Raw genomic sequence first — 144,179 nt, forward strand, 5'->3', positions numbered from 1 at the left:
TAAAATATGAAGGCAATGCTTTCATAGCAGCATTACTTTTCTATTGATTGTTTTTAAGTTGAGGGAAATATAATTCCTTTTGAGTTGCCATTTTGTTTAAGTACAAACTAATTAGTGTTAAATTGGACACTTGCAATTAAACGAGTCATGTACCTGTTCTGAAACCATCCGCTTAAACATTTTAAAACATTGAATTCATGGATACCTCATACAATGATGACTCTGAATAAAGTTGCTTGTGTTGTTTTTATAAAACACTTCACAATGCTGTGAATATTTTTTTTTTCTTGCTCCTGAAAAAAGGTTAATTGGACAAATCAGCTTTCCAATTGATTTTTTTATGGTAATATTATGGGAGAAAGTGTATTTTTAACCTGTGGTTTTAACTATTTAATTGTTATATAGTGTGTGCTTATACAACATATGCTTAAGTCGCAGGATGACTCCTTGTACAAGTTCTTTCCATGACATAGAGTACATATCGTGATGTACCAAAGATGTTTGTTTTTGTTTCCCCACGACACCTAAAAACAAAATCACAATACTTGAGCATTAAAGGTTACACGGATCTATCATATTACCATGCGGTTTATATACAGATGCATATACATCTACGTTATGGACTTGTGAGGCCATGTAACATAATTTTTTCATTTTCATATTCCTTTGCTACTGCAGTCATGGAATGGACCCAACACTCACCATTGTGGGAGACTGAATAGAGTTTCTGTTTTGAAGTGGTAATGCCTCTCTAATAGTTGAGATGACTGCTACAGGGAGACTCTACACTCTAACATGGTGTGACGGTCTTTTGTCATAAAATAAACCCACTTCTTCCACATAAAGGACAACCTCAATTTCAAAAGACCCCACTAGCACTGTTATTTAAATAAGAAAAAAGTGAGTAATTATTAATTTTAAGGATGAATGAAACACAATAATAAAAGAGTTGATTAGTGAAAGAATATTGCCGAGTTCAAAGTTAGGTTTTGTCTGACTTGATAGTTGTTATGTAGGGTACAGGACTAGGAAAATGCACAAACATCTCCCTTAAACTATCTATCCATCCATCCATTTTCTTTACCGCTTATTCTCACTAGGGTCGCGGGCTGCTGGAGCCTATCCCAGCTATCTTCGGGCGGGAGGCGGGGTAGACCCTGAACCGAACGCCAGCCAATCGCAGGGCACATAGAAACAAACAACCATTGGCACTCACGTTCACACCTACGGGCCATTTAGAGTCTTCAATTAACCTACCACGCATGTTTTTGGGACGTGGGAGGGAACCGGAGTGCCCGGAGAAAACCCACCCAGGCACGGGGAGAACATGCAAACTCCACACAGGCTGGGCCGGATTTGAATCCCGGTCCTCAGAACTGTGAGGCAGACATGTTAACCAGTCGCCCACCGTACCGCCCTCCCTTAAACTAGTAAATATTATTTTAAAGTGTAAAGTTCATTTTCTTTGTTTTATAGACATTTTTGAAATGGTCATTAAGGTCAGAATCCCATTCTATCCAAGAGGTGCGTTCAACAAGGTTTAATCTTAGGGCTCTTGCTTTTTCTAAATCATCCAAAAGATGACAGTGAGTCTTTTCTGTAACCTGTCAGTTTTGTTTTTTTTCAGCTATTTAAAAATGTATCATGAAACTCAATATCATGCTACATGTTTATACCCAGATAAACATGCTTTTGTGGTACAGTGTTATTTTTGACTTGTTTCTTTTGTCTTTTCTCTCTGAATGTTTGGTGTTGTGTTGGTCAAATACTGCAGAATCCGAATCATCTTTATTTGCCAAAAACACACAAGGAATGTGTGTTTTGAATAATTTTGCATCGTATAAATATTGTATAATAAGAACAGAGCAGTTTCCAAATCAAACAAATGTCTGTCAACTGGAACATAGCACTCCTCCTGCAGGGTTAACTTCACTTCTGACAGATAGGCCCTGTAGCTTTGTAGGTCTAATTTGTTATCAACTTCCTGCACTGCCTCATTTAACTGAAATAGCTACAAAATCAATCTGTCAATTGCGAGTTTCTGGACGCTATCACATCTCCCGACAGAGCTTGGGGCTACACTATGTGTCAGTCACTCAATGTTATGCTAATTACAGAATTAATTAGCCCATATGAAACTTATAAGTAGTGCAAAAGCATGTGCATTTATCAAGATAAGAGAACCTGTCTACTTAATTGGAGGACTTAGACCTCCGAATACAGTACTGAGCTACGTGGACTCATTCAGAAGCTACATTTTTATTTTTATTTTTACATTTGTGTCTTCTATGGGTTCTAAGAAGAGGTATTTAAGAAGCGGTATTACCGTGATGAGAAGAACCTACAGACATCTTTATGAGAGAAGAGCCCCGAACTGCACGGTTTAAGTATTAAAGGAATACATTAGGGAGCTTTGTCTAAGCCATGTAGACACTTATGATCGTTCGGTACCTAAGAGGGAATGCGATTTCTTGACTTCATCTTTGAATATCCAACTATTTTCACTTAAAAAAAGTATGTGTCATCATGCACTAATTAACAACACATTTTTATACTACTTAAAAAAAAAATTAAGAATAAAATAACTCAACGTGATATTCCCAATTGATGTATTGTACTGTATTTAACCATTTGGACTGAATTTCTTAGCTACTTTTACCACAGTGCTGTGATGTTCAAATGAAAAAAGAAAGTACTAAGTAAATTAAAGCCATTAAATGATGTGATGGAGCTCATAACAGTAAGAAATCGTAGATGCTGACAGCCAGCTTTCTGTCTCCTTCACATTTCTCTCAGAATAAATCATGTAATCAACATGTCGTAGCATTTTCTTTACAAAACAATGCCTAGAGGGACAAACAGGCCTCTTTAGTTTTTCACAGCTGTCAGAATGCTTTTGCATCTTTTGCTAGAAAACCCTGTTTATATTGTTTCTGAGAAAAGCCTGCGACAATCTTGTCTTGGTGTTACGAGCATAAACAAATTAAAGACCTAAGCTACTGCGTACCAAATGAGCCACTCAATTATAACCTTGAAATTGATTCTGGCCACACCGGGGACTATTGATCCTCCAAATATTTGTCACCGACCCCTGTCATAAGCAGAGTTGTCTACTGTACTTAAACAGATAGTTATGGTATCTGTACTTTACTTGAGTATTTCTTTTTCTGGCAACTTTTTATTTCTTAATTTTTGTTACTTTTTACGACAAATATCTGTACTTTCTACTCCTTCCATTTTAAAATTGAGCTCCATACTTTTAAAACCTTCTAAGGTTAGCGAACATAAGGTGTAGAAGACGGGGTGGTAAAACAGCCAACTTGTTCCAGCGTTTTTTTTTTTAAATAGACCTTAATTCCTATAAAACAGGTATCCTCAAATGCCGGGCATCATCATGCGGCCGTTTTTTTTCTCTAATACACCGCTGTAACAGATTAATGAAATTAAATGAAATAGTTTGTTTACTGGAAAAGATTTGCGGACTTGAAGAAGCGGGACGCTGTAGTGCCTGTACAAAAGGAAAGTTAACTCAGAAAAGAGAGTTTTTCAAGATAAATGGATGGACCAGTACTTTTCTATTCTTCCAGAAGCCCGCTAAAAACTGTTGTGTCTCATATGTTGCGAGACCGTGGCTTTATGAACATTAAGCAGCTCTTCCAAATCAAAGACGTATCCTAAGTTCAACCAAACATAGCCAATGAACCCGTTGGCGAGAACTCTGAATGTGTTACTTGAAATTTAGGCTTGACATGCCCGTGTTGCTTAACTTCAAATGATTGCGAGCCTTTAATTTTTTTTTTTAGCTTTGCAGGCATAAAAAGAATACAATTTGTAGTACTGAAATGTAGTCCTGATGTGTTTATGCCTGTTTAGTGGATATTTACTTGTTATTGGTGTTCGTCATTTGTATTCAAATGTAAACTGTTATAGGTTTAGATGTATGTTTAAAAATCACTGTATTTCAGTATTCTCTGGGAATACATTTATTTGTGTTCCTGTATTGTTCTCCTTCAGTAGGATGAAATAGTTTTTCATTTGTGGTACAGACGTGAGTTTTTTTCATGGAAAGCAAAACGTATTTGCTGGGAACAACCTTTTAAATTCATAGGTAAGAATAATTGTGACTGTTTTTTTCCCAATGTTCTGTATTAATAGAACATGCTTTGATGTTGACAAACAGTAAACCTCATGAAAATCAGCAGAGAAATTCAGTTATGTTTTATTTTCAACATACACATATTGCCTTTGATGGCAACCCTGCCTCCACCACACCCATTCATTTATCTTATAAGATTATTGTTACCAGTATATTATTAAAGCACCTGCAATGCTTTGGGTGAACCATGACATTTTATTTATTTATTTTTATTTTTTTAAAGTTAGCTTGTTAAAAGTCTGGCGCGCTGGTATTAAATTAGGTCATTAAGTTTGAGCATTAACATAATATTTAAAACAATTACTTCTCTGGGCAGAAATGTTTTTAAGTAGTAGTTACTAAGTAGTTTAAGTTATTTAAGTTTGAAACAAATCTAGCATTTTTATTTTTAACGAATTATGTTGTACATAACTTTATTTCAGTAATATATATAACAGCTCGTCTTTTCATTTAAACCTATCTGTTTTATTTTGGTTTTGTCTATTGTCCCCCCAAGAGAAAGCAAGCCAAGCATCTAGAGAGATACAAAAATCTCCCTATATGTATTTTAAAATTGGGCTGGAAAACATCAATTTACTTTTTACTTTTTTTACTTAAGTACATTTATAAGTGTGTACTTTTGTACTTTTAAGTAAGGGACTGGCTTCAGTACTTTTACTTTGACCAGAGTAGTTTTTTGCACAGGTATCAGTAATTTTACTTAAGTACTGAATAACAGTACTTTTGACACCTCTGGTCAGAAGTGAGCAGGACTCCCATTAACATATGCATTGCTAACGCTATCTGCACAACAGGCTGTGGCATTCAAGATACACCATACTCTTTACAATTGCATCTTATTCAGAATCCTTTAAACATTTTTGGCTTCAAGCACCTCTGTTCATTGTGTTTGTAAAGATCTGTGCTGTCCTACATTTGAGTTCAAAAGTGAGTGCTGTAGGAATGACTACCTCATTTAGAGTTAAGTTCCCAGGACTCCTAATTGGTCAATTCATTCCTCTGGTGGAAATGAAATTATCTCTGCTAAACAAGGAGGAGAGGATGCCAGACGGCTGTCAGGTCCCATCACCGTTCTGGCAAAACACAAAGCAAATGCCAGTGAGGCAAGAACCTCGGCTCAGGCTAAAGCCATCCACCAGCACTCTAAGAGGCTTTTTGAAAGTACAGTGCAGGTGCCAGTCACAACTGCTTTTCTTAAAGTCCTCAAATTTGCCCAGTTGGCTCAAAGTTTGATGCAAATATGATGGACCATATCAATAATGCCCATAACACTTGATATACAATTAACTTAACTTTTTTTTTTTTTTTTTTTAAATCTCCAACAGGACCAGTATATTTGGGGCCCAAGTTATCCAAGAAGATGAGATTTTCTTGAAAACATTTCCTGATAACATTAAAACATAAAATCTGGTATTTTATATATTTGTATGAAAACTGTAAAACATTTTTTTCATGTGAAATGAAAATGAATGATGCTCAAATGCCCAAAAAAATAAATAAATTTAACAATAAATTGTAACACAAACCTGTTGAAGTAAAAATAAATAAAATGTTTTTGTTTGTACAATGGAATTGCTGATTATACAAAATTATTCATCAAATCAAATTAGTATCAGCAGTGACCCTTGATTACTGGATTCATCTAATATAAAAAATAAAAAATAAATAAAAACAGTAATTGTGATAATAACCCACTACTGAAAGGAAGACGTTTACATTAGCACTTACTTTTGGCGAGTGGGTGGATTTAAATTCACAGTGAACACGATTATTTGGTTTGTAGATTTGGTACTTGTCATGGGTGTGTGTTCCGGTTTTTGTCTTCCCCGTTTCATACACACCTGCTCCTGAGAGCATCTTCACCACCTGTGCCTCGTTCACCCTAATTACCCCTTGCATTTAACCTTGTGTCTCATTCTTTCTCGTCGCCAGTTCGTTGTACCTTGTCGTCGCGTTCCAGCATTCCTTGTTTCCACGTCACAGACTCACAGTAAGGCTAGACCCTGTTCCGATTATCGACCTCGCCTTTTTGCCTCACGTTTTTGGATACTGTTGCCTTTTTTTGGATTGCCTACCTGTGTACCGACCTCTGTCCTATCCTCTGTTCCGTTCATGACAGTACTGATGTAAGAAAAACACTCTTATCCCATATTACTGAGGATGATGGGAACTTAGCCTTGAAGTGTTTCACATTTCACAACAACATGATGATGATGATGATGATATCAACGAGCATGGTTAATTAAACTAATTAATACAAATTACTAGTGAGTGGCTATATGTGAGACTGTTACTGTAACCATGAAACAAATAAATTTGTGTGGCTTTGAAGAGGAAAAAAAAGGAAGGTAAAAAAAAACATTTGTAAGTGTTACATGTTTGCAACTATTGCAAAATGCAAAACTGTCTTCAATGCTGTCAGCAAACTACATCAAGAAACAAAAAACTCTAATTTTAAGACTCACTATACAGTGAAGGAATGTAAAGCAAAGTACTGTAGGTGCTCTCTTTCTTTTTAAGTACAATTACATATTCGGGGGCTACACTTTATGCTAAATTACTTTCAAACCACTTGATCCTTGATGCCTACCAAGGCGGTAAGTTACAAACTTCAGGCACTGCATTTAGGGACATGTACACTTCAAAGGTATGAAACTCATACCTGCGGAATTATTTAAGAGTTGGCTTGAAAGCAATGTACCCTTCATTAAAAAGCAGAGCCAAAAGTCCTTTAAAACTGCAGCACTTCAAAACTAAGGGGAGGGCTTTCCATTAACTCAATGGAAAAGGGCTGCAGGACTGAATTGTGGGTGTCTGGGTATGTTTATGTTCCTCAATGTCTTTGCGGCAGAAATGGCCACGGATCCATTAGCCTGATTTGTCACAGCACAAGCACCCCAAAGATCTCTTATCAGCACAATGTACCTCTCGAGTGGCGAGTCTGTCGCTCATCTCCTCCGCCTTTGCAGTGTCCCCTTCAGCTATGGCCTTCTCTATGCTCTTTTCTAGGCCGGACTGCACGAAGAGAAGAGGGGAGAGAAAGAAAAAAAAAATCAGTTTTTTTTTTTTTTTTTTTTTGGGGGGGGGGGGGCGGAATCAAAGAGTAACTTCAAAAGTCCCCAGGGCCATATTTTTAATATGATTGCCATTACTACAAATATGTAGATTTCCCCTCACAAATGAAAACCTTTCTGATTGGATATTAGTGGGGGAATCTTAAAAATGCTACAGGAGATTACCAAACATAAATGTCACTTTAATTACAAATTTCCATTACGGGACGAAGCAGAGCTTTGTGATCGAAAGGCAGTTCTGCTGTGATGAGCCTATCTATGGAAGCAGACCGCCAGATTTGTTCAGCCCCAAAATATCATCATATTAAAATAAAATACAAGGGAAGGATGTTGCTACAACTGTCTCCTTTGATGAAACATTTGTTGACCTCAACTCAAAATATATCGCATGAGGAAAATAGTGTTGTTCCCCAAAAAACATCCGGAACATTCCACAACTCACTATCACATTCCATAACTTGCTATAATTCTAACTATTCGCTGACATCCGTCTTTTGCACCTCATAAGAAAAACTAAGACATTATTTTAGGCAATTCAATTATATATGACTGCGATTGGCTGGCGACCAGTCCAGGGTGTACCCCACCTTTCGCCCGAAATCAGCTGGGACCGACCCTAGTGAGGATAAGCGGTATAGAAGATGGATGGAAATCATATAGGAATCATGAAAATGCATTTGAGGGATAAAGAGTGCCTCATTATACAAATGAAAAAAGTTTTGGTTTCATTCAGCTTCTTTATCTTTTCATCATTGCACCCATCAGAATGAAACTAAATCAGTACAGTTTCAATTAAATTAAATATATCCCAAATAATTACTACAATCATTTAAAACTGAAATGAGAGCATCTTTTATTCTCTGGGTCAGTTATAGCGCTCATTAATCTCGCACACATTTTGCTTCATTTGCAGTTTCCATTGCATCTGAATATTAAGCTGCACAACTTGTGAGACATACTGGAGGAAAATGTTCAATATCCCATAACTACTTACGCAAACCCTTGTTCCTCTTGCTAAGCAAAATTTGGGGGTTTTATGAGGATTTGCACAGTGAAGGAGAACCCTACATCTGACTTTAATCTCAACCACACAAGAAAGGAGCGTGCTTCTAATCTTATCACTAAATGTAGCAGAACATAATCCTTAATATTCTACTCAGTGTCAGGTTGAGTTTCCGGGAGGATTTTTCTAATCCAGATGTCATATCATATAAAACAATGAAAGGACATAGTGGCATGGAAACACAAAGGATGTGACAGTATTACCAACAGCAACGACAGACACCGCATTAAACCTCACTCGCAGATAAGATAGAAGGCAGAAGGTTTTATTACCTTGGGAGGGGGGCTGGAACATGCAGGGGGATGAAATCGATCATTTACACCAAAATATTGCTTAAGCCCATTCCAGTGCTTCTCCAACTCCTCCTGACGCACTCTGCTGACAGGAAATTATAGTTTCAGTAGTGTGGACTGACAGAATTTTCTGGCTCTTCAACATTATATTCAGTACTAGTTCTTTTGTTTTGCATTCTGCAAAGTGCAAAGATAATAGGACAATTTGGTACCTCGTCTCTGTTGGCTTTTCACCTTCTGTTGCAGTCAAGTGACATAAGAGACACTGTTAGCCATATTCAAACCAGTATCAGGCACACAATATCATCAACATATACACACATTGAGTTTTTAATTCTCTACACCAATTACTTAGTTGGACTTTTGATCGGCTGCATACACAATATTGGAAGATTAACAATCAAGCACAATGTGTTCAGAATGTTATTTCCACTATAAAGAATTTTCTGTGTTGTTTTAAAGTAGTCGAGTATTATACTGTAGGTAAGGAGCTGTAAAACATAATGTTTAGTTAGGCTGCTGCTTGTCTACAGACTATAGTACTGCATTTCCTCAAATAGTGGCCTCCACTCTACTGGATGCCGTGTCAATAAATCAGTGTGTTTGTCGTTCACTTTAAATAAGCGCTTCTCCGCAAACAGACGCAGACACTTTTTAACTGGTAATTAGTAGACTTTACACTCATCTGATCGGCCTGATCGGTATCGGCCGATGATTAGCATTTTATGGTGATCGGCTGATCAGCTTTAATGTCACAATTCTCCGATCCGATCAATGACTCCCCAAAAGACATTTACTCCGCGTCGCCATCGTGTACAGTATATTTGAATCCAAAAGCTGGTTTATTTTTAGCCTTGTCACGTATCTTTTGACGTAGTACTATAAATATTTGAGAGCCAATAAAGTGTTGTGGGACAGGCAACACGTCTGAGACAGACAACATGTAATGCAAGACAAATGTGCTCTTTCACGATTACACTATGTCAGACTACTGCAATAAAATCTTGTATTCTGATACCACCGCATCCCGTCTTTTACGATCACTGGGCTTTAGCTTGTCAACGGATACACGCGTTACCACGGCCACGACAATAACAATTGATCACGTTTTGTGTATTATAAGAACAAAATGGGGGGGGGGAATGTGCAGGTGGTCACCGGTGCTCGGGAGAGGACTTTCATTCAAGGCTTGATTGAGGTATGTTCACATACTTTTAATACGATACGGCTCGCAAGCAGGCAACAAAATGTAATGTAGCCTAGCAAGCTAGTGCTAGCACTAACGGTTGTACCGGCGTTCTGTCGAATCATGGTCTAAAGGTTCGGTGTGTGAGACGTAATCTAATTACAATAAAGTAATTTAATTACAATAAATTAGCACCCATTATTTCTGTCATGTTGTAATGTTGGTTTGACCTGACTGATTAGAATATATGCCTTGAATAGAGAATACTTTTGAAGATACTCAATATACAGTCCACAAGTATATACAGTAAATGGAAAAAAAAAGTCATTTAAATAGACACATTGCTCCATCTTGTCATCAGATCGGTGATGTTTTTGTTTTTTTTGTTTTTTGTTTTTTTAAACTCGTTGATCGGCCCCAAAAATCCAGATCGTGTAAAGCCTAGTGTCCAATTGCCTCCGTGCACGCTCTGCAGTGGAGTTGTGTGCATCCATATTTATGTTCGGCAGAGTTACGAGTCTTCAGATGAGTTCCACCCAGTCTGGGTCTGTTCTTGACATTCCTATGCATTTCATCTTTACTGTTTTGTTTGTTTTATAGCTTAACAGTAAAAAAAAAAAATAAACATTTTAAATGCACAAGTATAATATTTTTGAATATTATTATAACGTGTTGCATAAGTACTTACTCCAAATCCACTCCCAGTCTCTGCTGCACTTAGTAAGTTTAAAAAACAATAATAATAACGCCCGTGGCCACTATAAGGAAATACAGTGTGACCATGAATAACTATCAACACCTTTCTTGCATTGTCGGCTTTTTCTTCTTTTTTTCCTCGGGATTTTCGTCATCTTCGTCTCGTCTTTCTTCTTACGCAGCTCATTAAATTTCTTAAACACACAGCACAGTAAATTCATAACAGTTATGCAACCATAGATCTGTTTGTTATAAATTTCATACATAATCGTGTTATATCATTGGAATAATCGCTGCAACGTGCATCCCGTTCCATGTGGATTCAGCAAAAACGCTGGATGTGAGCAATGAAGGTCTTCCACAGCTGCATTATTACAAATAACAACAGCAACAAACCACAGATTAACTGTAAACTGACGTTAGACTGCATATTATATCGAACATACTTGCCACGTCTCCTGGGATATGCCAGGCAGGTTGCATGTCGGGGGTTCATTTGGAGCATCGATAACCGTAGGAGTCTTGAAGACGGGGTTTTCTTCGTATTCTTCCCCGAGTTCACGCTCACGCTCCTCTTCCTGGTCATCCGGACTGAGGTCGTCTTCTGTTAAACCCTTGGGCAGGAGACCGCTGTACATAACGATAAACGTTCAGTTACGAACAACGTACGTTATAAAACGGGACGAATTTGTGATCAATTCAATATTTCTCCAGCAGCCGTGGAGAGAAGCTCAGGTTTCCGGGTAAACATGGTGACGTTGGCGCTAAAGACGTCCCAATTGGCTAAGACTTGGGTCAGGTTTAACAGAATATCCAATCACATTCGGACTCGCAATACTGAGCGCAAACTACAGAAGGTAGTAGCATTAATAATAATAATAATCATCATCATCATCATCATCTTCTTCTTCTTCACCATCATAATAATCACAACCATTATCATAATAATCGCAATCATAATCATAATCACCTAGTTTTGCACCCACAAAAAAAACAATGGTTATAGTTAGATAATGCATATAGATATTTCATAACACTGTCACATAACTATTTGAATTACATACTTTTTTAAGAATAAAACTGAAATTTAAAACTGCAGGAAAACTACAATTCCCACAATGCACTGTACAAGCGCTCATGCAAATCGAGATTAGAAGAATCAGATAAGGATTAAGAATTTTGTGCCTATTTTTATGTCACAAATCGGAGCCAAATTGACTTGTCCAGATATCAATGGAAATGTCTGACCCAAAACCTTGACTCTTTGGTCGAAAAGATTTTTCTTATTATATTAGACGAAAATGTGATTTTTCAACGGGCCATTTTTAGATTTTTCAATGGTGGCATCCGTTCCAACCATCTCATTTTCCAGGCTAAATCGAGAGCAAGTGCATCGTCTTCATAGAAAACAAGACTAATAATAGTTCATCACGTCCATATTGTTTTTAATCATGTCCAAATCCTATGAATATGTGATTTTGGATGCCGAAATTGAGGAACATTCTTTGACAGCACCACAAAAGATCTCATCTGAATTTAAAATTTAAAAAACGAGGTGGTCAAGGGATTTCCCAACAACCTCATTGGCTGTCAATCAATAAGCCAAATATGAGAAGCAAAATTGGCAACACTGATTTTGCCAGCTGTTTCCCAGCACACTGTCCAGTGCGTAAGGTACCGGTTGAAGTCCATCCATCCATCCATGCATTTTCTGAGCCGCTTCTCCTCACGCGGGTCGCGGGCGTGCCGGAGCCTATCCCAGCTATCATCGGGCAGGAGGCGGGGTACACCCTGAACTGGTTGCCAGCCAATCGCAGGGCACATACAAACAAACAACCATTCGCACTCACATTCACACCTATGGACAATTTAGAGTTTTCAATTAACCTACCATGCATGTTTTTGGGATGTGGGCCCACCGTGCCACCTAAACAATGTACAGTTTATGCTTATTTAATATTGGGCATGATTTAATAGTATGTATGAAAAGAATAATAACACTACTACTAATAATAATACAAACTAAATCACAGTGTATAAATTTTTTATATATATATAGTTTAGAGTATTTCATGATGATAAACAGTCATAGTGAAGCAAAAATTTCTGGCAACAATCCAAGCTAGTTTGAGCCAGCACCATCAAGAAACTAGCAGGTTCTAGTGATGTATGCCTAAATGAGGTGAGGTCCATAAATTACAAGGAAGCCTTCAAATGTTAACCTATTTGTGTGCCACATTCCTAGTGAGATAAGCTTCCTTCTATGGCTCTCATTGCTTTGGGCATTACATTATTATTAGGATGATTAGCATGCAAATCTTGTATAACCCAGAGCACTGGCACATGCACATCTCCCCTTAAATTGCTCTTTCACACTCGTTCCCATCAAGTTTTCTTTTGGTAACGTCGCATTGCAGAACTGCAATAAGATTGCACTTTGTGTCTCATGAAGTAGACCAAGAGTGAGCAAAATTATGTTTTCAGGTAAACTACCCGTATTTTTATGGATTGCAAATTGGCTTATTATTCTTACACTTGTGAAGATCTAAGCTATTCAAATGCAAACACATTTATAGCTGGTCAACTGACCTACAATCACAGTGGCATACAGTATTTCGATTTTTTTTGTTATGCATTTGACTAAAGTTCCTGCTTTATTTGTTATACTTTGTCCATTCATAAACGCCTGTAGGAGTCTTGAAGGCTCTAGGACAGGGGTCTCAAACTCAAAACTGGGGACCGCTGGACATACCTGTAGACTCTGGGTGAGGCTGGGCTGCGTCAAGTATTCAACAAAAAGGTGCGTTTGAGAAAAACACGCAGGCTGCACCAACAAACTTTGATGTCAAGTAGGGGGCCACAAAATATCATCACTCAGACCTCGAATGGCCCACAGGCTGTAAATTCGAAACCCCTGCTCGAGGACAACTTCCCATAAGTGGCATGTTGTTTTTATTTAGACCAGAAACTAGTTCCAATAGAATCAAAATGTGACAATTGCTTCAAGACCTGATTCATTATTTTTATGCTAGTCATAGATTTCCTAACGATGAATGAATTGACCAAAACTATTTTTTTCACGAACGAGGCAGCATTGTGGGTAAAAAAAAGAAAGAAAGACACAATCACAGGGACATTGTAGCGTCCTTGACCTCCCGATACCACAAATGAGAGATGAGTTTTGCAAAGTGCAGTGCATATTAAACTGGACAGATAAGGCTTATGCTATATTGAATGTCATCTTGAACATGGAAAATCTCAAACTCATCCTCTAAAATATGCAACCATTAACTGGTATCACTCACTCAGCATTATGGGGACTTTAATTACATGTGTGACTAGTTGATGAGCACAGCAGCATCTGAAGGTAAATTAGAGTCCTAAGGTCTCGCTAATGCTATACTATTTTGCTGTTACAGGTGCAAATAATGTCCTAATTGATCACCAGACTTTGTGCTCTAATTCACACCCGCCAGCGACCTCTCTGGCTCTCTCTTTCCAATCCCTGCCACTTGCTCTAGTTCATTATTTCCATCATTTCTTGGTAATTTGGAGTTGGCTGTTTAAAACTTCAAGTTTCTTATTAAGTTTTGGCCATGGTGGATAAGAGTCAGGCCTGTAAGAGCACAGAGATAAACTAATCATCTTAAAACCCTAATTATTAGTATCTTGCTGTGACAGACTGTTTTTGCGAGCCCACCAAATTGAGCCTCAAATGAGGGGAGGCAAATCTGCGGAAGTGGTAATAATTTTAAGTCATTTCGATCTGGCGTGGTGTGGCAGAATTCATTAGTGCAGATTAGCACTGTGTGTACAAAGTAAATGAGATATCTAATAGCAAACATGGAGGTCCTCGCCAATAGGAGGTAAGATGTTAAGAGGTGATAGTAGATATTTTAACACTATGGCTTGTCCTATGTAGACCGACTGCTATTTAAGCCAGACGCTTCACTAAACTCTTGACATTTCACATTCCTGTAGCCTATTGCAGCCATTGAGAAGTGAGAGTGCTGCAAATCAAAATTTGTATTTATTTTTTCAGAATATGAAGTTAATTATGTATGTAAGCAGAAGGTTTTGGGGTGGGGGGGTTACGAATACAAGAAATAGTTTGCTGAGATAATTACACCAGAATTGGGTGCACACAATTGTAAAATACATGTATTGCTTGACCCTGGTTAGCCAGTGAAATAAATCCTCCTTTTATAGCCTTTGTTAATTTGTTTTTATCATCTCCAAGTGGTGTTTGTGCAGGCAGTTCAATTTGCATGTGTAATTCCACTGTGCAAATTGACAACAAGTAGATAATTCGAGGAAATAGGCTAGTTGCAGGCCTCTGCTATCTTCCCGAGCCTGTTCATTTTGAGGAACCGCTGAGGCATGAAACTCATACATCAACTATTTCCTGACAACGCTCTGGCTTATTGTCCCCTAAAATGTCATTACAGCCATTATTTATGAAGCTAATTCATTTATTAAACCATATTTACTCTGACAGAATTTGTCACATTTTATCCGTATCCTGAGCGTTGCTTTGGAACAATGTCTCTCAATGAGAATACGTGAACATGTCCAAACCTCACAAAGTTTTGACATGAGGTTTGTGACCCTATTTGTCACACACAATGCAGAATATTCTATAATTATGTTTTCCGCTGTTTCAGTGCTGTAACTCTTGGAAACTTTTCACGGTGTAATTGCGTACCTTTTGTTTCGGAATTTGTTACAGAATACAGGCTCCAGTCACAAATGAATCTGTTTAACACTTTGTTTGCGGCCGGATGTCATCTTTAGTTGTGTCTCCTGGTCTGCTGCTGATGACTTGTGCAGGTTAAAGACGCACAATTCATGACATTGTAGATAATATGTAATTGTGTCTATGAAGTAATATATTGGGGTGGGGTGTTGTACATTTTAGTGTTACGTGTTCTCTTGGGATAATTCAATCATAGCATTCAGCTGCATCTCCTTCTTTGAACTTAGCCGTCACCCAAAAAACACTTACCGCAGCGGTGATAAGTTGTGTTTAAACTGTTTAACATTATTGATTTGGAGGCATGACATTTTAATTAATACGGGGTGTTAGCTGTCATATAGGCAGCCAGTCTCTTTGGCTCCAATAGGAGACAGGCGAGGTGGGGGCAGTGAAGATAAGAGTAGAGTATTTAGTGTGAAAAGGCTGTAAAAAGGGATCAATGTGTTGGGTGAGAGACATGAGGTGGTGAAAGAAACTGTAATATCTGCGCTCACTGTATTTGTGTCAAGGTCTATTTTGTGCTCGATAACACAAATCGCAGAGACAGCGTGCCCTTAGTCTTCTACAAGTAGTTGCACACTGCATCAAGGTACTGACAGTCTGTCTCTATAGCACACCCAGTGAGAGGCCACGCAGCGACAGACAACCAAGGGAGAAAATTAGGTAACTTTGTAGCACTCCATTGAGCACCAGTAAGCTTTTAGGGCTTAGCAAGCATAAACACATTAAAGTGATGAGATTCATCAGCACTCTTGTGTCAAATCTAGTGTGCCCACAGGCAGAGCTCAGCACCAGCCAACTGTACAGGGAGGGAAGGAGGAAGAAGAAGCACAGCTGCATCTCCCTCTAAATGTGCCTTGGTTAATAGGTGCTCTTTAAGCAGACAGTACTACGCCTTTTAAAATGCCAAAATGTGTTTGCAGCATGAAATGCTTGGCACATCTTAAATGCAAGCTCAAAACACTGGTTGCAATAATCCAAACTTTATTTCTCCAAGGGATTTATAGTGCTACCTATTCATCATTTTAGATTCCCTTTTAATATGCAACTGCAATATATAATGTAAATATCAAAATCATCCTGGAATGTAGCTGTATGTGTCTGTATGTACAGTAAATAAACATTCTTACCTACAGTGATTACACTGTAATACTAAGACTTGCCACACTAGTGTACAAAGAAGTTAACCCTTTAAAATGTGCAAATGCTAAAGTACCTTAAACTTTGATAACAAGTTACAACATGCATGGTAAAACAGGACAAAGGTATTAGGACAGTGCTGGTTATAGCTTTGAGTGTGAGTTTGCTGGTGTATATTCCCCTTCTCTTCTCATTTACTTCCACTATTACACCTCTTATTAAGGCTAGTGATTCTTTGGAATACATTTAGCAAAAAAAAGCCAAGAAAATAGCAAAACACACAAAGAGTTGATTCTGTGAATTTCCTTGAACTGAGCTCTCGTGCGGTGCAATTATGTATGGCACAAGATGCTTCAGTATCACAAAAAAGGGAAAGAAAAAGCAAAACACGATGATTTCCAAATCATTGTATTCTGTTTTTATTTCTGTGCAACACAGTGTCCCAACTTCATTGGAATTGGGGTTGTACAAAAAGTATTATTCTCTTTGTTTTATGGGTAGTTTGACAGTAAACCTCCACTGGCAGTGGCATGTAACAGCTTGAAGCCTCTTTTTTTGTTCAAGAATTGTTCATCATTTGCTAAACGAGCTCTTGTTGTGAAGTGTGTTGAGTTGAGTTCACTCAGTCCTCATACAGTGGCTGTATCTAAACATTTTGCTCTCAAGTCAAAGCGAAAAATCAGCCGAACAACGGATCGTATCTCGAAAAACCCGTAAGTCGGGTCACTTGTATCTATCTGAAGGCACCACTGTACATATTGTACAAATGTACTCTATGTGATCACTGGCTGACCTTGTCTGTTTAAACTCTTTACACAGAGAAACCATCAACGACGGGCACATCAGGCCTGTGTGACATATTTGATGTTAAATGTGATCTCTGAGGTGTAAAGATGGATCTCACATATTATACTGATACAGCGATACATTTAAATTGAAATCATTATCTTTCAAAGGTGAGGAGGCCTTTCAACTTTATTTCCCCATTATCTGTTGTCTCCTTCTTTCCAAATAATTATAGCCCCTTTGCCTTCTGCATAGTTTCACTGGAGCCAACCAGACTGGCATGAAATTAGCCCAGTTTGAATCTATACTCGGTCCAATCAGATGAGCTCAGATTTAATCTGGACTAGCCTGCCTCACCAGACTCTGACCCCTCTGATGAAATGGGCTACATATTGATAGGTTCACTTGTATGGTTGATTATATCTTAAGATGTAAGGTGCAAGCATTTTCTCTATCGTTATTCCAATTTTCCTCTGAGAAAAGGAAGCAACAATATTGTACTCGGACTTCCTGCACACTGAGCCTTCAACTATAGGAGAAAATGTCATGATAAATATGAACCCATCCTCAATGCAAGTCTGCAAACAAAGAGTTAATATTTGATGACGAGAGATGGAAATGGTTCTGAATTTTCCATTAGTATAACGGACACTGAAATAAGGGTTTGTATGTTTTATAGCTTAATAGAGTGCATCTATTCATTGCGTGCAAGAAACCTTAATAAAATGATTTAATTATGATAATAGCATGCAGGGTCGGAAGCCTAAATGCCATCTTAGACACAAGAAACCTTGTGGACAAATTCAAATTGCAAGACCAGAATTGTTGATTATGATGCAGACAGATTTACAGGTAACACCCGATCACCATATTATCCTCATTATAGATCAGCCTGTAATGAAAAGAAAAATAATGGCTCACAGAATTTAATCATACAATGTAATAATTAATTGAAAAGATGTTCACAGCTGGCCATAGTAAAGGTTATAATTTATGACTTTAAATTTGTTTTCAGATTGAAGCTGTGGAAACAATTTTATTAGAATGTCAGAATTGATTGTCTCCTGAAATAATTCATCCTTTTTAATTTCCTTAGTAGGTAAAATATCCATTAAAGTCAGGAAAGGAATGTTGTCTGTTTGCCTGGAAGTGGAAAAGGGTATAATTTAACAAATACTGTATATAGATAAATACAGCAAACAAGACACAGATGCTTGTTATATATACTGAACTCTAAGCTGCAAGGCCGATCGATCCCTTTTAACATTACCTTGGAAAAGCTCCCTGTGTTTTAATATATAGTGCACTTTTTTTCCTTTACAAATGAACACACTGCTTGTTACCTTATTACTCTACCTTTAGAGTATTGTAAGTTCACAGGTAAGCTCTCCATGATGGCATCATGGCACAGGAGCAGGAAAAAAGCCCCCATATTGTCAAAATCTTTTTTCCACAGAGAAAGAGGGGGAGAGAAAGTGGGAGACGGAATGCCTTGCCTTCCTCATTACACTGCTGTCATTTACTCTTCATCCCCCGTACTCTTTAGTGGCATTAAGACGGGATGTAAATTTGACAGTTAATGCTGTTAGAAAATGGCTAGTTCAAGAAGGGCAGGAATTAGAGATGGGCATTAGGCACTGATAAGCTCCTTTCCTCAGCCGCGGCGGCTGCTTAACATTCATGGGAAAGTCATCATCAAACAACGTTATCACAGCTCTGTTGACGGCTGAGAAACATCATCACTATGATAATTTTTTTTTTATAGCTGTGAGCCAAAAAAGCGCTCTTTTATTTCAGCGGTTTGTTAATGAGATAGGAGCTTGTTGGTATGGGCAAATGCAAACTTGCCACTCTCCAGCGTTTGTTTGAGTCCCCCAGCCTCCCTCTTGTGCTTCCATTGCACCTCCTCCACACTGTTTAATGTGTAGGGAGGTGCAGGTGGGGGGCGGGGGGAGCATTTTTTTTGTGCTTCTTTTCCAAGTGCTCTGTGTGCATTGCTGAAGGAGGGCCTTTATGTGTACCTTTGCAGATCACGCGCTCAAAGAGAGGAAAACATGGTTGTATCAACAAACGCTCTCTCCTAACAGCCCTGTTGCTGGCACCTGTCACTCACCTGGGATTTAACTGCACATCTTGAATGGGCAGACTCTTAAGCTTATTGAAGCTGAGTAAACTCCTAGTGCCATATCATTAATTTGGCTGCTGGTAAAGAGCTCCTTCAACGGGATCTCGGTTGCTTTCATGATTATGGCTTCAGTATTGTTTCTTCACGGTCATCCATAACGCCCTGAACTACTTGAGTCAGAGGTATCATTTGCGCCACTGTCACTGGAGTCGTTCAAATATGCATCATATGCCAAGGCTAAGCAGCTTTCTTATGGATAGCAACGCAAACTGTGGGTTGTAGATACCAAAATCTGATTTTGGCTTTATCAGTGTTTGTGGAGTGGGCTTTGAGAGATTTCATCTCTGGAAATCCATACCAGGGGAGATGACAGTTCATCAGCATGTTCGCATTACTTTTTAAACTTTTCTGTTTACACGACAGCTTGTTAGCCAAAGGTGGGCTCCTATATAATGGTTTAACTTGTTCTCATGAGAATTTAGTGAGACATATACTGTAGATAGTGTATGAAACTCACATATATTTGTGATGCAGAGTTGGCGCATGCAATTTTTTAATACAGCTCTTTTACTGTAATGTATACTCATTTGATTGTGCATGTGTATCTAAGGAAATCTCTGCTGATCCGTATACCGTTACTATACTATACACGCAATGCTGTACTATCTTCCTACACTTCTAGTATCGTCGCTATGTCATTATTAAGGTCCAGTGTATCCAATCAATGTGAGAGTTGAGCATTAAGATGCAATGAAGACATAGCCACACCACCAGTCATTTGATATTATAATAATAATATTGAGTTGGTCAAAGTCAATGAAAACACTAACAAATCCTTCATCAGCACATCAAGCAGAGGGTGTTTTTACCTGCAGTCCTAACTAACCCCATGTTATTGGTCAAAGTTACATCAGTCAGATTTAACTTGTTGAAATGCTGTCGGAAAAATGACAAAGCTACACAAGTTTGAGGTTGTGTTTATAAGTACAAATTAATTGCAATGCACATCCCTAGCCTTGTTTACAATTGACTCACTTTGGTCCATTGGTCTGTGATCCCCTTGAGATGTTATTTCAAGTCTTCAATCTGCACTGTAAATAGTGTACATTGAACCTTGAAAACAGGCCTTGTCAGAGCGCCACCCATGGACATTACTGTGATGTCAAAACCTTTACCCAATAAAATTATGTCTGGAAGAGATGAAGATTATCCTTGTGGAGAGAGAAAGTGCTCCTTCGGAGGATAACTGTCTCATTCTTCAATTTCTCCATAACCCAGCCACTATTTGGCTTCCTGTATTTATGATAATGAAATGTAATTCTGGCCTTTATTGACACGCAATAGTCTTTTAACCACATAAATTATTCTCTGTTTACCCCTGCTCTCATATTTTAATCACATTGTGAAAATCCCCATTTATTTTCATCAAGCCTACGTTGCACTTTGTGATCCTCCATTGCTTTTGCCCTTGCACGTTTCATACAGCCTATTCGACTCATTCAATTTCTCTCAGTGTTTATATTTATTTTGGTGAGAAGGACTAGATTAACCCTGATGAAATAGTTGTTATTCAGATTGAAGATAATCTAGTAAATCCATTAGAGAAGAAATCTACATATAACCCAACTTTGCCATCTATAGAAACCCATTTTTCTCATCTTAGCTGCACAAGTGCTATTAAATGCTTTTCAACCTCAGTAATCTGCTGCACTCTCTTAAAACTTCATAATTGGTATTAACTCATTCGCTGATGATATAATGTTGTTGTCAATATCAAGGAGTCAAAATGAGAGCCAGCTAATTCAAATCCTCTTATAATTCATGTCTTACATAACAATTAGGAGGTTTAATGTAACTATATTGCAAAATTAGTGATTATGTGTATAGTTTTTGAAGCAAATCCATTCATTCAATGCAATTCAAGTGGCCACATCAAAGAAATAAAGTGAAGAAGCGAAGAGGATTGAAGCTAACGAAATACATTACACACTTATTAAAGTAATTTTCACTTTGCCTCCTAGACCTGGGCGAAAACATTCACATTTTCATTGTATGCCCAGGTAGGCTGTATGGAGCTTTTTTGCCCCTTTTGTTAACTTTGAAGTTTGCTGAAAATGTATATAGGTAGACGAGGGTGGCACCAAATAATCAGCAACTTCAAAAAGCATGCTGCCACTTAGCACTCCTAAAGCTAATGTCCCCAAGACATTCAGAATGGAAATTATTCAAACTCATTTAGTGGCAGCAAATTGGTCTAAGTTCAATCAGAAAAGAGACTGACACAGAATAAGAAGTGCAGCCTAATTATACTTGTTTGTCAAATGAAAATTTCATTTGGGCAGAAATGAAACCTCGGAGCCACTACTTTTAAGGTGAGCGCCGAACTGTATTATCAGCTAAATGCAGTAAAATCCATAATCATACGGTGATAATGAAAATGGAGCCAATGTTAACATTCAGGCTTCCAATGCCCTGGGCATATGGCGATAAAAATTAAGTACCATAGTCCTCTGCCAGGCACGCTGACACCCGGGCTGGTCTTTAGCCTCTTAGATGCGTTGTTGCATTTTAAAAACTTTATCAATCCGCTGTTGCAATGTGGAAAATGTCAACGTGAAATGCACTGAAGGCAAATTGGAATTTCATTAATAGTAAAATTATTGCTTTTGACTGAAGTATTACTATGCTTGTTAAGAGCTGGCGAGTGGAACACTAGTGTGTCTGGATAGCAGTCTTGTCTCTCGCCATTTGCTCCAAGTTAGAGATCAACAAAAGTGCAAAGTCTGCGCTTCGACTTCAGTTGCAGGAAATGAGAAACATCTCATCCGAGGCGTTCGATTGCAAATGTTGTTTTAGCTCAGACTATCGCATCCTTGGTGGATTCTCGGTGACTATCGGTTGTTTAAAAGTGGAGATGGCTTTCAACACGAGTGGATTGGGGTTTGACTGCAATGGTAGCAACACGCATAGGATAGAGTAAGCTCCCACCGCGATCCTATCACCAGCCCATACATGTAACATGGAGCCATTCACGAAGCCTGTGCTGTTTATTGATTTTCCTTGTAATCCTCTCAGTGTTAATGTTGTCAGTGACGTAGGAGGAAGAGCTAATAGCTTGGATCAAAGGATACATTTTCTGTCAGCAAAACGGGGACAACAGATTAGCATAAATGGAATACTGATGATGGTCCTGTCTGAAAACACTTTTCTAAATGTTGTTCAGTTTACTCGTGACAATGATGTCATTGCATCTTTGTCTTGACTTGTATGCAACCTAATAAATCTGATCTTTAACACAGTCAGGTGACAAATTGACATCGTGATTTTAATATGGGTATGAATATGAACATAGTCAATACAACAATAATATATCGTCTGTTGAAGGGTGTAACACAACTGTTAACTTATCTCCTTCTGGATGTAATGACATATATTTGACATATTACTTTGCAGAATACTTACAGTACAATAAAACAATTTTCTAATCTAATTTGATGTGTTTCATATTTAACCCTATTGTACCACTCTTTCTTTCCGGTTTCAGACTTGATCTTGATTTGACTTGAACTCTGCTGAAAATGGCAGTCGCTTGCAAACAAGCGCGACATCACTGATCAGATGGTAAATTCCAGCAAGCCATTTCTCATCAGTGGTCAGTTTTCAGCAGTACAACAGCTTACAGACTCACTCCGTGCACTGTGGACATAAGCTTTGATGAACTGACAGCTAAAGCTTATGGATGTTATATTTCACACCTCATATCAGCTTTTCAATGCTTCATGTATTACTAGGAGTAATATGAACAAAACGTGGTCACACACAACAGTTTAAAATTGACGTTTTCGGTGGTTGGAACCTTTTTGTCAAATAACTTAATATTTGTCTCTATCCATTGTTGTTCCTTCCTCAGGTTTTATCAATCAGTGTTTAATGCCACGAGTCAGAGTATTACTAGAGTTCTGCTTTGGATTTTATGTCATTTCAAAGATTTTTCTTTTCATTATAGTTTAATGCCTCACTCAATGATGTTTGAAGCAAACTTATTTCAAGGGACATCTTTCAAGCAGCGGTCTTGATGATAATAATGAAGAGTACGTCTGGCATGTGGCATACAGAGATTGGATGCTTCGGATTTGTAGTGGAGCTCTGACCTCTTGTGCTTTATAGTGAAAGTGCAGCTTCAAGCTGCTCTTGTAGAAAACGTTGTATTCTTAAAGAAAAAAAAATAATCAGAAACCACTTGAAGGTTCATTTTCCAGTCCAACCATAAAGAGTGCTTGATAGAACCCCCAGGAGGCTTCGTTTAGAAATGGTTCTGATCAGGTTTTGAAAGGACTATATTGAAAGATTCCTCTGCGAACTTTCTGTGGAATTGTGAAGGAAAATTTCTCAAATAACACGTCGGTAACAAAGCAATGGATTTTATTCATGGTCAGATACTCATTTCATTGATCTGCATTTTAAGTGGTTCTGTTGTTCCATATGGTTTAGGATTTTTGCTGCCTGACTTCTTTTCATCTTCTCAGTCACCCTCCGCTGCACACTGTTAAGACAAATAGAGCACAAAAATAAAAAATAAAAAAATCACTATCCTATACGAATGTTTAGTCTAAACCTGTATGGAATTAAGCAGTTCAATAAGTGACCTTATAAAAGTTCATAAATGTCCCAGTCACTAAACAGCACAACACAATACCTGAGGCCATAGATAAGTTTAGGAAACAGACCAGTTTTAATAGTGTCAGATATCCACCTGATAGTGCTACAGAAGAATTCGTAATTGATTGATTCACAGGACACACATTTGCATTAAATCAGTTGTAAAAGCATGTCTATGGCTTCAAAAACCCGCAATCGTTTTTTTTCTTCCCAATATACTGAATTAGTATGAATGAGTGAATTTGTGAAATTACTTTTGAAAAACTTCTGTGCATCTTTGCACAGTTGGTAGCTTAATAAAACAATTAGAGACCCTCTATGAGCATTTTCCAGCCTTATTACAAAGATGTTTACAGTCTGAATCCTACACAATTCTTTTTGAATTTGCTAAAATCATAAATGTAATGTGTTTACACATGAGGATATATTCGTTTTCTCTCACCCCTGATCAGCAATGTACTTGAAAACCATTACAAGAAGTGCAAAGACATTGGTGGAATGCCTCCTATTCCCTTAGCCATTGTGAATTCATCACATGACTCAATCTTTGTCAACCCAGCGAATCCTAATGAAGCAGAAATGTGTCACATTTGCGCCACAATGAGGATAACTGGCAAACTTTGCCTGGAAAATGAAACTATTATCTTCAACTAGACGAACAGGGACTCAATATAAATAAAATTTTAAAAAAGTTGCACTTATCTAGTGGACAGTGTGATTACAGAGCTGACATCCAAATTGACTGTCTTATCATGTTGTAGTGGTTTTCAGCTGAGTGGAGACTGTAGATGAAAGCAAAATAATCTTTAAATAGTAGTTAAAGATTGCTGCTTGATAAGTTGTTCCACAACAGTTTTGATCAATGAAGCATGCCTTCAATATATTGCCTATTTAGATATGTGAGATAAACTTAACTGCTCTTGTAAATGATTCATAAGTTGTATTTTCCTCACCATCTGGCAAAGACTTGATGAAGTGTTTTGGAAAGGGCACAATTTGAATGCGTACCTTGTTGTCTCCTATATTTGAGCCGGAAAATTCATTTACTGTCCATTTATACAGTGCTATAGTTTATGAGATCATTTTCTTTCACAGTTATTTAGTTCTATTTTGAATTTTTTTTTATCAGGTGACGATGAAGTGTCCATTCTAACCTACTCGGTATTTGGTTTTCAGATCTGCACGTTGGACCCAATCAGCCAGTGTACTACTTTATATAGCTCAGCACCACATCTGTGCAAGCTTGTGCCGAACGCATGCCTACACAAGCCTTGAACTGAATTTGCTGAGCACTCGTACGACGTAACGCTGTCAGGTGGGAGCTGCGCTTGTGGAAAATGTCAAAGCTATTTTTCTCTTTAGCACTCAATGCATTGCTTGCTTAATAGTAATTGGATTGTTATCCTCCTGTTTGCTCATCATTTCCTGCTCCTAGTTATTCCACCCCTAAACTCCATTTAAAGTTTAATAACATTTTTGAATAGTTCCCATTCAGGTAAACAGAATCTGATTACCTCGATGGATTGAAAATATATGTCTGACGCCGGTTTATTTGATTTATTTATTCAAGGGGCCCCAATTGAAGATGGTTTAAGGCAAACAAATGGCTGCTGTTCCTTTTCAACAGCAAAGGGATTTGTTTTTCCTTGAATTCTTTATGTTCTATTAGCATATCTGTGTCGACTCAATGGCAGGAAAACACAAGGAACGAATACAATACTTTCTTCTGACTTTTATTTTGTGCTAAGCTTTGTTACTTAAGATATTTCTAAAACAAGACAGTACATTTAGTAACAGCAAAACAGTAGGAGACGAAAACTATTCCGTGATCGTTTTGAATTTCTCTCTGTATGCCTCTCATTGTGTTAGAGGACCTGCCTGCCGCAAGTGCTTGCCAGCTGCTTACCAAACGAGGTTATAGTGTTTCCCTACCAACTGTAAATTTCAATAATTTGTTGGAGGAGCCCTCTCGCCATCAGTTTATCATATTATCAATGACGACTCAATTTCCCTCTGCTGCTCCTTCTCAAACCCTGACCCCCGGCCCTATTACAGTCCTGTAATGAAGTGCAATGGAGTGGTAATTGGTCCGCATTATACCAGATCAGGTAACATTAGACTTATTTTCTTATCACAATGAGCCCTGCTGGTGACTCTCAATGAGAAACCAAACACACTCCCTTTCTTTTGCGGCCTATCATCCAAATAACATTTGAACTAGAGACCCACTGCCCATTTCAGTTTTCCATTTCAAGATTGTACCCTGTATCCTCAGATTGGGCTTTGTTTCTAGTTTCCTCCACTTTATAAGTCTCCCAAACAATTGGCGAGGCGGTGGCAATAACCTGGGGCTTTCTCAAGATGGGCAAGTACAGTAAATGAGAAGGTCGGAAAACAATAGTTGCAGCCACACTGGATGTACGACCCCTTACTCTACAAATCCTTGGGAGCTGAAATAGTTAATTCCAATTTAAAAAATTGTCTAGGTGATAGGCTACACTTAAACCAATGATATATTAGACTACATTAAAATGAATCTTTATATCGTTCACAGAGATGAGACTTTAACAAATGATCACTTCTTTAAAAAAAACAATAATCAATGCAAAAATCACAACATTACAGTATGCGCAACATACATGTGTACTGTATTTCCATAGATTAGCTTTTAGCAATGCAGCTCCTGGGTATACTTTGTGCGCTGAGTGGTGGGATGTCAGGTCTCAGTTGTGACCTAACACAATCTCTACCGGAGTCGCTGTGTGTGCAAGGTAAAATTTGAAAAAGCCCCAAAAAAAAAAAAAAAAACAACAAAAAACAGGATATTAGATAACAAGGTTAAAATAGGAGCAAATTATTCTCTTATTAAACTCAGGCTGTAGGGATTTGACTTGAGCCACCTAATAGATAGCGGTTTTAAAGGAGACCAAACAAAAGGTAACGGGACGGTCATGCATATGGCAGCTAATAGCAGGGTTAGAAAAAATTAGGGGATTCGTTTTCTACAGGAAATTGTTCTTAAAGACGGGTCATGGATCACCCTGTTCTTCACAGGGAGCTTCAAAAGGCAGAGAGTGAACTTTTGCTACAGCCATTAAAAGGTCTCCATGGCAGAAGGTCAAAGTAGAAACCAAACTAATTGTATAACTGGAGAGAGGCGAAGCTAAGTAAATTGATGTCATGGCCGGGATTTATTGTAAGACAAGTGAATAAGCTGTCTTTTGTAACTACAGTATTAGGAAACTTTGATTGAGGCCATTGCAAATACACAGGTGATGCCAAAATACACTAGACTGGCCTATAAATGTTTAAGTGGCCAGCTTACATCTTTTTTTGGCTTTCATTTGACAAGTGTATTTGGTTATGTACAGAATTTCTACAAGAAATGTGGTGGTTTGGTCGCTGGACGGTGCCAATAGCTGTTTTAGGTGTTACCACAGAATTGTTAAGGAGTGCCAAGACCTGGTTATTCAGTGCAATGGCTGTGATCATCCATGATTACTGTGTGTTCATTGGCATTTACGTTGTCCAGATATGGATACATCAATCTTGGGAAAATGTTCCACTAGTGTAGCCTTAAACACTTGCAACTAGACATAAATAAAAATGTGTTTTACCTCGGAAACCACTTACAGTCCAAACCTTCACTCTTTGTTTAGATTGAGGCTTTCGCTTGGCTTATTTGTACCGAGGTAGAAAAGATATGATGAAACTTTATTTACTTAGCTGTGGCGATATTATGACACTAAGTAAATACTGTGTAATTGGCTATAATAAGCAGGTATACTTTAGCCCGTCGTGGTAGACTAAAGAGAGCCTGAATTGCGTTTGCTTGAATCCTTAAGATATGACGTACATCTTTCTCATTTGTCAATGTAAAATCAAAATAATAATAATCAAATGAAATATCTACAGGCACTTAAAGCCTAGCATTGTTATCAGTTAGCAGTAAAATAATATTTAGTACAGGTCTTTTATTGGATCTCATTAGACTGTGAAAATGTATTTAATGAGTGTCTCCACAGGAATAGAAGAGTCACGAAAGGAATTTCTTGCGCACATGAACAGTACCAAGATTCTTACAGTAATATTCATGAATTGAATCATTGTAAATAACATTAAGTGCATTTTAAGTGCGTTATACATGATAAATGACTTCCTCAGACGTTACATGGTTGTTACATACAAAGTCACAGTGTGAAAGACATTTCTGTCGACCGAGTTAAGTGATTTTCTGCTGCCCTCTAGTGTTTGTATTAACGTGGTGACACACAACATTAGCAACCTGTTACTCTACTGTACTTGATGAGAAATTTGGGAGCGCTGCGTGTACAAAAGATTTATTGAGCTTTTCGCTTGTTTACTAAACTATGTGTGTGTGTGTGCGCGCGTGTGTGTGAATGGTCTGTTTGTGCATGCATTCATTTTATAGCATGTGAACTCACAAATAATGGGTGAAATTATAGGCCTTGCCTTACATTGGGCTGCATAAGATAGCGTTCCTATATCGCGGTTCAACTATTGCGGATTCAGTGCATTGCGGATTTTTTAATTTTTTTTCACTTCATATCGTGCATAATTTGCCATATTGCAGGATTTTGAGTGTATGCTGTAAAAAAAAAAAGAAAAAAATTGTGGTAAAATAAACGCCTCCTAGCCGAAAACATTAAAACTGTAAAAATGAAAAAGAAATTATTAAAACATATTAAAAATAATACTACTGTATACAGTATATTAGTACTGTACATTATTGTATGTTTGAGGTTTTAAAAAGTGTTTAAGATAATATATAGAAAGTGTTTATAAGAGTATGGCAGACGTTAATAGCAGTGTGGGGAAGATTAATAAGAGTCTGGGGAGGTTTATAGAGCTTTCCAAAAAAAATATCAAAAATCAAATAAACGTGGTTGCGACTTCGTGGAGTTCACCTATTGCGAGGGTGGTCCGGAACCTAACCCAGTGATAAACGATGGATTATTGTTTACTTTCTGAAAGTATACAGTAATCCCTGGCGTGTAAGTATGAAGGTTTCACACTTACACACCTCTTTTTTTTCTTTTTTTTGGAAATATTTCACATGTTCTTGTTGTTGCCTGTTTGGTCAAAGTACTGTATACATCTGCTTATGTTATTATCATATGAGAGCAAAACAATTTTTACTGCATTTGTTGTACCATCGTAGCATTAAACCCTTTGGGTTTAGTTTCTACCTTGTTAAGGAAGTGAAGAACCTACTGCATATGAAGAACCACAAATGACTCATACTGATGCTATTACTTCACATGGAATCCTATTGATATTATACCGAATACTAATACTGCAGTGTGTGTCCTGGCTACCCCTTTCTGGGCCAATGTTTTGAATAATCAATCCTCCAGAGGTGACAATGCCTAGCATCATGACTGATATGTTGCACATTTTAGTCATGACTGTGGTATGTTTCTCACTTCTTCAACTGTTTCAGGAAGTGGGGGGGGGGAGTTGCTAAAACCAGGAAACTGAATGTTGCTATTGATACCACAGCAACGGGTGAAAGCTAACTTATTCCTATACAGAACGCTGGAACTGGTTTTGGAGGGGAATTAAAAAAAAAAAAAAAAAAAACGTCTTTCTTCGAACTATGATTCTTGAGGCCTGATCATTTTACACACCTTCAAGACATAAACATGGAAGAAAACATCTCCTGTGGGGAATCAGGTAAATTAGTAATCCCTTTCTAGAACGTTCCTTACGTCACTGCATGTATAATTTTTGTTGTCGTACTCAAGTGTAATTTACTGTAATGTGATTTATTTCGAACAAATATATATATATATTTGATTATTTATGAGCACGGCAAAAGAGGAAGAGAGTCTTTCAGCCCTCCTCTGAGGTCAAATTCATATGTCAGTTGCTTTTCTGTCTCACAAGTCCAACTGTTGATGGCGCATGACAGCAGCCCATTAACAAATACATGTCAACTCTCTCAGAACTGCCATCAGTGGGAACTGTGATGAACTGTGATTACTCGTGTTGGGTTTCTTTCCCAGTTAGTGCGCACAGAGGTGAACTTGACCTGATTAAACACTTTAATGAGTCAAACTAAATTACTCTGACTGCTGTTGACACAGTGCAGTGTTTGTGCAATTCCTTGTGGACTCTCTGCACTGAAATAGCCACAACAGTTTGGACATTCATGCTCAAACCGCACTCACCTTGGCATTCCGCAGCCGGACAGCTGGTATGTTGTCGAGCATTACCATGATAAACACTGGCAGCAGCTACATGGAAATGAACGTATAATATCGCCAGTGTCACATCATTAGCATAATATTTGTAATGCTTATGAGGACTCTGATGAATTTTACACGGTTTGGCTAGATCAGACGTTTAACACAAATTAATACTTACATTTCCAGTTTTATGAAGTGACGTTCACTGCACGCTACTTACATCAAACATACTGGAGATTTAGGTACAGTATATTGTTTATACTGTGTACCTATTTTCAATAAAACTAAGTACTGTAATTACCATTTACCATTTATACAGTACTCCTCAGAGAGGCGCTGAATGAAATTGTACTTTAGGAGACCTGCAGCATGCTAGGGTAATGGTTCGCACACGTCTGCCTAACAATTCAGAAGTTGGGGATCCAAATCTTGGCCTTCCTGTGGAGTTTGCATATTCTCCCCTTGCTTGTGTGGATTTCTCCCCTCCCAGACCGCAAAACCATGCATGTACAGTAGGTTAATTGAAGACTAAATTGTCCAAAGGTGCGAATGTGAGCATCAATGGTTATGTGTCTACTGGATATGTGCCCTGCAATTGGCTGGTGACAAGTGCAGGGTGTACTCAGCCTCTCGCATAAAGTCTCACGATAGGCTCAGCTCACCGATGACCTTGTGACCCTAGTGACTGAGACGCCAGTGAGGACAAGCGCTAAAGAAAATGGATGGGGACTTGGCCGAAGCCAAGGATAGTATAGTGGTTCACGTACTGTAGATGACTTTGCTTCAGCTGATGATGTGCCAATAGCTGTTACTTAGCTCATTTTAAGATATACTGTACCGTACGCATTTGGTCTTATTGCATTACATATGACATCTTATGCACTTGTTCATGTTTATAAATCTTTTTTGGGGGGGGCGGGGGGCACACACACAATATTAGTATATAGTATAATAATATAAAACAACAATTCAGCTCTATTGCCTGGTAGAGTCTTGCAAGTTGAAAACCTGCAGCGACTAAATATGGGAATTAGGACCGGCTGACGCTTGCAGAGCGAGTCAGTTCGCTTCCAAAGCACAGCTGAGGGGCCTTTGAGGAAGGCGCCCTCTGCTTCTTCTTCTTAACATCACTCTTCGGCGTGTAATATTTACACACTTAGGCAGTGAACTACTTTTGTACCTAAAGCTTAATTCTTTGACATGATCCTTAAGATCATTATTAAACAGACTAGTAAGCCTGACAGATACAGTATACTGTACATATACATATACTTGTTTTCTTCTGGGCATAAAGTAAACACAGGTTTACTTTAAATGTATACTATTTGTACGGTGAACTGTGTATTTAATTAACTTTTTTAAATTATTTTTTTCTCCAGTTAATTCTACATCCCTCCCACCGCATGAGCTACTAATTCTGCACACTGCTGAGGCACAGGAATGGGCAACATATTTGCAGCAGATCCTGCAGAAGTCTTCCAGGAAGTTCCACAAAAGCTCACTTTTGCTTTATACCATTGGCCCAGCTGATCGTGGGTACAACTTTGAAAATGTTCACAGCTTCAATTGCGTTGTGCTGCTCCTCACTGGAGCATTCATAGACTTCATGTCTGAGCCTGAACTGCATGGAGCCCTTCAGAGGCTGCTCCACCCATCACACAGAGTGGTGGCGCTGTTGTGTGGCGTCTCCGAAGAAGACATTCTGATGGCTGATGGCTTTGAAGAATGGTCCCGTTGGAGGAAACTTCACGCTGAGGATGAACCTGCTATCTACGTCTCGACGATTTTGGAGACCATCACTAACAGTAGGGTGCACTTCATCATTGCCTCTACAGACCATATAAATTTGGTCTCAGTTTGGCTGTAATTCATTTTTTTACTACTATTTAAAAATATATATATAGGAAAAGATATGTTACAATGCAATACACAAGTCACTTAATTATTAACAATAAAATACTGTAATATTTTCCACAGTTAAACATTTCTGAAAATACACGTTATCTTGCTGAAGTTGTGACTGCAGCAGCATCGAGCACAATGTATCATACAAGAGTTGTTTCTCATAGTGTGCCACTTTCATGTACGTCAATAAGGAAGGCGAAAAGCTTTGCGTAATAAACGCAGTGTGAACTGAATACCTCTCAGGTTTTGGTTCTTTGTACATTTATTCCAAAATATAAACTAAACACGAGTTTTTTTTTTTAATGTTATATACCTGATTGTTACGATCATTTTTAGCTGTTTGTGTTTTTCTTATTTATTTTCTCGAAGGCAAGCTACAGGCTGAACATGTGATCAAATATACAGCCTCAGAACAGCTGCACATCACACGAGCCTCTTCAAGTGAAGATCCCACCACAGATGAGACACGGGAAGTGATGTCAGACGAGTGTCGAAAAAGAACCTTGAAGGATGATGAACTTGTGACCGTCGGTCTTTCAGTAACCAAGGAAATGAATCCACACTCACACATCAACTGCCTCACTGTCCAACCAACCCGACTTCTGTGTGGAGTAAGCCTGCATGTGGTCATTACATCACCACACAAAAGGAAATGTTAAGACAGGAGTTGTTCCAGACATGCTCTGTAAATGATCCACTGTTTCCATGATCTGATTCTGTTTGTTGTTCAGGTGGAGGAAAGCATTTTTATCATCTTTTCTGATAAAGTAGATGATCTCTCATCACCAGAGGTGGAGTTTTCTTCTGAAAATAACCCAACAAAAATAGTTCCATGCACTGTTGAGAATGAGTACACCATAAGTCTTACTGCACCCGGTAAGTCGTTTCAGAATTCAACTCCTTCATTGTTTTTTCACTGACAGGTATTCCAAACTTACGTTTTTTTTTTTTAAATTGTGGGTAGCCTGTTCTCATGATGATGATTAGAATTTGGGTTTTGTACAAAACCTAAATTTGTACAACCTTTACAAATAGTAGTGATATGGAATCAGTGGAAAACTGACTTATTTGTAGAATCACTTGAAAAATAGTTCACGTGATGAAAATACTTTTCTACTAAAATATATGATTTCTACTTTACTTCCTAGAAATGCAAGCAGGGGTGGTATCACTCACTCTGTGCTCTACTCAGTCACGTATAAGCTTGAAAAGTGTCACATACTATACCAACATGGGAGAAGTCAGTCAGTGTCTTGAAAATGCTGCCGATCCCATAAATTTCCTCTGCCAGGTGAGACACTCTATTATTTATTCAATCCCAACGCTAATCTCCTAGGTGTTGATATTTATCCTGTTTTGTTTTTCTCCCAGGCTTTCAATTTGATGTCCAATTCAATTGAGTTTTTGGACAACATTCTAACTGACTCAATAAAATCCAAGATGCCAGCATGTCTTCAGCTGTTTGGGATCAGACAGATTGAGGAGCACAATATGGCAGCATGTGAGTGCAGCACACCGATTCCTGCAATCTGTTTGAGCGAATTCCTTAAATTATTTCCTAATGTTTGAGGCAGATCTATGGAACTTAACTATCGCAGTCGATAGTGTACTGTTTCCTAAAAATAAAATTAATTACAGTAGTGTTATGTCGACCAAAACCATGAACTCTGCAAAAGTCTTAAACCACCATTAGATTTCTTATTTTAGCCAAGCTATAATGACAATATGTATAAACATCTGAGTCTCTATACCAATGACTACTACAAGTAATGTCACGACATGTAGTGTGTCTGATGTTTGTCATGTAGATAGTATGACTACAGTTGCATACTGTACAATTTGATGCAATGCAAAATGATATTTATTTGCCAAGTTTACAAACATGCAGTAGTTTGTAGTTAACCAACAAAATAAGAACAATTTAAACAGCTGAACACAACTAATAATACAAGAAGCCTTTTTTTTTAAAGTGACGTATCTAGTGAGAGTTTATATATGATGCAAACAAATAGAATTTGCAATGGGAGTTGAATAATTTCGAATGAAACTATGTATGGTACCATGTACGAGACAATGCAATTTTGTGTCATTATGGATACAAATAAACACAAGTCCGTAAATAAACAAGAACAAATAATAACTGAGTATTTACTGTGACGTCTTTGTGAGATCAAAGCTCTTGTTTGGGATGCATGTTCTATCTAAACTGAAAAGTTGAAAACAGAGCACCGACATAAATGTATCTGCCACTTGACGCTCGACTTGAGAATCCCATAACTTTGCCGGAAAGATAACTGACACTTTGTACTTCAGATAAGCGTAGTGAGGAACTTCCCACGCTGCTCCACTTTGCTGCGAAGTACGGCCTGAAGAAGCTGACGAGGGTCCTCCTTCAGATTCCTGGGGCGCTGCAAGCTTACAGCGTGATGAACAAGAACGGAGATTATCCAAATACGCTGGCGGAAAAGAGTGGCTTCCCAGATCTCCGACAGTTTATTGATGAATTTGTTGTATGTCCAATAATTACATGTTCGTTTTTTTTTTCTCAATTAATATATTCCTTTCACTGTCCAATTGGCATGTCTGAGTTTAAATCTAACCGTATCTTGTTTCCTAACAAATGGTGTAGACTGCAGATATGCTCAAATCTTACAATGAAGGTCCAGACGAGAGTACAGAGGACTATGAAGAGATGTCAACTACCAAGTACTCAAGTTGTCCCAATGACATGTATGTGTCAATGCTGGGCATAAACCCTGAGTGTGCGGATGACCTATGTAATTATTATGTTTATTTGATATATTTTTGCTCATATTAGTCCAAATGTGAATGTTGGAGAGCTGAAAATGTTGCCGCTGTGCTCGTAGATGAAGTTATGAATGAAGTAGTGGAAAACCCTGAGGAAGCTATGTTGAGGAAATTTTTTCAAGGTGAACAACCTTAACAAAAACATTCTTCAATAGCAATGATGTAAAATGTATAATACATACATGCCTTCTTTTTTTTTACTTTTAGCAAAACCTCACAACAGTGTAGCCCTGGATGAGGGAGAGCAACTTAAATGTGAGCAAATGGAAAACGCAGAAGCAAATGACCTGAACGAAATTGTCAATGAGTTCGAACCGTACAACCTCTCCAGTGAAGACATCTATGATACTTTGGATGACAATAATTGCCACAATGCAGCAGTCCTGTCCCGACCACCAGCCCCGATCCCCAGACCTGAAATTGAGCCTGAGCCTGAACCTGAAAAACCTGTAACCTATATTGCAAGAGGTACTTCACATTCAATCATTAAACTTTCTGTAATTTGGCTCCTGGATTACACCACTAACTGTATTTTTGACAGTATTTTCAGATAAAGCTATGTCCCAAAGTCAAGCCATGGGAACATATCAGGAAGGTAAACAGACTGAAGTAATGGAATTTCTGAGGTCGAGTGCTATCAACTGGTCGACCTCCATTTAGTTTGAATTTGAAAGCAATTGTTCCCATCGGAAACACTTTTATCTATCGATCCATTTTCTATAACACACTACGCAGGGCACATACGGACAACAACAATTGACACACATTCACTCCTATGGATAATTTAGTCTACGGTGAGTCTAATATGCATTATTTTTAGAATGCTGGCGGAAGCTGGATGTCTCACAGAAAACAAGCATGGAGAGAACATGCAAACCCCACACAGGAAGGCTGGAACCGAGATTCAAACCTCGGCAAACGTGCTAAGCTCAAGGCAACTGCGCTGCCTAGAAATAATATAATTAAGCATAAAGCATAAATCATCATATAAAACTAAAAATGACTAGACCTCTATATTGTGTCTGTGTGAGGGTGTGCGGAAATGAAGACAAGGAGGCTTGATTGACTTTTTAACTTTTACGATCACGCATTTTAACAGTGAACCGACCAACATGCATTAAAACTTAAAATCAATTCATTGCGAAGCAGAAGCAGACAACATCTGACGAGCGTACATCTTGCGTGACATCGTGCATGACCTACCTAGTTAAAGTGGGTAGTGGTTTATGTGCAATTTGGGCATCTGCGAATGTACTGTATGTTATTTGATGTGTTGAGTGAATGTTGACACAGTTATATCTGATGTGTCATTTGAAATGTAGATGTAAACTCCAAAAATATTGGCTATACTGTACTTTTAAAATTGAGCGTTTGGTCCCACAGTGTAAATCATCAACTTCAGTGGCATTTGACTTTAAAGGTTCCATTGTTAAGTTGTGTTTCAGAGTTCACGTGACATTGTACGACACATTATATTTGCGGTATATTTTTTGCCAAGTGGAACACTCCATAGCAATTAATAAGTGCCTCTCCACAGCTGCAGCTCAGCCTGCGATGGACTCCTCCATACCTGTATATGACGCTTTTGCTGGCATGAAGACGCTCGGTCAGAGACAGCTTATAACCCTGCAGGAGAGGGTAAAAGTGGGAGAAATTACTGTGGATGAAGCTGTCTGTGAATTCAAAGCTTGGCAGCTGGACCATGAGAGCAGAGCAACCTCAGTGCGCTATCAGCAGGTAAAACTGTTACCGTAGGAACAGTTGAAATATTTAGTGTGAAATGCTAAATAATAATCAGTAACTACATGTCCTGCATGTCATTTTTCTCTCTCAGGATAATCTTAGAAGATTAAGAGAGAGCATCAACAGGCGTCACAATGAGAGAGAAAAGGCAGGAAAGGATCTTGGTATGTTGTATACTGTATGTTGTGTCTTGTGAATAAATACCACTTGGTTAATTGCTTATTTAGAAAGGCAGTCAGGGAAATTGCATTTTCAAGATTTGCTAAATAAGGATGTGATGTGGTGTGTCTCCTATCAGACTATGAGATAAGTGCCCCACTGCAAAGAAACTCCTTTTGGGGGGCCACTGTGACATTGGAGTGTCCTGTATATGACGGAACACCCAGAATGGTGCCTCCATCCTCCTCAGCAGCTCAATTTATCCAAAGAGGCAGCTGGAAGACAGGGAGCACATCCAGTACATCCAGTGGGTCCTACTGTAATTCTTATTTCGACCTTACGATTAGGTTCGGCAGTTTCTCATGTTTCCTTGTAAACACAAAAAGGATCTCGTGTTTCTAATATGTTGTGTCTTTCTTATCATGCTACACTAGACGGGTCGATTAATAGAAACATCCACCCATCCGTTTTCTATGCCGCTTTTCCTATTCGGGTTTGCAAGCAACTGGAGCCTGGTATCCTAACTGACTTTGGGCAAAATGCCAACTGCACCCCAGACTAGTTACCAGTTAGTCACAGCAAGGCATATATAGAGGTAGACAACAATTCGCACTCACATGCACACTGTCACTGAGTGGGAACTGAACTCGCACTGCCTGCATCGAAGTCAGCCGAATGTACCACAACAGCGTCAGATACTGCTGAAAACACTTCCTTGTATAATGCAATATGCCTCTATGCCACTGCAAACTAGTTCTCTTGCAGTACATGGATCGAGTGGTTAGTTTGTCTGCCTCACAGTTGAGAAGTTCTGGGTTTGAATCTTGGCTCTAGCTTGTTTTTCTTTTTTACCTGTCCAGTTCGGCTGCTTGGTCACGGAGAATGGACGATCTGTCTACAGAGCAACATTTTTTCTTTTATATATGTTCGCTGCGTTTATTTGTATTAGAATGGATATTTTTTTGGGAACATGTAGTAGGACAGAACAAAGTTTGATAAGGGACTGACAGAGAGATAAGAGAGAACAGAGAGAAAAATGTATACAAGTAAAGACAGGGGACTAGCAGTAACATATATATCAATATATATATATATATATATATATATATGAGAGGCCAGTCCAGTAAGTTCTCAAAGTCATAATAGTTGTGTTTAGCAATTAGGGAGTGACCACATACCAAGCAACAAAGTCCAATGGGTGTGGTGTACAGACAAATACTAGCGAATCAACACCATCAAGAATGCAAGACGTTCATCAGAAGTGTCCTAAGTTGCTGCGCAGGCACAATAGGGACGGAGGACTCCGCCCCAACCATCCAAGAGAGAAGGGCGGGCCAGGGCATGACATGACACAATCCAGGCCCAGGGACCCAGGTCGGACCGCCACCCACTAACCACCCCAGCCAGCAGAGCCCATCACAGTAGCCAGTCGCCGTCCCAGCAGGTGGGTGAGCTCGTAAAAGGTGCTCGGAGGAGAAGAGGACGGGCGGGGCTCCCCGACGGGGATGGCCGAAGACAGGGAACCACAGGGGGACCCGCGCAGCCCCGGGAGCCTCGCCAAGCTCAGGCCCTCTTGTTTGGAGTTTGCATTTACTCTCCCTGCATGTGTTGGTTTTCCGTCAATGTGAAAGGTTGTTTGTCCATATGTGCCAGTGCAGGGTGTACAACAGCCTCTCATCAGCTCTGATGGGCTCCAGCTCACCCGTGACCCTGATGACGACAAGCTGTGTAGGAAATGATTGGATGGATGATACCGCTCTGACAGTGTCATTCAAACCTGAATCTTATCATACTTTTAAAAGTTGAATTTTACACGCAGTGTGGCTCATGCATTGGATGTCCTTATATTGTGTATGTATATCTAATATGAACAGTGAATTTTACCTTATATCAGGTAGTGAGAGCAACAGACTTAGCACTCACAGCAACGTAAGCTACAGTAGTGGGACAGAGCCAGATTTCGAGGTAAGTCTAAAAACTGCTGGAAACTGCTGCATTCTGTTCGGTCTTACCGTCATCTTTTTTTTTTTTAAATGTTTGTCTATTTAAGAATAACAGTACAGTATTACCTGTTTTGTTTTTTCCAAGGACTCTTTAGAAAACCTCCCCCTTCCACCACGACCTTCCGATGCAGCTCCACTAATTCCACCCAGAATTCCGCCACGAAATTCACAAAGGTCAGCCTGTCTATGAACATATTCACGGTAAAAATAATGTAACAATAAACAAAGCAATGTGACATTGGATACTCCCAAAATATACTTAGGTTACATGAGGAGATTGTAAACCAAGGGAAAGTGTTAGGCCACATGGCCAGAAGTCAAAGTGGAACATAATATGTAGCTGGTCCTCTTGTTTGCAGCTCCAATAGCTTCCAGTCTTCTGGGAAGACTTTCTACACATTTGATCGGGTTGAGGTCAGGGCTTGTCAGGATCATCAAAACCCATTCTCATCAAACCATGCCTTTATGATGCTGGATCCCACTACTTTGGAGGCCTAAAGAATTCCACCTACAAAGCTTCAACAATTAGTGTCCTCAGTTTCCAAACGTTTATTGAATGTTGTTAAAAGAAAAGGTGATGCAACACAGTGGTAAACATGACCCTGTCCCAGCTTTTTTGGAAGGCGTTGCAGCCATAAAATCTAAGTTAATGATTATTTGCTAAAAACAATAAAGTTTATCAGTTTGAACATTAAATATTTTGTCATTGTAGTGTATTAAATTAAATATAGGTCAAATCATTGTATTCTGTTTTTATTTATGTTTAACACAACGTCCCAACTTCATTGGAATTGGGGTTGTATGATAGCCACCAACAAAGACCCACACCAAATGTTGAAGACATTTGGATGTTTATGTGGTATCATTTACGTAATTTATCTTTTTGTGCACCCTGGACTGGTTGCAAGCTAATCACAGGGCACATATAATGCAGTATGGAAAAACAACAATGCACACTTACATTCACAATGCTGGACAATTTAAAGTCTTCAATGAACCTAACATGCATGTTCTTGGAATGTGGAAGAAGCTGGAGTAACGAGAGAAAAAAAAAAAAGTATGGGAAGAACATGCTGATGACATGATTTGAACCCCCAAGCTTAGAACTGTGAGGTGGATGTGCTAACTATCATGTGCCAATGTTAATTAAATGTTTTCATTCTTGACTACAACCACATACTAACGTAATTGTTGCACATGTGCCACCTTGTCTTACAGCATGTCAGATAAAATGTTGCCCGAGCCTTACGTCCCCTACCCGACCCGAGCACCTCCTCAAAGACCTCCTCAAAGACACACAAAGTCTGCTCCTCCTGTTCCACGTCGACTGCGGTGATGGACAGAAGTCAACGTCTTGTGTCCAATCATTTGTGTGCTGTTTTAATGTTAGAGAAGAGAAGTGAAGAGGTTGGATAGTGTGCACTTCAGTGGGGCAAGCAAAAAAAAGAACAAATGAAACTGCCCACATAGAGACATTTTCTTCTCTTAATTGATTTTAAGGACAGTACCACTTTGCAAAAAGATGCTTATAGTGTGGAATGTGTGATTAAGATACTTGCTGGATGTGTCTGAGAAGCATGAAGTTTAGATTTGTGTGTGTGTGTGTGTGTGTTGACCTTACTGTATTTATTGTATATACAGATAGACGAATGGATGGATAGATAAACAGACAGCCATTCATGCTAACATTCACACCTATGGACAATTTGGACTAGTCTTCAATTAACTTGCATGTTTTGGGGGTGTAGGAGGATACCTGGAGAAAACCTGCAAACATTCAAACTTTACACAGGAAGGCCAGAGCAGAGATTCAAACCCCAAACCTCTGAACTGTGAGAGACGCATGCTAACCACTTGGCTACCGTGCTGCCCAATATTAATCCCGTGAGGGAAATTAGCTTGCCACAGCCGCAATATTCAAATATGACATTTGAACTTCACCCAATATGTACAGTGTATCAAACATCTAGTGATATGCATAATAGTTGTTTTGCACATTACCTCCTCTTTGAGTTTCTAAACATTGAAATAAATAGAGTATGTCAACCCAAACAGCACATTAAGATGTTCTTTGTTTACTTTTGTAAATAAATATGATACATTATATACTGTAGTCAGAATTCTTGACTATATTTGTCACTGTCAAATTTCCAGTCATCCAATTACCCACGCAGAGTGAAATGACTCAAATGGACCACTCCTATTACTGTATTTACAGATAGCAAAAAAAAAAAAAACCCGCAAAACAACATAATTAGATGTTCGCAAAGTTAGATCAAGTTTCGCCACTTCCGGGCTACCGATGTGAACTTTCACATTAAAAGAGCATCTGTGCAGTATGCTTTTGTCGTGAAGGGTCGGTGGTTCAACTGCAGCTTGACGCAGCCGAGGTTTGGCTGCGTGCACGCGCGCGCGAACACGACGCTGGTAGACCGGCAGAGCGCATCCGAGCACAGTGCGGACTGCACGAGCCTTCACAACACTGGATTATTATCAGCAAACACAGGTAAGCACATGCTCTCATTGCTAGGATCACTGACAAGTGTTTGTTTTATTGGCGCATGCCCAGCACAGAGCCCATCCATGACTTTATTGCCCACCAGTGGCGTTAAGGATTCTAGACATGATTTATCACTGCATTGTATCTGCTCACTTGTTAGATTACACTGCGGCTTGGGTTTGTCTATGGTGCCAGGCTTTAAGGGTGATCGCATTTGAGCAAATGTATGAGAAGAGACAGAATTATATTGATTTGGCAGTTCGGTCAGGAACATCACTTGTCAGCATGGCACAGTTCAGAGATTTGTGGTTTGAAACTTGACTCCTCATGGTTGCATTTTCACTGGGTACTCTGTCTTTCTGCCACATATCAAAAACATGCATATTGAATACTCTAAATGATGCATAGTTGTGAATGTGAGTGTGAATGCCCTGCTGGTGACCAGGCCAGGCTGTACTGTACTGTATTGTACCCTGCCTCATACCCAAAGTCAACTGAGATAGGCTCCAACTCACCTGGGATCTAAGTGAGGATTAACTGAATAGAAACGGGATGGATGGATGGATGGATTTACGTATGCTTCTCTGTTTACTCTGTTCACATTTGAGTGAAAAGGTCTCTATCGAGCTATCTTTTTTTTTTAAATCAGGTCTTTGTGAATTTCTTCGCTAATGACTACCATGGCTTGATCTATTGCCTACAACACAGCAGTATTGATATCATATATGGTTAACACCACCCTTATTTCATCCTAGCTGAGCATCTTCCCCTTCCTATGTTTAAGTTTAACCTAGCAGTGTTCTGTGCACAGTAGTATAACGTGACTACTACCTGCTCTTATTGACACAGGCGTCCTGAATGTTTAACTACATACTGCACCCGGACAAACAGAACAGCATGTGACATGACCGACTGTCACACTGCACACGTGACTTTAAAAAGACGCAGAAACATACTACTCACTAAATGGTGACCCCTGTATAGATTAGATTTCTTATTGGTCCATTTCCTTACATCATTGGGTTTATATGCAATTTGTCAAATTCGACATGAAGTGTGGCTTCCACATCTTAGAAAAACCAAAGAAACTATCACCTGCTTCATAAAAATTCAAATTTCCCTCGGTCACTGTTTCCGCACTCTAATTCATTGTGTTACGATTTTTGCTTTCAATCCAAGGGATGTGCGTAACATGACGCTACAGAGACTCGATAAAATATTAACCTCAAACAAATAATTAATCAAATGGGTCTGAGGACAGACGACAGCCAGGCTTTTTTACGTTTGCCACATTCCCACTGTCGCCTCGTGTAACGACTGAGTGGCTGGTTTCAGTCCCACTACAGGCCAAAAATGTGGGACTGGATGCTGGACGAGAGGTGCAACTTCTCTTCCAATACTCTGCCATTTTCCCTTGAGTAAACACTGCAATCCCCTCACACTGATACGTCCTGAGGATCTCGGATTGTGAATGTGTTTCTTCTCTCTTTAGCATGTTCAACATACAAAAGCATAAACATTTAGTTTGCCCCCCAGGGCAACAAATTAAGGCTTGTTCTTGTTCTTATCGCCTGGTTGGACAGGATCAATGAAGTATCTGCCTACCCTGTTTTTACTGAAAAAGAACAGGGCCTCTATCCGCTGCCTATATCTACCCTAAAAGAGCATCGATATATTAAACTCAAATTTGTAATACTGTATGTTGATAGATGTCACAAGTATCTCTTGATTCCACTGTGCTGACTAGTCCTAGTAGCAAGAGGACAGCAAGCTGTTTAGCTTCCAAGTATTGATTCAGTGGTAACACAGTAGTGAAAGAAATGTGTACACTTGCTTTACAACATGACATGATAGGAGATGTGAGTGTTTACACACAGAGGGTGCTCAGTTTGCGTGTTAGGTAGCCGCTGGCTAAACCGTGGTTCGTTTTGTCACACCAAGAGCTGGAACTACTACTTTTACACTGTCCTCTTATGCAATTGAAGTGAAATATATCAGAAACTCTAGAAGTGACCTTTTTTTTTTTTTTTTTTCTTTTTTTTTTTTTTTAACACTTCAGACATGCTCAAGGACGTTGGGCAAATTATTGTGTGTTGAACATCCTACATCTTGTTTTTCCTTTTTAAGAATATATTGCTGACAAAGGGGATTAGCACAGGACCTCTTGGTATGAACCCTACGCAGTTTTGAATATTCATGAAGCTTTTCAAGAGTCACTCTACGCCGCCCCCCCCCTCCCCCGGACGTCCCACATTGGTTTAGTTTCAGGAGCAATCGCTGCAAAGCTTGGATGTCAAAACTCGGTGTTAAAGATTTATTAAAACCATATACCACTGAGGTGACCACATGTTTTTAACCAAACTGTTTCGAAGTATGGTAAACCTTTAGAGTTGTGGTTGCATTTGTTAGCTGGCTTGTCCATTATTTGCTGCTATATGAGCAATATGCTAATTGAGGCCCATGTAATCTCCTCTGAGTCGCTGTAAACACATTGAGGAACAATGCAGCATTATTCATTACAATTTCAAAAATGGATGGAATGGAAAATTTTACATGTTAAGCGCATTGACTGGATCTTGTACAGTAATGGAAGCCTTTGGAATAATGTCGATGTTAAAGGCAAACACCAGGTTTCTGTTTTCATTGCGTGTTAATGTTGCAACAGGTTACTTAGCAACCACATCGTCTCCCCCTTGTCCACTTTCTCCTTTGGGTGAAGTGGAGAGTGATGTGTGATGCTTTGGCTTTTCAAGGTTCATCATGTATGGACGCATGAAAACAAAGCATCCAAAATGCAATTTGTGTGTTGATGATGGAATAGAACAGTGCCAGCCTCCAGCGCCACACCCCTCACACCCATCTGCCCTGCTCTGTTACATGTCAGCAGCTGATGGAAAACAACAGTGTCACTACAGCTGCTGGCAAATATTTAAAACAGAATGCGCATGTGAGGTGACTCATCATCATACAAACCACAATGATCTGATATACTGCAAATCTTAGTCACACTTATTTTGCTGTCCTCACAGAAACTTAGCAACAAAATGCAAATGTTCTTCCTTTCTAATACGGCGGAACATTTAAGGTAGATCGCAATCTGTTTTTGGATGCTGGGAAACCTCCAATTTGTTTTAATCTAGAATAAATTTTTCTTCGAGGAAATAATGAAGTCATGCCACATACAACCTTTATTAACTATGCAGTCAATGATTTAGATTTTGTAAAAGTGTCAAAAGAGGTTCTGTTAAAAACTCATTTGAAAACAATAAATTGTGTACTCAACCTTAACTTTTATAACAAGTGACATACAAATGGTGACCAACGTGCAAGGGAGATTAGTACAACTGTGTTTGTGAGGTGAGTCTCTTCATATTAATACCAAAAGTTGCTCATTCCTGTGTCAATTCTGCTTTTCCCTTGCCTTTAATCTTATTGTCTAACTATTGTATAATGCACATATAGCCATAGTCTACTGAGCAGCCAGAGGCACCGGTACCACTCCCCTATGCATGCAGTAAGTTAAATGTCCTGGTCTATGGTCATCAACACATGTTCCATCTGTTCCATCAATGGTAAATCCATAGACAGTATCAGTCGTTCTTCCCATTTTCAATTGGCAGTCAAAAATTGAATTATATAAAACCTGTGATTTTTTGTTTTTGTTTTTGTTTTGTGTTAGATGAAAAAAAAAACTAATTACAAAATAATCACTCACTTTTGTTTTTTGATTTTGATTGCCAATTGAAAATGAAAAGAACAAATAACACAGATTATGGTAACCTCTTGTGGTTGCATCATAAATAACAACAAAAACTAAAAAGACAGTGACAAAGAAAAACAACTGAAGTCTCACTAGATTTGCTTACGGAGAAATGATGATTTTATAACCTTACTTTGTATACACGCTATGATTTTCATATGCATAATACAGACTAGTGACTCACTTCCGAAATTGTTTTTTAATTCAACTTTTTATCAGTTGCATATGCTAGTCACAGCCTGTGGGCTTGCTAAAAAGTTTCATTGGCCTAGAGGGCAAAGTTGATGATGACAAGCGTGAGGCAGGGCCAAGGGAAAGAATTAAGATTAGAAAAGAGCTACTCTGTTGATCTACAGTACATTGCTGCATCTTCCCACGTTTTTATTTTAGTTGTGAAGTTTCATAATGAATTATATATTATTTTTGTTGTGAGTGTGTTTGATAGTAACATTGTCATTAGAAGAGGAATTGGCCACAAAGATAATACTGTAGTTTATGGTATACTCGAAATAGTACATTTCAATGTGAGGTTTGTGTAACTACCGAAGAAGCCAGGCTGATATTGATTTGAGTTGCGTGTTGTGTCTTGAGGTAAGGAGACAAGTCAGACTGGGCGCGTGTGTTCCTTAAATAGGCATGGAGACCCAGTGGCGTCTCGCTATGAGCCTATTTCTCACGAGGATAACTTCATAGTGCTTAAAATTGTTGGATTATCACATTGCTGTTTATATTCACGTTTAGCTGCCATATCCTCTGACTCAATTATCAAGTAGGCCTGTGGCACGAAGTGCTCCAAAAGTTATATTAGGGAACATGCTCAGAGCTTCCATTCCACACATCAGTCAAAACATCCAGCAGAGATGAGGAAACTCTTCAAGCACTCTCAGACAAAGATTGGACTTGTCATTTCCACCCACCTATTGTCCAGTATGCCCTATGAGCTAAATCACAAGGAATCTGAGTACAGCTGAGCTTGTTATCTAGTGATGGTATCAAACAACATTGGGAGCATTGCTTCAGTAATTTGTAGTCTTTCATCCTTTTCATATGTCCTCCAATTGCTGTCTCTTTGTTTCACGTGTCAGTTAATTAATGTCAGTCTTTTTGGCACCAGCTATATTTACAAGACTGCAGTTGTTTTTTGCAGGGCATTTAATGACATTTTATGCAATTTTTTTCAACAAGCGTTATATTTTAGGTCGAGCTATTTTGCTGTTTAATTAGCTTTAGACATACAATCCAAAACCATAGGTGGCACTATACTGTTTTAGCCTTTTATCATTTAGCTTTTACCAGCTGAGCTATCATATCACAAACTATATAAATAAGATAACTAGTGGTAAACTGATACCATGGAGTTACAGTGCTGTGCATTTTGTGTGATATATTTATTACATTTATTACAATTTAAATGCACACTACATATATGTCAGTAAATTTGTTGTTTTGTCATGCACTTCTGGGTCTATATTGGCTACTGACTTTGTCAGGAGATAGTCTGATCCTTTCTGGTTTTGTCTTTATATGCTGCAATAGTTTTACTTTTAACTGCATTGTCCTGCTGTATTAGCTCGGGTTCGTGGAGAGTTCCACTGGTCTATCACTAACCTACGCTAAAGCTATAGAAGTCATACAGTAAATATTTGCACGAATAATGTTTCTAGGCCATATATACAAAACAATCTATGTCGTCCAGGAGTGGCGTCATAAGTAGCGGTGATACTAGTTTAACTTTGCTGTATTTCTCAGTAGCGAGTCATAATGTGGCGCTTTTCACCATCAAAATAGCTTTTCAGTAGTGACGCTACTTTTGTGATCACATTACGTGGCAGCGTCCACAGAAGCTACAGTACATTTCACCAGACCGTTCATCTCTTCCATTTGACGTCACGTACCTGTCTGTCCTATACGGTGTGTAAAAAGATGGCCGCAAATTGTCTGATAATGCAGTGGAGCAGGATGGAAAGAGCGCAGCTGGAGACAATGGCAGAGGAGGAGGCAGTGATGGGTTCGTACATCTCTTGAATCCCATTGGCCATACTTGAACAAACTTATGCTACTTATCGAGTCCTCACAGGACAGTTACACATTCAAGTGTTTCCTGTGCAACTCCAAAAAGAAGCACCTGTCTACAACCAAGACGTCCATCACAAATTTAAGGACACATTCAGGTATTTCCTGAAGCTAACGCAGTAATCGCCAGCTAAGCTAGTCATCGCAGCTCCGTCAGCAAACCTCAGCAGCTAGTTTACCACTAGCTAGCAACATGTTTTTTGCCGCAGTAGAATGAAACTGATTATCCAGATCTTGGAAATAAGTTATCATTATTGCTAGCTGGCTAAATAGTAGGCAGATGGTCCAAGCCAGCATGCATTTATGCATTTTACGGCACCGAAACAGGCACAAAACCAACCTGGATTCTACTTTTGGCCATTGAACGGCAAGGTATACTGGTTAAAGTAAGCCATTTTAAACTAAAAAGAAAACCTTTCCAGAGGGAGAAGCAGTAGCCAAAAGGCGCCAATGTGCTCTCTTTCCTGTTAAATAGTTTTCAAATAATAAATTGGATTTTTCTTTATTCTTTATTTCAGAATAGTACAAGGAGTAGCGATTCAATTCCGATCTGGAAGTCATTCATTACTGTCAACGTGAATCGCGAATGGGAATTTAGTGGTCCAAGCCCTAGCGGTAACTATAGCGTTACTGCAAGACCGTTCGCAACCTCGAAACATGGTATGTCAGGACCCTCTTTACATGTAATTGAAACACTAAAGTCACACACAATCTTTTTCATGATGCTGATCAGTTTGTTCAGGTTTAAAATGAATTTTTCCCATAACAAATGGCCAACTTTCCCATGTTGTACTGTTTTCCAACTGTGGGAGGACACTCAATACCTTGACTGAATGCATGCAAACAAAACAACTATATATATATATATATATATATATATATATATATATATATATATATGGTCTTCTAAATGTGTAATTTTTTTCTCAAATTTTATTTTCATATTTTCAAGTAGTAAACACACCCCATATGGTCTGGGTCAATAATCATTCATTCTTGTCATTGTTTGAGTGTAGCCTGAAGGCTCACTGAGAACTAGTATCGCCCTGGTTACTGTCAGTTTACTGAGATTCTTATTGCACTGTCTCTTAAAGCCTAGCAAGCCTGTTAATAGCCTGGCTTTGGAAACAATGTAAGTAATGGGCATCTTGTCCAAATGAGCCAACTGCAGTTGTCCCCAGAACCTTCACATCATGCCATCACAGTGTTTTCTAACCCTGAGATTTGGCCAAGATCACATCCCAAACCTACTCTATCATGGACACATTTCCTGTCTGTGAGGCTCTCCAAAAAGACAGGGACAAGAGGACAGACAGGTATTTCACTTAAATTTCTATTTCAGACCTCAAAATAAGACCTAAAATGTAACAGATTAATTCATCAAAGCTGTTGCTTCTCATGTTACTGTGATATTTTAATTGGCGAGGTTTTAAAGAATTCATTGAAGTGGTGTCCATACAGATACACTTTAAGCTCCTTCCATTATCAACATGAATATGTAATCCTTCTGCGAGGCCTGTAATGACCGCAGTGTGTATGTTACATACATTTCCTTTTATGCTGCAGTTGTTTGAAATGAACTTCAAATAGCTTGCTGGAGGAATGTGTAGAATCCCAGGCTGCTGTCCAGGGTGGAAGCTGTTTATGGAAGAGAGCTGGGAGTGTGCAGGGAAAGGCAGGGGGATTCTCAATTAGAAGGATAAGCTGCTGCTCTGGTGCAGCCTTTTCGAGCCATGTTTGGAGCTGTTTGGTGGGATCTACACACGCTGCTGGATAGCTTCTCACCTATCTACCATTCGTTGACAAAACAGAAGTCAAAGGGCGTTACATAACATCCCTTTCTCTCTGTCCATTTTACTGTTGAGTGTATGGTGAAGACGTTTTTTGTTCACATTGCTCGTTTGAACGACAGCCCCTGTGTGAAATACATTATAGGCCATCTTGGATCACTTGGCCTGTGCTTCGTTATCTGAGGGCAGAAAGTGCATTTGTATTTTTAGCCTGATTCAGACAAATTAACACGGTAATTAGAATTTGTGCCATACCTCTACAAAGTTTTGTTATCCTGGTGTTGGTCTCTAGTCTTGACCTGATACATATTCATTAGGTAATGTCATGCAATACACACACACACCAACACCCATGCATGCACGCACACACCCACAACCACACACTAGTTGACTAACCCCACAGAAGCAGCAATTTTAAACCAGGTAATGTGGTTCTTTCTTAGGAAGAGACACAAATGTTTAAAAATCATAGTAAATGGTGCATACTGATGATAGTGCTGATGCAAAACAGCAGATATTTTATTGTTTGTGAAACTTACAAAAGGGTAATTTGACAACATCCCCAACAGTTCTCATTTTAATTCATGTATACGTTAATGCAGACACGATTATCCTCAGATGATTTGTTTTGTTTTCTCTGAATAGTATCTCTTTATTCTCCCAGTACAAGACTTATTCTCGTAATTTAAGAATTTTTTTTCTGTTCAATATGGACTTAATACTACATTTTACATTCAAATCTTATTGCAATGTTATGACATCAATGCCCCATAATTAGTTTTTTTTTTTTTTTTTTAATGTTTTGGTGCGGGAAAAAAAGTGTTTGAATTGAGAAAAATATTAACTTCCGATTTGAATCACTCTAAATTTTTCCCTACCCCATGAATGTCTACACATCATGGTGGCAATACAACCAAAGTCAGAGACTATTGTAACTATTAACAAACTATTTCTTCCCTTTTGGCAACATACCTAACATTCGTTTATCAATTACCATACAAGCAATAGTAGACATTGTAGCAGTGCATCATGTTGACTGAGTTATGGAGGGCTGAGTCTAGTTGCAAACTCTCGATGTGAAAGGGGGAGGAGGATTTGATGCGGCAGTCTGTACGGATTCTGCAGAGTGGGTGTCACATTCCCAGGTGGCATGTGGTGACAGGGCCATCTGGGCACACCTGCTATCAGAAACAAACAGACCCCCTACATTGTCAAGGTCAAGGTCAAAGCTGGGACGTCCAGCTCAGATCCCCTCACATTAGCCAGACGTCTCAGGAGACTTCAGAAGTTTCTGACGCAGATGGACCGTGAGCTGGACCTACCATTCCTCTAAAGATAAGTTTGCCCTTCGACGTGTAAGTAAAGTTTTTACAAATGCATGATTTTCCTTCTACCGATATGATCAAAACATGAAGTATTATCTGTATTTTGTTAGTTTTTTTCAAATAATTATTCTGAAGTTAAGCATTTTATTAGAACACGTAATCCTTTTTTTTTATTTACTTGCTCTTATTTTAAAATTCACAGCCCTAACACACAGTGGTGCTCATATATTTGATTACCCAGTCAGAATTTGTAAGATGGGTACAATTCTTTAAAGAAAACATGAAGGACCAGGTGCAACACATTTAATTTTATTTTAATGGGATTCAAATTAAACGGTCAAGCATTCCAGAAAAGCATTATCATTAAACAAAACATAACCATAAAGAAATGAATGATGGTTGTTGTTCAGTCATCAGTCATATTTAAAAAAAAAAAAAAAAAAAACGATATTTCACAAATTCTGCCAGGGTATGTAAACTTATGAGCACAACTGTACATATATGCAGTCATACGTACCCCTGTCATATTGGAATGAAAGTGTAGGCTACACCTTTTTTTATAACCACTAGGTGGCGGTGGCATTTTGGACTGAAAGTGTACAGCTTTTTCATTACCACTAGATAGTGGCATACATTTATAAAATGTGAAAGTTTTTTCCATTTGCCCCTATACCTATGTATAATGCGCACCCTTGACTTTTTACAATTTTTCACAAATATTAGGAAAACTCTATGCTTCATGATTTACAGCAAACCTCAGACTTCAATGAGTCACGCCTCTTTGGTGGTTGCGCACAAATTTCAAGGTAACACACGGTGGGTGTGTCAGAAGTCTGGATGAGAGAATGAGCGTAGGTGAAAGGTGTGTAAGGCAGGCGTGTAAAAAAAAAAAAAAAAAGACTTACACAGAGAATATGGCCTAATGACGCTATTGCGAATCCTTGTTTCTCAGTAATCAGAATATAATCTGGATAAAATTTGAAACATTATATAAATTTTTAGTTACCTTACTGACTTGGTCTAGTTTCTTCTTATTTTATAATGAATAGTAAAACTTTTTTCTTCTCATACTTTGTCTTGTCATGATCACTTTTGGCCATCCCACAGCTTCTGAACTAGTCACTCATCATTTCCTCTGACAGAACAGATAAATCTTTTCTGAGGCATCTCTTCCTAAAAAGGCCAGGTGTAATCTTCGCTCCTGTATGTTTATACAGCAAACTGAACATCTCCAAGATGTCATCTCGTCCTTTACCCTTCGTTCTACTCTACAGGGAAGTCTCCTAAATCAGTGGTGCTGGCTGTCCTCAAAGGGAGGCACGGTAGAATAATAGAACTTTCACTATTTTTAGACTGGTGCCCTTGGTGTTCCCGTTGCATGCAATACTGATGAAGCAAGTATTAACATATGTTTAAAGGGACATGACCAATTTCTTTACAAATCTGATAACTTGTGACATTAAGAAAGCTTGTGACATTAGCATTTAGCAGTGATCTTAGCAGTAGCACATTTTACATGTAAAATCCTTTGTTACATTGTCTTCTGTATAAATTTTCAAATCTCACTTTAGACATGAGCATCACCTGAACGCTGATGTCACCAACATTTTTAAATTTACATTCAGATTCATAAAACTTTATCAATCCCCATGGGGCACTTAAGGGAGCAGAGAGGGGCCCAGTTATTTTAAGCCAAGCGAAGCAAAGCAAATTAATTTACATAGCACAATTCTTACACACGGTGTGCTTCCTGGATCAGATTACAAGAAAAATTTTGTCTTTCCCGATTGCACTCTGTCAAACTACCACCATCAAATCTTGCCGTATCTCGAAGCAGACAGTGGCAACACTACACGCCATTTAGTCCGATAGCACCGTATCCCGTCTTTTACGATCACTTGTCAAATCAAACATTGTCGGAGAGGCAGAACCAGAAAACGTGTCACTGGTCAGCGTGACTGGATACACGCGTTCCTATGGCGACGACAACAACAATGCATCGCGCCAATGTGTTGTGTCGGGGGGGAGAACGAAATGAGGGAAAATGTGTGGTGGTCGTCACCGGTGCACGTTCATTCAAGGATTGCTTGAGGTCTGTTCACGTACTTTTAATACGATAAGGCTCGCAAGCAGGCGACAAAACGTTATACAGCCTAGCAAGCTAGTGCTAATACCGGAATTTCTCGTGTATAATGAGCACCCATGTATAACACGCACCCCCAAAGTTGACCTCAAAATTCTGGAAAACCCTTCTTTCTACTTATGTATAATGCATTTTTACAATGCATGATTTTGCTTCTACCCATATGATCGAAACATGAAGTATTATCTGTATTTTGGTAGTTTTTTAAAATAATTATTCTGAAGTTAAGCACTTTATTTGAACATGTAATGCTTCTTATTTACTTATTTTGATTATTCAAAGCCCTACTTTTATTTAGTAAATGAGAAAACACACAGTTGTGCTTATATGTAATTTGTAAGATGGGTACAATTCTTTTCAAGAAATTAAAGAAAACATGAAGGGCCAGGCGAAACACATTTAATTTTATTTTAATGTGATTCAAATTAAACTGTCAAGCATTTCAGATAAGCATTATCATTAAACAAAAGATAACGATAAAGAAATTAATGATGGTCGTTGTTCAGCCATCAGTCGTATTTAAAAAAAAAACAATATTTCACAAATTATGCCAGGGTATGTAAACTTATGAGCACAACTGTAGATACATGTACGCAGCCCTGTCATATTGGAATGAAAGTGTACGCTACACCTTTTTCATAACCTCTAGGTGGTGGTGGCATATTAGTATGAAAGTGTGCAGCTTTTTCATAACCTCTAGATGGCGGCATAAATTTATAAAATGTGAAAGTTGTTTTCATTTTCTCCTATAACTATGTATAATGTGCACTATTGACTTTTTCATTTGGGGGGGGGGTGCGCATTATGCACGAGAAATTACGGTACTAACTGTTGTATGTAAACATGCCGTCGTTCTGAGGAATCATGCTCTAAAGCTTCGATAAACATTGGTTTATGCGCGTAAATAAATGTTGATAACGGCGACCAAGTAAGTTGACAACAGCAAGGACAGGAGGCGAAGCGCTGGTCACAATACGCAATCCTATTGGTCAACGTCAAGGTGCGCTGTTGGAGAGTTGTCGTTGAAATGTCACACTACACAGAAGATATCCAAAAAACTACAACATGCTCGGCTTTTCATTTTGGCGTCATAGGGATATCGTAGGGCCAAATCGTTGGTTGTGGATTATGTCACCCGTCAAGACGTTTTGTCGTTCCTGACATGTCTGGCCCGATCTGGGAAATCACCAGCGATGGCTAATCGAGCCAGTATTGGTGCTAAAATCCTGTAGTCTGATCTAGGTATTACATGATTAAAAATATTTCAAAATAAAGACCAAACTAAAAGACAGTTTGAAAGCAAATAAGAGAAAAAATATAAAAATAAAAAACGTACCATGCAAGAAAGAGCATTTAAAAGTGGAAATGTTCTCACATACTCAATCACAAGCAAGAGAAAAAAGAAGAGTTTTTAACCTGGACTTATAAACATTGACACTTGGGGCTGACTTCACTTTTGTTGTCACTTATTCCATTTGTGTGCAGCATAACAGCTAAAAGCTGCTTCACCATGTTCTCTTTAGACTCTGTGCTCCGCTATCTGACCTGAATCAGTAGATCTCAGAGCCCTACTGGGTTTATATGCCATTAGCATTTCTTTAATGTATTCAGGACCTAAATAATTCAATAATTTATAGACTATTAGCCGAACTTTAAAGTCTATTCTAAAGCTGACTGGGTGCCAATGTTAGAGACTTTAGAATTGGAGTAATATGTTCTGATGTGACGGCACGGTGGTCGACTGGTTAGAGCGTCTGCCTCACAGTTCTGAGGACCGGGGTTAAAATCCCGGCCTCGACTGTGTGGAGTTTGCATGTTCTCCCCGTGCCTGCGTGGGTTTTCTCCGGGCACTGCGGTTCCCTCCCACATCCCAAAAAACATGCATGGTAGGTTAATTGAAGACTCTAAATTGCCCGTAGGTGTGAATGTGACTGCGAATGGTTGTTTGTTTATTTGTGCCCTGCGAATGGCTGGCAACCAGTTCAGTGTGTACCCCGCCTCCTGCCCGTTGATAGCCGGGATAGGCTCCAGCACTCCCGCGACCCTTGTGAGGATAAGCGGCTCAGAAAATGGATGGATGGATGTTCTGATGTCTTTATTCTGGTCAGAAACTGAGTTGCAGCATTATGAATGAGCTGCAGCTGTTTAATGCTCTTTTGGGGAAGTCCAGTCAGAATACTATTACAATAGTCAAGTCTACTTGAGATAAAAGCATGGATAAGTAAGAAGGGTGCGGTGAAAACAATCTACATTCCAGAGTTACAGTACTTTGATTAATTAGTTTGTTAAACTTGTACTACTTTTTAGGTGTTAGGTTTTAGCCAGGATTTTGATTTAATTCACAACACCCGTGTGTGTTGGTCAAACTTTTATTTGAGTAAATTACAGTACAACTTCCCTGCCTTCCTTCTGGTCTTAATATGGTCTGATTACAGAGAGTACCGCCAAGCACGCAAGCAAGCATGGTGTTTTGCTTTGGTTGTCACAGTTCTTCATTATAAATACAATGCATGTCTGGTTAAAAAGTTCAGCCTGATCCACAGCTAATATTAGAACCTCATAGTCGGAAAGTGGTTTAGTCTGGCGCAGCTGGGGAAGAGGAAGTCACACTCATCAACCAGCAACACAGTTGCCTTCAATCTAATTCTCTTTGGTGACATTCTCCCTGCACCAAGACAGAATACACCAGCATTTGTTTGTTGTACAAGTTAACCCTTTATCTTAAACGTGCTTGATGGATGAGCATTGATTTTGTTTTGTTGACATCTGCACACTCCAGGGCTCTCCAGAAGAGGGCACACCAACCTCAACCCCCAGTAAGTCTATACAAGGTGGATGGAATTGTGTTTCTATAATACAGAACGTGTTAAAATGAACTTGTGTGTGTTTTCTCGAGTCCCGTCAGGTCCTAGGGCTGTGAGCGCCATCAGGATCACGCCTCTGTCAACCATGAAAGGATCTCCAGACCTGATTCCTGCTGCAGGTGATATTTCCCTCCTTCTCCTCATTAATCATTCAGCACCTACAATTGTGGGACACCTCATAGACTCCTCAAAGAAAACTTAAAAGAATTTGGAAACATGTTAATTACTTAAGTGCTCTGTGATCTATTTCCTGCTCTGACTGCGTGATCTTGGCAATTAGATTTACATGACAGGATATTAATAAGATGACCTGGTTACGATCTTCTATTTTGATCATTTGGGGCGTGAGGAAGCAAAAACCCGATGATAGAGTGTACTTCTTTTGGATAAGCACTGTATTTTTTCTGAGAAGTTAATGATGATCATTTTCGTGCAGGCCTGGACCCCAGCAGGGTGTGCAAAGGGAAAGGAGTGGTGACACTGAGGGCCACCCTCGTCAACTTAGATGACGAAGCCCACAGCGGTGCGGGATCCAGTGTGGTCGCAAAACCAAGTAAGTGGATGCCACAGCTGCGTCACAATAACTTAACATCAAGGATGGGCAACTGGCAGCCCTGCACCTGTGAGCACACATGGAGTGGACACTCAATTAATTTTAGGGAAAAAATATTTTGGGGGGAATTTTAAACGTGGTAGATGTAGTGTGGCCTGTGCCCACACTCAGAGTTGCCCCCAGATATATTTTGGGGGGGGGAGGAATATTTTGGGGGGATTTTATTTTTATTTTTTTTCGGTGGGGGATTTTAAACGTGGTAGAGAAAATGTGGCCAGCATCCTCACTCAGAGTGGCCCCCAGATTTATTTTCTGGGACAAAAAAATATTTTTTGAATATATTTTATTATTTAAATTTTTTATAAAATTTTTTTAATTTTTAATGTGTTTGAAAAAACATGTGGCCCCCAGATTATTTTAGTTTTAAAATTATAAATAAGTTTTCTCTGCCGTAGCAGAGCAGTTTTTGTTTTGTTTTGTTGTAATAATACCATTCACCACGAGATAGCAGACATTGCTTATTATAGCGCCAGTTCTTCTCCATCAGAGAAGAAGAGTGGCGACTCCATGATGAAAATCAGCATGAAGAGAGAGTAACGAAGCATTTGCGAAAAGCTGTGGTAAGAGAAAACTTGACCAAGAAAATTATGGTCCCATGTGGCCCCCTGGTAGCACTGACAAAAAACTTGTGGCCCTCGCCATCATTTTAAGTTGCCCATCCCTATTCTACATAATGGAAACATATTTGGGGGGCAGTATAAGCATTGCTGTGTGTGTGTCTACATTTCTAAACGAAAAAAATACTTTCGTTAAAGTTTAAGCACTGATTCAACTCTAAGTAATTGTAAGCAAATGAACTTAAGTACAAAAGTAAGAAGTAAAAACACATTTTTACCGTCAATTATAGACAATACCTATTTTAATAACTTGGCACAACGGAAAAAACCCCACCAAATAGTTAGCAGAAGCTTGTGATTTTTAGGTGAGCACAAGACACAATGCATTCGCCACAAGTAATTTCTTTTGGCCAACATTGAAAAATTCTCTTAAATAAGGCCATGGATGGGAAATATCTTGCTTCTTGGAATTGCCACAAATGGTACTGTCCCTATTTTTTCCACCTTAAGTCCTAAAGATCTCAACCGCAGTTGACTTTACCTCTTTCTGTTCCCGTCTTTCTTACATCATGTTGCTTTGGTTGAAAAATGTAAGGAGCCTATTTTAATAAAGAAAGGCATAGAAAGTGTCAGGAATAAAATTAAAAGCCGTCAGAAATTAACTCCAGTCCATCCATCCATTTTCTGCACCGCTTATCCTTACTCAGGTCACGGGCGTGCTAGAGCCTATCCCAGCTAACTGCGGGCGAGAGGCGGGGTACACCCTGAACTGGTCGCCAGCCAATCGCAAGTCACATATAAACAAACAACCATTTGCACTCACATTCACACCTACGGGCAATTTAGAGTCTTCAATCATCTTAACACGCATGGGATGTAGGAGGAAATCGGAGTGCCTGGAGAAAACCCACACAGGCACGGGGAGAACATGCAAACTCTACACAGGCGAGGCCTGGATTTTAACCACGGTCCTCAGAACTGTGAGGCAGATGTGCTAACCAGTCGGTCGCGGTGTCACCGTGCCGTCAAGGACAGACACCTTTAAAAATAAATAAATGAATAAAAAATAAATAGACTTAAGTGCAGTAGCAAAGTACTGTAGCTACAGTGGACTCCTGCTATTTCTGGGGGATAGGGACCCGGCCCAACCGCGAATCGCAAAAATCTGAGAATTGTTGACATCCATTATAATTTCCATCCATTTCCTACGCCGCTTATCCTCACTAGGGTCGCAGGCGTGCTGGATCTTATCCCAGCTAACTGCGGGCGAGAGGTGGGGTACACCCTGAACTGGTCGCCAGCCTGTAGTCCAAGTTTCACTACCATAAGTGAGGACTGATGAACTGGTAGCTGGCGACCAGTTCAGGATCTACCCCGCCTCTCGCCCGATAATAGCTGCGATAGGTTCCAGCATGCCCACAACCCTTGTGAGGATAAGCGGTACAGAAAATGGATATATATATATATATATATATATATATAAACCCACAAAAATATAAACCGGATACTCCGGGAATAAGCATTTCCCACAAAAAACAGGGGTTGGTTCCCCATAGTGGAAAAAAATAAAAATAGAGAACTGGAAAAAAAATCTCAGAATAGCTGAATCCGCGGGTGGCGAACCGCGACTATCCGGGGGTCCACTGTATTTCTACTTTATTAACCACCAATGCTTTTTGTTTTGGTGTCAGACTTATATAAAGAATTCTGTTTTGAAGTATGCAGAGGCTAAAATAAGTATTAAACACGTCACCATTTTTCTCACTAAATATACTTCCAAAGGTGCTATTGACATGAAAATTTCACCAAATGTTGGGAACAACCCAAGTAATCCATACATACAAAATAGTAGAACAAATAGGCTCAGAAATTAACTTGTGTGTAAAAATGTGAACTGACACAGGGAAAAAGTATTGAACACATGAAGCCGAGACACCTCCATCCATCCATTTTCTGAGCCGCTTCTCCTCACTAGGGTCGCGGGGGTGCTGGAGCCTATCCCAGCTGTCATCGGGCAGGAGGCGGGGTACACCCTGAACTGGTTGCCAGCCAATCGCAGGCCGAGACACCTAATATCTATGAATAATCAAACAGCAATCCAGCCCTTGTCGGTGCAAATTAATATCACCTGGTTCAGTCCTAATTGATAGCTACAAAAAGGTCTCATTGCCAAGGTGTGAGTCAAGACATATCACATGGTGGGTAAGAGCAGAGAGCTGTCTCAAGACCATCGCAAACTAATTGTTGCAAAACATAACAATGGCATTGGTTACAGGCGCATATCTAAGCTTCTGAATGTTCCAGTGAGCACGGTTGGGGCCGTAATACGTAAGTGGAAAGCCAATCATACCACCATAAATGTGCCTCGATTAGGTGCTCCTCGCAAGATTTCTGACAGAGGAGTGCAAAGCATAATCAGAAGAGTTGTTCAAGAGAAAAGAACTGAAATTTGCAGGTACTGTTCCATCCATCCATTTTCTGAGCCACTTCTCCTCAATAGGGTCGCGGGCGTGCTGGAGCCTATCCCAGCTGTCATCGGGCAGGAGGCGGGGTACACCCTGAACTGGTTGCCAGCCAATTGCAGGGCACATAGAAACAAACAACCATTCGCACTCACAGTCATGCCTACGGGCAATTTAGAGTCTCCAATTAATGCATGTTTTGGGGATGTGGGAGGAAACCGGAGTGCCCGGAGAAAACCCACGCAGGCACAGGGAGAACATGCAAACTCCACACAGGCGGGGCCGGGGATTGAACCCGGGTCCTCAGAACTGTGAGGCTGACGCTCTAACCAGTCGGCCACCGTGCCGCCGCAGGTACTGTTGTCACAAGGAAAACAGTGAGTAATGTACTCCGCCGTCATGGCCGGTATGCACGCTTACCACGCAAGACTCCATTGCTGGAAGAAAAAAAAAAGCATGTCGAAGCTCGTTTAAAGTTTGCTGAACAACATTTGGACAAGCCACTTAAATACTGGGAGAATAGTCTGGTCGGATGACAACAAAATTGAACACTTTGGATGCCATAATGCACACCACGTTTGGAGGAGAAATGGCACTGCACATCACCCTAAAAACACCATATCAACAGTGAAGTTCTGAGGTGGGAACATGATGGTGTGGGGCTGCTTTTCAGAAAGTGGTACTGGTAAACTACACACTATTGAGGGAAAGATGAATGGGCAAATGTACTTAGACATTCTTGACAAAAATTTGCTGCCATCTACGAGGATGATGAAAATTAAATGAGGGTGGACATTTCAGCAGGATAATGATCCAAAACATACTGCCAAAGAAACTCTCAATTGGTTTCAAAGAAAAAAAAAAACTGCTAGAATGGCCCAGCCAATCACCTGACTTGAATCCAATCGAAAAATCTATGAAAAGAACTGGAACTCAGGGTCCATAAAAGAAGCCCATGGAACCTTCAAAGATTTGAAGACTGCTTGTGTGGAGGAATGGGCCAAAATCTCACCAGAGCATTTCATGCGACTAGTTTCTCCATGCAGGAGGCTTCTTGAAGCTGTCATTGCAAACAAAGGCTTTTTTACAAAGTATTAAATAAATACCAGTTGGCGTGTTCAATACTTTTCCCCTGTGTCATTTGACATTATTACACACCTTAATTTCTGAGCTTATTTGTTCTACCTTCTTTGTATGCATGGATTACTTAGGTTGTTCCCAACAATCTGGTGACATTTTTATGTCAATAGCACTCCTGGAATATTTTTAATGAGAAAAATGGTGACGTGTTAAATACTTATTTCAGTCGCTGTATCTGTCGTCGTTAGGCAACTCGGGGTCATGACAAAGGGCAATTACTCATATTTTCATTTGTGTGTCAAAGAGCGCTTTTGTAGCGCCGTGCCCACACTGCACTTTGCTACAGAGGCCTTGACTGTGGGCCTGTTTGTTACGATGAGCACATCGGGACAGTGCTGGAGGCCAGCCAAGTCTTTTGGGGCGATGCTTTAATTGTTGTAGAGTCTGACTATAAAGGCCACTGCTACAATGAGGCTTTGCAGCTCACTGAATGGGCACTTTTTGTTCTGATGACAAAATTCAGAGACTGTGGGCGAATTTCTTTTTTTTTTTTTTTTTTTCCTTTTTCCAGGGTATATCAGCATATCTAGCGAAACGAAAACATGCTCCTCGTAGAATTGGTGTTTGATCATTAATTGGCTAAATTTGTTTGTTATTTTTGCTGTACTGGCTGTCAAACAGTCTTCTGGACTTCTTGCAGGTGTCTGCTCAAGCCAGATGAATGGACGCTTGGCTGAGGGAGATGGTAATATCACACCTGATTTCCCTCCTGTAAACAACAGTCACTGCTGTCAGGTATGTTTTCTCTGACCTCAGGTCAGTGTTGTTTGGGTACCTGTCAAATGTGTATGTCTCAATTTAAATGAGTGTAACGATCAGATCAGTATACAGTACATAGTGTGTCTTTTGTGCCACTTTCAGGCCAATTCCCTAGAAAGCATAAAAGAAAATCAGGCTCCATCTACATGTGACAGCAGCAATTGTTTCCCATCAACCCCCAGCGCCATCTATCCATGCAGTAGCACAGTTAATCCCACAATAGTTCTGCTGCAACACAACAGAGGTGAGTCACGCCAGTCTCTGAGTTGGGGGATGTTGTTTTCAACATTCAATACATGCTTTTATATATATGTCCGTCACTTTATATGTTTTAACTTGGAATGTCCGATTGCTTCATCATTCTCTGTGCTGCTCCTAACCAGTGCTTCCACTTTGTTACTTTGTTCTCCTGTGACTTGTCATCACGCTGACCTCGTACTTGTCTTCCTTTCACAACAGAGCAGAAAAAGCATCTTTCCCACTTGGAAGGTATGCTCTGGGCTCTTGCTGATGTAATATTGCTGCATTTTTATACTCTTGTCACCATTTCATAACAAAGCAATATTTCCTAATTACAAAATTGTACTGAACCATTAAAATGGCAAAATCATGGGCATGTTAATTCCGCTTTTAATAAATAGGAATATGGACCCTTACCACAAATGGGTTAAACAAAATATAGTTATTTAAAGCTTTGTTATTGTTTGTTGAAACAATTGTTTTGTATTATATGAACCTGTATTACCTATTCTAATTAGGTTTTCCAATGGATTTCTCCTCGAGTAATCACATTTTGGAATAAATTTGATGGAAAAAAAAAAAAGTAAAATGGTAAATATATTAACAAATAATATAATTAAAAAAATAACCCTGAGTTGCTGTGGAGCCTGTACGGGACCGTCACCTGCCATGGAGCCCGAAATGGGGCTGCATCAGCCTGTTGCCATAGAGATTGAGGCACACCAGAACAAGGGCGGCAGAGTGTGCAAGCACCAGGGAAGTTGAACGAGGGAAAACAGGAGGACAAGCTTGCACCATGGGAGGTGAAGTGAAGGCAGCCAGATGAAGTGACAAATGTGGTGACAGGGTCAAGACAGACACGGAACAAGGAGATGCAGATACAGGGATGGAATGAAGTGATGGCAAAACTGTTGTGGAATGAGGTGGGGAAGAGACAGATGTGGAAGGAGGTGACGATGCCGTGTGCTTCCCTCTGCGTCCTTGTTTGCTTTGACCACTGTCACATTCGGGGGTTTTGTCACAGTGGTGTGCAGGCAAGAAGGTAGAAGGACTCAAGTGCAGGAAAGCAGGCAAGGAATTCAGGAATGTAGGGCTAATATGAAAATGTATTTATTTACAAAACAAGGGTTTTGGCAAGCAGGATTTTTTATTAAATTTTTTTTTTTTGCAAAGTATGAAACAACTGAGCCACAAAGGACATGCTCATCAGACACGTTACACGGGACAAGTGACATTTGACAATAACTGAGTGAACCGATACCGGGAAGTGACAAGAAAAACGAGGCACAGAAAAGACATGTCTGGAAAAGACATGAGCGGATGGAGAGACCTGATTGGTTGATGCAAGGGGAACAGGGCTGATAAGACCAAGTGCATATAAAGATGTCACAGGGAAAACCTAAACAGGAGACACAGGAAAACAAAATCAAAACTAAATCACATCGGAAAATGAAATGATTTGTACCAATGTCAGGCAAAAAAACAAAAACAAAGGATATAAACAAGACACAGATCATGGCAAACATATGACATATATATTATACAGTACATTGAAGTGTCCTTGTTATTTATTGATATTTGTTTCAAATCACCAAAACCTACATTTTTCATGAAAGTCTGTCTCTCTGTTACCTCTCTCCCATTAATGAAGCATGTAGAATTTTTCTAATTTCATGATGCATGTAACGAATGGGATCCAATATAATGGCTGTATTGCACAACATGCATTTAAAAGAATAATAATGTCAGTATTATACATTTATTGTGCTTGAAGTTTGCATTGTTGTAGTTTATGTACATTATACTGAGAGGTATTATTATTATTTTGGTGACTTTATTTACATGAGAGGGCAGTCGGCATGGTGCAGCGCAACACTACAGACTTCAACCACAATTATGAACTTGACCTTCTCAGAAGGCGTCAATCGAAGTTGAGCATTATTATCTTTTTGAGGGGATTATTTTACAGCATTTGTGTTGGAGCTCATTACACTGAGCAAGTGTGCTTAATATTATGTCACAATGCCACATTGACTCTGACTCTAAGGTTCATCTTGATCTTTACTTGTCTTACAATTACTGTGGCATTGTGTTCAACTTGGGTTACAGACCCCACCCTAGAAAGAGACAAAAGTCCTGATCCTGGGAGAGATTTGTTCAGTTCAGTTGCAGACATGGATGGCAAAAGGCTGCGACTGTCGCCACACTCCCCCGTCCTCAGTCCACTCAACAGGCCTATTGTGCCAGTGCGGGTGAGTAACAAAACCTCCTATGAAGAGCCGTTTACTACAGATGCATGCATTGGAAACTCTAAAATATCAATAGGAAGTTACTATGAATGCTAAACGCTTGCATACTTTCTGTGTCTGCCTTATTCAAGCAGGAATTGCTGTTCATGTTTCTTTCAGACCACTGAAAAGTCCAAAGACTGGTACAAGACAATGTTCAAGCAGATTCACAGCATACCTGGTAAGAGATTATTTTAACTCTTTACATGCTAATGAAATTTGGTGGTCATGTTTCCTTGCTTGTGTCCATGCACTATGTGCTTGTGCGTATGTATGTGAGTGTCTATGTCACACTGTGGTGTGTCTCTCCATCACCTGACTCAGAGCCTAATGAGGAAAACCCTTACCGCCCCACCTACATGTTCCCTGAAAACTATGACATTCACATGAACTCAAAAGGTATCTTATTGTACAACTCTACAGTATTCTCATTGGCTTTACTAATCCACAGATCTTATTATATACTCATTATGTACTACCAGCTTTACTTGTCACACCTGACAGTATAATATAACACTCATCAACTGCAAAGCTATAGTGAATAATACTGTATATTCCTTTCTCTTGTCTAATTGAGAGGAAGAAATTGAAATGGTTTATAAATTCTTTTTTTTTTTCTTGCCAAAAGGTTGCACCCAAGCAGTTGTATTGTTATTTAAACACAGAAATACAAAGGTGATCTAACATTAGCCTGATAGATTGTGTTTAAATAACAAACATACTGTACAACCCTTCAGCTGGGTGACAAGAAATTATTCATTAATGTCAGCAATTTATTTACATTATCATTTCATAGCACAAGGATCTCTCTCACGAAGCCTTATCGTTTCATTTATATTATTAATTTATTAAATCATTAATCTGTATCTGCTGTATATGATCTTATATTATATGAGAAGAGGTATTTTCCAAAGTGAGATCACCAAATAAGGAAAATAATAATCTTGCCATGGCATTCTATTGGGTAGAAGCAGTATTATCTAACTTTAAAAATGAATTGTTAACTGTATAATTCATTTTTGCAAGCTGTACAAATCTGGGTAAAGAAATGTTATTTTTCTTAGAATAACCATACTGTAAATTGATTTTGAGTGTTTTAGAAAAGAGCTCTTTATGTGAACACTCAGCAGACACTTTTTCAGATACACTTCATTGGGTGTTAAAGTCTGCCTTTAAAATAATGTAGAATTTGATTGACACTGCCAGGTGGGTTTATAATTGTGGTCAGTTGGCAATGGTATAGAACTGCACCGCATTACTGCAATGACAGATGTTTGTTATGTTTTCCTCTCTCATGTCGGTAAAAGTAGCTAAATAGAAAAATGCCAGTTGTATGCTAATGCAAACGACACTCACAATAAAACGCATGTTGTAACATTAATTCTTCTTTCACAGTGTACATTAAAAAAATAATAATAATTTTTTTGCAAAGCTGTGACCCTGAACAGGATAAGTGGCATAGAGATGGATGGAAGGTAGTTTGCAATGACAGAGTTTATAAAACTATTACTGAATAGTACTGCCATTTTATTGGAAACTGCAAATGTACCTAATGTTGTGGGTAGCCAGTGGGTGTATCCCAATGGAACCCATCAGCATATGAGCATGTTGTGTAGTATTTTCGCCACTAGATGGTGGTGCAGGCTTTTCAACCACAACCACCTCTTTAGTTGATTCTTGCAAGGTATCCGTCACATCCATTCATTTAATGTATGACAAAGCTAAGCATCAGTTTGTATTCTGATTAACAAATAATGACTAGTGACAGTTGGGGTTGGAGACAAATCCTATAATTGTACTTTTATTTTTTTCTCTTTGTTTTAAATGTTTATAAGCTGTTTTTTTTCATTTGTTTTAAAATGCTTTTAATCATGTAAAGCACATTGCGTTACCTTGTGTATGATATGCGCTATATCAATCAATTTGCTTTGCTTTGCTATGAAGCACAACATCAGCAACAAACAAGTGTGGCCCTCTGCACAACATGAAAACCTCTATATGTGTTTGTCAATTCTGTTAATATTATCTATCCATCCATTTGCTGTACCACTTTTGTCCTCATTCGGGTCATGGGTGAGTTGGAGCCAATCCCAGCTGACTTTAGCCAAGATGCGGGGTCGCCCCTGGCCATGAGCCAATTCTATTATTATTCATATTTATTTATAAGGTCTCTTAGTGTGGCAGCTTTTGCTTCACCAGATACTGCACTACTCTCGCTGATGCTCAATGATGCTTAGATCCCATTTTAGCTCGCTAATGCTTCTGTAGAGTGCTTTGCATTGACACTCTTTGATTCCATTTGGTGAAACTGGTACTTCACAGCGTGCAGAACACAGGGAAATACTGTAAGCAATGTTTTAGTGCCTTCTGAATTATGTATTTGCCTTTTGAAAAAGTTGAGTCATAAATACACCACACCTACAGATGACAAATGAATATATAGATTAAAATTTTTGTTCTATGTGTAGAGAATGGCCCAAATCGCTTTGGCTACTTGGAAGATGGTGAGTTTGGAAATTGATTTACTAATCTCACATCAGGTGAGGAATGAATAGAGTTGTTAGTTGTTGTACGTCTGGTATTTGTATTCATTTTGAGTTATTTTATTTTTTTTAGTGAAAGGTGTGTCACGATCTCAAAGCGATGCAGATGTTGGTTCAAGAACAAGTTCAATGCCAGTGCCGACGCGGTCCTCATCACTCAAGCCCTATACTAAAAGGTTAGTGTCCTCCATATAAAACATGCATCCTCATCATCATAATGCCCTCTTTGAGAATGATATGGTCTTAATCAGATTAGTCAGTACAGAAAAATATGGGCATTATTTAAGTGAAAGTAAGCACTTATTTCCAAATTTATTTAGATACAGCCACCAACCACAACATCGAATGCTTGATTTAAAATGAACAATGCAATAGGTTAAATAAATAAATCTATGTGCGTCGTTGAGCATTGTTATACTCAGTAAAGTATCGATGAAATAATATTTGTATAATTGTGGGTATTACTTAGGGCTGCACGATAGTGGAAAAAAAATCACATTGCAATTATTTTTTAAACCTGCGTTTTATATTGCGATGTGAAATAATACAAGATCAGTGTTGAGAAAGTTCATTTTCTCCGTAAACTACTTCAAAGTTTAGTTCATTGTCCCAAAAATGATCTGATTCAGTTCATAGTTCCATCTATCCATTTTCTACACCGCTTATCCTCACTAGGGTCGCGGGTAGACTGGAGCCTATCCCAGCTAACTGCGGGCGAGAGGCGGGGTACATGCTGAACTGGTCACCAGCCAATCGCAGGGCACATACAAACAAACAACCATTTGCACTCACATTCAGACCTATAGGCAATTTAGTTGCTTCAATTAACCTAGCATGCATGTTTTTGGGATGTGGGAGGAAACCGGAGTACACACGCAGGAGAAGATTCAAACTCCACACAAGGGGCTGGATCAGAACTGTGAGGCAGCTGTGCTAACCAGTCAGCTGCCAGTTCATAGTACATATTTTAACATTTTTAACGAAGTTCAACGGTCCAAAAACTAAGTAATTTGTATTTCTTTTTTTTTTTTTTCAATGTTGCTGTCAGGCTACTACCCTCAAAATACTGGCATTCCACATTAGTAGCCAGCTGCAGCATTCACCCTAGAATCTCAAAAACATGAGGAAAAAATTCTTGATTTTTAAAATGAGAAATTAAAACAAAAACATGACTTTTGTCCTTAATGTGCAAACAAAAACACGCAACACAGTATGACAGGAGCGATAGTGGAAGGACATTAATAATTTTGCATTCCTCGTAACTCTGGCTAACTATATTAACAAAATAATTTCTCTATTCTTATATTACAAAACAAAATAAATTAATAATTCCATATTATCACAGTGTGATCGTAGTGTGATTATTATTTGTATCAGAATGCTTTATTTGATAAAGCATTCTGATACAAATAATAATTTTCCTAGTAATCCATTTTTACAATTATGTACTGGATTACAAAAGAACACATTCACTCCCATTTACGCGGTGTCACTGAACGCACCTTGTGCACTCTCGCAGCTGCCGCCTACCTGGCTAGTTTAATTCTGAAGAGCGAAATAAGAAATGTAGCACGTGTACAATCTTTTCATCTTTGAGCATTTCCAAGCAGGTCCCTCTGCTGGTCACTTTTAATTTTAGAGTTGATTGACTATATATTACAGTACACTAACATCGCAGCAGACCCTCCAATGTAACTATTGCGCACACATACATCACGATGACGATGCTCAAACAAAATAGCATGCAGCCCTAGTATTACTGTATATGCAGTGTTTTAGTGCAGTACACTGCATCATGCTATTGTACAAAGCTTATTATGTCCATGTTAATCAAAACTGCATGATTATCCGTATTGGTGTCATTAGATTGTGAAGGTGTACCTAATGAATTGTCTTGTACATTAGCGTCTGATCGAGAGTCGGCTCGTCCCATGTGACTCCAGCCGCATCCATCAACTTTGACTCTTGATGCGTGTCGTCAACCCTTTACACACGCACACATGCGCGCTCCCATAGAAGTTGGCAAAGGAGGATGTGCTTGTTGAGAGATGAGTGTTGAAGGACAACAGGTGATGTAGGATTAGAAGATTGGAAGCCTGAGCCACTACAGCTGCAGATGACATGTCAAGATCTGACCTTCCCTCCTTGGTTACGATGAAGTCCATGCCTGAACACGCGATAAAACATTGTGCCAGTGAGAATGAAAATAACACAAATGTAGTTTGTTCAGATTCATTTTTTGTGGTTGTTGTTGTTGTCGTGGAATTCAACTGGGAAAGGAACCATTCTGTTTTTTGTCACCAGGCCTCTTTTTGTTTACCTGATTGAACCGATTAGGCTTAACTGTAAATTGAAGATTTCTGTCATCATTCAAGGAAGATGACAAGGGTTGGGCGGATTGTTATCATGTTTAGTAAAAAACACATATTAGCCAAAGATGGTGTCATGAACGGAACAGAGGATAGGACCCAAAAATGCACGACTCCAAAACAAATGGACAGTTTCCAAAAAGAGAGGTTTAATAGACGGGTATAGGTCGGTACACAGGCAGGCAATCCAAGAAAGGCAACAGTATCCAAAAACATGAGGCAAAGAGGCAAGGTCGATAATCGGAACAGGGTCAAGTCTTACTGTGAGTCTGTGACGTGGAAACAAGGAATGCTGGAACGCGAGGACAAGGTACAACGAACTGGCAACGAGAGGGAATGAGACACGAGGTTAAATACAAGGGGTAATTAGGGTGAACGAGGCACAGGTGGTGAAGATGCTCACAGGAGCAGGTGTGTGTGAAACAGGGGGGAAGACAAAACCCGGAACACACACACACACATGACAGATGGTTGCCATGGTGACTACATAATGAGGAATGGTTCTCTCTCCCATCCCATACCCAACCCGCCCCGTCTCTCGTCTCTCCACAGAAATGAGTGGGAGCCACCGGATAAAAAGGTAGACACCAGGAAGTACCGTGCTGAGCCTAAGAGCATCTTTGAGTATGAGCCGGGAAAATCATCGGTCCTGAAGCTGGAGAGAACGGTATGTTAGACGCCTGCCTTCCTTGCTCTATCCCTCTCTCTCTTACTCTCTCGCTGCATGCTGTGTGAGCAGCACTCCACTCATACATCCATCCATCCCCCACCCACCTCTGCATCGAAGCTCCCGGGTGGCAGCTTCAGCACCGAAGGCAACGTAGCTTGAATCGCCTTGTGGGGCACACTCCTAAATGGTGGCCCGTTTCTTTAACAAATGATCCCAGCTTCCGTCAGGGAGGGGTATCGCTTACAAGGGGATCCGTGGTCGTTCTTCTTCATTTTAAGGTTATTGGGCTGAATCGGCTTACGGTGACAGGATCGCAGGGCAGACACAGATCATGGATGCTGTGTTTTTGTGAGAGGAGTTAAAATGCTAACCTTTCGACATGGTGCTGGCCCAAATGTCATTGTCCTTGAGGGCTGTCCTTCCTTACATGACAATTTTCAGCTTAGTCTTTGATTGACACAAGTGTGGTATCTACCATAATAATATCTACACAAACATTTTTTTTCTGCTGACTTAATTCCAACTAAGCTTATATAACACAGGATGCTGAGGCTGTAATTGATTATGTAATTACTGTTTGTCTGACCGTCTTGTTTGCGAGTAGAAGCTGCTCCAGTTGTTCCGAGGTTGACAATTGCATTTCAGTTAGCAGCTCAGCTGTTCATTTTGTAGGGCTATTATACTGTAAAATATTTTTTCCTGACTTCATTGTGAGACTTTAGAGTTCACATATTTAATGGAAGATTATGTTACAGCTCACAACTGTCACAGTTTGCATGCTCATTCATTATGGTTGTATATCTGTTGATTAGATATGAGACAATATGAAAGTGTCAACGGCAGTGCTCTGGGGTAAATTGCTTTTTAAAAGGATAGCTTCACTGATTGTGGAAACTTGTAACAGAAACCTCCTTTTGTATAGTCCAAATATGTAGGAGGTTAAAGGTCACTCTGACCAATAACATTTTCAAGTCTCTACTTGTTACCAAGCAACTCAAAATTAACAAAACTCCAAGAGGAGACTGATGCTGACCAAGGTTTTATTCCTAGAGTCAGGCTTTTCTACTTTTTTTTTACTATAAGTTGTTATATTTACAATATAAAGATACTGTTTGTTTTAAATGCTATTTTCTCCATAATTAGACATTTTAATCAAATGTGAACCTATCCCTTAACAAGCAGGATTCGTGGCTAAATCGTGAGATAATGTCTGATGGCTCATTACCTTGGTGTGTTATTCCATGCTGTCTGAACTGTCTTCTCTTTGTCTTTCTCCTCCTCCTCCTCCTCTTGTTGCCATGCCCCTATAGACTCAGGATGTATGTCCGGAAGATGTAGATTTAGAGAATGAGCCGTGGTATAAATTCTTTTCAGAGATGGAGTTTGACAAAGCGGTAAGTTGTTGCTGCCTTTAAAATGTCAGTCTATCATATTTAATTGCATGCGATAACATCTATGTTTAAATAATGCCAAACAAACTGTCTTTCTGTGACTCTGATTTCTACTTGCACTTACATTATTATGTCATAAAGTATTGTCGAATTGGGTATGGGGCACTGTTTGACCTCCAATTTGTTTGAGATTCGTAAAAACCTGTACCGTTTAGCATGCACTTTATAAAATCCATCCATCCTTATTCGGGTCATAGGTGGGCTGAAGCCTATCCCAGCTGACTTTGGGCTAGAAGTCAATCACAGTGTATGGACAAGCAACCATACACACTCACATTCACATCTATGGACCATTTAGAATCTTCAGTGAACCTAACATGGATGTTTTTGGAATGCTGGAGGAAGACAGAGTCAACCCCCAAACCCATAAATAGCAGCTCAATGAAAATGTATGCTGTATAACAAAGGTCCAATCTAGGGGCTCGCTGAAGCATCTTCATTCGTCATGCTTTTTAACTTCACTGTCACACAATTGTAAAAATAAATTAATCACTTTACAGTAAAACCTGCTGAAGAGCAACATATACTTATCCTTAACTTTGACATGCAGTGGCAAATGTGAGGAGGGATTTCATTCAATTTTCCACATTCAATTCCTAATTTATTAATGATGTGGGCTTATTGTCACTTGAGCCAAGAAGTTGTCAGAGTCAGAAAAAGTTAAATTTCCGGTTCAGTGGTATTATCACACCTTTCCTCTGTCATCACTGGTACCCATCTGTGGTAGAATCACAAAAAAACAAAAAGCCAAATAAAAAGAAAAACACAATTGTGGAGTTATTGTTTTAGATACTTACTGAGCTAAACTCTTGCATGATTCGCTGAGGTCTTATATAATGTCACACATGACAACGCTTACACCTCCAAGTTTTTGTGTGACACGGTATCATTCAACATTAGAGGTTTCGCTGTAATCTCTTTAGCGGTAAACGTACCTGATAACGCTGGCCATTCTTCTCAATTGTGCCCAAAATAGTCGACTGAGAGCTATTTTAAGCTTCTTCAAAAGTGTTTCTCAGCAATTTTTTTCTTTTAGTGTGTCTGAGTAAGCACATCATATCAGCTCGGGCAGAAATCTGAGCACTGTGCCTTTGGTTTTGATAATTACACACATTAGAGATCAGGAGAGTAAAATATGTCGTTTTAAATTATAGAGTCCAAAAATATTTTATTACTTCTTCGACATTATTAACTCAGAGTGACAAATTGTTTTTGTGGTGCAGCCTGAGAAGTGGAATGCACATCATATACAAGAGGCAATTCATCCATCAGTCAGTCCACACGCCACACAGAAAGGCTGCTGGCCTCTCTAAGCATCAGGCTCCAGGATAATCCCAGGCCTTTGAATAGCAATTCCTGCCTGCCTTCTCCCTGATATATTTACCAAACTGTCTAACTTATGGAAGAGACAAAGTTAGGGACATCCATGCCTCGGGTGCTTGGCCCCAAACAAGTGTGGCGCTGGCCTGTCACGAGCAAATGTTCTCCTCATTCTCGGGCCACGCCACCGCACCCTGGATCATATGAGGTGGCACCGCTGACTCCGGCATGAGCTCATGTGCTTGTAGGTCAGACTCTGTGGTTCCCATGGATAGCAGCTCCAAGTTAGTGGAAATGTGGAGGAGGTTTAGCGCTAGAGGCGTCCGACTCTCAGCCTGGATGGTTGCCCGATGAGCTGCCTCCTGTTTAATGTCAAAGTCACTTCAAAAGCGACACCTGGTATGAGAAGCATTTGACCTCAAGACTCAGCCAGACATACTGCCTCATTGGACTTTGATTGACATATCGGTACTTATGCATTGTTATCAAGACAGAAACTGCAGGGCTTGAAGAGTTAATGAAGCCCTTCATGGCTCTTGTCCAGGAAGCTCTTGGAGTGCTGTGGAGGACCACTTCTAATTAAAAAGTAGCACATCACGTACTTCTTGAAAGAGCTAAAGCCTGGTTGAGCTTGTTGTTTTAACATAGCAAAGAGCCTTTTTTGTCAACCCTAATAAGCTGCTTTACTGTTATTATCGCATATTCGTCATCCACACAAATGGCAGTTTCTTTCTAAAAAATCTGCCCACCTGAAAGGTTATATAGGTGGCGCTATAACCCCTAACAATCAGGACACCTGAAGAATGTAATTTCCAGAAAAGGCACATTAAAAACAGATGGGAATTGCAGAAAGGAGGGATTCAGAGTGAATATTAAGAGGGACAAATACGACTCATGTAAGGAGATAGGTGCCTGATGTCACACAAAGGGAAGAATTTACCAAAAGGTTTGTGTGTAGACAAAAGACATTAAACCTAACATATGTAACATTAAGCAACATGTACATGAACATGACACAGGACTACTTAAGATTTCCTCTCAATTAACTGAATTATTATTACATGGCTATCATTTGTACAACAGCCAACCAGCCTGTCAGGGTACGACTGACGGCTGTATATAATGGCCAGAGTTGTCCCCTTGAATAATATGAACAAATTGAATTCAGGAGCAGTCTGTAAAAAAACACACAGTGACAGTTCCGGTCAAACAGTCTGATTGAGGTGCACGACCGGGAGCTAGAATTCCACGCATACAGGACGAGTATTTTGCCGCCACCCCCCACCCCCGCATAAGTGCCACAGTGACTCCTTCTGTTGAGGAGGGGGCTGTTGCCACACTGTCTCCGCACTGAGTATCATTGGAGCCTCCCCCTGACCACCTGATATCCTCTAAAGGGGGCAACATTGTAAGCCCACCGGCTCATTGTGCTTTCATATTTAACCTCTGTTATTCACTTAACCTTTACCTTTAAGCATTTAGCGCAGATGAGATAAGTGGCGCATGGCTGTAGCAGACCTATCTCACTGGGGGAACTGTTTGTTTTCATGAGAACGTATCAACGTAGAGAAGGTGCTGGAAAGAATGGGATTCATGTTACCATGACCTACTCATGATCGCTATTTTGAATATGAAAGCAGCACATAGGAGCCTCGCCTCTGAGTAACTGGGGACACCTGTTAGGAAAAATGGAATTCTGCAGAAACTTTGTCATTGGCACTGACTCGCAGAGGTGTCAGTTCAGTCCATGTACTGCTTTTCAACATGATTATGGAGTGTTTTGTGTAGTTTAAGTCAAACAACTATTTCTGCATAAGGTTAGGTTTTTCAGTGATCCATGTCAGATGATTTTTTATTTTTGGGGGGGGGGGCGCTACCTTTTGTCTAAGGCGAAGTGACACAAATTAGGCATCGTGGAATTATGCTGATTAAAAGGACTTTACTCCCAATCAGCCTTCCATACTTGTTTCCTGACTACTTTCCACTGAAGCTGTGCGTGTTAGTGATTGTGTGCATGTGTGTGCGTGTGTCTGTGTGCCAGATCTTCAGGGGGGTACAAGTCACTGAGGTGCAAGGAAGACTATGAGATTATTCAATGACACACGCATTCTCTCCAAGTTAACATGGAACATTTGGCTTTATAAATAGATCAGAACATAGTCCTCCCAGCCTGATGTCCTGTTCTTATAAAGACAGGCATTTATTCTGATGGGTTATTAATGATCATTCTGCCCTGGCAACTAAGGAGAAAGGCATGTTGTGGCAAATGGGGTGTTGAGAATGCTTCTTGTCTGGCCAACGGTTAGGGAAGCGCCATGGTGGAGAAGTGGATGTGGTATTAGCAGCAGGCTTCGATGGGGATTGTGCAATCGTATTTGCAAACAACACTTGTGCTCATATTCATAGTGTCCGTGGCGCGTCTGTTATTTTTACCTGCTGTGACGTCTCAGAAGAGGAAAGCAACAGAAACAGTGACCTAAAATTAGTAGCCTCATTCAAAATGCTGCTAGTTGCTGGTGCACTGAATGGCCACTCTTGGAGAAATTAACTTTTCCCAAATAACAACTCCTCGTACACCTATCATCCTATGTTCTTCCTACTCAACAACATTTTATTGATCTGTTCCAAATGTAACTTCCCAAATTCTTAGAACGATCCTGGCTTTGGACACTTGAGTGTGTGGTAGAGTATCAAATATGTGTGAGTGTGTAACTCAGCCTGTTTGTACCACCAGCTGGTTAATTGTCCTCCGGTCTGCTCCAGCGGTAATGAGAGTGACTCAATCAATACCAGACAAAAGAGATGGCTTCACTGGGAGACAGCAGTCCATTGGCTAAGCCTGTGACAGCCCCCTCTCCGCTTGGGCGCCCCCTGACTGATGCAAACCCATCCGCCCACTCACACACCCCTCCCCTTCTTCCACTCTCCTCACTGCCGTTTTTTCCCTCTAACTCGCATGCAGGCCAAAACACACGCGCGCTACTACTTCATGCCAAGCCCAGTCCAGAGACGCTAAGAGACCTGGGTTCTGGAGACTGAAAGCCACACCAGCCAGTGAACTACAGAGAAGAAAAGCGAGAAGAGAATCTGGCCATTGCTAATGTGTCTGCCTCTGTTGTAGCTGGAGGAGACCATCCTGTGGATCTATCAATGACTTCTTTGTTTGGTTTGTTGCAGAGTGCCCCCTCCTTCAGCCCCCTGGAAACAGCCTCCGACCTGAAGAACTAGTGAGTTCATGCTTCTCAAACTCGTACAAATACTTATACTGCCACTATACTGATTATTACTTTGGCATGGTGTGGGGATAAATGTCACTGTGAGATTGTTCCCCCTTACAGAGCTTACCCGCCTTCAGCAGGGGACTCCTGCTTCCTGAGGGGAACCTTTTAATATGGCAGTCAGCTACCAGAACACAATGTTCTCTATTAGTGTTTGTTGTTTTTAGGCAAGGCAGGGGTTAGAGATTGTTGGTTGTGTAGAGAGAAATGGCAGCAATGTGGTGATTCATTTGTCAACCTGTATGTCACTAGGATAGAGGGAAGAGTCGCTCAGCTGCTGCATAACTTAAAAACTGTGATCTCCCCCTTAGAGGGTTTTAGGCAAGACTTAGCAGCTACTGGATTATTTCAGTAGATATCGTATTATCTGATGTTAAAGCAAAGCCAATTCCATTGTCTCGTTCGCTTCCTCTATGTCTGCAATAAAATGTAAAGCATCCACTGGGATGAGAAACTTTTCCCTCCCTTTTATGCTCACAACTCCCATCTGGTACATGCATTATGTCGTCACAGCCGGGACTTTGCTAATTCATGGTCTTGAATTAGAATGGTCACAGATTTGTTTTTAATTGTGGAGGAGGTTTTTAATCTTCAGTTGCTTCGGTGGAAGTTCATCCACACAAACCTTCCAAAGGAAATCTCAAGTCATAAAGTGATTTCCTTCAAAGGCACATATGTTTAGTGTTTTCTCCTTTGAGATCTGTTTGAAACAAGATGTTTATAGAAGGGTCACGTGTAGATGCTATTTGATTGTAAAATGCAAAACATCTGTGTATTATGACATCAATGAATGTAGTTTGTGTTTAACAGGGCATTTGCATTAAGACAGAGCTAATAAGCAGCTGCTTCTATAGATTACATTACACATGCTGGTATTGCTCCAAATTAAACCTTTTGACAGTACATTCAGAATTCATCCCAGCGTCCAAACTAAAAAGATTAGCTCAGTTCACAGTTTTGGCCCCGGCAACATACTGTCTTGACTTTACCAGAACCTTCTCAAGACTTTATCTTGGATTTCACATTGCTTCTGAACTTTAGCCGCAGCACTCCTTACGGAGAGCCAACATGATTTTATTGGCTTGCTGCAGTTGGGAGTTCACATATTTTTCCAGCAGCTATGAAAGAGCTTCTTGTAAAGCTAGTGAACAAGCAGCATAAAGAATCCATGCATGTGTCCAAGCTTGTAAAACTGACTTGGCTGAGGTAAAACGCAGTTTAGCAAGAGGCCAAATTTTCCCTTAACAGCAAAATACAGGTTTAGAATGTTTGTTTGCTGTCAATGATCCTAGAGGCCCTGTCCAGTTTAATGGCCACGTTTGTCTTGAAATAGAGCAGCACCATGAGTGGCACGTGAGCAGAAGAATGAGAGTGAACATGAGATGTCATGCAGGTGTAAGGGATGATACACTATGCAGGAATGCTCAGTGAATATTTATAGCGATCTGTCCTGTTGGCCTCTACGGAATGCCAAGATATATGTGCTTGTGAGATATTTCTCTGAAAGAGCTACCTCTAAATTCTACATTTTCTCAAGTTCTTCTCATTATTTTGACTCCACCACTCTCCTTAGACAGGAATTACCACAAAACATCCTAAATAAGAACCATATGGAAGCCCATTGCCCAATTAGTATGCGTCTGTTTATCATCAAAAACACTCCTCTGAATGAACTGACTTGTTTCGTTTGCTGTCTGCGTTCCACCGTCTAGCTCCTCAAGCAGGTCTGGACACAGTGAGGTGGGGAAGGATGGAGGATCATCAGAAAATGAGCCTGTGGCTCCAGAATGTGACCGTCATGTTTACAAGACTGTTCTGGAAGGTGGTGACATTCCCTTACAAGGCCTACGAGCCTTAAACAAGCGCCATGGCAGCTCGTCCTCCTCTAAAGGTATATACCAGCCAATTAATATGGACACAAGCATTTATGGATGTGCATGGACATTAACGGTTAGACAGCACCATTGGTCTTACAGTATGTGTAAAATGAGACAGAAGCACTGAGCTATAAAAACATTGATGATGAACATGTGTTTCCGTTCTGCTGGAGTCTGCACATCTTTGCTCCCAGGCTTCACAGCTTTAGCCAATCACCCTGCAGCATTCATCCCCAGTCACTTTTGATTTATTATCAATGACATGGATGATAACATTACTGGACATCTGCTTTGGAAAACTTAAAGACAACGTGAGGTTGTCTTTCTAAGTCTGTGAACGCTAACCTTGGGGACTTTGTCCCTTCTTGCTGCAGTCGCTAGGCAGGTTTAGCTAGGGCAGGACTCCAGAGTGTTCCATCGTCAAAGAACAGAGAGCCAGGGAGGGGATGGATGAGAAGGGATGAGTGTGAGAGGAACAAGAGCTGTGCTTTTCAAAACCAAGCAGGGCAAGGGTGAGATAAACAGGAGGGACACAGAGGGTGGGCAGGCTGGAGGAAGTCAGCTGTCAGTGTGAGGTCAGTGGCAGGAATGTCTGAGCACATGGCCAGAGAGTGCAACACTGTGGGAGTAGACAAGATGGAATGCAAGGAAGCGAGAGAATGGGCAGATCAGGCTCGTGAGCCAGCATGAGTCATTACGTTAGTACATCACGTCACACCAAGGCACACGGTTTGGTTGTTTCCATGTTGCGATGTAATAAGTAAACAAGAGTGATCAGCAAGCAAAGAGCTCTTCCAAGGCTTAACCTGTTGGGGCACTTTGAACTTCAAGATTTTAGCCCCAGATAATTATTGCACTACTGTGTATAACTTTTTCAAAATGTTAAACTATCATTGTTTATTATAATGATATACGATTTTTATATTATCTAGTTATACATTGTAGTCACCTGAACAATCCTGAAGATTTTTATATTAAAGAAAGTAATTCTGTACCTGGATAAAACTTGTATCTCCTATTTAAATTGTAGACAAATACAGAAACATAAGCATGTAAACATATGCAAATTAGCTCAAATTCAGATTAAACATTCAAGCCCATTACCCTGCATACACATAGCAAATCTGTTTTGTTCCATTGATAAGAGACATTTTTTTTAAATGATGATTTATTTTTTTTTTTTAGGCATTATCAATATTAATGAAGACGTTGTGTTCCGACTTTCACAGTCAACTTAGAGGCTCATGGTTTAAATGCATTTGCTACTGCAGTCAAATGACAAACACACTGTCATTTGTTATCTCCAGCCAGACGCGCGACCGTTCAACTCAAGTCACTGTTCACCGGGCTTGCAATAGAATGAATGTACAAAGCTGCTCATGAAAGACTTTCTCTATCTTCAGGTTTCAAAGAACAGAGCCTCTTCCTTCTCCTCCATGAAGGCAAAACCAGATAAATTGACACATGCTTAGGCTATCATAATATCAGGCGGACTTCTCTCACGTGTGTTTATTAGTGCAGCAGATGAGAAGTGACAGATTCTTCACTTGTGCTGCAGATGCATGTCACATCATGTGAAAGTGTTGTCATTTCCTGCTCCCATCTGGATCACTATAGATAGTTCAAGAAAGCTAGGAAGTATTATTCCGCAGCGGGTTCTCAGTGTCAAGTTTACCTGGACTCTGACAAATAGTTTTTATTTCCAAATGTTGAAAAAGAAACAAGCATTGCTGTAATTTATCAATATGTTGGACATGCACAGGGGATGTGGGTGAAAATTTTAACCGTAACATGCATATGAAATAGATAAAACACAATTGCTTTGAATGTTGTTTTTAATGTATTGATAATGCAGTCAGAGTTCAGATTCCTTCGTGGCCTCCAACATTACATAACATTTCACTGCATATTGCTTTCATGTTTATGTTGCTCCTTCAACAATGTTGATGTCAATTCTATTAGAATTTAACAGAGCACAATTGTTCATTTTACACTGCTGTTTCTATAGTAGTCATCTATAACTTGATGTACACTGCATCAAGTCTGCCCCATAGTCTCATCTAATTTAATCTTGTTCTTTACTCCAGAAATGTGGCTAATTCTGTTTTAACGTGTTTGTGTGTGAACCTGTGACCATTGTAATCTAATATGTTGTTTATTCTGTTGTCCTGCATGCTTGCCAGTGGATTATAAAGGTGGGAATGGCTGTATAGATTCACCCTGCTCCTCTAAAAATAGTCAATCGGTTCTTGCCAGTAATGCAATAGCTAACCAATGTAAGCAAAAGAAGCCTCTTTCTGCAGCCAAAGCCTGTATACCCCAAATCCTGCCCTCCAAGTTCAAGCCCAAGCTGCTGTCTCCTGGTGGTGATGTCCAGGAAAGCAGCACACGACCTGTGAGGAAACTGAAGGCGCAGAGCTGTGAGGATCTGTACTCAAGTACATGTGATCGTGACAGAGCTGGGACAGAGGTGAGGGAAGGGGACCAGTGGTCAGACTCCTGTGCTGACGGCCTCAGAGAAGTTTCTCCTGGAGTCAGGAGGAGCACGTCAGAGTTTTCTAGCTTGTACAGGATCATGCATCACATCCAGCGGCCCAGCTCAGTGGGCTGCAGCCCCCAAGGCAGCGTCCGCAGCCTGGCTTATCTCTTTGAAGGGGCAAAGGATAACGTGAGTGAAAAGTCAGAGGCTGACGACGGGGGTAACATTCCACGGGACACGGTTTTGTCACGGGTCACTGAGTTTGAAATGTTCATTCAACAGTCCAGTTTAACACCCAGTCGTTCCTCCTCGTTGCCCACATTGAACTCCAACTACAGCCATAGCCAAGAACACTGTGGCTCCCTCTACCTGCCCTCTGCAGTGTCAGCTGAGTGTCTTTTGGTGGTAGACAACTCTCAGACGGATGCCTGGTCCCCTGTGGAGGCAGGTGGAAAGGACACAGAGGAGCCCTTGTCACCAGGCAATGAAACTGTGGAGGTGGTAGCCTCCCCCACAGAAGATGGAGGCCAGGTTAGGGCTGAGTTGGCTTCTTCTACTGATTCTGAGGTTGTACAGATCTTCAAGAAGAGCTCCCTGGAACAGACCCGCTCAGCTGTCAGTGGAACAAAGAGTCCCTCCACCCTGCCTCCAGTGTCTTTCCCACTCCACCACCACCACCATCTGAACCCCCATCACTTCCCCCTTAAACCCACCAAATGCAAAGGCTCCTGTCCAGCTTCCTACACCCGCTTCACTACAATTCTCAGGCATGAGAGACAACAGGCCACAGCCCAGCAAGAGAAAGCACCACCACCAGAGAAGAAGACCATGCTGCCTGGGAATCTTTTGCTCATGGGCCCCGCCCCTTTCAGGTTACGGAAGAGCCTCCACTCCCAGCAGCCTCGGAGGACGCTTTCAGCCACTAAAGTGATAACAGGCCCTCAGAGACCCCACAGCACATTTCCTGAACCCAGACCTCTCATACCTCAGCGTCTGTCCTCACTGGAGGTCCTGGAGAGGCTGAGTAACGGGGAAGGAGACAACTCTGACCAGCTGAGTAATGGACAGGGCTTGGATGCCAACGGGAACCTCCTGCAGCCGCTGGCAGCTCACCACAGAGGTGGCTATCTCCATTCCATCACAACTGTCATCCTCCTCTCTTCTTCTGTGGTCACTCATTCAGCTCGACTCTTCACCTTGTCTCCTGTTTCAAAGCAACACCATCCATCTTTATTCTGTGAGGTGTTTTAACAAAGTGACAGTGAAGCCTCCATGTCATTTTGTGTGTGGTGTTTGATACTCTTCCATTCAAATGTGAATCAGTATGGTTGCATCTATGCACTGCAGTGACTGTAGGAGGTTCAGGCAGCTTTTTATCATGTGTCATTACCCTCAGATTTGAGTTGCACACAAAGCAGCCTTTAATATCCCGCACTATGATACATGTTGCTTTGTTCTATGTAGTAGCTGGTACTTGTTTAGTGTACAAGGTAAATAAGGCGTGGAATATAAATGTGTTACTTGTGGCCCTTGCTGGGACACAAAAGGAAACTGCAAACACATGTAGTAATCAAGCTTTCTAGTTACAAAGGTCAAAAATATTGTGTAGAGGCTTGAAGATCAATGCCATCAATAGTACCACAAACTAATTGCATTTTGGCCAAGACATAGTAGGTTGACTACTTTTGTTTCCTGAATCTCTTAATTTTCTTCATGGACACATTTGATCATTCTGTGTTCATTCATTTTCTCCTTTGTGCATGCTGAATTAAGGTTTAGCATGTGTGGGTTTTGGTTTTGTGTGAGAGAGATTAAGTTGGTTTAAAGTACGCATTCATCATTATTTTATGATTATCTTTTTATTTTACTCATTGGAATCAGAGATTTGACTGCAATATCATCTTATATCCGCAATGTTTTGTTCTTCCATTGTGGTTGTCTCTAAGAAGCAAATTCCTCACAGTGTCAATTCCTTTTTGCTAGACTCATCCCCAGCACATGGAGAGAGCCAGGATGAGGTGTTGAGGAGGCGTTATGGTGACAAAGAGGTGATTTTTATTTTATTTTATTTTATTTTATTTTACATTTATACACCTCACTATCTATAATGGTGAAAAGGTTAGCATATTGGAAAATAGATCAACAGATGTGTTAAACACTTCTATTACTGTGTCACAGTTTAAGGGGGGCCTTATCTGGAGGGAATAACAGTCCAGTCTATTTCCTTGGCAGAAAATGTTGGAGGAGCAGCGGCGGCTCAAGCGGGAACAGGAAGAGGCTGACATAGCATCGAGGCGTCACACTGGCATTGTCCCAACACATCACCAGTTCATCACCAATGAGCGCTTTGGAGACCTGCTCAACATCACAGATAACACAGAGAAACGGAAATCAGGCATTGAGGTACAAATTCAGGCCATGTCTGTTGCAAACAGGAAAAATACAGCGGCTGCTTTGTCCATTAGTGTATGAGTCGGGCTTGGGCGAGAATAGGGAGTTTGAGGGTGGCTGATGGTGGGGAGCTGGAGGGGTTTTGGTGATGGTGTTGTCAGCAGTTGTTCTGCTTATCTCTATGACTTTTTCCTGCAGAACATTAGAGTGACGGCAGCAGTTTTTGATCAACACTGTCAGACATTAATATAACCATATGTTGTTTATTGTGGTTGGATTTGGCAATGGTGTTAAACTGCACGACATCTTACTGGGAGATTTCTAACATTTTCACCCTCTTATGTACTTTAGCTTCATGTACAATGTTTGTAAATCAGATAACTTTCAATCACCTATTTGACAATATAAGGCTGTATTTTTAATAAAACTCCTGCTTAGCAACTACAGTACTTATATTGTGCAAGAGTACCTCATACTGTGTTCCATGTGTATATATCCACAGTACACATCTACTCAAATATATCGGTCACTGCTATTCGTTTGACTCTTTTCTGTGCCAGCTGTGACTCCTCTCGGTGAAAGGCCAGATAATGCAAATAACCTGGAGAAGCTTCTGGCAGTTTGCATACTGCATACTAAATGACCAACAAAATAACTATTGCCATCATCATTATTAATGCAAAATGACAAGAAACATGAATATGACTAAGCATAGCCAAACGAACAAGAATCATCTCATATAATTTAAAGGAGACATAATAGAAAATATTACACAATTGAATTTGTAAGGTTTGTGAACTTGGTGCTGTAATGTGTTTACATTTAGGTGGCTATTTGGCATGTCAAGTCTGCACGAAGTTGCTCATTGAATGTGGCTTCAACGACAGTAATATTTAAGTTATTCGTTCATGATGATGACATCTTTCTGTAACGTGTGTGTGTAACCCCAGTAATGTAAATGTCAAACTGAGCAGTATATGAACAGTTGATGAATTCATAAATAAATACATCAATGAAATATTAAAAAAACAAAGAAAAGCTCAAAATTAACGTTGTGCAAAATATGTGAATATCCATTGAAAATGTTTCTGGAGGTGAACATTTTTATTTTGAAATTTGGTAAACCGTTGTTGTGGATAAAGTTTTTCTAAAGTGCCCATCCCGCCACCACTGCTGACTTGATTGAGCAAGTACGCATAATATTGCAACGTCAGACTATTAAGAGTTTTGTCGATGAGCCTTGATTCTTCACCCTTACCGGAGGAAGAGTTTGAACCTTGAAGGACTAAAAAAAACTTTTTGCTAAGTTTAATTTTGTAAGTTGTATACTTTTATAATGCTGTATTGCGAGCCATTATGCCCCCTTCAAGAGTGGAGAACAATACTTATACGTATTTGGAGTTATTTTCTATATTTAATGCCTCTTTGTATTATATATTTGTAATGTTGGTTCATTTCATGTGTAAATATGCCAGTGGATGGAAAACACGAGCGGCTTGGAGCAGCCGCCATTTCATGCTTTTTTGTCACGTGGCTTTGTGAATGCAATGTTATGTTTTCCTTTGACACGTGGCCTTGCGAATAGCTCGATTTGATTTCGGTTCATTTTAATTTCAATCTTTACTTAAGGGACTAAATCTATTTCCTTCGTGGCCTAACCCACAGGCCAGGTTTTTCCCCTTGGAGAAACCCTTTGGATTCAGACGCGAATCTCTGTGATTCCGAGTGGCGAGCTACCAATGGAGTTGCGATTCCTTGGACCGCTACCTGGACTACTTGTGATTCCACCTTCACTGTAAACTTGTTGCTACACCAAGGTCGTGGTAGGAATTGGAATTTTCCTCTATTTGGATTTATGGAACTTTGAAAGCGCTGTCTGTGCAACTCAACACACATTGCTTGTGGACTCTTGGGTTTTTTGTCAAGGAAAGGACATTTGAAGCATTGTTCTATGATTGCTTTGTAATTCCTATTGTCTTTGAATTGAATTTTGATATTATTGTGAGCTTTAAAAGGACAATGTAAGGTCGATTTGAAGTGTTTTGTGATCTTTGTTGATTTAATAAACCTATAATTGCACTTGAACCGAAAATTAAGCAAATAATATTAGGTTGGCGGCACGGCGGCCGACTGGTTAGAGCTTCTGCCTCACAATTCTGAGGACCGGGGTTCAATCCCCGGCCCCGCCTATGTGGAGTTTGCATGTTCTCCCCGTGCTGGCGTGGGTTTTCTCCGGGCACTCCAGTTTCCTCTAAATTGTCCGTAGGTGTGAATGGTTGTTTGTTTGTATGTGCCCTGCGACTGGCTGGCAACCAGTTCAGGGTGTACCCCGCCTCCTGCCCGATGATAGCTGGGATAGGCTCCAGCACGCCCGCGACCCGAGTGAGGAGAAGCAGCTCAGAAAATGGATGGATGGATGGATATTAGGTTCAAAATTATCCAAAATTAGACTAAATGACCAGTCAATAAAATAAAACAGAAATAAAATATGAAAAAGTGATTGAACTTAAACACTACAATAAGGTGTAATATAACAAAAAAGGGCTTATTTTAAGGTGCATGTGCCAAATGATGTGCCCAAAAATATGTTAACTGTCGTTTTGTCCACTCTCTTTGTTGTTCTAAGTAAACTGCCGGCTTCATATTCAAACTGCTTCAACTCTGGCACTTTCTTTGCTAGTCTTACCACTCATCGAATCTAGATCTATCCCAGTAGCTTATCTCCCTCTGCCTAATGGCACAGGTGCTACATGTGGCGTACATTACCAAGTAATGGGAACGGTTTAGCTAATGCTTTTTTTGTACTGTGGATAAGTGATATTCCTGCCCCTTGACAGCTGCTGAAAGTAACTAAAAAGTTACTTTTTTCTAACTTTCTTACTTTTGAAATCAAGTAATTAGTAAAGTAACTAAGTTACTTTTAAGCTCAAGTGGTCAGTAAAGTAACTAAGTTACTTCTACAAGGTAACTGTGGCAACACTGATTAAGTGTTAAGGCCTCTTTATACTCCCGCGCTCGCACAGCCAACAGCACCCGCATTGCATCACGTGACCGACGCATTGCTCTCAGCGGCCCCTATGTGGCACTTGACGTGCACACGCGCAGAATTCCGCGGAGATCATCTGGAGATTGGTCCGTTTTAGTCACATGCTGTGATGACATACTCAGCTTTATCATTGGTTCCACATACCACCGCCGCCGCCTTTTTGATCAATTTTGCAGGATAATTAAACATATCATCTGGTCATCTCGGTATATTTGTTCTAGCAGACACTGTTCCACGGTCGCCATTGTTGTTGCTTTGTTCCTTGTTCCGGAAAGGAAAGTAAAAACAGCTACCGGAAATGGCCATAAAATGCAGAGGAAACTCCACCCTGTGGTGTCCTAGCCAATACCAGTTTTAGCGACACCCTCGGCAACTTGGAGAACTGCAGTTTTCAAAACAGCGGACGTGGGTTGCGCTGTTTTGTGGGTAAAGGCAAACTGCGCGCGGGATAGCCACAGTGACGTCAGCGCGGTCACCGCCCGCGCGAGTATAAAGAAACCTTTATTCTTTTCACAGATTAGCATTAGATAACAGTGTTCGCTTCTAAAAGCAAAATACTTTCATTGTTTTTAATTTTTGGGCACTCGCTCGTTTCCACCACCGGGGATCTTCCAACGAAAGCCGGCCTCGCCATTGGCCCAAAAGTATGTAGGGCAGGATGAGGGCTGGCTCACTTGAATGAGACCAATCCGCCCCTAAAACGAGACAATTTCACCGTGGGAAGAAATATGCTGTAAAATGTTGTCGGGTAATTTTGCTTGTCATTTTGTCGGGTGTTTTGATGGAAGCATGCCACAGACTTGTTATTAAGATACGTGGGACCAGTTTTAAATTGTGAATGTTTCCTTTCAAACCCATTAATTAAAATGGATTTTTTGTGTGTGTGTCTACACAGAGAACTCCAGCTATGGCACGCTTTGACTTCAGAGCGGAAACTCTAAAGTAAGTGCACGTAATCAGAATGCACAGTTACAATGCATGTGAAGGGTAAAGCTGATCGCTCAACAACCATACAGTACATCAGAATTTACAGCCTCCTAATGTTTGATTGAGCTTGGGATCAATGTCCCAATAAAAATGAAAATGAAATTTCTTGAGTGATATATCTTAAAGAGAGGCTTATCAAATTATCCTAAAGCATTTACTTGACGTAGACGTTTGTAGGAGTTATAGCCGGTGTTTGTGTTTAAATGCTGAAGCAAGATATTGATAGGCTTAGTAACTTTCGATGATGTTGTTCCGCAGAATCACACAAGAAATATTTATTTCACCCACGTCAATGTGCAGTACTTTTATTTAAATATTTCATCCAATATCATGTGTGCCGTCTAATGTAAGTAAATGTATCTGGAACATGTTTTAGGGAATTACCATTTCAGAAGGGAGACATCGTGTACATCATTAGACAAGTGGATCAGAACTGGTATGAAGGGGAGCATCATGGAAGAGTTGGGATTTTCCCTCGAAGCTATGTTCAGGTACTTTGACTCAAGATGAATACAGTTATTTATTTTATCATGTCATTGTCGAACTTCTTTTGTAATCCATCTTACAGTGGGTACGGAAAATATTCAGGCCCCCTTTAATTTGTCACTCTGTTATATTGCAGCCATTTGCTAAAATCATTTTTCATTTTTTTTTCAATTAATGTACACACAGCACCCCATATTGACACCAAAATTTTTTATTGTTGACATTTTTGCAGGTTTATTAAAAAAGAAAAGCTGAAATATCACACAGCCATAAGTATTCAGACCCTTTGCTGTGACACTCATATATTTAACTCGGGTGCTGTCCATTTCTTCTGATCATCCTTGAGATGGTTCTACACCTTCATTGGAGTCCAGCTGTGTTTGATTATACTGATTGGACTTGATTGGGAAAGCCACACACACCTGTCAAAATAAGACGTTACAGCTCACAGTGCATGTCAGAGCAAATGAGAATCATGGTCAAAGGAACTGCCTGAAGAGCTCAGAGACAGAATTGTGGCAAGGCACAGATCTGGCCAAGGTTACAAAAAAAAATTCTGCTGCACTTAAGGTTCCTAAGAGCAGAGTGGCCTCCATAATCCTTAAATGGAAGACGTTTGGGGTGACCAGAACCCTTCCTAGAGCTGGGCTTCCAGCCAAACTGAGCAATTGGGGGAGAAGAGCCTTGGTGAGAGAGGTAAAGAAGAACCCAAAGATCACTGTGGCCGCGCTTCAGAGATGCAGTTGGGAGATGGGAGAAAGTTCTAGAAAGTCAACTATCACTGCAGTGCTCCACTTGTCGGGGCTTTATGGCAGAGTGGCCCAACAGAAGCCTCTCCTCAGTGCAAGACACATGAAAGCCCGCATGGAAACACCTGAAGGACTCCCAAGATGGTGAGAGATAAGATTCTCTGGTCTGATGAGACCAAGATAGAACTTTCTGGCTTTAATTCTAAGCGCTATGTGTGGAGACTGCTCATCACCTGTCCAATACAGTCCCAACAGTGAAGCATGGTGGTGGCAGCATCATGCTGTGGGGGTGTTTTTCAGCTGCAGGGACAGGACGACTGGTTGCAATCGAAGGAAAGATGAATGCGGCCAAGTACAGGGATATCCTGGACGAAAACCTTCTCCAGAGCACTCAGGACCTCAGACTGGGCCGAAGGTTCACCTTCCAACAAGACAATGACCCTAAGCACACAGCTAAAATAACAAAAGAGTGGCTTCAGAATAACTCCATGACTGTTCTTGAAAACCAGGCACTGCTCATCACCTGTACAATACAATCCCAACAGTGAAGCATGGTGGTGGCAGCATCATGCTGTGGGGGTGTTTTTCAGCTGCAGGGACAGGACAACAGCTAAAATAATGAAGGAGTGGCTTGAGAACAACTCCATGACTGTTCTTGAATGGCCCAGCCAGAGCCCCGACTTAAACCCAATTGAGCATCTCTGGAGAGACCTGAAAATGTCTGTCCACCAACGTTCACCATCCAACCTGACAGGAGAGGATCTGCAAGGAGGAATGGCAGAGGATCCCCAAATCCAGGTGGGAAAAATGTGTTGCATCATTCCCAAAAAGACTCAGCTGTATTAGCTCAAAAGGCCGCTTCTACTCAATACTGAGCAAAGGTTCTGAATACTTATTTATGGCTTTGCGATATTTCAGTTTTTCTTTTTTAGTAAATCTGCAAAAATTTCAACAATTCCGCTTTTTTCTCTCAATATAGGGTGCAGTGTGTACATTAATGAGGGGGGAAATGAACTTAAAGGATTTTAGCAAATGGCTGCAATATTACAAACATTTAAGGGGGTTGGAATACTTTCCGTACCCACTATATATTTTTCCAACTCTCTTAGATTTGTTATGTCTACTTTCACAGCTCCTGCCCCCCACAGAGAAAGCACAGCCCAAGAAAAATGTCCCAGTGCAGGTGCTGGAATACGGAGATGCTGTTGCCCGCTTTAACTTCACGGGAGACACGGTGGTGGAGATGTCTTTCAGAAAGGTGTGAAAGAGTTAACATATACAGTAGAAGTGCTGGTCTCTTTCTTGTGTCAATCCTCAAGCATTCATAATAATACACACAAAAATTTAAATTGGATTTATTTTTTTTTCAGAATTGAAAAAATATTGCTGTACACATTAGACAAAACAAATTCAATTTGATGCAATCATGTACAATATGTATGCAGGGAGAAAGGATCACGCTGATTCGTAGAGTGGATGAGAATTGGTATGAAGGCAAAATCTCAGGCACAAACCGCCAAGGCATCTTCCCCGTCACCTATGTCGAAGTGCACAAAAGGCCACGTATCAAAAACGGCCTGGATTACCCAGAACCTCCTCTCTGCTCCTCGCCACAACGCAGCACCAATGCCTCCCCTCAGGTATGGACCTGCAACATGACGACTGAAGTTCACAAAGTTTTGTTTCATCTATGTTCACCTTGACACCCTACTTTTAATTTTCATTCTCCTGTCTAGTCAAGTTGTCTCATCTTTGTTCTCCATTTTCTTCCTCTCACACCCACCTCTTCTCCTATAAAAAGTTGTATCGTAATCGCCTGACCACTTCGCCCCTGCCCCTCCCTCGCTCCCCCTGCCGCTCTGTGTCCCCTGAGGTCCACGCTGTCTCCTCTGAGTGGATCTCTCTGACCGTGGGAGGTGGAAGTCCACCTGCCGCCCCGACGCCCCCCTTGCCTCCTCTGCCTACTGTGTCTTACCGCTGCGGCGAGTACCTACCCCCACCTTTCTCTGCCAGCCCTGTGCCCCCCATTACCGGCAGCCCTTACTGCATCTCTCCCATGACCTCGCCATCTGCCTCCCCTCTGCCCCCGCCGTACCCACCAAGGCCCAACTCCGCCACTCCTTTCCTCACTTTTACTCCTCCTCAGGGGGAGGGCTTTCTACTCTCCCCACCCTCACCACATCTGTCACGTAGCATTAGCCCCTGTGGTGGGCCAGTGTTGGAAGGCTGGCTTCGGGCGGAGGGGGAAGGTGCTGAGGGGAACGGGGGCAGTAGCTGTGCTGCCCCTGGGAACAGACAAAATAGCCCTGCAGAGGTACTTTCTGCATGGTGTGCCGTGATATAGTTCAGGCTCACTCTGGGATCTTGTGACCCTTCGAATAGGTGTTTGCTGATGAAGTGAGGCTAACTTTTGTGTGTGGAAGATGTGTCTAATGAGTGTTTTGGCTATTGGCTTAGATTAGAAACCTTATCACAATGCTGTAGGATACAGAGCTGCATGTTGTGTGCAACTAACACACAAGCATTTTGAGTTTCCAAAGAAGTCGACATTGATTGCATCTTGTCATGGTTCTCAGTCTGATCTTTGGTTGATAGGTAATTCACACTAGCTGTATTTTAATTAATAGAATAGAATGTTTGTCACTAAAGAATGGATACATGTCGAGCTCTTTTCCAAAATACCAAAATCAATGTTGTCATGTCATTTTGTTGTGTACAGAATATATTTTGTTGAACATGTTCGGACTGAGAGATTTATTTATTTTTAACAGGATACAATTAATGTTTGTCCAATTTGCAGCTTTATGTCAAAAACTATATTTTTTGCAGAAAAATCGAAATGGATTTATAAAGCTTTGAAATAGAAACTGTGGCGCAATCTCCTGGGAGTATGCTTTTATTTTGAAAGGTCCCCACTAATGAGATGCCAATTTTCTTGCAGCTTGTACGGAATGATGTTGATCATCATGGCCGGAACTCCAGAAGCCCTGTGATGCTGTTTGATATCCAAGATAACAACAATGTGAACTCATTTGCGGTAAGTGTCTTTACTATTAGATGTTTTATTTGAATTCTGTCTAATTAAATTTTATGCAACGTTGAAATTTAACTCATTGTCATTGCCTTTATTCACACACTGTGTTTTGAATCATCCTTATTATTGCTCTCATTGCTACATGACATTAAAATGCAATATTCAAGAGCTGCATCTACATCTTTTTTTAATCCTCCATGCATATAACATATTCTCAATTTAAAAAAATGAACTAATATTTCATTTTGCTTGTTCATGAACTCACACTGGTGTCTTGCCTTTCCATGCTTTCCTTCCTGGTCTCCACCATCATCTGCTCCTTTGTGGCTTTTAACGGATCACTTCCCTTTCCTCCATTCTACTTACTGGGCCTACCTTCCTGCCTCAATCCTGACTCCTCACTCTTTTAACCCCTTCCTTTACTTCCCACCTTTCAACCTAAACCTATTCTGGGACTCACCTGCTGCTACTACTACTAGGAAGCAGTGTGTAATGAGATCTTGAATATAGCTGAGACCTCAGTGAGGTACTGCGGCACGTTGTCCCATCACCCTCTCAACGCACTTCATGGTCTGCACTCCCACCCCAGTAAACAATCTCTCATCATTTCCCAGCAACCCCTGTCCCACAGCAGCAGCCCAGAGCCGAGCCGTCTCAACTGTGGAATGTAAGTAGCAACTACCACCATGTACACTTGGGTTTCATTTTGACACCATATGGGCAAAATGATCGGGACGTGGTGATTGCACATATTAGTGAACATGAAAGCATAAATGGGGGTGCCTCCTTCACAACTGTAACAGTATCTGCTTTTAAAACGGGAGACTCAATTTTTGCTTAGTATTTTATAAGATACTTTGTTCCGAAGCAGACCACATCATGTGTGAAGCCAATATATGGCACAGGCATGTGTGGCTGCTAATGGAACACATGGTATTTAATGATAATGTGACTGCTGTCAGAAAACGCCATATCGTGTACATAGTATACGTGTATATATGTATGTATATGTGTATAAATTTGGATATATAGTATATATATGTGTATACACATGCGTATAGTGCATGCCATATAGTCTATGCCATATAGTGTATCATTAGTTTGACTGAATCTTCCTCACTGGTCTCAGATGTCTGTCCTGTCCATAGCATTTACCAGTGTCTCCTCTGCTTCGCTCCAGTTTCCAAGCTCTATACAGTTACGCACCGGAGAACGAAGACGAGCTCGAGCTGCAGGAGGGAGATCTCGTCAGTGTCATGGAGAAGTGTGATGATGGCTGGTTTGTTGGTATGTACAGCAGACCTCACATTCCTGACAAATGCAGTCAGTCTTACTGTGTCACAGTGTGCGTCCATATAGGGCTTCTGATGAAAGAGGTCCTTATAATGTGCAAGCTCAGAGTACTGATTCATCACTGCCATATCATGTCATATTGGGTTACTTAAAACAAGCAGAGGATTAATCAAAACAGACATTTACTCACGCTGTATATTAATACTGTTAAATGTGTTCTGTGAGTGAACAAAGCAGAGATCTGATTCGTATTTCTCTTCTTTCAGGTACCTCAAAGAGGACAAATCAGTTTGGTACTTTCCCTGGGAATTACGTAAAGGAGGTGAATCTGTAAAGTGTATGAACCTCAACTGTAAACGCACACTTGCCTGTCAAGCTATGGACATCAAGCATGGCTGTGGGTTACAGTAGTCATTTAGTCAAAATTATTGGTTCATTATAAAGAATGGAAAATTGCACAATGAAGATGGTTGTATACGCAATGCTCAAACCACAGCATGGTATATACATGTATTTTATACACGCGTGCTTGTCTCCACAAAGAATCTGGCACAAGATATTTTTTTTATCCTGCAGATACAAGCTTACAATCTGCTCCTGTCATTTACACTACGGGCTCTATTTTCATAGACGGCGCAACTGCGGCAGAGTGCAAAAACTGGCATAGCTTTATTTTCGTGCAAGCTCAAGGCTCGCTGTGCATGTTAGCCAATTTGGCAGACCGGGCTATGACAAGCTGGCACAACAAGGTTGTGTCCTTTGACATGCGCCCAGCGCATGTGATAATTTAATTGCAGAAAGTAGGTCTAAACTTATGTCTGTTTGTACCATGTCTAAGTCCAGCGTAGTAAGTAGACCACTAGTCTAATGCGAGTTTGGTTCATTTCATTGTGGGACAGGCAGACTGATTCTGAGCTCTGCGAACGTGTGGTGGATGTCAGACTTATTTCATTCATAAATATGTGAACAACGGGGATCAAACCCTCTGAATCATTGGAGTAATCAATTCACACGTTTATTATGATCATTATTATATTTTTTTAAATCATCCCACTGGCAGACACGCACCTATTGGGGGGCCGGCGAGGTGGAGGGGCACACCAATGATCGGGGATGGGGATAGGTGGGTACATGAGGTCCACGGACATATTTGAGTCACTTATCACCAGCTCATTCTTTATTTAATCAGGGTATCTGCTCATGTTGTCTGTTGCCAGACCTGCCAAGAGCAGTAACAATGATCCAGTCATGCAAGGATCGCTCTTCCACACAGAGATGTCTCTGTGCAAGACTCATTGTGCCACATTTAAAGGGAATGTGAGGAGCTGCTTTGATTGGTGGCGAATGAAGTCAACTGTGTTCCACCCTGACAATGGCGGAGAGCGCCCTTTTTAAAATCTGTCAGCTTGCACGCATCTGAAAAGTTACGAAAACCCAGTCTAACCCGCCTCCGCACAGATTTACAGTGGGTACGGAAAGTATTCAGACCCCCTTAAAACTTTCAATCTTTGTTATATTGCAGCGATTTGCTAAAATCATTTAAGTTCATTTTTTTCCTCATTAATGTACACACAGCACCCCCATATTGATGGAAAAAAAAACGGAATTGTTAAAATTTTAGCAGATTTATTAAAAAAGGAAAACTGAAATATCACAGAGCCATAAGTATTCGGACCCTATGCTCAGTATTTCGTAGAAACACCCTTTTGAGCTAATACAGCCATGAGTCTTTTTGGGAATGATGCAACAAGTTTTTCACACCTAGATTTGGGGATCCTCTGCCATTCCTCCTTGCAGATCCGCCACAGTTCTGTCAGGTTGTATGGTGAACGTTGGTGGACAGCCATTTTCAGGTCGCTCCAGAGATTCTCAATTGGGTTTAAGTCGGGGCTCTGGCTGGGCCATTCAAGAACAGTCATGGAGTTGTTCTCAAGCCACTCCTTCATTATTTTAGCTGTTGTCCTGTCCCTGCAGCTGAAAAACACCCCCACAGCATGATGCTGCCACCACCATGCTTCACTGTTGGGATTGTATTGGACAGGTGATGAGGAGTGCCTGGTTTTCTCCACACATACTGGTTAGAATTAAGGCCAACAAGTGCTATCTTGGTCTCATCAGACCAGAGAATCTTATTTCTCACCATCTTGGGAGTCCTTCAGGTGTTTTTTAGCAAACTTCATGTGGGCTTTCATGTGTCTTGCACTGAGGAGAGGCTTCCTTCGGGCCACCCTGCCATAAAGCCCCGACTAGTGGAGGGCTAAAGTGATAGTTGACTTTCTAGAACTTTCTCCCATCTCCCGACTGCATCTCTGGAGCTCAACCACAGTGATCTTTGGGTTCTTCTTTACCTCTCTCACCAAGGCTCTTCTCCCCCGATTGCTCAGTTTGTCTGCACGGCCAGCTCTAGGAAGGGTTCTGGTCGTCCCAAACATCTTCCATCTAAGGATTATGAAGGCCACTGTGCTCTTAGGAACCTTAAGTGCAGCAGAATTTTTTTTTTGTAACCTTGGCCAGATCTGTGCTTTGCCACAATTCTGTCTCTGAGCTCTTCAGGCGGTTCCTTTGACCTCATGATTCTCATTTGCTCTGACATGCACTGTGAGCTGTAAGGTCTTATTTTGACAGGTGTGTGTGGCTTTCCTAATCAAGTCCTATCAGTATCAGTATATATAAGGGGGCTGGTCTTTTGTGTTATTTACCTTTTCAAGTCAAAAGTCAGCATTGGCTAGAACACAATCAGTGCCATTAATTTATTGGGTGCAAGCTTAATGCAAACAATGTTTTACACAACCTTTATCACACATCATGCGCATGGTTAGAAAAAGGTTTTCCAAATGTGCTGTTGTCTTATATTTTCTTAGCCACCATGTTAAAAACAAAAAAGCACATGTTGGGCAGTGAAAAATATCTCATAATAGCAGAGGTAAACAGTGTAAATAATGCACATTATTTCAGACACTTATTATTGTATACGTATTGTTGTAAAGCATTAGTGTTTGCTGACACGTGATGTGCAACGACAGGACAGGTGTGGTAGCGTTTAACTTCCTGCTTGGTCATTTAGGGAAATTTCCACCAAACGAAATAACCACAGGATTACTCATGAACCTTTTGAAGCTGACAACGTGTCTCAGACAATAGTGATTTTTAAAGCATCATGAGATTCAAACTACTGTACACCCTTCTTGATGGGATCCGATGTTCCTGTCGTGTAAATGTGTACGGCAATTTATGAGGCCTTCGAAATCCGGATTCCTATTTTCATAACTCCCAACTTTTTGTTTCCAAACTGATATGACTAAGTCAGTTAGTGCAGTTAAGTCAGCATTAGTGCAGCATCCACAATAAAAGTAGTCAAAATCACATATAAAACGCTGTCATCCAAAAGCCTGTGTAGGAGTTGTGATTTCCTCCTCTCCTTATGAACACTGCAGTCCTAACAATGTAGCATGGTCTCCAATTATGTCCTCCTCAAATTCCGCACCAACACTGAGATGTGCTCAACGAGTTGTATACTAGAACATAAACACAGTCATTCTTAGTGCTTGTTGCTTCAGATGTATGTAGGGCAATTAAAAAAAAATCAATATTTATACTGTATGAGTGTTTAAGAGTCAATCTCTAATCAAGCATTGCCAGACTATCAGTAGCTCTTCAGTATTATACAGAGTATGGAAGGATATTGCATCACAGCGTATTAGCAACATTTGTGCAGTGATGAGTGTTGTACAGTATGGTTGGATTGCATATTTAACAGGACCCTGTAGCAATCTGGACTTTGTCCTCACTAATGTGTGCGTTTTGAGGCAAAAATCAAGGGTTTTTTTCCTTAGAGTTGTCACAATGACTACAACATACTGTATTATGAGTGTGCCTGTGTAGCACTTATAGAATGTTCTGGTATTTTGTCACCTCACAAAAGCATCTTTTATTCAGCACAACTGGCCAAAACATTTTTTTGTTTTTGTTTTTGTTTTTTTTTAGGGGGGATTCTCATGTAACTTGAGCCCCATAAATGTTTTTGGGTTTGTTGGGAGTCTGTGTGACTTACATCTCTTGCCTATAACAGAACTGCAGTAACATGACTGTAAAACAAATGTAGCTTACAATGAATTGCTTGTGTCATAGTGTATGTCATAACACATCACAGGATGTATGAATGTACGATATTTGAATGTGACGCAGTGTATAAAAAATGTTAAAGGGTCATCTTGAGGTAATAGAGATAAAGATTGTACATATGTAAAATAATAAATAGACTGCATATGATGAGAGCATCAGATGGAGCTTTCAGTGTGCAGCGTTTTATCTACCTGAAGGATTTTGCCACAGTGTGGAACGTTACTGAGCACAGGAAGTTTGATGCATATGAACATTACGCTGCCATTTGTGAGCTCATAATGCCTTATGCCTGGTGAAATATTGTGCCTCATTTTCATTCATGAGTATTTTTCACATGTATCCATGACATATTTAAGTTACCAAGCTTTCCCCATTTATTTCTGGTCTCTGTGGTGGGAGTACATTCACTGAGGCTCTTGTCAATTACTGTGGAAGTATCAAAAGTGTGACATAATGCTTTCAACTTAATGATTATGTTAGGCTTTGCGACACGACCTGCAACAAGTTTGGTTTGTTTGCTTCAATTTGCAGTGTTGTTACATTGACAATATTCAAATAAAGATGCTTACACTGCTGTGACTTTGGTATTATGCAGTATTTAATAAACCTTTTAAAACCATTTGTTTTGAATCATTGGAATGTCTGTAGAAAGCACTCTCTGAGCATGTCGCTGTTTAAAATGTTAATCGTAGTCGGGAGTCGGAAACATTTCCATCCCTCCATTTTTCTTTAGTGCTTGTCCTCATCGGGGTTGCAGGTGAGATGGAGCTTATGCCATTGGACTTTGAGTGAGAGCCAGAGTACACCATTCACATTTAAACTCACATTGACATTAATGGACAGTTTAGATTAAATTACTCCAATTAACCTAACCGGCATGTTTTTGGAGAATTTGGCACGTCGGATTTTAACCCTGATCTTCACCTGTAAAGCAGACGTTCTAAGAACCACTACCAGCATGCTGCCCAGTAAACCTAACCATCCATCCATCCATTTTCTGTTCTGCTTATCCTCACGAGGGTCGCGGGCGCGCTGGAGCCTATCCCAGCTATCTTCGGGCGAGAGGCGGGGTACACCCTGAACTGGTCACCATTTATTTTTAATTAATCGTAAAGAGTATAATTGATTGCATATTCCAATCATGCCACTGAGTACATTTAAGTAAGCATTTATGTCAGGTTCATGTTATATTTTATGTACAGTATATTAAATTGGCACTTTCCAAGTTCGCATAGGTTCAGAACTTTCGATTTGTTAGTAAACAGCCAAAAATATCATTCAGTCAGCAGACAGGAGTTTTCTCACTCCACTTCAGCAGCAATCCTGGAAGGAATTCAAGATTTGGGAGTGGCGCATTCCACATCCTTTAAAGCTCTACCATAAATGGTAAACTTGCATGTAACACAGGAGTGACGGCACCCACAGGCCAGTAAAGCCTGCTGCAAAAACGCGTCTGAGATCGTTTATGTATAAGAGTGATCACTCTTGAATGGTTTCGTTTCAACCGTTTACGTAACGACCATGCGCCTTCAGGTGGAAGTTGACTATTCCGGTCTAGGGTGGTATAAGTAAACAAGTCACGCAAAAACAAAACGACAAGTTATGCAACACATTTGTCATAAACTGACTGAGCGGCAAGGCATACGCATGTGCTCAATAGACGATCCTCGAATTGTCCCAGTGCCAAATGTGAGCGGCTTCACGAACCTAACCTCCTTGTCCCACTAACCTGAGGCCCGCCCCTCTCATTCCCAAAGCCCTCCTGGCCATTCAGCACCTCACAGGTCATTAGCACCAACGCAAAGACCGAGTGGCAGATACTTTGAACACGTCGCTAGTCATTTGTAGGGCACTTAGCGTTAGTTATGCCTCTCCGGGTAGTGGTGCAGGGTCCTGGGCCCTGGGGATTCAGGCTGGTTGGAGGAAAAGACTTCGAGCAGCCGCTGACTATTTCCCGGGTAAGTTTGGTTTGTAGCTGCGAGTCACAAACTGAGTGCTGGTCCCGACTCAGCTTTCTGCCGAGTCGACTGGAAAGTACATAACTAACTTTCTGAACGAGATAACTAACTCAAAACTACCTGTGGTGACGTGTCTATTGAACTGATAATGCAGTTTGTTATTGGGTAATGGTTAGATTCTAGCTAGCAGGGCATGTGTTTTTGTAGAATGTTTCATCTTTTTTTCTTTTTTCATGACGAAATTAAGTTTAGCAATTTCTAGTGGTATTTGTAATGTTTTTTGTTTGGAACTTGTTTTGGGGGGTTTGGCTGTAAAGCTGAGAGGTTGAGAAAAATGGTGGTCCCAATATATTTTGTATGCTTAACCTCAGTTGAGTTTAAAAAAAATAAAAATAAAACTTTGTTCAGGGGTCCATAAACTCCTCAGGAGCAGTTTAACATGCTCAATTGTTAAAATAAATGATTTCTATTTTAGTTTGCTTTAGTCTACTGCCTCATACAAGTACAATACATACACAAATATTAGAAACGGCTCAAAAAAATACAAGAAAACTAAAGAATGAACATACTTTTACATAATATTTTACTGTCAATCAGAACAGCATTTGTATTTTTCTAAAGTTTGGATTTTAAGCGTATGTGCTTTATAATGTAATGGCAGTATATTTTCACTGGCTCTATTGATTTTTAGAAGAATGGCAGCGGCTATTTTTATTTCTAATTGCGCGGTCCTCCCCACCCATTAAATGTGATTACAAATTCCAGAGCTGTGCCAGAGTTTCTTGTCTTCAGGGCTTTTATTTCCAACAGTGTCTGCCCCCTTGGGTAACTCTGTGTCTCTGTGTGAACTGTAAACAATAACACACATTCAGGCCAGTGTGTGAAGGTCAGTAAACCAGAGAAGCAGCGTTTTGTGGGAAAGCTTGCATTGAATTTAGTGGTTTGTTTCTCTTAAAAACAAAAAAAAAAAAAAAACATTCATTGTTCATTCCTTGTCTCTTTTATGTAGGTGACTCCTGGAAGCAAAGCAGCCGATGCCAACCTCTGTATTGGTGACGTGATCTTAGCTATTGATGGTGAAGCCACAGACAACATGACTCACTTGGAAGCACAGAACAAAATTAAGGGGTGCATACAGGAGATGGCACTTTCTATAGACAGGTAAGGGACTACGCCAGTCTGACCTGCATTGACTCATCCCTTATAAACGCTTAAAAGAAGGACAGCTCACCCCCAATCCAGATGTTAAGGCAATGACAATGTTGCATGCCTATGTAAAGAGCATTCTTTTACTCAGCCCTTATCTTTTTAACTCATCTAACATTAGATTTGTATTGCAGTATTGTTTATCGGGGGTTGCGTTCCAGAACCAGTCGTAATAGGTGAATATTCGCGATATAGAGACCATATTCATTTTTCATATAATTTTACCCCTTTCCCACGCTTTGAACATAGTTAAACCTATTAAAACACACACAAACATATTAAAACACACTTTTTAAAATATTCTTTAGCACCAGTTTCCCACTCTCTCACTTTTTCCAAATAAGAGGCAGAGCATGCTTGCTTCAAACTGTCTTTTATCTCTCCCAGTTGACGTTTTCTGTAAAACTGACAAAAGACAATTAATCATTGTATAATATATCGTATAATTTAAATACCAGAACGTTCAACCAAACCATGTAATTTCAGCTTACCAAAGTCTGCTGGTTTAACGCTAACATAAACTGCCAAATGCCATAGGCTAACGGAAATTAGTATACGTGTGGATGATTACTGTAATTATAAAACAACCACGGCTTCCTTAACACACATGTAGCAGCAACACATACAAACAGAGCATACAACAATACTCGCAGGCAAATTCTCTCTGCGCTTAGTTGGGGACCTTCTCCGCCTCTTCATCTGCCAATTCATCTTACTTGCGTTGCGTCTCTTCCAGTAGATCTAAGTGGTGTGTGTGTTGTGCTCAGTGCATGATGTGGTACCGAAGCCAAGGAACTCTAAATTCGGGCTTGCCTGTTTACAGTAAAAACCCATGGTTAAAAAAAATAAATAAATAATGCTTAAAACACGTTAAAATGTTTGGTAGATGCCTGACACATTTAAGTCTAACTTAAGATAGAAGTACAGTATTAAAAGTGGTCAAGCCAAAAATAATAAAGGCAAGGAGCATTTTTCTTTCAAAGGAACTGGTATTGATTTTTGCTGTGTCAATACACATGAAAACACCGACAGACTTAGAATCAATGTGATGACTATGGTAACTGGCTTTTGCACTTCAAGAAACGTTGTTATTCCCTTCGGTTTCAGATCAGAGAATAAGTTGTGGTCGCCACTCTCTTCAGGAGAAGGAAAGTCGCATCCCTACAAGATGAATCTTGCATCAGAGCCACGGGTGCGTGTCTTCAGACTCAACATCTAAACTGGAACTTGCACAATGAATCGCACTCGTCTGTCATTTAGAGGGAAATCGTCAGATTCAACTTACCGGTAGTTGCACAGTTTTCTGCAAGTCTGAGCGTTGTCCTCGCCGCACCCCTCCAGCCAACGATGAAGTCATTGTTTACTTCCCAACAGGAGGTTTCCTAGACGACAGTAGTTTATCTGCCAAGCGCTGACGCAAGACTCACTTCCTGCCTACTGAGTGGAAAGCAAAGGCCAGTGGGATGCGTGGCAGACTGTGTCCTCTCCACAGGCCACACAGTTTACATTAGTTGCTGTGCAGTTTTGTCACGAACACGCGTGTGTAATGCCTGTGTGTGATGTGTCACTTGGATGCCATGGCACTATTTTATTTGTCCAAATGATTGTGTCTAGAGCTGCTTGATCTGTGATTTAGCTTGCTGACGGTCTGTTTGTTGTGCTTGAAACAAGAGCCCATTGCTGTGTTGCTCCAAAAAAGTTTTACAACTGTTACAGACCTTTCCTGGTCAGTTTCACACAAAGCTTTAACATCATTGTTGCATCTGTCTTTGGCAGGAAATGAAACAAATAGGCTCCGCCTACAACCGGAGTGCTCTGCCATTCTCCAGTTTTGGTTCCAAGGTTGTGACCAACCAGTACAACAACCCAGCTGGCCTCTACTCCTCAGAGAATATCAACAACTTCAACTCAGCTGTGGACGAAGTCAAAACCTTGACAACCACCAACGAGGCCGACAATGTGTAAGAATGAACTTGTTACATTGGGGAAAGTTAAACCATGACAGACCAGACCACAATATTGTCTGTTTGCACTATGACAATAGTACGCTTAGTGCCAAACATCAACCGAGACGACAAAAATTTTTGTCATTTAAACTTGAAATGCTAATACCATGCTAACAAACTATATTAACTTAAAGTAAGGACACAAGGTGTTCACAAGCTTCTATATCAACCCAGTTTGTTGTGCGGTGGACTCAATAAAGTTGAACATGGTATGCTTCCAGTCGACCTAGATTTGTTTGAAATTTAATGTTTGTTTGTTTTTTTTCCCCGTAAGAAATTACACAAATATAAACAATCTGTTCCAGGTAACAAACTTCACCCACCATAAACCATTATATACTGTACAGACAATGTTTTAGGTAACATAACGTTCTTAACTCCAATAAAAGTGTAATAATAAGTTGACCATTGTTGAAAACACTAGACCTTAACTGGTCATATAAATATTCATTGAGTGTAACATATTTAACTGTCATGTACAAATAAGTTAACCGCGTCATATAGTAAAATGTAAAAAGTACGGATGGCCTTATGAGAGAAAAAAAAATCGTTGATTCACTATGAGAGTAACAATCAATTATTATTATTATTATTATTACATTGGACCCCCACATAGTCTTTATTTTGTTTTCAAATTTGTTTCCTTTTTGTTTTGTTTTTTAAATCTTTTCCAATTTCACAATTTTAATTTTTTTTTCCAACCCAACCCCCAAAATGCTAAGTGGCGGTTTATGCCCGCTTATTCAAGAATTGTGAGGGGGTTAAAAAAAATTTCTTTTAATTTATTTTTCTCTGCCAATGCAATTATAATTGCGTCAATTATTCCCCGTCCGGTCCGGTCCTTATCCCCACATGTAGCGGAGGTAGAGGATATGTAGGCTAGGATAATATATTTCTGTATGCTCTGAACTCATTCAAAGGGTTCAGGGTGGACTTGAAGCAGGAGTGTTGGGATTTGGTGTCAGGGTCAGTGATGATTCACAAATGCAAGAGCATCTGCACCAACTGCAGTGCACTTTTAAAACCTTTTGTCTCGGGTAATTTGGTAATTTTACATGAATGGTTTTGGTTTGTCATCAAAATTTAGTTTGTTTCTTTGTTTCTATGACAATCGTTTTCCCCTCTGCTTTAAATATAATTTGCCCTTTAATTAAAAACTGGCTTTTATGTTGCTGGCCCGCTTTAGCTTAGTGCTTCATGTGACACATTGTTTTGTCAACACACGGAAAGACTACGTTTTCCATTCTGCTCAGAAGAGGTCTTTTGTTTGTGGTTAATACAAACTTATCAATTTGTTGACACCATCTGCCTTGTAGAGCTGCAGATCCAACAAAGTCCACCAAGCGGCCGCCTATAGCGGAAGATTCCGAGGTTTCCAAAATGCTGCAAGAGAACCAGGAGTCTGATCAGCCCCCTCGACAGTCTGCTTCCTTCAAGGTGCTTCAGGAGATTCTTGAGACGGGTACGGATCACAGTTACTACTTTTTGTCTCATAATCTGATTGACTTTTACAGGTTAGTCTGTTTTGAACAACAACATGTTATCAGGTTTTCACTTGTTTGATTCCAGGTCATATTCTCCAGTGATGTACTAAGGCTAAGATCACAATGTAAAGCAACTCTAAAGTGTTTTTTGTGTCTCTCTGATGTTTGCAGGCAATTCTGACAGACCATCAGGGTTCAGGAGTGTGAAAGCACCGACAACAAAGATTGGCTTCTCCGTTGGAAATGTTGAGAAGTTGCCCATCTGTGATAAATGTGGATCGGGGATTGTGTAAGTGTTTATGCCTTGAAGTTTATTTTTTTTTAATGCATTATTAAATTGTAGCGATCGTATACTCTTATCTGTTCTGGTCTTCTACTGTAGCGCCACCTGGGGGCATATTTCAGCCATGCTAGTGCACGTTGCCACCATATCTTGCTGTAGAGTATTTTCAATTCAGGAAGTCTGACCAGTTGTTGTTAAGGTATGGTTTAACTTTTAAGACTAGGCTACCTCTCAGTATAGCAATGTTGCTGTCCATGAAGTTAAATTGGGAAATAAACGTTTTTACTGAACCTTTAAGAAGGGTTTTATCTATAAGACCAATTTAGAAACATAATAAATGCATAATGCATTGCCATAACATTAATGATCAACAACAAAGCAGACAATTTACTAGAATAAACAATAATTCTACAAATTGACAGTTTGCCTTGTAAGGAAAAAAATAGCTTCAGGGTCGTAGGTGAAATTTGAGTCGGGCACCCTAGTAAAACAACCAACAACAACCTTTTTTGCACCACGGGCCACTTGCATGTGTGTCAACAGATGGGTGGTTTAGTGCTTTAGGACCCCTGCAATAAAATCTGAAAATGAGTCCCAACCCCAAGTTTGGGAATGGCTGCTGTAAAGTATCTACCAAGAAGCACTGCTATAATGCTGTGAAAGCCAAATTGGTCCTAATATAATCATAGTACCAAAACTGTAGAACTTGGGCTGCTTAAACAGCAGCAAATCAGTGCTAATGCTGACTATTTACTGTAGTGCATTTGCAGTGTTAATGCCACATGCTTTCATTTCAATTGGAGTGAGCCGAGTTCCTCTTGGATGTTGAATTGTTGCCTTTTGTGACTTAGGGGGATTTTGGTGAAGCTGCGTGACAAGTTCCGACACCCTGAGTGCTACGCTTGCACAGACTGCGATGTCAACCTGAAACAGAAGGGACATTTCTTTGTGGAAGACCAGATTTACTGCGAGAAGCACGCACGCGAGCGAGTGACCCCGCCCGAGGGCTACGATGTGGTCACGGTCTTCCCCAAGTAGAGAGAGCAAGGAGTTCAGCCTCAGACTGCACACTAGTTTTTAAGACACTTCAATACATTTCGCTTCTACTTGTACACTCTTGTGTAGACACTGGCAGAGTGGACGGGACATGTTCATTTGCACGTAAGAGCTTTGGCATTTGCAATACAACGTAAAAGCTCCATACTTATAGAGTACAGTACATTCATGTTTTGCCACTGATTTGAATGATAATTAGGGCAGTATTCACAGGAAAAGAACCACTGTCTTTCTGGATGTTTGTTAATGATACTTTTTTTAACCCTCATGGGAACAAGGGACTGTCATGCTCGACAACACAAAAAATGCATAATTTTTGTACTGTTTTTATTGAATAGTCCAACTATTATATAAAAAAATGAAAAAAATCTCAAAAACATTTTAATACCCATACCAAATAAATATTTTAGTTGTTAAGTCCAGTGCCTATTTTCTCAATTTATTGATTTGCCTCTGCAAAACGACAAATGCCTGTGAGCTTAAATTACTGTAAGTGCTACATGTACAGCGAGAACAATCTATCTGGAAAATAAAGCACATTTAAAGATAAAGTCCACCCTCATCATACATAACAAAATAATAATAAAATAATCAAACAAATCAATAAGTAGCTGCTTTTAAAGGTGTTTATAAGTAAGTAAGGGTGAAAGTGAAATGGTGTGCGCATTGAAATTTGAATATTGCCAATCATGCCTGAGCTCATTCTCGCGGTAGAGTAGCTTGGGATAAAAGGTTATTGGGGCACAACAAGGCAGATCAGATGGTGCCGAGTGAGCCTCAGCTGCATGCGGACCAGTCCGGCTGAGGACAGGCAGGTAGTCTTGCTGCTCTATACGCAGAGTCTCGGTCAGGGCCCAGATGTAGTTGTGGGCGAACCGCAGAGTTTCTATCTTGGTCATCTTGGCGTCCTGGGGCAGAGCTGGCAAAATGTTTCTGAGCGTGTTCAGAGCAGAGTTGAGGTTGTGCATGCGGTGACGTTCCCTGTCGTTGGCCTTCACCCTGCGTCTGCCCCGCAGTCCCGACTGCGCACATTTGGCTTGCTGCGTTTCGTTTTGACGCACATGTTCACTGTAGTCTTTTGAACTGTGGAAATTCGGGCTCCCGTGCGTCACTGCCCTCCTGGATGTGTGCGCGGCACTTGGTGCAGAGTGCTCTTTGGGATGCATCCTATTCCAATAAAAAGCATGGAATTGCAATTGTGTGACACAGAATTGAACAATATCAATATTTTATCGTAATAGAACCACGTATATATTCTGAAAACATTTCCACGCATTTTGAGTGATCATGAGCACATTCACAACACAATGGTATACTTGCACAATCTAATTCAATACAAAAACTGTATTTAAAAAAAATAAAGCTGGAGAGTATAATGTTCAGCTACAGTAAGCTATTAAATTGACAAAATGTGGAGGCCCATTACACTATTGTGGGGTTAGTTGATGCTACCTTCTCCAGACGTAAACTGTACAGAAAACTACAATAAACATACAATTGATACATGTGTGGCATTGTCAATGAAAACTGACCAGTATTCTATTTCTGATAAACCCATACGTCATTTATAAGATCCATGTACGTGTACGTGCATGAAGAAAAGACTCTTGCACGTACCTATGAGTGTCTGAGTCGCGCGGCAGCGGGAGGCAGCAAGACAGTGCGTCGTGGATGCGCATCTCTGTCATTTTATAAGGCCTTTATCTTATCTTTTTGTACGCCTGAATCAACAGCATGTGTCAGATAGCCAATCGGCTTTCAGGCAGCACGTCTTGCACCCTCGCCCCCCTTTTTTTTTTTTTTTTAATCAGCCCCACTGTATCTCTTTGTGCGTTCTGTGTTTTGAATGAGGGGAGACAACACGGGGGGTGTGACAAATATTGATGACTTACAAGAAATGAAAGGCACTTACCTTGATTATTAGACTTTCTATTAAACTTGCTCAACTTTTTGTAATGACACGGAGCTGTGATTTATGGTCATTTTCTCTTTTTGTCCTATACAAAATAGACTACTTGTGTATTAAACGTTCCGGTCAGCTGAGACCTTCCATGCGCCAATCAATAGTTTTGAAATAATTATCAAAATTTATCACTGTTAATATATCTTTTTTTAATGTGATGTCCCGTTGCAAGACGATATTCTTGCTTCATTTGCGCCTGCTTAAAATTGCTTAAGCACAAGTTATGGTTTTATAATTCATATGTCATCAGGTTTGACGTTTCCTTCCGCTGTGATGGCCCGTTTGACGCACTCGGTGGTGGAACAGCAGCAATATCTGCTCCGAGTCAGTCAACGCAGCAGAATATAAAACGTAGCTTCTTTAAAAATAATAATAATGTAATATATGCAAAATATTGACAAATGCTGCAAAATGCAACGAAACTCGGAGACGGTTTGGAAAACAAATTGGGTCGGATATGCTCAGTCAATGTGCGTATTTTCGATGCGCGCAACGCACGCTCGAATTGGCACGAGGCATAAATCTCAGCTACTTCCTTGCTTGAGACTTGCAGTGTGTTATTTTACAGACCATGCATTTATAAATCCACGCTATTGATTTTACCATGTCGATTCCTACAATAATATGAGCCTGTATGAATGCGTCAAGAGGCCAACCGGAAGATATCGTCACGCAGCTTCAAGCCGAGCGGTTTTAGAACTAATTCAGTTGAACTTGGCAGAACTCAAAAGTCCTGCAAGCTATGTCAATAGGTGTCCTTTACTTGTGATCTGCGGCGGGTGGGGGGAGTATGGCAGAGCTCAAACATTGCCAGTTTAAGGATAAAAACCTCCTTCCATTTCTGTGCAAATATGTGTTTTGGGAGCAATCGGATCCCCATATGCTTTTAATAAAGTGGACAAATACACAGCCAAGATATGAGATGTCACCTTGCTGTTGTAAAAGGCACGAAGAAATCTAAAATAAACGAAATACCCCCAATTTACAAATAATCAAAGATGCCTTATCCATATTGGCATATGACGGGCAGGTGCTGGTTTAAAGCAGTCAAATCTTTGTGTGCGTGTGTGTGTGTGTGTGTGTTTTTTTTTTTTATCAGTGTGTTGTATTATCCTGTTTGTTATGCAAAGTGTGGGCAAACATAAGCACCCATATGAGCAGATATGACGGCAGAGTTGGTAGGAAAAAGTAATTTCACAATATTTAACTATACAAACGACCAAGCTCCCGAGCAGGTGATACCTGCACGATGCGCCTGGTTTTTACTCCCGGACTACTTCACGCTCTCCTTTGCTTATTTATTAAACCCAATCTATTTATTATTTTAGCCAACAGAGGTACCAGGTGGGGCTTTATTTTCGCTCTTTTTTGTTTGAAGGACGTTTTGAGAAGGCCAATCGAAGACCAACAACTCGCTGACCAGATTGTTATCAGGGACGCCATACAATGTGCCCCCCTCCTCTCGCTCCTTCTGCCAAAGAGCTGCCGGGGGAGAGAAAGGGAAAAGGAAACTTCTTCAAGAAAGGGAAAACATCTTAAAAACATTTAATTGCAACCCTGATGCCATATGCACAGCTCTTGAGGAACCCCTCAACAATGTGACTGTCCTTTAGAAAGTATGGAGTGCGCCTTTGGAGACGTGTGCGCTTTTTGGAGAGGTGCGCGCGTCGTGACCGGAATGACCCTCCACACACTTTACACGAAAACGAATTCACTTTTAATGTGCTTCGGAGTTTCCTTTCACAAGCAATACATTGTACATCTCACCTCAGCTTTTGAAGCCAGTGTACACCAATTACAGTGGAATAGCTGTCCTTGGAGACGGTTTGTATTTTTTATTTTATTTTTTATTTTTTTTTTTGGGGGGGGGGGGGGTCAAGCTTAAGGACACGTGAAGCTACGAGTGCACAAAGCTTCCCTTTGCTCTGCTTGCGTCTTGACCAATTTCTAATGTTTTTTTTTTGTTGTTGTTGATGGATTTGGGTGGTGCATAAAAGACCAAATGTGCTGTTCACATCATAAAGGAACCAAACAAACATACGCTCCCCAATCTCATTCCCAAACAAGCCCTCAGTGCAATACAGAAACCACAAGGCATAAGCATCACATTGTTAAATGAATACCTTTCTGGCAGTTTAAATGAAAACTGAAAGTTTGTATCTTAAAAGGTAGGACTTTGGATGCAGCTCTTGTATTGTATCATCATTAGACTATTTGAATAATAATAATAATAATAATATTTATCAGCGCCTCTCAGGGCACTCAAGGTCACTGTACAAACATTTAGTAAATGAAAACAAATAATACAATAAAAATTTTAATGAAATTATAATGGCAAACGATATGGGCAACGTTAAGGTAAATATGGGTCTTGAGGCATGAGTCTGTGTTACAGAGGTTCCAAAGAGTTCCAAAAACGGGTCAGAGCGACCGAAGGATTGGTCCCCAAAGGTGGACAGACGGGCAGAAGGGACGGTGAGGTGGAAAGGGGATGAAGTTCTGAGAGAGCGGGACTGTATGACCACGGGAAGGAGGTCAGCAAGATATGGTGGGGCGAGGTTATTGATGGCTTTGAAGGTGCAGATCAGGGTGCGGTATTGAACAGGCAGCCAGTGTATTTCAGGAACAAATGAGAAAGAAAGTAATTGAGATCTACCAGTGTGGAAACTTTATAAAGCCATTTCTAAAGCATTGGGACTCCAGCGAACCACAGTGAGAGCCATTATCAACAATTACAAAAACACTGAACAGAGGTGAACCTTCCCAGGAGTGGCCGGCTGACCAAAATTACCCCAAGAGCGCAGCAACGACTCATCCAAGAGGTCACAAAAGACCCCACAACAACATCCAAAGAACTGCAGGCCTCACTTGCCTCAGTTAAGGTCAGTGTTGATGACACAACAATAAGGAAGCGACTGGGCAAAAATGGCCTGCACGGCGGAGTTCCGAGATGAAAACAACTGCTGAGCAAAAAGAACATCAAGGTTTGTCTTAATTTTGCCAGAAGACATCTTGGTGATCCCCAGGACTTACTAAGAAAATACCCTGACCAGACAAAAGTTGAACTTTTTGGAAGGTGTGCGTCTCCTTACATCTGGCATAAAAGTAACACCGGATTTCAGAAAAAGAACATCATACCAACAGTAAAATATGGTGGCAGTAGTGTGATGGTCTGAGGGCTGTTTTGTTGCTTCAGGACCTGGAAGACTTGCTTTGATAAATGGAACTATAAATCCTGCTGGCTACCCAAAAATCCTGAGGGAGAATGTCCGGCCATCTGTTCGTGACTTAAAGCTAAAAGGAACTTGGGTTTTGCAGCAGGACAATGATCCAAAACACACCAGGAAGTCCACCTCTGAATGGCTGTAGAAAAACAAAATGAAGACTTTGGAGTGGCCTAGTCAAAGTCTTGACCTGAATCCTATTGAGATGCTGTGGCATGACCTTAAAAAGGCGGCTCATGTTCGAAGATCCTCCAGCGTGCCTGAATTACAGCAATTCTGCAAAGATGAGTGGGGCAAAATTCCTCCACTGTTATTGCAAATGCTAGATTGCAGTTATTGCTGCAAAGGGTGGCCCAAACAGTTACTCGGTTTAGGGGGCAATCATTTCTGCACACAGGGCCATGTGTGTGAAAAAGAAAGGGAATAAATGTTTTGTAAAAAATGTCACGGGCTGTTTGTTGTAAATCGAGAAGTAGTGTAAAAGACTGCATCCCGCCGTATTGCTGAGGCCGCACCGCAGCGTCTATTCACAGGCGCGATCCCACTACTGAGCGGCACGGGGGCTTTGACCTGCTCCGTTTCCGACCTGGGCCGGTGCACCCCTCCTTAGGCGACCTGCTGGTCCCGAGCTCTCCCGGGAGCACCATATCGATACCGAACCTAGCGCGGACACCCGCTCGACATAGTCCGCTGCGGCTCAGAACTCCTGAGCTCAAACGATCCGCCAGCCTCAGCCTCCCAGGAACTTGGATTACAGGCACGCGCCACCGCACCCGGCGAGAGTAAACGACACCTCTGGTTGCTTTAATTTGGAGGCATGTGACGTCAGCAGGTGGGACAGCGTCATCTAGTGGTCGAAATATACAATCTCGCCATCGGAATCTGCGAATGTCTTCCCCCAATCCATTGATCAATCGTTAATAATGTATTGCACCTTTTCATACTTTCATAAAAAGCAACAGTGGTGCTTTACAGAACAGAAATAAAAAATACTCCTAGTCTATAAGGATAAAGGCATGAAGGCATGTGACGTCACCAGCCAGTATGGCTACATCAAGTGTTTTTTGTTTTGTTTTTAAAGCAAGCCCGGGAAAAAAATTGGTGGGTTGCGTCAGGGAGGGCATACTGGAAGCCCACTCATGCTGTCGCCTTCTAAAAAAAAAACACTGCCAAACAAATCATGTGAATGACTCGCTGTGGCGACCCCTATGGGACAAACCGAAATGGTACATGTTCAAGTCAAAGCCACCAGAGGTGTCGCTTGCTCTCGCTGGGTGCGGTGGCGCGTGCCTGTAATCCAAGTTCCTGGGAGGCTGAGGCTGGCGGATCGTTTGAGCTCAGGAGTTCTGAGCCGCAGTGGACTATGTCGAGCGGGTGTCCGCGCTAAGTTCGGTATCGATATGGTGCTCCCGGGGGAGCTCGGGACCAGCAGGTCGCCTAAGGAGGGGTGCACCGGCCCAGGTCGGAAACGGAGCAGGTCAAAGCCCCCGTGCCGCTCAGTAGTGGGATCGCGCCTGTGAATAGACACTGCGGTGCGGCCTCAGCAACACGGCGGGACGCAGTCTTTTACACTACTTCTCGATTTACAACAAAATCAACAATGCACATTGCATCTTTAAGTCAAATAACTTCGGATTCCATTTCTTCCTTAACAAAACGAACGCTGTTTTTGGTGGTCCTACACTACACTGCCTCCTCCTGGAAGAGAAACACAACTCGGCAGTACACCTATTCACGCACTGAATCCAAAGAATACCATCACCAGATTTAATAGGTAGGTTTTTGGAGTCTTTCCAAATGCAACGTATTTGGTATACTCAAGTAAATGGGAAAAAAAGCACATGGTAACCATTGCAGCTGTCAACACCAGCTGCACAACAACTGGAACCACAACCCAAAAAAAAGGAATTCTCTGATGAGCAAAGCCAACTACGAACGCAAATTCCAATGCCAACGAAGTTGGGATGTTGAGTAAAACAAATAAAAACGGCAGTTCAATTATTTGCTAATCCTTTTTAACCCATATTCAATTAAATACACTAAAAAGACAAGTTACTTATTGTTCAAACTGATGGCAAGCCAAATGTATTTTTGTATCTTTCTGTCTCCAAAGTGTTCTGTAAATTGACTGTCTGTTGTCGTACTAGAGCGGCTCCAACTACCGGAGACAAATTCCTTGTGTGTTTTGGACATACTTGGCAAATAAAGATTCTGATTCTGATGTAGCACATTTTATACACACGGTAACTTAATGTGCTTTACATGATTCAAAGCATTTTAAAACAAAGAAAAAATCTACAGAAAAGTCAAACACTGCTTTAAAGCATTTTAAAACAACGAGACTAAAAGCGTTACATTAGTAAAAGCGTACAGTGCAAGAAAGATTTTTTTTGGCAAATATTCTCTCATTTCAAATTGCCTGCAACATGTTCCAAAAACGCTGGGATAGGGACATGTTTACCACTGTGTTACATCACCTTTCCTTTTAACAATCCTCAATAAGCATCTGGGAACTGAGGACACTAATTGTAAAAGTTTTGTAGGTGGAATTCTTTTCCATTTTTGCTTGATGTACAACTTCAGTTGCTCAGCAGTCCGGGGTCTCCGTTGTCATATTTTGTGCTTCAAAATGCGCCACACATTTTCAATGGAAGACAGGTCTGGAGTACTGGAGGCCAGTCGAGTACTCATTCTTTTACTACGAAGCCACGCGACACGTGCAGAATGTGTCTTGGCATTTTCTTGCTGAAATAAGCATGGACGTCCCTGAAAATGACGTTGCTTGGATGGCAGCAGACATTGCTCCAAAACCTGTATGTACCTCTCATCATTAATGGTGCCTTCAGGCACCTGCAACCCATGCAATGGGTGCTGACACACCTCCATACCATCACAGATGCTGGCTTTTGAACATTGCGCTCATAACAATCCAGATGGTCCTTTTCCTCTTTGGCCCAGAGGACATGACGTCCATGATTTACAAAAAAAATTTGGAATGTGGACTCATCAGACCACAGCACACTTGTCCACTTTGCAACAATCCATCTCAGTTGAGCTCAGGCCCAGAGAAGCCTGTGGCATTTCTTGGTGCTGTTGATATATGGCTTTCGCTTTGCATGGTAGAGTTTTAACTTGAATTTGTAGATGTAGTGACAAACTGTGTTAACTGACAATGGTTTCCTGAAGTGTTCCAGAGCCCATTTGACTCGTATTCTGATTTTTTTCAATACAGTACAGAGGCGTACCAAGTTCCCACACTGAACATAGGAAAGTGACAAGAAGTTTCCTCCTTGCACGCAAGTACTCTGTAAACAAATATTGTACAATGTAGCTCAGCCTATGGCTGGCGGACGTCATGGCTAGCAATATACTTTTGGCGGTACTGCAAACTAATTTGAAATGACATTTGAAAATGTTATATACTGTACTTGTGTTTTCAGAGGCCATCTTTAAACCCCCCAACCATCTTTATTCCTCTTAACATCTATAAAAGTGGGTCACGACTTTACAACAAAAGGAAAATGGGGGTTCCAGGGTGATTGATGGACTGGGGGAAGAGATTCGCAGGTTCCGGTGGCGAGATTGTATATTACGGCCACTAGATGTCGCCGTCCCACCTGATGACGTCACATGCCTCCAAATCAAAGCCACCAGAGGTGTCGTTTGCTCTCGCCGGGTGCGGTGGCGCGTGCCTGTAATCCAAGTTCCTGGGAGGCTGAGGCTGGCGGATCGTTTGAGCTCAGGAGTTCTGAGCCGCGGCGGACTATGTCGAGCGGGTGTCCGCGCTAAGTTCGGTATCGATATGGTGCTCCCGGGGGAGCTCGGGACCAGCAGGTCGCCTAAGGAGGGGTGCACCGGCCCAGGTCGGAAACGGAGCAGGTCAAAGCCCCCGTGCCGCTCAGTAGTGGGATCGCGCCTGTGAATAGACGCTGCGGTGCGGCCTCAGCAATACGGCGGGACGCAGTCTTTTGCACTACTTCTCTCGCTATACAACCCACACAACAACGCACACAGGGACTTAGGGGGGGGGGGGATTTAGTTTATTGCATATAGCAGTCATTATGTCGTCCCCTATCATAATTTCTTGCAGTAAAACAGTAAGTTGCACATATAGCTATAGAAAGAGAAAGCTAAAGTTGTTGGTTCTCAGTACTTTGGTCGAAGTTGCAAGTCTTTTCAAGTCAAGTCTTTTAACATACTGTCAAGTCGAGTCTCAAGTAATTCAATTCATGACTCGAGTCTGACTTCAGAATCAGAATCATCTTTATTTGCCAAGTATGTCAAAAACACACAAGGAATTTGTCTCCGGTAGTTGGAGCTGCTCTAGTATGACAACAGACAGTCAATTGAAAGAGAATACATTTGAGACAAATTTTCAACTAATACGACCAACATATGAGGTTTCGTCTACCAAACAGTCAAGGTTTCGGTCACAAAAGTACATTTGGGCTGATTTGCGAAGTAAAAAATGCCACAAAATCCTGAACCTTTTATCATATTCTCACAAACTAGGGCTCATTTCATTCATGTTTCTATCCTTTATCAAACAATATCCTCTATTTTAATATACAGGTGGTTTGAAAATGTTGGTAACATACCTATATTTCTTTATACAGTGATTCCCGACCAGCGTGCAGTGGTACATTAGTGTGCTGTGACAGATCATCAGGAAATTATCCAATTTCACCTCCATGAAAACTGCATCTTTGTTCGTCTAGATCTATGCCAGCGACATAGAGTGACAGGCAGAACAATGAAACGCTCTTCCACTAGATGGCAGAAATTACATCATGAATCCGTTTCCACTTTTTGACTTTTGAGCTTTTTTGTGTGTGCGGGTGTGCAGTATTTAAAATAAATAAATAAATTTCCACCCTCTCATGTAAAAACACGTGCCTTGGCCCAATGAAGGTTGGGTAACACAGGAATACGGTACGGCTGAATGCAGAAACAATTCTTAAATACTTAAATGGCCCAGTTTTCACTCCAAAATAAATGAATAATGACTTTACTGTAATGCCTGATAATCCCATCAAGTTATTTAAACAATATCACAACACAAAAAGAGTCACATGGATTTGAAACATTTTTCCAACGGTGAAACTGTGTTCTCTCTGACGGACGACAAAGTAAACAAGAATGCAGCGTTCCGAGTTCAACGGTGTATCTATGCGTTTGGCCGAATCCGAGATCTACAAACGACATGGAGGCAAATTTGACGTGGATGAACGTGCATCCAGTGCGGTGTCATGTCTGCACATGCGCAAAGCGTGCGCAGGCTGTTCCTTCCTTCCCGAATCCGCGTTAGCTCGCGGCTGTATTGTTGGATATTAGCATAGCATGTAGATGAGAAGCGAGCCAAGACGTCAAGCAGGCGCTTTGGAGGTCACTTTCCTTTGTCTTGGATTTAAAAAAAACCAAAAAAAAACAAGGTTGTCGCTGATAAAACGTCGTGACAACATGGATTACTGGGTAAGTTACTGGGTAAATTGTATCTCTTTCTCCGCTGTTCATGCACATTTAGACATTGTTACACTGCAACGGTGACAATTGTTACAAGATGGTACAGCGCTGACTTGTTTATCAGTATTGACGTGAGCTCGTCAGCTGATCTGTTTTTTCTCTCGAGGATGCTCTATGTCCACCGGCTTTGTTTTGCTGTGAACTGTGATGAAAAAGTATCAGGGTTCGATTTACTGCTGGTTGCGAAACCGTTCGCACGAAGACTTTGTGCGAACTGTTGCCATACTCAAGATAATAAGACGACAGTAGACTGCATGTACTGCACAATCCAGTATTTCTCATTTTAAACGTTAACAGCTGTCTTTTACAGACGACACTTCCTCTGTAATAAGATGCATTCATTCTAACAATCGTTTATTGTGACACCCGTAGTTTAAAAAGAGAGTTCCTGTTCAGCTTGAGCCTGCAGGAAGTTTTAAACAAAGCTTTGGGCACGGGAGCGATGTGAAGGAACCGTATGTGTTAAATGAGGACAATGAACCCATGACAACAGAGACAAGTACTGAACAGAGACAACCAAGGGAGCACCAGAGGGCAGATCCCCTGACACAGATCTGCCATGGGGCACAATTAAACATAGTCTGACCTCATCTACCTGTACATCAGCCACGCAATGACTAAAATCGTTCAATCATTTTATGACACAGTGAGTTCAACAACTTATTCCTTATTTGACTAATTTGGTGAACTGTCATGTGTGTGATCAGTAGCTTTTCACCACTTCACACCCAGTTCATTTCCATGAGAACCCGTCCTCCCCGTTGAGCCAACAAAAGGCGTCTGCATTGTTAAGTGAGTGGAAGCAGCAATGTGTAAGACAATACTGGCAGTCTTAGGTATACAGTCCCCTCCAAAAGTATTGGAACGGCAAGGCCAATTCTTGTGTTATTGTTGTACATTGAAGACATTTGGGTTTCAGATCAAAAGATGAATATGAGACAGAAGTTCAGAATTCCAGCTTTTATTTCATGGTATTTACATTTAGATGTGTTTTAACAACTCAGGACAGAGCACCTTTTGTTTGAAGCTAAACACTTTTCAAGTGAGCAAAAGTATTGGAACATGTGACAGATGGGTGCTTCTAGTTGCTCAGGTGTTGCCTTTTAGCTTCATAATGCAACAAGACAATGACCCAAAACACACTGCCAACACAACAAAGGACTTCATCAGGGGGAAAAAGTGGAAAGTCTTAGACTGGCCAAGTCAATCACCGGACCTTAACCCAATAGAGCATTAATTTTACCTCCTGAAGAGGAGACTGAAGGGAGAAACCCCCAGAAACACACAAGAAGTGAAAGAGGCTGCAGTAAAGACCTGGAAAAGCATTTCAAATAAAGAATGCAACATTCTGGTGAAGTCAATGGGTCGCAGGCTTTTGATGCAGTTATTGCAAGTAAGGGTTATGCCACCAAATATTAAATGTTATTCACTTTAATTTAATTTAATAATGTCTATTCCAATACTTTTGCTCACTTAAAAAGTGGGTGGCTTCAAACAAAAGATGCTCTGTCCTCAGTTGTTCAACACATCTAGATGTAAATACCATGAAATAAAAGCTGGAATTCTGAACTGTTGTCTCATATTCATGTTTTGATCTGAAACCAAAATATACAATAAAAACAAAGGAAGTGACATTGCAGTTCCAATAGTTTTGCAGGGCACTGTATGTTTCCAAGGGGTAAGATTTGAATAGTTTAGTGCAGAAAAAAAACCCTAATTTTTTTTCTCTTGGGCTACGTCGTAGTTTAGAGGGCCGCTATGACTGTGAAAACCATTCAACAATAATGTAGGCCTATAGACACCTCATCATTATTACATACGGTATACCTAATTGCCCGCACAAGCGACTGTTAAATATTAGACTTTACGCCGATCTGATCGGTGTGCTTGGTATCGGCCGATAATTAGTATTTTATGCTGATTGGCTGATCAGCTTTCATGTCATAATTCGCCGATCAGATCAATGACGTCATCGATCGGCTCCGCACAACAGATTTAACTCCGCGTCGCCGTTGCATATGAATCCAAAAGCTAGTTTATCTTTGCCCTTGTCACGTGTCTTGTGGAGCAGCGGCTCTACTCTGATTCCTCCCATATGACCGACCTGTTGTTAGCCAAGCTCCAGTTATGAAGCGAACTTTTGTATTTGGCCACGGCGGCCGCCGGGAGCTCTTGGGGGCGCAAGGGAGCCAGAGCCTGATCAGTGAGGATCGCCAGTGGTTCATCGCTGGGCGGAGTCCGAATCCAAGAAGATCACTTTGGTTTCCGCCGCGGTGACGTAGGACGCGCTTGAAACTTCAACCAACGAATCTGCCTCATGAGGAGGTTCTACTTAGAGTGGCAGCAGTCCTGTGTTTTGATCCAATACTGAAGGAGCAACGATTGACAGCTGCTTCTTTTCTGTTCTGGACCTCTTTTTTGGTAACGTCAGCTGGAGGCCCAATATTTTGCTGCTCTCACTTAGCAGCACGCTGGACTGCATCCAGCCTTTAGGCCAAAGAGGTTTGATGTCCTTCACCTTGTCAAATATACCCACTAGTTTATTTATTCTGATCATTATACATTTGTACAGTGGGAGTCAAAAGTATGTAAATCCTTTGGAATTTCTTAAATTTCTGTATAAATTGATCATAGAATGTGGTCTGACCATCTAAATCATAGTCAGTCTGCTTCAACTAATACAACACAAACTATTTTTCATATTTTTCTAGAGAATAAACAGTTACAGGACAGAGGGAAAAAGTAAGTAAACCCTTGGATTTAATAACTGGTTGACCCTCCTTTGGCAGCAATAACCACAACCAAACGTTTCCTGTAGTTGCAGATCAGATGTGCAAAACGATCAGGATGAATTTTAGACCATTCCTCTCTACAAAACTGTTGCAGTTCAGTTGCTGAGATGTCTGGTGTGAATAGCTCTCTTGAAGCCATGCCACAGCATCTCAATCAGTTTGAGGTCAGGACTTTGACTGGGAACGCATTTTCTTTTTCTGAAGTCATTCTGTTGTTGATTTGTTTCTCCCCTCACTTGTGAACAAGACCCCAAGATATTTGAACTCCTCCACTTGGGGCAGAATCTCATCCCCAACCCAGAGAGGGCACTCCACCCTTTTGCGACTGAGGGCCATGGTCTCAGATTTGGAGGTGCTGATTGTCATCCCAGCCACTTCACACTCTGCTGTGAACTGCTCCAGTGAGAGTTGGAGATCACAGCTTGATGAAGCCAACAGAACCACATCATCTGCAAAAAGCAAAGATGCAATACTGAGGCCACCATACCGGACCCCTCTACACCTCAACTGCACCTAGAAATTCTGTCCATAAAAGTTATGAACAGAATCGGTAACAAAGAGCAGCCTTGGCGGAGTCCAACCTTTACCGGAAACTAGTCTGACTTACTGCGGGAAATGCGGACCAAACTCTGACACCAGTCATACAGGGACCGAACAGCCCGTATTAGGGGGTTCGGCACCCCACTCCCGAAGCACCCCCCACAGAACACCCAGAGGGACTCAGTTGAATGCCTTGAAGTCCACAAAACACATGTAGACTGATTGGGCGAACTCCCATGCACCCTGCTGATGGTGTAGAGCTGGTCCATTGTTTACAAGGCCAGGACAAAAACCACACTGCTCCTCCTGAATCTGAGATTCGACTTCCCGACGGACCCACCTCTCCAGCACCCCTGAATAGACCTTACCAGGGAGGCTGAGGCGTGTGATCCCCCTTTAGTTGGAACACTTTTTAAAAAGGGGGACCACCACCCCAGTCTCACAATCCAGAGGCACTGTCCCCGATGTCCACGTGATGTTGCAGAGGCGTGTCAACCAGCACATCTTCACAACATCCAGAGCCTTTAGGAACTCCGGGCGAATCTCATCTACCCCTGGGGCCTTGCCACCAAGGAGCTTCTTAACCACCTCGGTGACCTCAGCCCCAGAGATAGGAGAGCCCGCCTCAGAGACCCCGGATTCTGCTTCCTCATGGGAAGGCGTGTCGGTGGAATTGAGGAGACCTTAGAAGTATTCTCCCCACCGACTCACACGGTCCACAGTCGAGGTCAGCAGCGCCCCATCCCCAGTATACACAGTGTTGATGGTGCACTGCTTCCCCCTCCTGACACGGCGGATGGTGGACCAGAATTTCCTCGAAGCTGTCCAGAAGTCGTTCTCCATGGCCTCACCGAACTCCTCCCACGCCCGGGTTTTTGCCTCAGCGACCACTAAAGCTGTATTCCGCTTGGCCAGCCGGTACCCATCAGGAGTCCCACAGGCCAAAAAGGCCCGATAGAACTCCTTCTTCAGGTTGACGGCATCCGTCGCCGCTGGTGTCCACCAATGGGTTCGGGTATTGCCGCCACGACAGGCACCGACTACTTTACAGCCACAACTCCGGTCGGCCCCCTCTGCACTGGAGGCGCGGAACATGGTCCACTCTGACTCAATATCCCCCGCCTCCCCCGAGACGTGGGTGAAGTCTGCCGGAGGTGGCAGTTGAAACTCCTTCTGACAAGGGATTCTGCCAGACGTTCCCAGCAGACACTCACAATACATTTGGGCCTGCCAGGTCAGACCGACATCTTCCCCACCATCGGAGCCAACTCACCACCAGGTGGTGATCAGTTGACAGCTCCGCCCCTCTCTTCACCCTAGTGTCCAACACATGCGGCCGCAAGTCCGATGACGCGACCACAAAGTCGATCATCAAACTGCGACCTAGGGTGTCCTGGTGCCAAGTGCACATGTGGACACCCTTATGCTTGAACATGGTGTTCGTTATGGACAATCCGTGCTGAGCACAGAAGTCCAATAACAGAACACCGCTCGGGTTCTTATCGGGGGGGGCGGTCCCTCCCAATCACGCCCTTCCAGGTCTCACTGTCATTGCCCACGTGAGCATTGAAGTCCCCCAGCAGAATGATTGAGTCCCCAGCGGAGCGCTCTCCAACACCCCCTCCAAGGACTTGAAAAAGGGTGGGTACTCTGAACTACTGTTTGGTGCATAGGCACAAACAACAGTCAGGACCCGTCCCCTCACCCGAAGGCGGAGGGAGGCTATACTCTCATCCACCGGGGTGAACCCCAACGTACAGGCGCCGAGCCAGGGGGCAATAAGTATACCCACACCTGTTCGGCGCCTCTCACCGTGGGCAACTCCATAGTGGAAGAGAGTCCAACCCCTCTCAATAGGACTCGTACCCGAGGCCAAGCCATGTGTGGAGGTGAGCCCAACTATATCTAGTCGGAACATCTTGACCTCACACACCAGCTCGGGCTCCTTCCCTGGCAGAGAGGTGACATTCCACGTACCTAGAGCCAGCTTCTGTAGCCGGGGATCGGATCGCCAAGGTCCCCGCCTTCGGCTATCGCCCAGCTCACACTGCACCCGACCCCTATGGCCCTTCCCACAGGTGGTAAGCCCATGGGAAGGGGGACCCACGTTACCTTTCGGGCTGTGCACCAGGTACTCTCCTTTGAACCCCTCCTGCAGGCCTGAGTCCAGAGGGGGGCCTCGGTGACCCGCGTCCGGGCAAGCGAAACTGATACCCATTTGTCTTATTCATAGAGGTTTTTGGAGCCGTGCTTTGTCTCACCTAGGACCTGTTTGCCATGGGTGACCCTACCAGGGGTATAAAGCCCCAGACAACTGAGCTCCTAGGATCATTGGGACACACAAACCCCTCCACCACGATAAGGTGACGGCTCAAGGAGGGATGGTAGGAAGTAATGAAGTACAAAATAAATACTCCATTACTGTCCTTAAGTAGATTTTTCATCTGTACTTGAGTTGGTTTATTTATTTTTTTATTTTTTTAAGACAACTTCTTACTTTTACTCCCTACATTTGAAAACTGATATCTGTTTTCTGCTCCTTATTTTCGTGGATGACAGAACGACGTACAGTATGAACGCTGGAACAAGAGAGGGCAAGTCAACCGTGGTTGAGAGCTTGATTGCTTTACAGTGACATGGAGGAATGTGAACCAGGGTGCATTAACGACGATGGCAACAAATTCAATTATGCAAAATTTTCCCCAGCCACAGGCTGATTTAAGAGAATTGGTTGATGGTGTTGCTGCCAAGAATGATTTGTGGCGAATGCATTGTTTTGTGCTAGTCAAAAGACCACCAGCTTCTGATTAATAATAATAAATGAAAAATAATCGGTCTAAGAGTGAAAAAAAACCACTCTTTAGCTAATAAATTTTTTTTTGTTACTTAGTTCACAATATATGTATATTTAAAAACAGAAAACGACTTAATAAAGGAGGAAAAATATTTTTTGCGCAGTTTTTATTTCCGTGTGCCAAGTTCATTAAACAGGTCCATCCATCCATCCATTTTCTGAGCCACTTCTCCTCATTAGGGTCGCGGGCGTGCTGGAGCCTATCCCAGCTGTCATCGGGCAGGAGGCGGGGTACACCCTGAACTGGTTGCCAGCCAATCGCAGGGCACATAGGAACAAACAACCATTCGCACTCATGCCTATGGGCAATTTAGAGTCTCCAATTCATGCATGTTTTTGGGTTGTGGGAGGAAACCGGAGTGCCCCGAGAAAACCCACGCAGGCACGGGGAGAACATGCAAACTCCACACAGGCGGGGCCGGGGATTGAACCCGGGTCCTCAGAACTGTGAGGCTGACGCTCTAACCAGTCGGCCACCGTCCCGCCTCATTAAACAGGTGTTGTATATAATTAGCAGTAAAATTTAATTTCAAAATGTTTCCTTTTTTTACTTAAGTAAATGACTTTAATTAGTATTTCTACTTTTACCAGTACAAGAATATGTACTTCTAATTAAGTATAGACTACAGAGTGTGAGTACTTCTGCCACCTCTGACTAAAACAATCTGAACTCTCTTGTCAACATGTAGTCCCTGTTAGCAGCTCATCTACCGCTTGATGCGGCTGAACTTGCCAAACCTGTCTGTTATCTCAACAGACGTGTGACAGCAGCATTATGTTGGCATCCCTCTACTCTTTATTTGTTCAAACTCCATGTAAAGAATACTGCTTTTAAATATCAGAATTGTCACCACTTGCGGCTGATGCATCACTGACTTTAGGATAGTAAAAATAATTATACAACCTGCCCAAAGTGCACCGTTGTGGAGTGTTCTTTCTGTTGAGCAGTTTGTGATTAGTTAAGATGTTATCTTTTTGAACCTTAAACTTTCCTCTATCTGTTAGTAGTTGAAGTGGATGTACAAGCACTCATGCTATCGAACCTATTGTGTTACAAAATTCCTACAGATAATGACAAATAAAGGCATACATAATCTCACTTTTGTTATTAGTCATTTTTTACTTTTAGAATGATTTGAGGTGTTGTGCAGGTTGATTAAGTCTCCCTGTGCCGTTGGGCGGCTCCATGTATTGATTGGCAGTACGACTGCAGGGAGGAGTCTGTGCTGATAGAAGTTGAGTCAGCTGACAAACTAGCTCACTCTTCTGTCTGGAGAAAAAAAACATACGGCGGCGCGTCAGCCATTAGCAACTCACCAAACTGCTGACAGTATTTGTGTGAGGGGAAAACTGATCTCTCGAGTCAACAATGCCTAGCGATGTAAGTACATCAGCAGCCATTACATTCGTGGGTCATTATGTACCTGTACAGTATTTAAATCTGTGTGAGTGGAAGACATTTTTCTCTTCTGGAGCTCTTTGTACTGTATGATGACTGGATTGTACATTGAAGAAATGTGTATATCAAGGGCAATGGAGCTATCATTAATACAATATTATCTTGATTTCTATGAATAGTCATTTGAAGGCTATTTAGGCATTGATTTATATGAATGACTAATCATGCTTGGATTGACAAATCAGATATAGTATGATCAAACACAATCCAAGACACTGGTCAACCAGCAAATAGTTTCTACACTAGTTTTCCTATAGGAAATAATAGCAATAGAATTAATCCACTCCAAGGTCCGATAGTCGCCAATACAAAAATCTTCATTAACTTCAAGGCAATATTTTAGCGTTCAACATTTTTTAACTGTCTTGCAAGTATAAGTTGACCACTGTTAATATTCAGACATAAATCTGTAAACTAATCTAAACTACAATGATGAATCACAAAGTTGTAATGCCAAGATAAGAGAAGTTGCACGAGATATCCTGACGTGTTGTGTAACATCATGCATGACAGGGCTTTGTACTACAGGGTTGCAACTTTTTGGTCTGATTCCAAATTGTATGATCTTAGTTGCCTTTGACTTTAGAGGTTCTGACATTTCGCAACCTGTTCTAAACCAATCTTAGAACACGTTAAGACAGTGGTCTTCAATCTTGTACCGGCATTACCAGATAACTAGCGACCCTTTATTGCTCAGTGACGGTTTTTCTCAATGTCTTTATGTCTCAAAAGTGTTCTCTGTCAATTGACTGTCCGTTGTCGTACTAGAGCGGCTCCAATTACCGGAGACAAATTCCTTGTGTGTTTTTTGGACATACTTGGCAAATAAAGATGATTCTGATCTGTGTTAGTGTTACTTTTATTGACTGACAGGCTGTGTTGCCTTTCTGCATCTTGCAATGCAATAATAGGGCAAAAAAACCAAAGCTTTCTTTGAAAGAAATTTGGCCTTGAGGATGTTTTCCTTATCATACTTACTAGAAAAAAGTACATCATTGTGCGTTGGGGGACACAGTAGGGTTGTGCCCTCAAAGGTACTGCTTCTGTGCCCTTGACCTTTGACTCTTACGCTTCGGAAACGCTTTGGCTTTAGAAAAGGTACACGCAGTTACCTTGAAATTCTAAAACGTGTAGATTACAATTTTAGGACAGGGATGGACTCCTATTGTACAAATATTTCTGACCTTCATTGTGACCTTTAAACCAGAACTCTGCGTGTGTGTGTGTGTGTGTGTGTGTGTGTGTGTGTGTGTTTGTGCCTGTATGTTAATCCAGAGTGCCTTGGAGGTGTACAAGCAGATGGTGCTCCTCTACCTGGAGGAGGGCCGGCGGCAGGTCAACTCGCACTGCAGGGACTTGGAGCCATGGCAGATCATCGGAGTGACGCTTGTCACCACACTGGGAGCAGTCTGGCTTAAAGGATTCCTCTTCCAGCAAGAAAGTGAGGACAGCGTAACATAAGTGATGTTAGAAGAATAGCTGCTAGAACTGCAGTCACTGTTGTACCTTCACTGGTACCTTTTGCATTGACTTTGACTAAATATGTACCTTAATTTGTCAGTAGTAAGCTCAATTCCATCCATCGTATTGCTGAGTGAAAGTTTCTTGTAGTGGGGTTGTACCAGAGATCAGAAATAAACCAGTTGAAGTGCTTTTTTTTTTTTTTTTTTTTTTTTCCCCCCCCCTTTTCCCTTGACATGTATTTATGTGTCATAGTCATCTGTCAAAGGTTTGTGGTCGATGAGGTGCCAGCATTCACTAAAGCTCCTTGTCTTGTTCTTTTTGGTTTTAGGTCTCCTTTCCAGAATGAAGAAGCAGTGCTTTCGACTCATCAGAAAAATACCCTTTGTTGGCGGGGCGGTACGTGCAGACTGACTGTATCCTCTGATTCTCTTATGAGTCATGGCTGATGACTGAGTGCAGAGTTAGAAACGTTTGGCACACTTAACATTGTGCACTGGAGATAACATTCACCCACTTCTTGTCAATGGCATTTTACAACAAATTGAGATGAAGCTTTCACACACTGAACATATCAAATCAGCTGCTCTAGTGAAATCCTTTTCTTTGTGGCACCCAGACATTGTTCCTAATGCAATTCTGCTCTCATGATAGATCCAGAGCCAACTGAACAAGGCCTTAGATGACATGTCTGCTAGTCTGTGCACTCTGAAGAATGGCATGAGCTACACTAAAAAGCTGCCTTTAAAAGGCCTCTCGCAGAGCCAAGTCCTAGACAAGATCAGCGAGTACCAAACTCTGAGTAAGTCCCAGAAATGTTACTAATTTCGCCATCAATTGTATTTTGTTTGAGATGATGTGTTCTTGCAGATGAAGTGCAGTGGCAGACTGGCTGTGTTTCAGGCGCAGTGTACTGGGGTGATGAAACACTGACTAAACTCCTGGTGAAGGTATGCATCACTGTGCACATTAAGGCCTCCACTGCCTGAGGAGTCACATTTTAATGTTTGTCACAATCAGCAGAGCTGTTCTTGGCAAGGAAAACCTTTGTGGTGGGGAACAGCAACCCCATTGTAAATAGTGAAAATCTAAAGAAACCCTGTATTACCTTTACAAGCAATTTGTTGAGTATAATTTTACATGCCATATGGTCATACAGGTGTAAAAAAAAAAAAAGAAAAAGTTAACCACTGTAACATTAAAACATAGTAGTCCTAAATAAGATGTTTTTTCTTCTTTGCTTTTAATCATGTAAAGCATGTTGAGTTACCGTGTGTATGAAATGCGCTAAATAAATACATTTGCTTTGCTTTGCTAAATGACAAAGGCATAAATATGAAGGTGATTTATGTTGAACCTCATGAATTAAAATCCGTTATCGTAACACAAGTGTAAAAAGAAGTAGGGCTGCAACGAGTACAGGAATGTTTCAAGTATTTTGGGTACAAAAAATGCTCAGATTATTTTTTTTTCTGTCTCGGGAATACGCTTATTTAAGTCATTCACTGCCAGCCCTCCCAGTGTGATAATATCGGTATTTACAGTAGCTGCCTGTTAATGGCAGAAAAGAGCTGAATTGTGAAACTCAATGGAGCAGATGGACTAGCGCAATGCGGTTATGTCATCAACGCGAGCGAAGGTGGTGGAAGCGGAGCATCCTCTTTGGTTGAAATGGCGCAAAATAAATGGCGACTACGCGGTAGTTTACAAGCCGCCGTTAAACACAACAAAAGAAGAAGGAGAAGATGGCGACGACGTCAGAGAAGACAAATGCGAAAAAAGAAGAAAAAATTCCAAAAATGCGGGAGCATTTTAGACTGATTAGAAAGGCGAACACCGGTGACGTGACACATCTTTTAAGCAAAGACACACACAATGAGGTAGAAGAGCCAAGATGAACGTCACGCAAATCAGTGAGTTTCACTTTAATGGAGTATACTAACAATAACGTTAACCCTGCAGAGGGCTAAGGCTTCTATTAAATATGGCTCCCGTCAAATTTGTGGCCAGTTTATTACAATGGTGACAAGTAGAGTATGTGTGTGACTATAAGGTGACTTCATTCAGGGTGCTTGCCATATTTGTCAAGGGACAGTTTAAGCGATTCAAGCACTGTGAGAAACATTGGCCAGTGTGGTAGCATCGTATCAGCAAGTGGCTACATTTTGAGTCAAGTATTGTAGGTGGAAAAAAAATGATTGTGAGTAGCAAAGTTTGTCAAAAATTATAAAGGTAATATTTGTGTTTTCTACGGAGGAGTCTTCATTTTAGTTTGGTTAGACTGGCCTAAGCTCTTAAACGCACAGCCATGAACCTCCTGTTGTACTTTGTCATGTCCCAAAAGGCTAGCTGCTCAAGTAAAGTTGCACAACAGGCTCCTTATGCCTTTTTGAATTAATGCCTTATGTTTTTCTTATACTTACAAGCAATGCGAAGAGAAAAAATACTAAGTTTAAATTGAAATTTGTTGTATTTTTGTCTGCGTTTGAACTGAAAATATTTTAAGACAAGAAAAACGTTTTCTGCTCAATGTGAATTTAAGAAATAAAACAGTTGATGATCTAAAAAAACAATTGGTCATTCATTTTTAAGTGAAATGGCTTATTTCTTTCTCGTAGTCATAATTGCTCTTTAACTAAGCAAATATATAATTGATCCGATTAGTCAAGAAAAATTTTAATAGGATACTCTAATACTAAAATATTTGATAGCTGTAACCCTAAAAATAAATTTATTGTTGGTAGTAAAACACACAAAATCAAAAACTCAAGCAGAGAAAATCCTTTACTTGCTAACGTGAGCTCTAGTGAGGTACCCTGAGGTCTTGCATAATATGCTGCTGTGTTCTGTAACATTATACATAATGGCGGTACATCATTTTTAGTAAGTGTAGCAAAAAGCCCCCCCCAAAAAGCAAAACACATCCAGATACATTCCATAGACGCTAGTTGAGGAAGATATGCTCATACTTATGTGACCTCATGGTGGCAGTGCATCCTTTGAAGTTTTTTCATGAGGCATATTATGCTTTGTGGCAAACATTTCCAAATTATTTTACCCGTATTTCGGTGGCTTACTCACAACTTACCATTCCTCACAAGAAATCACCATTTTCTCTGTGTCCAAGTCACACTTCCTTTTGTTCTAAGGTGTATGGAGATTTTGCATGGAGCAACCCCCTTCACCCAGACATATTTCCTGGTGTAAGAAAGATGGAGGCAGAGGTCGTTAGAATGGCTTGCACGCTTTTCCACGGTGGACCCAACTCGTGTGGCACAGTAAGCACATTCATCATTCTCTTCATGTACTGTGTTACATGGATCAACACAAAGCAGGACTTTGACATAAAATGGCAGCTTATTGCCTTTTTTTGTTTAGGTGACTTCAGGAGGAACGGAGAGCATACTGATGGCCTGCAAGGCGTACAGAGACATGGCGTATGAACGAGGTGTCAAATACCCAGAAATGTAAGATGACCTTCATTAGACTTCATGGAGCAGTGATTTCCTTTCTCCAAGTAATTTGCATTTTCTACTTAAAAAAAAAAAAAGTACTGTGTGTACAATTAAAACCTTTGAAATAATGTTAATATTACACTGACTTACAAATAGTGCTGGGTGATATGGGCTAAATTTGATATCACGATTTTTTTTCCCCCCCTAATGTTGATATTCGACATTCGATATGACTCAATATTTATTGTATTAAAGTTGAGAAATGTATAAAAATGGACCAGACCAAAGTGATTCACATTATAAAGCAGAACGTTTATTTAACTAATCATAAACATTACAAAGAAACAAATTACTTTTCAATATAAAAGTCTCAAAATTAGTGATGCACTGAAACAAAAATTCATGACCGATACAAAAAAAAAAAAAAAGAAACAAAACAACACAAAAAAACGAAAATGAGAAACCCAAGGCTGAAAACCGAAACACAGGAAGAAATCATTATGCCAATTATTAGTAAATTTGCATTTATGGCTATGACTGCAGAGCTACCAACCTATAAACTTCCAGAACAATTTGTGTAATTTTCCATATTTTTAAAATTATGTCAAAAACATTACCGCAGGACAATTATTGAAGTATATTATGTAATAGGATAAAAATAATTCTGCATACTGTTCAATTGCGCAACATAATTATTACTCTACAGTGGTAATCGTTCATGTATTATGGCTTTAATATTTATTTGAATGTATTTCTTAGGGTTTGGGTCTGTTGTAGGTGTTCATCACTTAACCATTATGTGGCAGCAATTCACTTAAACATGCCCAATCTGTCTAGAATTAAGAAGACACGAAGAAGAAACATGACGTCATGTTGAACAAATACAATGCGGTGATCTGGAAATAAAGCAAATTAAAAGAAAAAAAATACAAGACTGTCCGGAACAGTTAGCTCAGACAGCGACGGCCCCATCTTGGTGGAAGTATCGTGGAGTAGCAAGAAATATGGAAAATAAAATCGAGGATCCCCTTTTTCCTTATCGAGCATTAATAAAATATCGATCAAATCGAGATTCTCGATATATCGCCCAGCACTACTTACAAGGCACATTCTGTGTCTGTCATTACCATTGCAATCCCACATCTTGTACGCTATTGGTTTATAACATTGGTGATCACATGCGCCGCTAACACTGCTTACTATATATAGTGTCGTGAAAAAGTATTGGCCCCCTTGTCAAATTCTTATATTTTTGCATAGTTTCCGCACTTTGTTTAAAATCATCAAACAAATGTAAATATCAGACAAATACAACCCAAGTGAACTTATAATGCTGTTTTTAAATGGTGAATTACCCCCCTTGTTAAATCATGAATTAATTGTGGCTAATCACAATTTTTGGTAAATTTTCATAGATCACACCCAAGCCTGATTACCTCCAGACCTGTTCAATCAAGAAATCACTTAAACAGAATCTGTCTCGACAAAATCAAGTCGGACAAAAGGTCTAAAAAAGCTGCAACAAAATGACACGATCCAAAGACATTCCACAACAGTTGAGATTGAGATGTTCTTAAAGAAAGTGGGGAAGCTATGCAAAAATATAAGAATTTGAGAAGGGGGCCAATACTTTTTCCAGAGTATATAGTAACAATACCAGTAATTACAATTTGAAACAGTCATGCTCACCATCTGAAACGTTATCACGGTTTATTGATAAACCGTTATCAATTTCCTCAACCAGGTGTATAAGGCATTGGCAGTTTGAAAGCTATTTCTTGACTGACATTGTGTTTTCTTGTCATTTCTGCAGTCTCGCGCCAGTTAGTGTCCATGCAGCCTTCGACAAAGCAGCACATTACTTTGGGATGACGCTTGTTCACATTCCCCTCAATATAAAAACAATGCAAGTTGATGTGAAGGTGAGGGGGGGGGGGGGGGGGGCATTTGTGACTTGACTTGTCTAGTTCTACAGTTATTCCATCTTTTTTTCTCCCATTTCATCTCAATAAGGCTATGAAGAGAGCCATCAACAAGAATACAGCCATGCTTGTGTGCTCAGCCCCCCACTTTCCACACGGGATTATGGACCCGATTGAGGAAGTCGCAAAGGTCAGAAGCATTTCTCCTTTAATTCTGTTCTGTATTGAAACTCGTCACATTTCTCTCAAACACCCCCTGACCCATTTTCCAGCTGGCTGTGCACAACCACCTGCCATTGCATGTGGATGCCTGTCTGGGCGGTTTTCTGATCGTCTTCATGGCCAAGGCTGGCTACGCACTCGCACCGTTCGACTTCAGGGTAAAAGGTGTTACTAGCATCTCTGCAGACACTCACAAGGTGAGCAGATGTTTCACCCTTTGGTTGTTTTTTGTGCCAAAATAAAATAGCTTCATTAACATGGATGTGGTTTGGCTACAAGAGGTCAACCATCCAATGAAGCAGAACATTTTGCATATGTGAAAAAGAATTGTTACGAGTAGAACTTGTTTCACCGCACGAATATGACGAGATGACGCCCAATGCGCTTTGATATCATTCGAACAATGAAAAGTTGTCAGGCAGGAATCATGTGTGGAAGACAGATACATTTTATGCAACACAGAAGCTGAATCTGCTAAGACTTCTTTACCTGTGATATATAAAGCATATGGTCAAAAAACACAATTTTATGATCTAAAGATAAAGATATCAAGATTCACGTGCCATTTAAAAACTGTGCAATTGTACATGGACTTTGGACAGCGGTTGTACCATGAGCAATAGCAATATAAATATTTTGTAGTACAATATCCATCCATTGTCTGAGCCGCTTCTCCTCACTAGGGTCGCGGGGGTGCTGGAGCCTATCCCAGCTAACATCGGGCAGGAGGCGGAGTACACCATGAACTGGCTGCCAGCCAATCGCAGGGCACATACAAACAAACAACCATTCGCACTCACATTCACACCTACGGGCAATTTAGAGTTGTCAATTAACCTACCATGCATGTTTTGGGGATGTGGAAGGAAACCGGAGTGCCCGGAGAAAACCCACGCAGGCACGGGGAGAACATGCAAACTCCACACAGGCGGGGCCGGGGATTGAACCCCGGTCCTCAGAACTGTGAGGCAGATGCTCTAACCAGTCGCCGACCGTGCTGGCTATTTATTTTAATATTTTTTTTTGCAAAATTAAGATGAGCCTTTGTTCTTTTTGGTCAGCAGTGGTTTTCGCCTTGGAACTCTGCCATGGATGCCATTTTTGCCCAGTCTCTTCCTTATTGTTGTCATGAACACTGACGTTAACTTAGGCAAGGGAGGCCTGCAGTTCTTTTGAAGATGTCCTGAGTTCCTCTGTGGCCTCCTGGATGAGTCATTGCTGTTTTCTTGGGTAATCTTTGTAGGCCGGCCACTGCTGGGAAGATCGACCACTGTTCCATGTTTTCTTCATGTTAAGATAATGGATCTCCCTATGATTCGCTGGAATCCTAAAGCTTTAGAAATGGCTTTTGTAACCATTTCCAGACTGATAGATGTCAATTAATTTATTTCTCAAATTGTGGAAATTCTCTGGATCGTGTCATTTTATTGCAGCTTTTTTTGATCTTTTGTTTGACTTGATTTTTTTCGGGACATATTCTGTTTAAATGATTTCTTGATTGAACAGGTCTGAAGGTAATCACGCTTGGGTGTGATCAGTGAAAATTAACCGAAAATTGTGATTAGCCACAATTAATTCATGATTTAACAAGGGGGGTAATTACTATCCCACAGGACCAGGTAACTTTAAATCAAATGAAATCACCATTTTAAAAACAGCATTTTAAGATCACTTGGGTTATATTTATCTGATATTTACATTTGTTTGATGATCTTAAACATTAAAGTGGGGAAATGATGGAAAAATGTAAGAATTTGGGAAGGGGGTCGATACTTTTTCACGCCACTGTATGGAAAACATAGCACAAAGAATGATAAAAATGAATATATTGCGATATAATATTGAGCCCATATGTCCCACTTGTAATGATCACATATAGACAATGAGAGATTTCATAGAAGTAGCCCTAAAAATGAATTAAAAAGTCTTAAGTTTGACATCCTTGAACCTGCAGACACCCTGATTATTACCTCCTTATTTATTGGTATTCATTTATTCGTTTGTGCAGCCTCTTGGATTTTGTTTAAGAATGGACAGGTACAGCGGCTGAAATAAGTATTTTAACACGTCACCATTTTTATCATTAAATATATTTCCCAAGGTGCTATTGACAAGAAAATTTCACCAGATGTTGGGAACAGCCCGAGTAATCCATACATACAAAAAAGTAGAACAAATAAGATCACAAATTTTGTGTAATAATGTGAAGTGACACAGGGAAAAAGTATTGAACACGCCAACTGGTATTTATTTAATACTTTGTACAAACGCCTTTGTTTGCAATGACAGCTTCAAGACGCCTCCTGTATGGAGAAACTAGTCGCATGCATTGTGCTGGTGTGATTTTGGCCCATTCCTCCACAAAAGCAGTCTTCAAATCTTGAAGGTTCCGTGGGCTTCTTTTATGGACCCTGAGTTTCAGTTATTTCCATAGATGTTCGATTGGATTCAAGTCAGGTGATTGGCTAGGCCATTTTAGCAGCTTTATTTTTTTTTCTTTGAAACCAATTGAGAGTTTCCTTGGCAGTGTGTTTTGTTTCATTATCCTGATGAAATGTCCACCCTCGTTTCCTTTTCATCATCGACGGAGATAGCAGCAGGTTCTTATCAAGAATGTCTCAGTGGATTTTCCCATTCATCCTTCCTTCAATAATGTGAAATTTACCAATACCATTTGCTGGAAAGCAGACCCACACCATCATATTCCCACCTCCAAACTTCACTGTTGGTATGATGTTTTTAGCGTGATGTGCAGTGCCATTTCTACTCCAAACGTGGTGTGCATTATGGCATCCAAACAGTTCAATTTGGCTCTCATCCGACCAGACTGTTTTCTCCCAGTATTTTACTGGCTTGTCCAAATGTTGTTCAACAAACTTTAAACGAGCTTTGACAAGATCTTTTTTCCAGCAATGAGGTCTTGCGTGTTAAGCGTGCATAGAGGCCATGACAGCGGAGTACATTACTCACTGTTTACCTTGTGACAACAGTACCTGCCAATTCCAGGTCTTTTTGAAGCTCTCCATAGGTGGTCCTTGGCTCTTGGATAACTCTTCTGATTATTCTTTGCACTCCTCTGTCAGAAATCTTGTGAAGAGCATCTGATCGAGGCAATTTATGGTGCCATGATTGGCTTTCCACTTACGTATTATGGCCCCAACCGTGCTCACTGGAACGTTCAGAAACTGAGATGTGCGCCTGTAACCAATGCCATTATTATGTTTTGCAACAATTAGTTTGCGATGGTCTTGAGACAGCTCTTTGCTAGTACCCATCATGAGATGTGTCTTGACTCACACAATGAGGTCAATGAGACCTTTTTGTAGGCCATCAATTAGGACTAAACCATCTGATATTCATTTGCACTGACAAGGGGTTGGATTGCTGTTTGATTGACGGATTTCAGGTGTTGTCTTGGCTTTCCATGCCTTTTTGCACCTCCCTTCATGTGTTCAATACTTTTTCCCTATGTCACTTCACATTTTTACACACAACTTAATTTCTGAGCTTATTTGTTCTACTTTCTTTGAATGTATGGATTACTTGGGTTGTTACCAACATTTGGTGAAATTTTCAGGTCAATAGCACCTTTTGGAAGTATATTTAGTGAGAAACATGGTGATGTGTTAAATACTTATTTCAGCCACTGTATTGTTCAAATACATTTTTGTTACAATACATGCCATGACATGCATACTTAAAAAAAGTCTTAAATTAAACAACTATGTGTTCTGCAAGTTTAATCGAGATCTGATCCATATTGTGCACAAAAACAAACAAGGTGCATTTTACATTCTTGTATGTGTAATTTTCCAAATGAATGCAACCGGTCTTATTTTTTTGACATTCCTCTCTAGTATGGCTACGCCCCCAAAGGTTCTTCAGTGATTCTCTACAGTGATACAAAGTACCGGCACTATCAGTACTTTGTGGCTCCAGACTGGCAGGGTGGAATATATGCCTCGCCCTCCATAGCGGGCTCCAGGCCTGGAGGAATTGTTGCGGCCTGCTGGGCGACCATGATGTATATGGGAGAGAATGGATATGTGGACGCCACTCGGAAGATCATCCGTGTAGCACGCAAAATCAAAACAGAGTAAGAGCTTTACTGTTATGGATATGCGATAGCTTTGAGTCATTCCCCCACCAGATAGTACAACATTAAAATGCTATATTTGTTTCCTTATTGACAGGGTTAGAAAGATGAAAGGTGTGTTTGTGTTCGGGGATCCACAAGTGTCAGTTGTGGCAATAGGGTCGAATGATTTCGATATTTTCCGTCTGTCTAACGCACTGACGTCAAAGGGCTGGAATCTGAACACACTTCAATATCCATCCAGGTAATGTAGAACCCAGATAGCAGCACCTCCAATATTGGTTCACAGTGCACAATGCAGTTCTCACCAGCGTTCATGTTATACTCTTTTTACAGCATCCACATTTGTTGCACAGTTCTGCACACCCAGCCGGGTGTTGTGGAACGCTTTGTTAGTGATGTCAGAGAACAGGTTGCCATCATTATGAAGAACCCCAAAGAGAAAACCACAGGAATGGTGAGATGACTCTTCAGACACTGCACGTCAGAGGGATTTTATTTATTGTAGTAATTTGAATCCCTCAAGAGAAAATCCAATTGATTTGATCTGTATGTGATGGTTTCTGAAACATATGCAGGTGTAAAGGTACTCTAGGAAAAGTAGCGATAAGCTGACACTTTAAGCAGTATGCTGACGTGCTCCTGTTGTCCTTCCCTTCTGTTCCAAGGGAGCGATCTATGGCATGGCCCAGTCCATCCCAGACAGGTCCATGGTAACGGAGATCTCCAAAGCCTTCCTGGACTGTCTCTACAGCACAGAGGTGGCCAAGTCGAGCACCAGCCACATGAACGGTAACGGCAAAGCCCACTAAAAGGATCAGGGTTGTTCTGAGCTCGCTGCAGATGGGGAAACTTGCTCATCACCTCCCATTACTCAGAGTTCATCGTTGAATGGTTGCCTTAACCTGCATCGCTGCAGATAAAAACGCCTGCAAAGATTTTTAAAGCACAAGACATCCTTGTAATCATCCCAGAGGCAAATCACTCAAAGACTGGCTCTCTTTTAAATGTGTTTTGGTGTTTGATTAGATTTACATAATATAGTGAATGTATTTGTCATTAGATTCATTTCAAGATTAGCCAATCTGCATAGGCAACATATGTTTTTAAAGCCGCAACATTTCAGTTTGCTGCTGTCATTTTCTCAATCTCTGATGACTCCGCAAAAAAAAAACACAGACCACTGAGAGCTTCATGTTGTGCTGCGCTTGTGAAACAGGATCCAACTGCACGAGACCAGTTCTGCACATCATGAAAACTGTTCTCTCGCATTTTTAACGTAAGAGCACTGCAATGGGCTGTTTAAAGCACCTGATAGTACCACTCAGTCATCCTCTATTTTCACTTTAGAGCCTCGTTTGATAGCACTTAATGTCATTACTTTCAATTGTTCTGCATTTGTTGTACATTTGTAGTTGGACTTGTAGACAGGGGGAGAATTATTTCAAATGTGGAAGTGTTTTACATCCCATTATATCAGACAAATGCTTGAAATTGAACAGCTAGTGTAACCCAAAGCTTAACAGCTACAGTATATTGGTCGTCTTACCCATTTGATAACAACACTGTAACTACAGGTAAATCACATTTACAAGATCAATGAAGCGATTGTAGTCAAGTGCGTGACTTCTTCCATATTTTAATAATTGTCCTAATTCAATCTACCTCACTTTGTACTTCTACTTTCAGTGCAAACCTACAGAGCAACTGTTTGCTTTTATATTCTAAAAGTCACACCTGTAAAACTTCAACACGGTCAGGGCATTTGAGTTATCTTTTGATGTAGAAAACAATTATAGCGATCCGCCATGGTTGAGGCTATTGATTGACAAGATAACACATTTTCACCTCTGCACTCAAAGGACCATGTTTTATATTCATGGCATTGTTTCCCTCTTTGTGCAATAACTGTTTCTTTTATTAAATGATAGAATGGTGACTGGTCTGTAATAATGGTTATCAAAATGTAATCATGTTTATTGATAGCTTATCATCAGGCTAGTGGGTGTTTGTATTCTTACAAATGTTGAATACTTTTCAAAAGATGACGATATGAATGTTTTTACTAGCCTGAGCTGCACTCCTATCAGGGTTTTAATGTTGATTCAGATAGTTCCTGCTTCAAAAACCGATGGCAACAATGCTCCCCACCAATGATATATCTTCAAAGGACGAATATTCACAATTGAATTGCACAAGTCTGTCTTAAATTGGGGGAAAAAAAAAAAATAGCAGCGCTCTATGATTGACTTACTGTGTGTTGTAATGTCAATTGATGTTTTTTATGATGCAAGGTAACAATGAGCGTTCACCTCTGTGCCAACAGAGGTTTCCGTTCATACTGCTTTTATTTCTTCTTAACACCCTCAGGGATTGTTATGTAACAGAAGTCATTAAGGTCCAGTGCGCTTATTGGGGGTGGACACTATAGTCAGCCCTTCAACTTCAAGCCATCTCAAACTCTCTCTCTCTTTCACACACACACACACGCAGAGAGAGAGAAACCGAGACCTTCAATCTGGTTGAAGGTCTGAGATTTGTCTACACTAGGACAATATACTAAAAATGTACTATGTACTTGTGATATTCATCAAAGTTGCATCAAATAGCCCCCATGGTTGCTATAATCCAAAAGTCAAAATTGAGTAGCATAAACAATGAACGATTTAGTGTTAAGATTTACAATATGTTTTCAATAAAATACATATGCTGTGTTATGTTTTGTTTTTGGTGAGGAGGGTGGAATATTTTAGTTAAAACAAGAAGGGATTGAAGTTTTGCAATAAAGTATGAGTACAAAAAAAAAAGAAGCATCAGACACTTTTAGTGTAAATAAGACACACGATTGTTGTAAACAATACTGGTGTTTGTAGCCAAAATATACTATATCTAGGTGTTTTCCTCACCAATACAGTACTAATTAATTAATTGTAAGGGAATATTGGTGGTAAATTGTCTCTTTTCCTCTAATACCTATTATCTGGATCGTCTATTATTGTGAGCTAAAATCTTGGAATTTGGACCTTTGTCACAGTGTGCCAGATTTCATTGAAAATCACTGGAATTGTGTGTGTGTGTATATATATATATATACATATATATACATATATATATACACACATATATATATACATATATATATACACACACACACACACACACACATGTATATAGATATGAAACTAATTCCTGAAAGATGAACATTTGACAATGACAATTTCTATAAGCTACTTCACTGTGGGCAAAACCACCAACAGACCCCTGTAAAAGCACATTTGACACTTTACACACCACAGCATTATTCAACACACTTGGAAGTACCACAGAAGGTTACTCTGGGTACTTTAGGCACACAGTGTTGAGATAACAGTAAACTAAACGTATGTCGTATGTTCTCCAGCCTGTGGTTACATCAGAGAGGCTTGGTCAATGAAGGTGGCCAAAGTGATGTCGCGCTGGGAGAGCCCTCCACAGTCGTGTGTGCTCAGTGTGATCTGCACCTGGGTGGTCACAATACAGGGACAATTGTGTCACTATTCACTAACAACATGCAAAGGGACACATGAAAATGTAACATTTAACACGTCTTGCATATGTACAATCAGTTTTATGAATGTTAATATATTACCATACTGTATATCTGTATTACATGTCTCAAAATTCCAAATTCTTGTACAAAAACAACCAACACATAATACAGTATATTCGTTACCATCTGTACACATGCTAAACTGTGATATTTTAACGTGCTGCTTTGGGTAATATAATTTTCGATACCACTGTGTTCTCATTGGGGTCACAGGTGAGCTGAAGCCAACCGCAAGTGACTTTGATCCTGAATTGGTCACCAGCCAATCACAGTGTACATATAAACAAGCAACCATTCACACCTACGAACCATTTAGTCTAAAATAAAACTTTCATGCATGTTTTTGCCATTGTGGGATGAAGCCCATGCAGTAGGAGAACACAAACACTCCACGTAGGAAGGCCCGAGTGGAGATTAGAATCCCAGATCCTGAACAGTGATGCAGATGTGTTAACCACTCAATCACTGTGCTACCTACCTATATTAATTCCTAAACTTACCCTAAATGTTGCCGTTCTTGTTTGTTTGGCATATGTATTAACAATATAGTATGTTTGTATTGTGTATGAATCTAGCTACAAAATTCTCTTGAATTAACTACCCTTAGAAAAAATTTACTTGAAAAATGTGAGCGTGAATGCTTGTTTGTCTACAGTATTTGCCCTACAACGGTCTGGAAGCCGGTCCAAGCTTTAGCCTGCCTCTTACACAAAGTCAGCTTGGTTAGGCTCCAGTTTAGCCGCAAGCTTAATAGGGACAAGTGCGATATAAAATGATGGATGGATGTTCCACCCCTTCACAACCCTAATTGCAGCCAAGCTACATTCTGTATACCAGGGGTCACCAAAGTAGCCCCCCAAGGACCACATGAGGACTACCTGTGGATGGATGGATGGATATTATCTGTGATCAGTGTCTTCACATGATGAAAATGATTATTAATACCAATATAATTAAAGGAAATTCCAGCAAATTTGTTATTTCAGGAGTGAATATCAAACTAGTAGCCCTTCACAATAATCGGTACCTTTAAAAATAGCTCAGTTTCACAGTTTGGTGACTATTGTTGTATACAGTGTTCCCCTGGTAGTCACGTGTGATAGGGACTGATCCCTGCCACCAATAGCAAAAGTGGGTAACTGACGTCCCAAGAAAAAGGGATATAATTCCCTATAGATGACACAATATGGCTGCAAAGCACAACTTCTGTCTAAATTAAGCCCCTCAACTCACTTCAATGTAGTTCCTTGGCACCAAGCTGCCACAAGATGGCAGCAAAGCACTACTTTTGTCTAAATGAGGCATATTGCTCAGAATATGTTGAATGAAGATGGTCCCAGCGAGGAGTTAATACAATTTTGCAAATATGATAATTGGTAAATGTTGGACCGCAAATATGGGGGGGGGTACACTGTACCTTATTGTAAACATTGAACCACTCTGGATGATGGTCCATCTTCTCTGCTTGAAGTGCCACTCTGGACATGAAGCCAAAGGCCTAGGTGAGGGGATATTGATTTAATCATCGTGCTTATTGACTGTGTGTATGCGTGACGTATAAAGAACCTGGTTAAAATCTTTAAAAAGAAACTCTTTGTAGATGGCATCCCGTCCCACCACCTCCACCCATTGGGCGCTCTGCAGCAGTGGGAGAAGGTGAGCTCTTTCCTCTTCAGTCAAACTTTGGATTTTAGCAGCCTGAAATGACAAAAGAAGTGAGAGCGAGAGACAGGGGGGCAGTTACACCAACAGAAACTGTGATTGGCTACGCAGGAACCCCATCTGGAAACAATGAGAAGCTGCATTCTTTGCTTTAAAACTGGCTGGTACAAAGGTATGTGTACTGGTAGTCATGAGAGAGGAGGGGGGGTTATTTGCCCTCTCTCTGTTCATTGTGCACATGATGCGAAATCGCATGAATTACACATCTAATGCCAATTTCCGCCACACATCACTATTTCCGGATGTCTGTGTAATGTGTTTTTCCAGGGTAGAGGCCTTTTAAAAAGGCTGCTCGTGAACTAAGAAAAAACACGTGTGAGCCTATAAGAGAGCAATGACATCAACAGGTATTTTAGCAACACTAATCTGCTGATAAGTGGCAGCAGAAAACAGACAATAAGCAAAGTCACACAGTAGCGTCATACATGTGCATACACCAAACATGCCGTGAAAGTGATCCCAATCATGAATACAAGTAACTCTATAGGAGATGTACACCTAAGGGTTCTAATCGGTGTGTATGTATCAGAGGTTGTGTACTAACCATTTTTGCAGAGTGGTTTCTTTCATACACGAAAGCAACAGCTTCTTCCTGTGCTCTGACAACAACTGGAATGAACCAACACATGAGCTGCAACCAGGGTCCTCATTTTAGCTGCCCTGGTAGAAGCCTGAGCACAAATCCATCTGACGACAGTGGTTTAATCGTAAACCCCCTACTGCTGAACTCGTGCTTCCGGCTATCTTAGTGCAAAAATAAGACCAGACTATTTTGTAATGCATTTATTAGACAGTATTAAACTTCCATATGAAGTTTACTGAGATTAGTCACTGTGCAACAAATGGCCGCGCTGCCCCTTGGCCTAGGGGAGTTCATGTCAAAGGTCAATGAGCTGCTCCTATGAGGACGCCCTCATGAACTCATCTGTCGCAGTGACCGCTCAGGGAAATGAAGCGCTTAATGAAACAAGGCACAGGACGTGACAAGTGGCCGGCTTTTAACACTCGACTGGATCTGGAAATGAGAACCTTACTTCAGCTTACTTTGTAACAAAAGAATGCAGAGGAAGTTGATTTCAATTAAAGCCACTATACTGTGTACTTCAAAGAAAGCTGTATCCAAAATTATCCCTTTACAAAGATTATATTGCTCACTTAAACAACGTCTATTGCTGTGTGTATAGTTTGCAGTGGTGTAAAACTATATTGCATCTTACCAAAAGACGTTTGTAATACTGTATTTTAGTCGTCAGAGATACATAATATTAGAAACACCTCAGTATGATGCAGTCCTTGTTTATGAGGGGGCACGTTGGCCATACATAACATTTACCTCACACACACATGAACACAACCTCATAGTGTGGCTGTGTTCAGCATTGATCAATCACAATCAAACTCATGCCCCCATTCAAAGTGCCTCTGATTAACCCTAAATAAAGTTCAGCGGTTTCTGGCGGAGGAGAAGGGAATTATGAACAGTTCCAAATACCAGTCAGTGTTTGTACAAAACTGAAGAAAGAAAAAAAACCATATAGAACTATACTAACTATAGAACCTCGGAACTGTATTTGGGGTTAATCAGAGGCACTTAGTCCCCTCCTTGAGCCATCACCTTATCGTGGTGGATGTGTGTCCCAATGATCCTAGGAGCTAAGTTGTCTGGGGCTTCACACCCCTGGTAGGGTCACCCATGGCAAACAGGTCTTAGGTGAGAGACCAGACAAAGCACGGCTCCAAAAACCCGGATGACGAACAAAATGAATTAACTTAGGTTACGGTTACTAAGGTCACCGGGGCCCCCCTCTGGAGGCCGGGCCTGCACCCATGGGACTCGGACGGGCACAGCCCGAAAGGGTAACAGGGGCTTACCACCTGTGGGAGGGGCCATAGGGCTCGGGTGCCGTGTGAGCTGTGCGGTGGTCAAAGCCATGGACCTTGGCATTCCAATCCCCGGCTACAGAAACTGGCTCTAGGGACGTGGAATGTCACTTCTCTGGCAGGGAAGGAGCCTGAGCTGGTGTGTGAGGTCGAGAAGTTCTGACTAGATATAGTCGGGCTCACCTCCACACACGGCTTGGGCTCTGGTACGAGTCCTCTTGAGATGGGTTGGATTCTCTTCCACTCTGGAGTTGCCCACGGTAAGAGGCCCTGAGCAGGTGTAGATATACTTATTGCCCCCCGGCACGGCGCCTGTACATTGGGGTTCACCCCAGTGGAAGGCCCAAACGTATTGCGAGGGTCTGCTGGGAACCTCTGGCAGAATCCCCTGTCAGAAGGAGTTTCAACTCCCACCTCCGGCAGAACTTCACACCTGTCTTGGAGTCCAAGACATTGAGTCCAAGTGGGCCATTTTCCGCACCTCCATTGCCGAGGCGACCAACCGGAGCTATGGCCGTAACGTAGTCTGTGCCCGTCGTGGCGGCCATCCCCAAACCTGTTTGTGGACACCACTGGTGAGGGATGCCGTCAAGCTGAAGAAGGAGTTCTTTTGGGCCTTTTTGGCCTGTGGGACTCCTGAGGAAGCTGATTGGTATCGACTGGCCAAACGGAATGCAGCTTTGGTGGTTGCTGAGGCATAAACTCGGACGTGGGAGGAGTTCGGTGAGGCCATGGAGAAAGACTTCCGGACGGCTTCGAGGAAATTCTGGTCCACCATCCGGGATCTCAGGAAGGGGAAGCAGTGCACCATCAACACTGTGTATAGTGGGTATGGGGCGCTGCTGACCTCGACTTGGGACGTTGTGAGTCGGTGGGGAGAATACTTCGAAGGTCTCCTCAATTCCACCGACATGCCTTCCCATAAGGAAGCAGAGTCTGGGGTCTCTGAGGCGGGCTCTCCTATCTTTGGGAATGAGGTCACCAAGGTGGTTATAAAGCTCCTCGGTGGCTAGGCCCCGGGGGTGGATGAGATTTGCCCGGAGTTTCTAAAGGCTCTGGATGTTGTGCAGATGTCCTTGTTGACACGCCTCTGCAACATTGCGTGGACATTGGGGACAGTGCCTCTGGATTGGCAGACTGGGGTGGTGGAACCCCTTTATAAAAAGGGGGACCGGAGGGTGTGTTCCAACTACAGGAGGATCACACTCCTCAGCCTCCCTGGTAAGGTCTATTCAGGTGTGCTGGACGGTCCGTCGGGAAGTCGAATCTCAGGTTCAGGCGGAGCAGTGTGGTTTTCCTCCTGGCCGTGGAACAGTGGACCACCTCTACACCCTTGGCAGGGTCCTCGATGGTGCATGGGAGTTCACCCAACCAGTCTACAGTTTTGTGTCCCTCGGGGGGTCTTGTGGGGAATACTTCGGGAGTATGGGGAACCTAACCCCCTGATACGTGCTGTTCTGTCCCTGTATGACCAGTGTCAGGGTTTGGTCCGCATTGTCGGCAGTAAATTGGACTCGTTTAAGATGAGGGTTGGACTCTGCCAAGGCTGCCCTTTGTCACCGATTCTGTTCATAACTTTTATGGACAGAATTTCAAGGCGTAGAGGGGTCCGGTTTGGTGGCCTCAGTATTGCATCTCTGCTTTTTGCAGATGATGTGGTTCTGTTGGCTTCATCAAGCCGTGACCTCCAACTCTTACTGGAGCAGTTCCCAGTGTGAAGCAGCTGGGATGAGAATCAGCCCCTCCAAATCTGAGACCATGGTCCTCATTCGCAAAAGCGTGGAGTGCCCTCTCTGGGTCGGGGATGAGATTCTTCCCCAAGTGGAGGAGTTCAAATATCTTGGGGTCTTGTTCACAAGTGAGGGAAGAATGGAATGGGAGATCGACAGGCGGGTTGGTGCAGCGTCTGCAGTGATGCGGACTTTCTATCGGTTCATTTTGTGCCAAAAGGCGTCGCTCTAGATTTACCAGTCGATCTACGTTCCTACCCTCTCCTATGGTCACGAGCTGTGGGTCGTGACCGAAAGAACAAGATCCCAGATAGCGGCCGAAATGAGTTTCCTCTGCAGGGTGTCTGGGCTCTCTCTTAGAGAGAGGGTGAGAAGCTCGGTCATCCGCGAGGGGCTCAGAGTAGAGCCGCTGCTCCTCGAGTACGAGAGGAGCCAGATGAGGTGCCTGGGCCATCTGATTCGTTTCTCGGCTGGCCCGGTAACCCCTCGGGATCCCCTCGGAAGTGCTAGGGGAAGTGTCTGGAGAGAGGGAAGTCTGGGCCTCCCTGCTAAAGCTACTGCCCTCGTGACCCGACCTCGGATAAGCGGAAGAAAATAGATGGATGGAGAGCCACTTAGTTGTTTGTTTGTTTGCTTAGCACAATTTAAAAACCGTGCGAGGAGAGAATGAAGCTGAGAGCGCTTGTACAGATTTCCACTCCCTTCAGAAAATCACTTCAAATGTAAATTACTGGATTACTTTAAATGGTGGCAGGTGTGTACTGACCATTCAACATGAGTTTGAATGTGATTGATTAATTCTGAACACATCACCATCCCTTGTTATGTGTGCATACTACTTGTGCAACCACATTATCACAGTTGTTTATTTGAATTTCCCCTCTTGAAAAGATTTCAATTTTTTTTCAATGAAGTCGTACAGGTTATAGTTGACATTAATGGTAATAATTCATCTTGGTCTAATTTTTTATTTTGCAGAACCCTGGGATTTGAACAGGGTTAAACAGGGGCTTTATAACCACTGCAAATGTTATTTTTGGACAACACGGCACCTAATACACCACAGCAACATACAACATAAACATACTGTATTGTTAAATGAATTGTTGACAGAGTCAGTCAAAACTGAGCAGTATTACATTTTCAAAACAACAAATTCTCATTAGGTCTACCCATTTTGTTACGTTTTGTACCAAATTGTCGTTAGTGTGAATTCCAAACATCAGCAACCATATGACAGGAACCACAAACTTCATACGCAAGTCGCCCTTTGACCATTCTTTATATCGGAGTGATAAAGATGAGCAGAGGAAGCGTTTTCAAGTGGCAACATGGAGCGGATCACACTTGTGCGAGCGTTTGTGACTTTAGTTGTTATTTTCACCAGTGGCTGTGGTGCTCACATCGCATCCGGTAAGTCAAGTTTTCTTCGATGACGGCTCTTGTATGCCTCACTAAAGTGCACCGTGCTTGTTGTGTCATTTCATTCATTTTAAGATAAGGCATGGAACAGCTTCCATTTGTCGCTTCATTCTGAAGTGTATTCTCTTAAATAAACATAGATCCTTTTGATACTTTCCCTCTTAGCTTTGGTTGAAATTGTACTGTTTTGAACAATAACACAATAATAGTACACCATTACAAAGTAGATTATGGTGATTGTGATCTTGAAGAAGATCTGATGTCATATATTTACGATGAGCATAAAGTGTCACGAGCAGGTTGTAAATCAGTGTTATTTGTCTCTGCAGTGCCCACTCTGAAAATGGACCAAGCTTTGTTAATATTTCATAACCAGCTGCCCCATGAAGTGGAGGTCTTGTACACTTCAGATTATTGCTATAAGGTAAACATCCCCACTAAACTGATTCAGTTACAATCAATTATTTTTTAAGGTCTTGGTGAATAAATAAGGTATATTTTAGGGCTTTTTTCAAATACAGCCTGGTGTCTCCATGACTCTTCACACGAAATGTTTGTTAGTTAGAAAAAACATGATTACAGTTCTTCATTTTTATGTGTTTGTATTTTAGCTACTTATTATTTGTATGTATGTACTATTGATCAAGATGAACAATATAATGATAATAATGTCATGTAAGTATAAAAATAAATATACCGTTTAATAAAAAAAAAAAAAAACATCGGTTTTCACTCCGTGCTGTGTGGTATAACATGGTATTAATCGATTTTGTTACTATACAGTTAATTAAATTAGCCAAATCAGCCTGGCTGAATTTTTAGTTAAAGTGAATGTGTAATTGTTGATCGGGCATCTTCTTCTGGCTGGAACACAAAACAGGACAAGCAGGATAGGAAATGGATGGACTGATAGCATGTCTTACAGTCTTTTGCCACTTTCCTCTATCCTCTCCTACTA

The 144,179-nt window shown here is 40.8% G+C and overlaps 7 protein-coding genes across 22 annotated transcripts in view; 5 read left to right on the forward strand and 2 right to left on the reverse strand.

Moving 5' to 3' along the window:
- The window catches only part of fam204a (family with sequence similarity 204 member A), a 20,092-nt gene extending 8,871 nt beyond the window's left edge, over positions 1-11,221 (reverse strand). For both annotated transcript variants that reach the window (XR_009790808.1, XM_061790087.1), the window contains exons 1-5: positions 10,915-11,221; positions 10,572-10,662; positions 8,799-8,823; positions 8,566-8,668; positions 7,082-7,171 (exon numbers count right to left, since the gene is read on the reverse strand). Coding sequence is in view for 1 of the 2 variants with exons in the window: in XM_061790087.1 (XP_061646071.1) it covers positions 7,082-7,171; positions 8,566-8,668; positions 8,799-8,823; positions 10,572-10,662; positions 10,915-11,106 (501 nt within the window). In the remaining variant the exon portion in view is untranslated. The remainder of the gene's footprint in view (positions 1-7,081; positions 7,172-8,565; positions 8,669-8,798; positions 8,824-10,571; positions 10,663-10,914) is intronic.
- Positions 11,222-29,446: 18,225 nt separating this feature from the next.
- pik3ap1 (phosphoinositide-3-kinase adaptor protein 1) lies at positions 29,447-40,870 on the forward strand. Of its 3 annotated transcripts, XM_061791014.1 has the most exons (17): positions 29,447-29,631; positions 31,526-31,951; positions 32,421-32,662; positions 32,783-32,927; positions 33,200-33,342; positions 33,423-33,552; positions 34,365-34,561; positions 34,681-34,828; positions 34,919-34,981; positions 35,067-35,327; positions 35,401-35,454; positions 36,397-36,596; positions 36,694-36,766; positions 36,901-37,068; positions 38,656-38,726; positions 38,850-38,938; positions 39,983-40,870. In XM_061791014.1, exons 1-17 carry the CDS (start codon positions 29,601-29,603, stop codon positions 40,098-40,100), a joined length of 2,559 nt encoding a protein of 852 aa, XP_061646998.1. In that variant the 5' UTR covers positions 29,447-29,600; the 3' UTR covers positions 40,101-40,870. The 3 variants fall into 3 exon arrangements, with proteins under 3 accessions (XP_061646998.1, XP_061647000.1, XP_061646999.1); XM_061791016.1 differs by lacking the exon at positions 38,656-38,726; XM_061791015.1 differs by lacking the exon at positions 35,401-35,454.
- A 10,187-nt stretch (positions 40,871-51,057) lies between these two features.
- Positions 51,058-95,992, forward strand: LOC133486201 (sorbin and SH3 domain-containing protein 1). 5 transcript variants are annotated; one of them, XM_061791013.1, is made up of 28 exons: positions 51,058-51,534; positions 55,135-55,171; positions 55,252-55,338; positions 55,656-55,772; positions 60,632-60,726; positions 60,853-60,994; positions 61,210-61,239; positions 63,100-63,242; positions 63,399-63,459; positions 63,603-63,677; positions 65,747-65,782; positions 65,895-65,997; positions 68,743-68,857; positions 70,171-70,254; positions 74,809-74,858; positions 76,622-76,800; positions 78,970-80,385; positions 81,249-81,313; positions 81,498-81,668; positions 85,598-85,644; positions 86,066-86,180; positions 88,057-88,182; positions 88,370-88,564; positions 88,726-89,238; positions 89,866-89,961; positions 90,438-90,625; positions 91,139-91,245; positions 91,518-95,992. In XM_061791013.1, exons 1-28 carry the CDS (start codon positions 51,418-51,420, stop codon positions 91,583-91,585), a joined length of 4,578 nt encoding a protein of 1,525 aa, XP_061646997.1. In that variant the 5' UTR covers positions 51,058-51,417; the 3' UTR covers positions 91,586-95,992. The 5 variants fall into 5 exon arrangements, with proteins under 5 accessions (XP_061646997.1, XP_061646992.1, XP_061646993.1 ...); XM_061791008.1 differs by lacking the exon at positions 78,970-80,385 and having other exon boundaries at positions 51,084-51,534; XM_061791011.1 differs by lacking the exon at positions 78,970-80,385 and having other exon boundaries at positions 51,091-51,534; positions 90,573-90,625.
- Positions 95,993-97,072: 1,080 nt separating this feature from the next.
- pdlim1 (PDZ and LIM domain 1 (elfin)) lies at positions 97,073-103,783 on the forward strand. Its single transcript, XM_061791017.1, has 7 exons — positions 97,073-97,331; positions 98,341-98,492; positions 99,645-99,729; positions 100,314-100,498; positions 101,860-102,005; positions 102,199-102,316; positions 103,162-103,783. The coding sequence occupies exons 1-7, from the start codon at positions 97,239-97,241 to the stop codon at positions 103,346-103,348; spliced, it is 966 nt and encodes a 321-aa protein (XP_061647001.1). The 5' UTR covers positions 97,073-97,238; the 3' UTR covers positions 103,349-103,783.
- A 10,079-nt stretch (positions 103,784-113,862) lies between these two features.
- sgpl1 (sphingosine-1-phosphate lyase 1) lies at positions 113,863-135,591 on the forward strand. 2 transcript variants are annotated; one of them, XM_061788903.1, is made up of 14 exons: positions 113,863-114,025; positions 122,997-123,162; positions 123,514-123,581; positions 123,837-123,984; positions 124,053-124,132; positions 126,332-126,460; positions 126,561-126,649; positions 128,451-128,559; positions 128,651-128,749; positions 128,832-128,978; positions 132,639-132,877; positions 132,975-133,121; positions 133,214-133,334; positions 133,546-135,591. In XM_061788903.1, the coding sequence occupies exons 1-14, from the start codon at positions 113,900-113,902 to the stop codon at positions 133,687-133,689; spliced, it is 1,812 nt and encodes a 603-aa protein (XP_061644887.1). In that variant the 5' UTR covers positions 113,863-113,899; the 3' UTR covers positions 133,690-135,591. The 2 variants fall into 2 exon arrangements, with proteins under 2 accessions (XP_061644887.1, XP_061644888.1); XM_061788904.1 differs by lacking the exon at positions 113,863-114,025 and adding an exon at positions 119,572-121,643.
- Positions 135,592-135,681: 90 nt separating this feature from the next.
- pcbd1 (pterin-4 alpha-carbinolamine dehydratase/dimerization cofactor of hepatocyte nuclear factor 1 alpha) lies at positions 135,682-138,847 on the reverse strand. The gene is made up of 4 exons (XM_061788914.1): positions 138,733-138,847; positions 138,033-138,164; positions 137,884-137,964; positions 135,682-136,377 (listed from the first exon to the last, which is right to left on the reverse strand). The coding sequence occupies exons 1-4, from the start codon at positions 138,814-138,816 to the stop codon at positions 136,285-136,287; spliced, it is 390 nt and encodes a 129-aa protein (XP_061644898.1). The 5' UTR covers positions 138,817-138,847; the 3' UTR covers positions 135,682-136,284.
- A 4,228-nt stretch (positions 138,848-143,075) lies between these two features.
- Positions 143,076-144,179, forward strand: part of si:dkey-192p21.6 (uncharacterized protein LOC565246 homolog) — a 39,044-nt gene continuing 37,940 nt past the window's right edge. For all 8 annotated transcript variants that reach the window (XR_009790671.1, XM_061788909.1, XM_061788907.1 and 5 more), the window contains exons 1-2: positions 143,076-143,212; positions 143,551-143,645. Coding sequence is in view for 7 of the 8 variants with exons in the window: in XM_061788909.1 (XP_061644893.1) it covers positions 143,131-143,212; positions 143,551-143,645 (177 nt within the window). In the remaining variant the exon portion in view is untranslated. The remainder of the gene's footprint in view (positions 143,213-143,550; positions 143,646-144,179) is intronic.

This window comes from Phyllopteryx taeniolatus, chromosome 11 (genome assembly GCF_024500385.1).
Source record: "Phyllopteryx taeniolatus isolate TA_2022b chromosome 11, UOR_Ptae_1.2, whole genome shotgun sequence".
Taxonomy (NCBI): domain Eukaryota; kingdom Metazoa; phylum Chordata; class Actinopteri; order Syngnathiformes; family Syngnathidae; genus Phyllopteryx; species Phyllopteryx taeniolatus.

Bases quoted from the DNA above. Each gene is read 5' to 3' on its own strand.
- pik3ap1 (XM_061791014.1), top strand. From the start codon at position 29,601: ATGGAAGAAAACATCTCCTGTGGGGAATCAG. The intron at 34,829-34,918 runs GTAATTATTATG...CTGTGCTCGTAG, and splicing joins TGAGTGTGCGGATGACCTAT to ATGAAGTTATGAATGAAGTA. The intron at 35,328-35,400 runs GTACTTCACATT...TATTTTTGACAG, and splicing joins TGTAACCTATATTGCAAGAG to TATTTTCAGATAAAGCTATG.
- LOC133486201 (XM_061791013.1), top strand. From the start codon at position 51,418: ATGTTTATACAGCAAACTGAACATCTCCAAGATGTCATCTCGTCCTTT. The intron at 81,669-85,597 runs GTACAAATTCAG...GTGTCTACACAG, and splicing joins AACGGAAATCAGGCATTGAG to AGAACTCCAGCTATGGCACG. The intron at 91,246-91,517 runs GTATGTACAGCA...CTCTTCTTTCAG, and splicing joins TGATGATGGCTGGTTTGTTG to GTACCTCAAAGAGGACAAAT.
- pdlim1 (XM_061791017.1), top strand. From the start codon at position 97,239: ATGCCTCTCCGGGTAGTGGTGCAGGGTCCTGGGCCCTGGGGATTCAGG. The intron at 102,006-102,198 runs GTACGGATCACA...TGATGTTTGCAG, and splicing joins TCAGGAGATTCTTGAGACGG to GCAATTCTGACAGACCATCA. The intron at 102,317-103,161 runs GTAAGTGTTTAT...TTTGTGACTTAG, and splicing joins AAATGTGGATCGGGGATTGT to GGGGATTTTGGTGAAGCTGC.
- sgpl1 (XM_061788903.1), top strand. From the start codon at position 113,900: ATGAGAAGCGAGCCAAGACGTCAAGCAGGCGCTTTGGAGGTCACTTTC. The intron at 132,878-132,974 runs GTAAGAGCTTTA...CCTTATTGACAG, and splicing joins GCACGCAAAATCAAAACAGA to GGTTAGAAAGATGAAAGGTG. The intron at 133,122-133,213 runs GTAATGTAGAAC...CTCTTTTTACAG, and splicing joins ACACTTCAATATCCATCCAG to CATCCACATTTGTTGCACAG.
- pcbd1 (XM_061788914.1), bottom strand. From the start codon at position 138,816: ATGTGTTGGTTCATTCCAGTTGTTGTCAGAGCACAGGAAGAAGCTGTT. The intron at 137,965-138,032 runs GTTCTTTATACG...CCCCTCACCTAG, and splicing joins TTTTTAAAGATTTTAACCAG to GCCTTTGGCTTCATGTCCAG. The intron at 136,378-137,883 runs GTACAGTGTACC...GTGACCACCCAG, and splicing joins GGTTCAATGTTTACAATAAG to GTGCAGATCACACTGAGCAC.